Source organism: Centruroides vittatus, unplaced genomic scaffold, assembly GCF_030686945.1.
Source record: "Centruroides vittatus isolate TY-2023 unplaced genomic scaffold, ASM3068694v2 scaffold_2569, whole genome shotgun sequence".
In the NCBI taxonomy this organism is placed as follows: Eukaryota; Metazoa; Arthropoda; class Arachnida; order Scorpiones; family Buthidae; genus Centruroides; species Centruroides vittatus.
In genome coordinates this window covers 869,119-991,028 of record NW_027122690.1, presented here as the reverse complement: position 1 = coordinate 991,028, position 121,910 = coordinate 869,119, and the positions used below count along the sequence as shown (strand labels likewise).

At 32.0% G+C, this 121,910-nt stretch overlaps 7 protein-coding genes, 2 long non-coding RNA genes and 1 pseudogene across 9 annotated transcripts in view; 4 read left to right on the top strand and 6 right to left on the bottom strand.

Moving 5' to 3' along the window:
- Positions 1–25,919: 25,919 nt before the first annotated feature.
- LOC136987670 (venom metalloproteinase antarease-like TpachMP_A) lies at positions 25,920–29,507 on the bottom strand (annotated as a pseudogene).
- A 2,011-nt stretch (positions 29,508–31,518) lies between these two features.
- Positions 31,519–35,418, top strand: LOC136987715 (venom metalloproteinase antarease TserMP_A-like). The gene is made up of 11 exons (XM_067285483.1): positions 31,519–31,595; positions 31,697–31,863; positions 31,982–32,068; positions 32,688–32,811; positions 32,907–33,070; positions 33,145–33,213; positions 33,505–33,663; positions 34,599–34,647; positions 34,731–34,842; positions 34,909–35,073; positions 35,153–35,418. The coding sequence occupies exons 1-11, from the start codon at positions 31,538–31,540 to the stop codon at positions 35,199–35,201; spliced, it is 1,203 nt and encodes a 400-aa protein (XP_067141584.1). The 5' UTR covers positions 31,519–31,537; the 3' UTR covers positions 35,202–35,418.
- Positions 35,419–39,219: 3,801 nt separating this feature from the next.
- LOC136987726 (venom metalloproteinase antarease-like TpachMP_A) lies at positions 39,220–39,880 on the top strand. The gene is made up of 3 exons (XM_067285497.1): positions 39,220–39,385; positions 39,506–39,574; positions 39,645–39,880. The coding sequence occupies exons 1-3, from the start codon at positions 39,266–39,268 to the stop codon at positions 39,819–39,821; spliced, it is 366 nt and encodes a 121-aa protein (XP_067141598.1). The 5' UTR covers positions 39,220–39,265; the 3' UTR covers positions 39,822–39,880.
- A 5,085-nt stretch (positions 39,881–44,965) lies between these two features.
- Positions 44,966–79,210, top strand: LOC136987669 (uncharacterized). The gene is made up of 37 exons (XM_067285421.1): positions 44,966–45,057; positions 45,182–45,348; positions 45,594–45,683; positions 45,760–45,886; positions 45,979–46,142; positions 46,224–46,292; positions 46,365–46,519; positions 46,588–46,640; positions 46,716–46,827; positions 46,898–47,065; positions 47,141–47,172; positions 55,071–55,251; positions 56,557–56,571; positions 57,544–57,645; positions 58,069–58,198; positions 58,269–59,124; positions 62,323–62,463; positions 62,565–62,731; positions 62,841–62,927; positions 63,481–63,604; positions 63,694–63,857; positions 63,943–64,011; positions 64,299–64,453; positions 65,492–65,541; positions 65,618–65,729; positions 65,796–65,972; positions 66,052–66,083; positions 75,526–75,695; positions 77,019–77,114; positions 77,641–77,767; positions 77,854–78,017; positions 78,128–78,196; positions 78,265–78,419; positions 78,483–78,535; positions 78,636–78,723; positions 78,786–78,953; positions 79,025–79,210. Exons 1-37 carry the CDS (start codon positions 45,000–45,002, stop codon positions 79,068–79,070), a joined length of 4,893 nt encoding a protein of 1,630 aa, XP_067141522.1. The 5' UTR covers positions 44,966–44,999; the 3' UTR covers positions 79,071–79,210.
- Positions 59,148–59,569, bottom strand: LOC136987734 (uncharacterized). Its single transcript, XR_010882661.1, has 2 exons — positions 59,496–59,569; positions 59,148–59,416 (listed from the first exon to the last, which is right to left on the bottom strand). It is a non-coding gene; the product is annotated as an uncharacterized lncRNA (long non-coding RNA).
- On the bottom strand, positions 59,564–60,472 carry LOC136987730 (uncharacterized). The gene is made up of 3 exons (XR_010882657.1): positions 60,426–60,472; positions 60,255–60,337; positions 59,564–59,636 (listed from the first exon to the last, which is right to left on the bottom strand). It is a non-coding gene; the product is annotated as an uncharacterized lncRNA (long non-coding RNA).
- On the bottom strand, positions 70,258–71,936 carry LOC136987717 (venom metalloproteinase antarease TserMP_A-like). The gene is made up of 9 exons (XM_067285485.1): positions 71,844–71,936; positions 71,573–71,742; positions 71,373–71,462; positions 71,158–71,284; positions 70,913–71,067; positions 70,757–70,825; positions 70,547–70,687; positions 70,431–70,483; positions 70,258–70,354 (listed from the first exon to the last, which is right to left on the bottom strand). The coding sequence occupies exons 1-7, from the start codon at positions 71,899–71,901 to the stop codon at positions 70,568–70,570; spliced, it is 789 nt and encodes a 262-aa protein (XP_067141586.1). The 5' UTR covers positions 71,902–71,936; the 3' UTR covers positions 70,258–70,354; positions 70,431–70,483; positions 70,547–70,567.
- Positions 79,211–88,763: 9,553 nt separating the features above from the next.
- LOC136987711 (venom metalloproteinase antarease TserMP_A-like) lies at positions 88,764–92,767 on the bottom strand. Its single transcript, XM_067285480.1, has 11 exons — positions 92,713–92,767; positions 92,442–92,611; positions 90,391–90,486; positions 90,193–90,319; positions 89,944–90,107; positions 89,777–89,845; positions 89,553–89,707; positions 89,437–89,489; positions 89,252–89,363; positions 89,022–89,189; positions 88,764–88,951 (listed from the first exon to the last, which is right to left on the bottom strand). The coding sequence occupies exons 1-11, from the start codon at positions 92,765–92,767 to the stop codon at positions 88,909–88,911; spliced, it is 1,212 nt and encodes a 403-aa protein (XP_067141581.1). The 3' UTR covers positions 88,764–88,908.
- A 3,389-nt stretch (positions 92,768–96,156) lies between these two features.
- LOC136987668 (venom metalloproteinase antarease TserMP_A-like) lies at positions 96,157–100,484 on the top strand. Its single transcript, XM_067285420.1, has 11 exons — positions 96,157–96,249; positions 96,351–96,520; positions 96,631–96,720; positions 96,809–96,935; positions 97,026–97,180; positions 97,268–97,336; positions 97,406–97,520; positions 97,584–97,664; positions 97,741–97,852; positions 97,927–98,067; positions 100,320–100,484. The coding sequence occupies exons 1-11, from the start codon at positions 96,192–96,194 to the stop codon at positions 100,354–100,356; spliced, it is 1,155 nt and encodes a 384-aa protein (XP_067141521.1). The 5' UTR covers positions 96,157–96,191; the 3' UTR covers positions 100,357–100,484.
- A 20,287-nt stretch (positions 100,485–120,771) lies between these two features.
- LOC136987667 (tigger transposable element-derived protein 1-like) overlaps positions 120,772–121,910 on the bottom strand; it is a 2,802-nt gene continuing 1,663 nt past the window's right edge. Inside the window, exon 2 of the mRNA XM_067285419.1 lies at positions 120,772–121,638. Coding sequence (XP_067141520.1) covers positions 120,772–121,638 — 867 coding nt within the window. The remainder of the gene's footprint in view (positions 121,639–121,910) is intronic.

The window sequence follows — 121,910 nt, the reverse complement described above, 5'->3', positions numbered from 1 at the left end:
ATTTTTCTTAATAAAGGTTCACACATTGAACATACGAGCCATTAGTGTGTAAAATTTACTGGTAATACATGAAATCAGTAAAATGTAAAATAAAGATTATGCTTGTTTTTTCACGAAGTATTTTCGGTTTTTTAGCGCATTAACGCCACCTGTTGACATGAAAACTAACTAACTTTTTATTTGCAAATTACCTTTCCCATAGTTTTATTGTGACAACCAGCAATTTTCACCGTCATTCGTCGAATGGATTCTTTTCTACACCGCTCTGAGTACTGTCAGGTTAATTATAACCACTTGCAAAGTACATTTACAAATTTTAATTCCTCTTATTCAGCATTCTTTATGATTTGAATTTCATTTTATGAAAGTTTTCGAATTTTTATTGTTATTAGTAGTTGCTAACCAAAAACCAGTGCAGTAGTCAATTTAGCAGAGGAATACTTCATATTTTTTCAAAGCATTAGTCAGCTGATTGACAGAGAGAGTGGGAAGAGCATGCAACTGTGGGGAAGGCATGCAGATGTAGTATACACAAAACACTAACCATCTCTGTGAAAAAGAAATAAACTCTTCCTGAATGAAGGTCGTACATAACACATGTTTGTAGCGATCTGTTGTTATATAGTACACGTGTAAAATAAAATTTTTAAAATGTTAAAACGTAAGCGCCTTTCTTTTGAAAATAAACTAAATTTGTTAGAAGTTGAGGTACATTTTGGGATAACTCTAAATAGTGCTATTTTAATTAAACATATAATAAAAATGTTTGAAGAATTAGCCAACAATAATCAAATAAAACACGGGAGAACGTGCACTAATGAGGAGTTGTATAGTTCGATGCAACGCGAAAAACCAGATCAAATTTTACTCCAGGGTCCTGTAGAGTGCAAATCTGCAGTTTATTTTGTTGCAGCTTTTGGGGAAATAGAAAACTAAAGGAAACATTGGTTAGAGAAAACACTACACATAAATGTTTAATATAAAAAAAAACAATGCCTAAAAGACCAATGAATTATTTAATAGTAAATGTGGTTATAATAAATTCAAGCGAAGGATGTTGGTAATACTGTATACTCCAAAATATATTGTTAATCAATTAATGTGTTGAAAATGTTCCTGAAATATGTTTACTGCTTTACATAAGTTGCCAAATTTTTTTTGATAAAAGCTTCTTAATCACAGAGTGCAGTAAAAGATAGATTACTTTTGTTACAAAGCATTAAATATGCGGTGAATCAGAATTTTAGGCTCTGAACATGAGTTGATAATTGATGTATTAAAATAAATTTCGGTAAATAGAAAATCTAATAATAGCGAGGTTGAGGCCGAAGTTTTAAACGCGAAAACGTGTACGTCGGACGTTCAGCGCCGCTTTCCTGTAAGCCTAGAAGTTTGACAATGGCGTTTGGAAAGTCAGTGGAATCATGCTCGGCGTTTTAATATAAGCCATTGATTGTTATGTTTGTAGGTTTGTCTCGGTATGCCTACAACGCCCACTAGGGGCGCCCCTAGTTATTATTTTAATTAACAATAAATTATTTTTGTTTGTAATAAGTATTTATTATTGATATAAATTTATTATTTATATCACGGAATGACATTGCTGCTGCTAGACGCCCACTAGGGGGCGGTCCGGGCTACTAGAAATAAACAAATTGCCACTGTCCTTGAGTCCTCTGGAATAGCGACTACTTTAATAGAAGGTGGAAAAACGGCCCATTCTGCTTTTAAATTACCATTAAATTTACATTTTACAGAGATTCCTGTATGCAACATATCAACACAAAGTGCCATAGCTCAAATATTGTGGGAATGTAAGATCATTGTCTGGGATGAAGTCACCATGGCTCGCTCATAAAAGAGCAGTTGAAACTTTAAATAGAACGCTCCAGGATTTACGACAGAATAATGACGTGATGGGCGGTGCAACGGTTTTGTTGTGTGGAGATTTTAGGCAAACACTACCTGTTGTACTAAGGGGTACACGAGCTGATGAAGTGAATGCATGTTTAAAGTCGTCCTCTTTATGGCTGAAAATTAAAATACTTCATTTGAAAACTAATATGAGAGTTTATTTAAATGAAGATGCTAAGGCGAAAGAGTTTGCAGATTTACTAATTCAAATTGGAGATGGAAAATTGAAAAAAAAAAAAAAAAGCTATATTACTATTCCTAAGGTGTTGTGCAAGTTAGCTGGCGATTTGAGGGGAATATCTGACAAGCATTGGGAACATATTCTCTAGCAGATGAGCCCGGCGTTTCTCGGCGAAAAAAAATAACAACAGCAAAAATTAAGATTGTTAGTTTGTTTCATACTTTTAACTTTTCCACTGTATTATCTTATAATATAATCGAGATGGGTTGATGATAATAATAATACAGTAATACCGCGGTTTTCATTGACTTCGGTTATCGTCGGTTTCGGTTTCCGTCGATTTTTTTTCGCGAAAAATTTGTCTCGGTTTTCGTCGATTGCCGCGGATTTCGTCGGCGTGCTTAAATGACCTCGCTGCTAATTTTTCGAAAACAAAGGGCGACCCACGCGTTTTCCAGCGCAGTCTGGCGTTATTTTTCGTTGTGTGAACATTACTCCGCGACGGCCCACCATTGACCAACGATTCCGTTCCCTGAACACTGAGAGTTCGGTCGTGGGTTCGCGCTTCGTCAGGACGGGATGGCCACGTGAAGTTTTCCGGGTATTCCCCACTTCTGAAACGCCTGAATAGGGGCCAGTTACCCTTAAACGCTTTTTTCGGAAGGCATTATTCTCCGCGATACGACCATCATAAACGCATACAACTACTATTACATGACAATTACGTCACGCTTTCCCACGGTGCGATATAGGAGAAGCTCATGTCCAACTAGCTTCTACAAGACAAGACATTACCTCGCGTGTCTAGCCGAACAATTCCATTGCTTTTGTCTTAATGCTAACTAGTTAAGTAACGCAGCATCAGCGTGTAGTCGGAACGAAGCTGCTCGCACCTTTATTTTCTAGATTATAAGGGAAAAAGAAACAAAGAATCATTCGTTCTCAACAATATATTTGATTTCTATTGGATCATTTAAAGGTACAAATATAAGGTCAGAATAAGCCATTAATTAATTGCTATGCCAACGTCTCACGAAATTCTCTCTATCACTACGGGCCTTGGACTTACAGATTGACTCGTAGTGATCTTTATTGTAACTCTTTAAAAATACTGAGTCAATTTTTTTTTACTCTACTCAATGTAACATAGGTAAGACCGATAGCTATCTCTTTTTTCCCTATATCGACTTTTGGAAGAGTTAATCCCAGTGATTTATGTATAGTCATCGAGTATGCTAAGATAAAAGGAAACTGTCTATGAGATCGCAATATACTGCCATCGTTCGAAGAGCGTGTTATGAGGATTATTGGAAACAGATTATCATAGATGAAAGGTTCCTGATAGCTATCGAATTCCACTAAAATAAACAGAGGAAGGCTGGAGGGCGAGCATTAGGAGCATATATAATGTAGCGTATAGTTCCTAGTGAACCATTGACGAGACCTCCTTGCACCCATAAGTTGACTCTCGGAATGATTCTGGCATTAACTGAGAGATTCAAATACTTGGAAAGACCAAGAGCTGAGTCATCTTTAGACGAAGGCGGGGCAATATCTGGAGTGTTTTCAGATGCTATATAAGCAACAGGATATCCAGTTGACTGCAAGTAGTCTTCGTTGCTTTGTTTAACTTGCTCGTTTGTTGGATCTAGCCGTTTGGAACTGATCAAGTTCATCTCTGAATAAATAGGCTCGATTTCTTGTCGTCAGAATGTTCAGATCTGTATCAGAGAAATCACCCGAAGCTAGATTGTAAGACATCTGTGAAGGAACTATCTGCACTATTTTGTCTATGAGAATTACTAAATTCAATGAACTCAAAAGAATCAAATGCGAATGTAATGTAATGTCCCAACAAGGTCCCTACCTTGTTGGGACATTACATTGTAAAAAACACTCGAGTAGAGAGGAGTATCTTTAACAGGAGGAAGCTGACGAAAATCACCAAACAAATAGATAAAGAATCCACCAAACGGCTCATCTTTCTCGGGGTTTATCTCCCTCAATCTTCTCTCGATCATGTAAAGCATTCTTGCACCAATCATTAACATTTCATCGGTGATGAAGAATTTGAGCGACTTCATCTCAATCTGGAATCTCTGTGCAGCTTCATTTAGAGATCGAAATTTCGTACTAACGATAGGAAGACGAAGGAGAGAATGGATCGTAAAGCCATCAATATTGATCACTGCTGCTCCATGTTATAGAATAATAAGTTAAAAAAGTTTTCTTTTTTTAACTTATTATTCTATAAAGATTCTTTATATTTGTTGTGTATCTAGTTAGCGATAACATTTACCTTTCAAAATTACTGTTTTAATGTTTGTCATATTTTCCGACCACTAGATGACGCTTCTACACGTGCGTGCAGGAAGCGACTAACACTTGACTTCATGCATTCCTTGTCAACATTATAACTCTAGAATGAGTTGTCCGATCTCGATGAAATTTTCTAGGACGACTCATCATCACTCAAGGATGAACTGATTAAAATTTCAACTCTCAAAAATAATCCATACTGAAGAAAAACCCCTATCTCCAGTTCTACAAAAATGGATCATTTTTGAAAGTTGAAATTTTAATCAGTTCATCCTTGAGTGATGTTGAGTCGTCCAAGAAAATTTCATCAAGATCGGACAACTCATTCTAGAGTTATTTTGTTGACAAGGAATGCACGAAGTCAAGTATTAGTCGTCACTACGTTCCGACAATTAGTTTTTTATATTAATTTCTTATTGCTTTTAGTATTTAACTCTACATTAATTCTCTATAAAGTGTGTTTTTGGTATGTATGTGAGGACCGAACTTTTGTTACAAAAAGGAACCTTCAAAATTTAAATTTATAACGTATTATAACATTTGTTTTTCGAGAAATTATCAGATCATTTTAATAATAAAAACTGTTTCCCACGGACTTAGTTCCTTGTGAAGAGTGACACATCAAATGTGTCACTTCGACCTGATTGCTGATTGGACTTAAGATGCTAAATTCTGAATAAAGTAATGGAAAAACTCAAGAAAGATCCCCCGTGTAAAAAGAAAGGGACGATGACGATTGACGCTTCTCCGTCACCAGTCGTAAACCTTTTGTGTGTGTGTGTGCATCCCACCATCGCCATCCTTAACCCAAATCTGGATTAGCGCCTGAAGAAAACCCAAATCCTGAATAGACACCTGAACTCTACCTGGATTCGCACCTGAACTCTGCCGGGGTTAGCACCTCAAGCACCCGAACTCTTACTACTTTCTGAACTCGTCCTCCACGAAATTCTTCAACGAAATCCTACGAAATCCTTCAACGAGGACCCAATCGGACTCCAGGTATTTATCGCCACGCGAACCTTATGTAAACTCTCTCTCTCGAGCTTTTCGATAGTTTAGCGATACGTAATCCCTTAATCCTGTAAATAGCTTTGATAAATAAACGGGTATTTGTTAAATGAATAATCGTGTGGGGTGCACTTCTTCCGGAAATATCCTTCCGTCTCCATTCCGAACCTAAAATACTCTATACGCGACCGCTCGCGTGAGATCGTAACGGTTTCTGTGTCTGTCTGCAAAGACACAGTGGTGTCATCCTGACAGGGTGCCAAAGAGGTACCGACCCTGCGGTCACATGTATTTTGGACCGTCTACCAGTAGAAGGAATTAATTGGATTTACATTGATTCATATGGAAATAATTGCCTCGGTTTTCGTCGGTTTCGGATTTCGCCGATTGTTTCCGGACGGATAATCGACCTAAACCGAGGTATCATTGTAATGATAATAATAATAATAAGAGCAGTGCCCAAATGGTTAGGAGTTGAAATTTGGTACACAGGGTACGTCATGAGAACGTACACTAAGAAGGGATTTTTCGAAATTCTCCCCCCCCGAAAAGGAAGAGGGAAAGATTTAAGGCTTATCCTAAAGAACTCGGCTTCTACTGTACTATATTAGATGAGGGTTTTGCGTTTTTGACTGCGTTTAATAGGATATACCACGAGAATGCATATTAAGAACGGATCTTTGGAAATTTCCCCGCTGGGGAGTGGGAAAAGTTTACTCCGAAAAACTCGACTTCAAGTGTACTATTTTAGATGCCTTTATTATTATTATTATTTTTTTTTTTTGCATTTATGCGGGAAATCGAACATATTTTTAGACCCTTCTAAAAATTCTCAACGATATTTATTGCTCCATCGTATTCAAAGTTGATAGGGGGAGCGCATGCGCATATGTTCGCTTTATTCGAACTTTTCGTCGTAATGTTCGATTTTATGTTCGAATTCATATTTATGAATGACTTTGGAAGATCAGCTTATTTTTGAAATTAAGTAAACCTGAAGAAGAACTTAGAAAGGGTTACGAAAACATTCGTTATTCAACACTTATTAGTGCTATGCACCGGTTAGTGGTTGCAGTGAGTCTTCAATTATCGTTATCACGGTGTGGTAAGCAGATATCTAAAAATTCTCTAATTAGTCTCGGAAGAGGGGCCTAATTCTTGCACCCGTTGATAACGGGTAAGATTGTCTATAATATAATAATTTTAATCTTGGGTGTACTATAGATTACTCCCTATGAAATTTCGTGTGTTTGGGTATATATCTGAACTCAGGGGACAGAGACGAGTTCAACGATACTCTACTTTTGGACCGGAGACGAAAAATAAAAAAGTTATCATACTTTTTTCCGGCGATCGCGCGATGATAGGGAGTCGCGTCGCTCTCCGCTAAGTCGGCCTCGCTATCGCTCGATCGCGTGCTTGCCGTTAAAATTGCCTTTAGTAGACGTTTCCCCCCTTTTTTTTACTTTGTTCAAGAACTACCGTGAATCGATCACTAGTTTAGCACATGGCGGCGTGTGGTGGCGCCCGTACGAGAGGTCAGTCGGGCCGCCATGTTCGCTGCCATAAGTAGCATTTACCGAAATGGCGATCGCGCGATGATCAGAAGTCGCGTCGCTCTCTCCGCTCTCGTATCGCGTGTTTAACGCTCCGGGAGATGACGTAGTTCGACGTCACGGTTTGCAGACTTTACCGCAAGATGGCAATACTAGCAACTACAGTGCCGTCTGCATGAGAGCATTAAAAAAGTATGGTAACTTAAAAAGTGTGATAACATTTTTACTTTTCGTCTCCGGTCCAAAAGTAGGGTACCGTTGAACTCATCTCGGTCCCCTGAGTTCAAATATATAATCAAAATCCTGAAATTCCATAGGGAGTAATCTATAGTACACCCTTAATCTTTGCTAACGTTACTTTTCGCCCGAGCAACGCCGGACTCATCTGCTTTGAGAATCTTAGGATTTCCTATTCACGAACATTTCCCCCCCTGTCATGCACTTTGCTGTACATTTAGAAAATGGTCAAAAGGTTTGTTTTACTGAAAATACTTCTTTAAAACAAAATTAGTAGCCCTTCAAAAACAACGCCTTAGGCATTTTTTGAATTGTGTAGGGTTGGAGATTTTGCCAAAACACTTTTATATAACGAAATTCCAGCATACTACGTATTGAAAATTGAGAAATTCCTGAGAAGAAAAAGGAAATGAATGTATCTAATCACACTGACATTAAGAAAGATCTTGTAATAGGTAGAGTTTATACAGTACACCCGAATAATGCAAAATGCTATTATTTTCGCATGTTGCTGCATGAAGAAGACTTACATCATTTTTAGATCTAAAAACTGTTAACGGCACAGTTCATCCTACATTTCAAAACGCATGTAGAACATTAGGATTACTAGAAGATGACAAGCACTGGTAACACACACTGGAAAAAGGAAGTCTTTGCGATTCTCCAAAGAAAATTCGAGAGCTATTTGCTACAATGCTAATGTTTTGCCAATTGTCTGATCACCTTAAATTATGAGATAAATATAAGGATTACTTAAGTGAAGATGTTAAGCATTAATTGAATCGTGAGTACCAGGCCACTATGTACGATTTCTCAAAAAGGATCCCGGTTGTTTTTTTAACTCGGGAAATATCATGGAAAATTCTTCTCATCCCGGGAAATCCCGCAAATTTCTTAAAAGTTTACATTTTCTTATTTTGTGTTAATGTTGTGAAAATTTTGCAACTAAAAAGTATAATTAACTCATGTATGGTTAATGGAATATGGTTAAACTGTTGGAATATATTTGTATTTATTAATTTTAAACCTACTTATTAACTTTTTTTAAATTTTTCCTCGTTATCGCATGTCACAAATGATCAATAATCAATACGTAGCTTATTTGTGGCAGGATTCTGAAAATTCTTTACTTGTCAACACCTGTAATATTTGGAATAATTATGCTTATGCTCTCTTAATTTTTAACCATGCCCAGTAGTTTCAATAACTGCGTAACGCCAAGATGTGCAAATTGGGCTAAAATACAAATGAGTACAAAGTATGTAAGTATGAAGTTTTTCTTCATAAACCTGATTATTAAAGACAAACGAACTGACAAATTACTACGCTATAAGCTTGATGTTTTTATTAAAGAAGCCGAGGTAGACAAATCAAGAATACTAGAGAGCAAAAGAAGTACTACACTCTCGAAAACGATGTAGAAATCTTCCAGGCTCAGGTGAAAAAACACAAAACGTCTCTGTTCTCTTAAATGTATTAAAGACAATTCCACTCGCATCAATTGAATCGGAAAGAAATTTCTCGGTAGCAGGACTTTTCATTACTAAAATAAAAATAAAATTGAGTCATGACAACCATCTATGCTTTTAAAAATCTTATTATACAAATTTACACGAACATACATCAAACGAAACCAGATATCATAAGCAAATACAACAACTGCCGTAAATGATCATGCTAAATTTTAGATAAATAATTATAAATTAGAAATAAATTTGGCACTAGAGTTGGGCGTTAGGTGCAATCTCTTATTAAAATTAATAATTGTAATATTTAATTAATTAATTTAGATTAAACTGAAAGAAAAAAATTCGCCTGAAGCGGGACCGAACCCGCAACTCCCACTTACTGTACTGGGTATGAGTTTCATGCTTATTTTAGTGGCGGCATGATCTCGTCACGTTGTGTTACCGTCGTAGAACTCTTGTGGTATTTTGTAGAGACAGCGAGGCCATTCTCAATCCCACCATGTCCTGATAGTAACACTGTCACCTGGAAATATGGCTCTTACTTTATTATCCACACTTTCTCTTACGTCCAACGGGTTTTATGCTTATTTTAGTGGCAACGTGATCTCACCACATTGTGTTACCGTCGTAGGACTCTTGTGGTATTTTGTAGAGACAGCAAGGTTGTTTGCCATTCTCCATCCCACCACGTCCTCATAGTAACATCGTCACCTGGAAATAAGGCTCTTACCTGATTATTCACACTTTCTCTTACGTCCAACAGGTTTCAAGCTTATTTTAGTGGCGCCACGTTGTGTTATTCTCGTAGAACTCTTGTGGTATTTTGTAGAGACAGCGAGGCCGTTCGCCATTCCCGCCATGTCTTGATAGTAACACTGTCACCTGAAAATAATGCTCTTACCTTATTATTTACACTTTCTTTTACGTCCAACGGGTTTCATGCTTATTTTAGTGGCAACGTGATCTCACCCCATTGTGTTACTGTCGTAGGACTCTTGTGGTATTTTGTAGAGACAGCGAGGTTGTTTGCCATTTTCCATCTCACCACATCTTGATAATAACACTGTCACCTGGAAATAAGGCTCTTTCTATATTATCCACACTTTCTTTTACGTCCAACGGGTTTCATGCTTATTTTAGTGGCAACATGATCTTGTCACGTTGTGTTACCGTCGTAGGACTCTTGTGGTATTTTTTAGAGACAGCGAAGTTGTTTGCCGTTCGCCATCCCACCACGTTCTGATAGTAACACTGTCATTTGGAAATGAGGCTCTTACTTTATTATTTACAGTTTCTTTTACGTCCAACGGGTTTCATGCTTATTTTAGTGGCAGCGTGATTTCGCTACGTTGTGTTACCGTCGTAGGACTTTTGTGGTATTTTGTAGAGACAGCGAGGTTGTTCGTCATTCTTTATACCACGACATTTTGATAATAACACTGTCACCTGGTAATAAGGCTCTTACTTTATTATCCACACTTTCTTTTACGTCCAACGGGTTTTATGCCTATTTTAGTGGCGGCATGATTTCGTCACGTTGTGTTACCGTCGTAGGACTCTTGAGGTATTTTGTAGAGACAGCGAGGCTGTTCGCCATTCGTCATTTCACCACGTCCTGATAGAAACACTGTCACCTGGAAATAAGGCTTTTACTTTATTATATACACTTTCTCTTACGTCCAACGGGTTTCATGCTTATTTTAGTGGCGGCATGATCTCGCCACGTTGTGTTACTGTCGTAGGATTCTTGTGGCATTGTGTAGAGACAGCGAGGCCGTTCGCCATCCTACCACGTCCTGATAGTAACACTGTCACCTGAAAATATACTCTCACCTGATTAATATTAAAGTGAAAGTTTTATCTTGTTGATAAATATCTGAATTTTTGCTTTACAAACTAATGTTTTATGTTATTTGTTTTATTTCCTAGTATTGCTGTGTATAACTGATTGCTTCTACGAATGTTATTAAATTTTAACTAATTTTTTTATTATTCTGTATAACTACAAATTATTTTAAAATTTGTCAAGATGAATAATTGTGTATTTTTTCTGCCACTTGTATACTGTATGGATGAGAGAAAAATATTTTTATATTTGGGCATTTTTCCTTTCAGTGTTGCTAGTTTAAATTAAGAAAAAAGCCAACTAAGGTAAAAAAAAGCCAGAAAAAAGTTAAAATTTATTATATATCTTATATACATTATACTTTATATTATCTTTAGATTATACTTTACATTAGATATACATTAGATACTATACATTAGATCAGGGGTGGGCAAATACTTTAAAGCGCGGGCCAAAATGAAATTTTCAAAATGTCTCCCGGGCCGGAGGACTATACCGCGTATGCTTTGCACAAGCGGATGTTTTGGATGGAGTTTTTTCCCTGCCCAATTTTTTTTTTTTTTTGACAAAAACACTAAGTATCATTTCAATTTGAATAAAATATGTCACGTAATTTTTAAAGAAATATTATTATAAATAAATGGCTATTAGATAAACCAGTCAATGAAAGATTTTATTTTGTTACTTATTTATGTCTTAACGATACAAATTATTTTATATTGACACATAGTTATTACAATTTAACATTTATATTGCATTTCGTAAATATAATAGTAAATAGAATTCAAAAAAGAAAAGAAAAACATCAAACGTTAAAATAAATATTTAAAGTTAATGCGAAACGTGAAATCTCGAATGTTCATCTGACATTATTTCTTCAAAATTGGGTTCCAAATCACTTGTAGCAATCCTTAATACCGAGTGTAGATTTTCGTCAGTAATTTGTGATCGATATTTATTTTTCGTGGAAACCATTAAAGAAAAAGTTCTTTCACAAATATATGTCGAACCAAATAAAACAAGGTATTTTTGAACATAGTTCAAAAAATGTTTGAAATGTTCGTTATTCAAAGCGCCATAGAAAGCACTCAATTCGTTTGAGTGAAAATTTTCTTTTAGTAAATTATTTGATTGTAAGTCAATTAGTTCTAGTTGAATTTCAACAGGAGCTTCTTGCACATCGAAATTGAAAGGTTGGCTAATTAATGATAAAGGTTTTTCAATAGCTTTGAAATCTTGAAATCTTCTTTGGAATTCAGAATGCAGGTCTTGTGTTATTGCACTATATTTAAAAAAATCTGTATTTTTCAATGATTCTCGCCGTGCTTGCAATGAGGGGAAATGATTTAATAATTTATTATTAAAGTTTTCAGCAAATAAATTGAGTTTTGTCATAAATGCTTTGACGTTTGAGTGCATATTGAAAGCGAATTGGTTTTTCCCTTGTAGATTTATATTTAGTTCATTCAAATATTTTACGATATCTACTGAAAACGAGAAATCGTTTAGCCAAGCCTTATTTTGCAATTCAGGAAAATCATGTAGTTTTTCTTTTATCGACAAGAAGGATACTATTTCATCAAGCAAATATTGAAATCTGTCCAAAACTTTACCAATGCTAAGCCATCTCACTTCAGTGTAATAAGGAATTTCGTAGAAGTCACTTTCAATTTCTTTCAAAAATTCAACAAACTGTCGATGATTTACGGCACGTCCTCGGATAAAATTCACAACTTTGGTCACAACAGTAACGACGTGATTCAATTTCAAAACTTTTCTGCATAGCACTTCTTGATGAATAATGCAGTGCAAAAATAATATATCGTGTTCTGGTTGTAACTCTTTTACTTTGTCGCGAATTCGTTTAAGTAAGCCTACATTTTTCCCTGTTAAACTAGGACAACCATCCGTAGTGACGCTTACTATTTTATTCCAAGTTAAACTTACTTTAACTAAACACTCTTCAACAGCGAGAAAGAAGTCTTCACCAGTAGTTGTATCTTTCATTGGATGCACACTAAGAAGTTCCTCGCTAATTTCACATTTCTTGTTAATGCCGCGAATAAATATTAATAATTGACTTGTATCAGTAATATCGCAGGACTCATCTAAAGCCAGAGAACAATAGGTAAAATCAGCAATTTTTGTTCTTAGCTGGTCAAGTAAGTTTCCTGAAATATTTTCAATCCGTCGTACTATTGTTCTTCTCGAAAGGCTTACATTTTCAAAAATATGTTTCTTTTCAGGACAACATATCTCCGACACTTGTACCATGCATTGTTTAACAAATTCTGCTTCAGAAAACGGCTTACAGAACTTAGCAATTTTGTGTGCGACAACATAACTTGCTTTTGTGGTAGATTTCTCTATATTACTTTGTTTGGTAAAAATATTTTGTTTCTTATTCAAGTTTTTTGCTAAGTTTTCTGCTACAGTTTGAAGTTCTTTTAAAGAAAGTGATGCATATTTTGGATGTTTTGTTGTAAAGTGCCTGTTTAAATTGTATTCTTTGAAAACAGCAATTGTTTCCTGACAAACTAAACAAATTGCTTTCTTATTAATGTTTGTAAAAAGATATTTTACCGTCCAAGCTTCATTGAAGTTTCTGCATTCCAAATCAACTTTTCTTTTTTTAGATTGACTCATTTTACAAAGGTCTACAAATAAATAATTTAATTAATACAATAAAATAAAACCAATGTTTTAAAATTTTACTTACAAAAAGTCCACTTTTTCAATTTTATATTTGCAAACTAATATTAGACTCGAACAAAAAAGAGTATGCGATCAGTGCTAAATCAAAATTAACAATACGCGTGGTGCGACCTGTCGTCCCTCGAAAAGTGAGAGGAGTGCAGCATATGCCGTCCACACATGCATTTCGAACCTAGCGCGATCTCCTTTGTGTTCGACGAAAAAACCGCCCTGAGAGCGATCGTCGCGACATCGTCCACACTAGTGTAGTCAGCCGACCGCCCATTTTATTACGCCTATTATATATACAGTACGCACACTAATAATGTTGATGTCAACAAAATCTCATAAAAGAGTTTAAAAAAATTTGCGTGCGGAATTTTTCAACGGGCCGGATAAAATTAGCAAAAGGGCCGGATCCGGCCCGCGGGCCGGCTTTTGCCCACCCCTGCATTAGATTATACTTTACATTATACTTTAGATAAATCTTATATATCTTATATATATACTTTAAATATACTTGAATGCTATTTTATTATATTAATGCTTCTTTCTTGAAAAGCATATCTTTATGATTAAGGGAAGAAATTGAATTAGGGGAATACAGTTTCTCAGTAGTAAAATACTGTAACATTTTATGTGAAGGGACAAATTCTTTGCAACATATATTTGAGAACAAAAGTTGTGACCTAATCCTAATAATTGCATTTAGAAGAGAAAGTTGTATTCTATTCCTTGCCTTATTATTAAAATGAGTTAAAAGTGAAAACACTCTCTCTACTGTAGCATTGCTAATGGGCGTTATTAGGCAATTGAGGGCATAAGTCGCAAGTTTTTTGAATTGGGGAGTTTGTAATATTATTTGACAAAAACGCTCACTCTCATTGGGTATTCCACATTTCTTAAATTGATTTTTGTTCATCCAATTTACAAAAGCTAATTTTCTGTATTGCTCTTTAATCATATTAAGATTATCTTGTGCTAAATTCAAAAATGGCAATTTAGGAAACTTTGGTTGTAAAGCTTGGTTTAAAATTATATTTGGGCTTAATTGCACTAGATCTTGAAATAAATTCTTTGCCGATGGAAGTCTTTGTTGAACTTGATTTAAAGCTTCTTCTAACATTTGTAAACACCTTTCTCTGATAGTTAGAACTTGTTGCTCGATTTTTTCATCATTATTATTTATTTGCAGGTATTTATCACATTCATTCAAAAATTTCATTCCAAAATCAACTTTAGAAATACTTTTCTTATAATTACCATCATAAAGTCTACTTTTTAAAGATTTGTAGTGCAAAAATAAATTTTCATGCAACTGATAAGGATCTGCTTTATTTTGTTGAAAAATGCCATTTAATCTTTAAAATTCTTGAACTATTGGAGTTGCAAAATGGAAATAGAGATAATTAGTCTGATCCAAGATCATTTCATTTATCATTCTTGCTTTAAATTTGGTGTCAAATTGTTCTGCTACTTCCGCGGAAATAAAATAATCTTTAAGTTCTTCTCAATTCATTAATAAATTATACATGACCTTTCCCCGAACTAGCCAGCGAGTTGAAGATGTTTTTTTTAAAGGGAAGTGGTGCAATTCTAACAAAATCTGTCGAATAGTTTAAAACATTAAACAACATTTTGAAATCTTGGCGTCTTAAATTGCTATTTCTAAATCATTTAGAATCTCAATCAACAAATATCCAATATTAGAAGGTAATTTTGAAACAGCATAGCGCTAAAGAATGACATATGCATTTATACTGCACACAGAAAGGGGCAACTTCACTCAATCTAGACCATACAGAATTATTGCACCCTACCATATTAGACGCACCATCCGAGGCAAAACCAATGCAATTTGTTAAAGATTGGCCACATTTATGAATTTTATCTGAAACTAAATTAAATATATTTTCTCCTGTTGCTTTTTGAACAGGAATTAATCCTTAAAAAACTAGTGGTGATTTGCTGTTTTAAATTACTAAAAAATCTTACTAAAAGACACAAATATCTTTGAGTTGAAACATCAGTTGACTCATCCATAATAATTACATACCTTTTATCTTTTAAGTCTCCAATAAGTTCAGATTTCAAAACAGGTGAAATTACATTTTTCAGCAGAAGTAGGCATTTAGTTCTGTGCAATTTGATCTTGCCTAGAGTACTTCCACATCCTTGTTTCACAATAATTTCACCGAGGTGATCGATTGTTCTCATTGCACTATGGCAGGCAATATTTACTGAAAGATGTAACTCGGCTTCCTTAACTTTATCATCAACTGTCTTGCTGGTTTTTGTGACAAAAAGAACAGTTTGATATGTAGATGGAGTATTTTTCTTGTGCTTGTCTGATTTGTCATGGTTTGAAAGATTGGATAATCTTGGGAGTATGATACACCTACATAATTTGCAATACGCGGATTCAGAATCATCGGCTGCTTTTTTAATCCAAGGAAATCTATCCTTCCATTTATCATTATATTTTCTGTTATTGTCATATGTCGATTTCCACTTAGGCATAATTATAAATGAAAATAAAAAATAAAATAATTTTGAGAACGATTTTATAATCACTTTAGGTATGGCACAGGTGAATAGTTACTACGTAGGCATGCACAGTAGTAATAAGTATCAAAATTTCTTATTTTAGTGTTGCCAGATTAAAATCTATAAAAGCGTGAAGTAGAGTCACTGATAGGATACCAGAATGTTGCCAGCTTGCTAAAATAAAAATGCCAAAATGTGATAAACCATGATGAAAAATTATAATATACAACTTAGAACGGATACTGAAAAAAATAAAATCAGATTTGTTAAAAAATAAAATCGGATTTGTTAAAAAATAAAATTAGATTTGTTAAAAAATAAAATTATCGTGATGTTATTCGAAACAAGTAATATAAAAAATTTTTTTTAAAGTCAATTCCTATTTAGGTCAACAAAGGAAAATTTTATTCTAGTTACTTTTTATTAAATAATTACAATTAATATAAATATGTATATACATATGCTAAATATCTTATATAAGAGAAATTTTTTTCTCCCATATAAAACTAAAATTAATTAATTAAATTTAATTAATGAATTAATATTTGAAAAAAACTGTATTAACATCAAGTGACATCCACTACAAGTTTTAAAAAATGTATTTGAACTTGAGTGTATGAATAAAAAGTATTTTATTAACGATTGAAAATTTGCACAAGATATATATATATATATATATATATATATATAGGGAGAGTGTGAACTAATAGTAAAAATTTAAAAAGCCAAACAAAATTTTTGACGCCAATCAGACTGAAAAAAAGCCAAATTTCGCAAATTTGGCATCAAAAATCCAATCTGGCAACGCTGGTTCCTGGTTTGTTAAAACATCCGTTTTGTTTCATGTTCTAAATCGTTGTTTTTTTAAACAATTAAAGATATTCTGTCGTAAAAAATTCTGTCTGACGATGTTATGTTTTTTTTAAGTTCTATTCATTAAATTTCTTATTATAATATTATTAATGGAAATTATTTTTTCAGAATATAAACTGAATTCAGAAAATAATTTTTTTTCTACATTTCTGTCAAATAAATTATATTATAAATAAAGTTATGCTCTATACTATATCAATCGCACTATTATTTTGAATCGGGAATATATCAATATTATCTTTTTTTAAACATGATAAAGTTAATAATTCATTATATTATTGTAAAAAAACATTAAAAGACTACACGAAAGTTTATGAACAGAAATAAATTATAAGAGATGTAAATTTTTCAAATTACTCTGACGTACGTGACGCAATCGATAAGTAGACTTTGATGCCTTCTAAATACGAAAAGCGATGAGTAAATTACTTTCTGTTACGAATATTTAGTCTATAACAACACATTGATGTTCTATCGTCATTGTTATAAAACCATTTAAATATACTTTATTAACACTCGGAGAAATAACTGAAAACAACGAAATTTCAATGTATTTAAAATAAAAACTATCGTATAAAATGTCTTTGCAGTAATTAAGAATTATACTACTAAAAACTATATAAACAATGAGGAAACTGCAACTTTCTCTTGAGTTATCTTCGTCTTCCTTCACGAAAAGCGAGCATTTGCCTATAGAAAGAAGAGTTTTTTAATCAAAATTGCAGCTAAGATGTTTAAAATATATATTATAAATATATAATATAATATAAATTATAAATTACTGAAATTCGTAAATAATATTGTTTAAATCGCTAGGAATTAACTTTAATTTTATATGGATATTTGTAAAAATTAAGAACACAGATCTGCGAATCAAAATGAGATTTTCGTTGTTTGATTGAATATAAATTTATATTTAACCGAATACAACGTTTAAATAAAACAAATTCATTTTATTTATTTATAAATAGGTGTAAATGGAAATTTTAATGACGATTTGATATTTAAACGTGATTTTTAATTTTTTATAAATAATCAAATTAATTAATTACTTTATTGAAGTTTTCTTAAAAGGAAATTCTGTCATAAAGTAACGAATCGAAGAGAGAAAAAGTGAAAATTTTCGCCATTTTGTCGATTTCGTTTGACAATTGAAAATATAACAATATGAAGCTATTGTTACAAACAATCGAACGTCTCTACAAATTTTTACACGTTACGTAATTTTTACGTCAGATTTTTAATAAAATAAAAATGTATTTTTCAAAACATAAATGATATAACAATTATTATAAAAAATAAAATTATAAATATTAAATTTTTGAAACTACCTTAATAAAAGTAGATCGAATATAATTTCTCCTTTCAATTTATATATATTTGCATCAGAAAAAAAATGAACGATTTATCAGATACATTTTTTGAAAATACAAAGGGAAATTCGTACTTATTTAGGTGATACAAACGCGAAGAAAACCCCAAAACCTCCAGCCAGTTTATAATACAATCATTTATTTAATTTGAATATTTTTTATGGACGAGAAAAAAATGAAATTAGAAATGATTTGGAAAAGAAAATTTGTATTCAAAATTTACATTTGTTGGTTTGAAAAATTAATATTTAACGAGCAATTATTTATTGTGGCATCGTCACAATACTGGGCTGCAATTTTCAATCATGTTTTTAAATATATAAAATATATTTAAAAATTCTAAATTTAGACATCATTTAAATGACGGTTGAAATTTTAGGAAGATTCTATTATACATTACGTGGAAAATAGAATAAAAAAAAGACATTTTATAATTGAAAAACTACATTACATTTGCACTTCTTTCCAGTCTTGGAAGTATTATTATTATTAAATATTCCTATTATTTCAGAGTTTCTAAGCATTCTATAAATACTTTTTCTTGGAAGGTTGTCTTCGCCCTACGCGGGCTTTCAGGAAACGGGGTGTCTTTTTTTTTTCTCATAGATAATAAAATGGCCCGGATTGGGTTTATTTCGCTCAAACTCGATGTGTAAAGACCACATATCGGCCTCCATCTCGACATTTCAGTTTGATCGAGAACTCGATCTCGATCAATCTAAAATATTCTGATTGTTTCATATGAACTGTCTGAAGTTTTTAGATTGATTCGATACATTGGGAATGTTTCGAAGATTTAGAAAAAAATCCATCGAATGAAAATTCAATGACGAAAAGTCAACACTCTTCTATAACAATCGAGTGCAAAATGTATTGTTGACGAGCGCTTACAATAAATTATCAATTGTTGAAAAACTGAAGGTTTTTGTCTATGAATTTCATTTTACATTTTTTGTTTTTTAGTTTTCATAATAGATTTAAAGAATTTTTGAGTCATAAACCGAGAAAAATGTATTTTTTTCGGTTTTTAGAGAGGACATAAATTTCAAGTCTCGATTTATTTACGCGAATTATTTCAAATAATATAATTGTATCATAAAATGTAAAATTCAAAATATACAAGTTTTGAGATGTATAAAATGACGAATTGGAAGTTTGTAAAGTAGTCAATAAAGTGATCAATCTACTACATGTAATTCGTTGCAATCTCAAGGTTTTTGCTATTTTCTAATAAAAATCAGCGAAGAAAAGAAAGGTTTTCTGCGTAATATCTTCGAACGGGGATCTTCAGACAAGAAGAAAAATATAGAGAAATGAAGAATGGTTTATTTGATTATGGCAACGAGAAACCAGGGCGATCCACCGAAAGGAAATGCACCCGTGAAAACTTTCTATGAGACACAGGTTTTCATTTTGGTTATAGTAACGTGAAGAACACACAGAAAATCAAGAATGATTTCAAAGTATTAAACTTCTCAATTTCGTTTTCAAGTATGACTGTTCTGAACTGTGACCAAAATGTGGACCAGCCACACATGTCTCCTTTAAAAGTATCAATACTGAGTTTGGGTAATTTAATTTTATAAAACCTACGAGCTGTTTGTCGAATTTCGTTACGCATTCCGTTGTTCTTCGAAACGCAGGAAATAGTTTCATGTAAAAGTTTCCTTATATATTTACTTGCGCGATCCTTATGTAAAATAATTTTGTTCTTATATTCTACCACATTTCTAAGCTCGTTTTTGAAATCATCAAGATCCGTTATCCATTCGATCTTTCCATTGATTTCAGTTAGCGAGTTTTTTTGCATATTAATTGAGCAAGGTTTCTATCACTTTAATATTTGATTGGTTTCTAGGAAATTCCGCTTGTAATTTATTAATTTAGTAGCCGAGCTTCGTATTACGCTTCTTTTACTTTTTAATAATTCCAAATCTATATTTTATAATAGTTAAGCCCGACCAATTCTATATTTAAATCAAATTAATTAAAAATGAGTTAATTGACATTCACAAAATATAAATGACATCTAAGAATTCGTGTTTAAAGATACTTAAGTTAAATTAAATATAAAAACTTTATTACATATAATACAGTTTTCTATTATGTATAATATTACATTGCATTTGTAGGCATTTTAAGCATGAAATACGACTGAAAAGGTTAAAAAAAGTTTTATTTTGGGGATCAGAAATGGATTAATTCATTTTATATCGTCTCTTATGTAAAAATTTGTTTCGGTTTTAAAACAACTTTTAAGAATAAATTATGTTCGAAAACCGAAGTTTGATTGTATTTAGAAAATTCTTCATTTTTTTTTCTGTATTGTATAGAGCATATATTGATATTAAAATAATGAACATTGTTACTAAAAAGCTTTATATAACATTCAGTAATTAAAATCGTCTAGCTTTTTATACACAACGAGAAATTATTTATTGTGACGTGGTCACAATGCCAGGTTGCAATTTTTAATCATATTTTATTTATATTGTAAAATAAACACACCTTAACGCTGAGAACTTTAAATTTAATCATAAAAACAAACGTTTTCGACCCATTCAATGGGCCATCATTTAATATATATGCTCTTTACCTCAAATTGGCTGTGGCTCGCCCCTGTACATCATACTTTTCCTTTAACAAGAGAGTCATGCCGGTCAAATATTAACTGCTTCGAGAGGAAAAACATTTTGAATTGAAATAACGTGATTTCCAATTTTTATCAAAAGTTTACATATAGTTAATCGGGGCTTCTTTCTCCTTAGATATACATATTCTTTTTCAATTTTTATCTATATAACTTCATTCGCGAGATTAAGGAAAGACAGACGGACAGACGGACGGCAGTGGAAATTTATAAGTTGCAATTTTTTCAAATTGCAGATCAACAAAGAATCCATTCTGTTAATAAATTTATCATCTGTATACAACTTCAGGCAGCAAATCTAAACCTTTTATGAATATAAATTATATTAGTCCATTATTACACTTCAAGTAGCATAAGTGACTGATATCATTAATATCCTTATTAAATAGTATATCGGTATATTATAAACATAATATGTCTCTTAGACTTTAAAATGAAATACTGTATTTTCTATTAAGTAGAATTAACTATTTTTATAGCTCCATTTTCATCGATATGAAGAGCAGCTCCATTGTTTTTGTTTCTAAAGAGTCGCTGTTTAAGATTATTAACGTCAAACTTAAGATATAAAAACAATAGAAGTAGAGTTTAATGGTAATTTTTTTATCTTCCTTGTATATGTATTCTAAATAAAACACTATTTTTAATCGAAATTAAATTCAAAATACCGAATTGTATTTTTTCTACTCTTAGCATCTGTAATAATAAATTCATTACAAATGCTTCTCCCCCGATTTAAGCGTTTCTATCATTGAATATACCATATCAACTTGATCTAAACATATTCAACCAGTAGAAAATTTAAATTATTTTAATCTAATTGAAATTTTAATAAACTTTCTTTAATAATAGCGCTTTTATTTATTATACGAAGTTTTATTTTTACAGAATAATTCCAGAAATAAATGAATATTACGTGAACATTACCAATATTTTGGAGATTTACCTATAAAATATGCTTTATATACTCTCAATTACCGTTATTTTCGATCATCGTAACACCTGTCAAAAAGACAATCGGCACTAGGAAACCTGTTAAACACAAAAGTATATAAAGTAATATTTGCTTTAAATCATCAATTTTAATTAGGTAAAATGTCACTTACCTTAGAAAATACATAATATTTTCTCTCGAACGGGAAGAAAATTTCATTTTATTTGCACCTCTACCATCACCCATAATATATCCATCATTACTTGGACAATGTACTGCTGTTGGACTATCAGGTAAGCTATCTTCTTGGTCTTCTCCGTCATGAGGACATCCAATTCTTAAATAGAAGTTTCTAAATTTATCTATAATTATCTTATTATTCGTAGGATATATGTATAAATATTAAAGATTTATATATCTTAATAAATGAAGTCATTACTACAGTTAGTTTTTTATATGTAATTAGCCGAAATAAGCGGCTTCGCTCGAGAAAATATGTGAAATAAAGGTAATGTACTTATATAAACATTTACACACATATAAAACTGTACACACAGAAAAATATATGTACTTCTACTAAACTTATAAAAAATACAATAGACAAAGGAAAAAAAATACATCGAAATTTATTTAAATAATTTGTATAACATGAGAAGAATTCAGTCGTTCTCACTTGATACTCGAACAGTCAGACTGATAGGTCTTAATTAGAAAGAAGTCTATTTATTTCCGAAGAATATCCTGAAAATATGCACTAAGTTCTACATAAATCGGTGCACACGATACGCGAACAAACGGACAATGACGGATGTGAATTTAATTTTTATATATGTGTAGGTATGAAGAAATGAGTGAATAATATTCAATAGGACAAAGCTTGGCCTATTGAATTATTATTAATTTTTTATTATTAAATGTCAATACACACTTGGCTATCGCATAATATAAATATTAATGAGCATTTTCGAAATATTACTTTATATTTGTCGTATTTAAACATTATAAAAGTAAACATTTTACTCCAAAAGTAATCCAATTGAATCATCTATCAAATTAACCTAATTTAACTTCAAAAACTGTCATTTTTGAACTTTCTCTTCGTTACTTAAGATTTATATATTTAAGATTTAAACATTTTAACAACTGAATATTCATTGGTGGTATTAAATCCAACCAATGTTAAATCATATTTACAGTAGCTATATTAAAATTCGTTGTTACAAAATGAAGCATGATACTAGATATAAGCAAAAGATATAAGCAAGAGACATGCTGCGGTTTGTATAAAACGTGAAAGAATATAAAATGATCAAGAAAATTTTGAATAAAAATAAAAATGAAGGGTATTTGAAGTCATATCTTTTTAAAATAAAACAATATTAATAACAATAATTTCATATATTAAGTTTTATATCTCGTGCTAAAGTAAGTCAAATATGCTGTATTTGCAATAAAATAAGAAATGTATACAGCAAAATGTTTCATTTATTTTAGTTGTTTCCAAATCTGTCTATACTAAACGGAGGGTCAAAAACTTATACACTCAAACCTGTTTTTGTGCGGTCTATTTTTGTGCGATTTGTTTTGTGTGATTTTTTGTGTGCGGTATATGAATTTCAATCAAATTGGTATACTGCACAAAAATAATTGCACAAAACACATTGCACATATAAAAAATCGCACAAAAACAGGTTTGAGTGTATTGCACTGCGCCACGAATGAGAAATATGCTAAGAGCTTTCATAATAAACAGTAAATGACTAAAAAATTAAAAACTTAAAGTTAAATAGGGGAAGTGGGGCAGGATGAGGACGTTAAGGTTTGAAAAGTCATAAGATGGCAACCATTTTAATGAGAACAATAAGTTTTTTATTATCAGCAACTACAACTTTTGCTAATATATAATACAACATTTAATTTTTGATAAACGTTTTTAAAAACAAGAAAATTTAATATTTTAAAATTATATATAAATGCACCATCTTGCCCCACTCATGGGGAAGATGGGGATATTATTTTTATATACAAGAAGGACAAATTAAAATGGTTAAACTGTCGTTTTCTTCAATATTGGCACAAGAATATGTGCCCATTTATCACAACGACTACATTTATTATTTTCCGAATAAACAAATATAAAAGTTTGAACTTACTCGTATTTACTTTACCAGACGATAGTCACTTCGCGCATGCTCAGTTTCGCTATTTTGTAAGCAGACGATATTTTTTTTGTGAAAAAATATTTTTATTTCGATTGTTATCTCACATTTTATTTCTTGTTAAGATAGTATTTAAATTTAAAAAATGTTTTCATAAATAAAATAAAACGTAAAAACATAAATAATAAAGTAATACAGTATATACTGCATTTATTACAGTTAGATATGATTTAAAAGTGGAATATTTCATTTACTATAAAAAGATCATTTTTAAATTTATTATCTTTTATATTCGAAAAGGTGATATAGAATTATCAATGACAACGAATTTAAAAGTAGTTCACTGCACTATATTGCGGTGCCTCTAGCCAGCAGCAGAATTCGTGGCCAACCTTGGGCAAAATGGGGTACCCCATCTTGCCCCAACGTGCAGTTTTCGTACTGACTGCAAACACGAGTCAACTTTATTTCAAAACTAAAGAATTACAGACTTAAAGGTTACTTGGAATACCATAATATCTTCATCTAAAAGGTAATGTAAAAGTTCACAATAATACTTATTTTGTAGAAACTTTATAGCGGGCGTAAAATTAGATGAAGTATTGCTGAAACGTAGAAAACTGTCTTACTTTCAAACAAAGGAAGCGATTCGGACGTTCTCTCGTCCCGTGACCCCTCTTGAGGTTGACATTTAGTTCCCCAAATAACAGCTAGATGAAAGCACGTTAACCACGAATAAACAGACGTCCCCGTCTTGCCCCATGGCCCCATCTTGCACCACCTTCCCCTACTTAAATGTTAAACTGTTATATATTATTTATGAAAATTGAATACGAAGATTTCATTTATATCGACGCAAAATTTTAAAACTAAATAAAACCAACTATTGATAGTGGTCCATCTTCGTCGATATGAAATGCTGCTCCCTCCTCTTTATTTCTGAACAGTTTCGGTTTAAAATCACCTACGTCAGACTTAAAACACAAAGAAGATTGAGCAGTTAGGTTATTTTTATACGTAATCGTAATAAAAAATACATTTCGAATACCGAATAATGTTTATTTTCATCAGTTAAATGAGTTATAGTAAAATTTACCGCTATTAGATCGCCAGCAGGTTGCAATATTACATCTACGTCTTGTTCGTCAACACGAAATATCATTCTCTTTTATCCAGATTTTAATGTCTTGAAAGTTGGGTAAAATACATCAACTCGATCTGGATTATCTGAAATAAAACACAGTTTAAATTACTTATCTAAATTTCAGTTAAAGTGACTTTGACAGCGTAAAGAATTGAAATCTTCTGATATCAAGTTAAACGTTTATTACGGTAGAAATGAATAGAAAGGCGGCGTAAACCGCCTCATTACGCCTCACTTCTTTTTATAGAAAAGAGGGGTAAACTATGTATTAGAGTTTAATGTTGTGTATAAAGTAAAATTAAAAATTTAATCAAAAGATATGTTTAAAACAACACCGCTCTTTGGAATATGTAAAAATGCAAGCTAATCAAGAAATTTATAATAAACATACAGAAATACCGTATTGATAATATATAAAATGCTATTTTAATGCTGTTCCTAGAACTTTTTTAAAATAAGCGTTATATAAATTCTTGTTTACATAACGCATATTGGTGTAGCCAAAACGACTGTACAACATAGAAAAATCGGTAGTAAGGAAAACGTAAGGAAATAAAAATTCTAATTTATTTATAGATATAATTACTTCGGGGTGGGATTGGCTTTAATCTCTTTTCATCTAAAGGATTTATTATAACATATATTCATGCAAGAATTTATAGATAGGTAATTGTACTTTGGATGTTTCATTCTTTGAATCTAATCAAGTAATATAATCAATATTGATATTAAATCGTCATTATTCTGGACATGCTGTAGCCCAGGACCATCCTCGGCTACAGTTCGATGTAGAGTTAGGCCAGGGGTTCTTAACCAGAAGTCCGGGGCTTTGAAAGAGTAAAAATCAACTTTACCTTTCCTATATTTTAACTGTACTGTATTGTTAATTATTGTGTTAAGAAAGAAGCGAACATACTGCTAATAAACGTGTTTCTATATTACTAGTTTCTTTTGTAATTTTATTTTATGCATTTAATTAATGCATAAATTCATTCTAAAACGTATTAGATGATTTGCAACGAATTATTTTATTATCATTTACTGTTAAATGTATTACAATTCTGCTACTCTATAATTTTCTACTTCACAGATTAGGAATTTTACAATATTCTATAATTATTGAAGACAGTTCATAGTATTGTTTACATTGTTGCATCATTCCTTATTTTTTGCAATCTTGAATAATGCATTGGGAATTCTGCAAGCTGTTAAAAATGAAAAAAGTTATTAAAATATCTTTATTTTAAAGTACTTTGTACAGAGAAATTATATTTACCTTAGGAAATATTTAATATTCTCACGCGAACAATTAGAAAATTTCCTTTTATTTTCACCCTTCTCGTCACCCATTATAAATCCATCGCTTCCGGAACAAGCCTTAGCCCCTGGAGCACCGGGCAAACTCTTTTCGGGTCCTTCCCCATCGTGCGGGCTGCCCATTCTAGAAAAATATTTGTTAGATAATAAAATAATTTTAATTGCTTTTTGTAATACAAAAATTCTTTACAAATGGGCAGATTCGTGAGCTATAATTTCATCTCTGTAAAGAGGATCGTCACCGACAGAAACGGCTCCACATTTACCACAAGAGTCGCAAGCTGCACCACCTAAAGGTGCTATCCCTGAATGAATTCAATAAAATACTCATAAGAACAGCGACGTATTTAAGAATTTATAAGTAAAATTAAATACCGTGTATGCCAGTAAAAAGGTTTCCATCCGGATATAGATGACCAAATGTTCGTCTAAAACGCATTAAAGGATATACAGTACTAACATTATAATGAAAAGTGCTTTAAGCAGATTAGAAAACTAAGAAAATAATAATTTGTCACCCAGTTATATGCATAATTATATTAGCTTTTTTATATTCTTCAAAACCTTTGTCATTTTGATGTTGACAAAAATAATCCATCATATTTCCTATTAATTGATTAACAGATAGATCTTCTTCATGCCCAACAATTTCAGTCTTTTTGATGTAATCAGGTTCATTTTCTTTCTGAAAACAGAAAATAAATATCAAGAGAAAATTCCTCTGTAAAAAATATAATCAAATCTTCATTAGAAGAGTCAAAATAATGATTGATATATATTCATTTTACTTTCGTAACAAGACTTCTATTTTATAAGAAATATTTAATTATAACAAATATGAAAATGTGTAGCTAAATAATAAAATTAACATAACTTTGTTATAATTTATTACTTTTATGTAATTAAAGGATAACCAAGTATTAAATTTTGTAGCTCTTGATATTAATGTTTACAAAGTTTATAAAAAAACTCTACTTTAAAGTAAAAGTGTCTTCACAATTCACACGTTTGAAGAATTTAATTACAATTTGTCATCCTGCAGTTTTAATTGATATATTTCTCAGCTTTCTACTTACATTGTACTCTGTAACTCCAATCAAGCGCACCTTTATTCGCAGATTTAACGTATCCATTATATTTTGAGCCTTGAATATATCAATATTATGTTTGTTAAAACATAATAAAATTAATCATTTATTACATTGAATTTAAAAAAAAAACATTAAAACACTATACGAAAATCTACAAATAATAATTAATTATAAAATACGAAGATTTTCAGCATACCCTGACTAATGCCATCGTTAAATAGACTTTGATTTCTTCTGAATTGGGAAAGTGACGAGTAAAGTTACTTTCTGTCAGAAAAAAAGTAGTCTAAACGTACGCATTGATCATCTTGCATCACCATTAGAGAGTCGCTTGAATACATTTGATTAATACTCGGAAGAATGACTAAAAACGATAAAATTTCAATTTATTTACAATAAAAAGTATAGTACAATATTTAAAATATAAATAAAAATTTATAACGTATTGTAATACTTCCATAAAGTACAGTACCTGTATCATGGACGTAACGCTTGTCGTCTTCAGAACGTCTTGTAATGCAGTGAGCTTTCCTCCCGTCTTTATTTTCTTCGTTTGAGGCACAAGGCTCAATTTTCATTCTAGAATCTATCAACCCTTTCTGAAAATGCATGAAGTTGAGGAAAATTTTGTATAAATTTTATAATTACTTAAGTAGTTGAATTATATTGTGATAATAATAATGGAAAGATTTTAATGAAATTGTAATTCTTAAAGGAAAGTAACCAATAAATAAATACGTGCTCTACGTACAGTATATTCCAAGTATTATTTAATTAAGTTTAGTATAAATATAACTTACAATTTAAATAGTCGAGAAGAAAAGAAGGAGGCAATAATCTCTGATACAATTTAAAATATTACGATTATTTTTAAATGTTTTTCACCCTTAATGAAAAATCTCCATAAAGAAAAATTTAATTTTAAAGTTTAATTTCTTGTTTTTTTTTAATCCTGCGACTTTCAAAAAGAACTTTTGTTCCGCTTTTTACAAAGGTATTCGAAGCTACAAAGTAACTGATAAAACCCTCTCCAAGAGCGCTTTGTAGAAGCTTTAATTAATGTATTTAGAAAATTCTTCTCTATTTTATATATAGAACTGCATTGAAAGAGTAACAAAATAACAATAAATAACGTTAATTAACGAATGTTATAATTTCTTAACAAAAACAAAAGCGGAACAATTATTGTATTAAAATCAAATCACAAAACATATTTTAATAGCTTCATTTTTGTAAGGTAAAGTAGAGATAGATTTTATCATTCCGCCTTTGTATTTTGATTTACATTCTTAATTTTATTTTTAAATCATTAAATACATTCACATCAATACCATCATGAAAGTAAATTTGGCGAAAATAATGACGTAGATATTATGCGATCTGTAGCATTAGGCTATATACATGAATGTGCTGATAAATAAAAACCAATGAAAATGAAATACTTAACAGAAATTGCAATTCTAATTATATAAAATAATTCTTAGAAAAAACATAACAATTACTGTAAAGCATAAGCAAATTTCGTGTTTTTCAGAAAATGTTTATAGTTCATCCGCATGTAATCGATAATTTATCAAATATAAAGTCATTTTAGGACTTGTTTAATTCAAGAAACCCCTCAGCATTTTTATTTCAATAACGAATTTTACTCGCAACAATAAATCTATATTTAAACACTTACAATTTCCAAAGGTCCTTCCTCGTTAATATACAAAGATGCCATCTTTTCTTTATTTCTAAACAGCTTGCTTTTCAGGTTTTTCACATCCTTCATCGAAATAACAGAATATAACAAATAAAATATACTAAAATGAATTTAAATTTGCAAAATACTCGCCTACGAAATATAAACAAGAAAATACGCACAGTTTTATGAATTTTTCCGTCTCCGTCCGTAACAGTGAAATAATCGGCTACGACATCGCCAGCCGATTCCAATTTCAATGCTATTACATTGCCGAAGGCACGCAGAGTCAGTATTTTCTCTCCAGATCGTAATGTTTCCACAGATGGATAAGTTATCTTCGTTCGACCTGAAACGTGTAGGAAAATGGAACATCGAATTCGAGTTATAACGTATATTTCATACATCATTTAATCCATGAATTAGTGAAGATAGAACGTAAACACTTACCACCAGGAATGGCCAAAACGGGGGAACAAAAGAGAACAACTATCACGTACAGAAACATGATTGATCTGCATCAATACTCCAGTCCTTTTATAGAAAGTTTACACGTGTGCTCCCAGTTGTCGAGATTTTGAAACATGTGTTACAAGGCGCCGATGACGTCATCCGTAATCTGGAATGTTTTGTCGTGATTAGAAAACCCGTTATTTTTCGGATTTTATTTATTACCATCTAAAAGCATAGGAAACATTTTCGAAATTACGTATTTTTGCTTGTTACTTAGTTTACCCGAAAAATTAAGAAACCAGCAATGATTCAGTTTCATATCATTACACGGTTGGTGGAAGAAAACGTGTTACAATATTCTAATTTCTCGTGTTAGTGTATTGCAGCCAGTAAGCTGATGTAAGAGTTGCACGCTATAAAGTGTGAAGTTTTTTCTATAATTGTTAGAAGGTAAACGTAATACAGCATGTACTATGCTGTATTACGTTTCCAGCACATTTTTCTTACTAAAGGTTCACATAATACATGATATCAATAAAATGTAAAAGAAAGGTTATGCTTGTTCAATACAAAAAATTTTGTTGTTTTAGCGCATTTTGTTGGCATGAAAACTAACTTTTTATTTGCAAATTTTCAGTCCTATATTATTCCATGTACAAATTTATAAATGAAATATTGGAAATAGCCAACGCTTCTGCCGCGAATACTGATCGACAGCGAGAGTTACTGCAGACTAAGATTAAGAAATGGGATTATTGTTGGAGCGATTCCGCCGTATGTCGTTATATGAGAAGTGGCTGTATGTAAATAGCGCCCTACACACAACGCCATCTGTTGCTGCTCAGCAAACTATTATTGTGACAAGGGGAATTTCAAGCTCTCTCTAGTAATTTTGTTCGAATTACAGGCGATTCTAGACCATTTATTGCTGGAAATTTCATGGTGTATCTGTAATAGTATATAATATGGCAAAGCAGACAGTCCGTGAACAGTTGGAGGAATGTAATCAAGATATAATAAACATATTGTGGACTATCAGATCGCTAAAAAATCCACAAACTAGGAATTGGACATGATGATTACAGAAAATTTGCACAACAACGACGAAGGAAATGAATAGGATAAGGATCCTATTCATAGGATATTGTATCCTATGAATAGGATAAACAGCTTAAGCTGCAATGACAGCTTACAAGTATACAAAAATATACAGCATTATTGATAGCTTCTGTAAGATGTTGCAAGAATCCGACCCTGTTTCCGAGCGCAATCTCAAATTTAAGAATGCTTTGGAAGCAGTCATGGTCCAGTATGCCGAAATCTTAAACGGCACGAATAAAAACGTTCGTCAAGCAACATTAACTGTTTTTTTTTAACTCCTCCACAATTATCTTAAAATGTAAAAGGAATGTTTTTAATATGATTAAAACTACGATTAAAAATAAACATTATTATTTGCTTGTTGAATCATATGCAAAAGTATAAAGATTATCGAGACAGCAACTACATTCGTTCGCAGAAACTAACTCGATTTTCCCAGCATTTCATATTTGTGAGCTTTATTAATATGAAAACTTAAAGAAACTATCAGCACATTTTCCGTTTAAAATAACAATAAGTAATAAAATATTCACAAAAAAGACACCATTTCAGTTATTTCGCTAGCATTAATAATTCTGAATGGCTCCATTAAATATGAGCAGATGGAAAGACTTTTATTAATTATTTCGAAATTAACTACTCGCATTGTGATAACAATCCTTTTAAATTTTTAAATTGTACATTTCCTCGCAACAAATTCTAAAGTAGTATCTTTAAAAGCATTAATCGCACATTAAAAAGTAAGAATACTTTTAAAATGTTGTTTATATAATCATTAAGAAATAATTACTGTGTATACTGACTGCAAAAATAGCTACATAAAAAAATATTTTATAAAATTAACGAGGTCGTAACTTAATATATTGTATGTAAAATTTATTATAACATAGAAAAGGCAACATGTTTTTTGGATTTTTATTACCTACAGAAAACGGCATCACATAAAAAAGCCCTGGAGTGGTGATGTGATGATGTGAATCAATCATGTTTTTTTACGTGATAGTTGTTCTCTTTTCTTCGCCCGTTTTGGCCATTCCTTCTGGTAAGTGTTTACTTCCTAACTTCATTAATTTATGGACTAAATTATATAGGAAATATACCTTATAAAACTAATTCAATGTTCTATTTTCTGACGCGTGTCAGGTCGAACGAAGGTAATTTATCCATCTCTGGAAACATTAAGATCTGGAGAGAAAATATTGACACTGCGTACCTTTGGCAACGATATACAATTGAAACTGGAACCGGCTGGCGATGTCATAGCCGATGATTTCACTGTTATGGACGGAGACGGAAAAATTCATAAAACTGTACGTATTTCTTGTTTACATTTTCTAGGCAAATATTCTGTAAATTTTGTAAATTAAAATACATTTTTGTATACTTTAATCACAACGTAAACATTGGTGTATTTTGTTTTCTACGAAGGATGTGAAAAACTTGAAAAGCAAACTGTTTAGAAATAAAGAAACGGATGCAGCACTGTACATCAATGAGGATGGTCCTTTGGAAATTGTACGTGTTTAAATATAAATTCATTGTTAAAAGAAAAGTAATTTTAAAAGATTTGTTGAATTTAAATATTTTAAAACAATTAATAGTTAGTAAAATAATTTTAAATTAATAAAGTATAGATTACATGGAGATTTATTTCTAATATTTAAAAAAGTATTATTATCTTTTCTTTAATGAGAATTTAAATCTATGTTAAATATCTCTCAGAAATATTAATAGTATTTTCATTAATTTTAAGTGATTAACAAAATCAATATTCTTTTATATAATGTTGCAGATCACAGAACATCTACATTATTCTGTTCCTGACATTTACTTCGATGATGGCATGAACAAATCATTCATTTAATAATTTTAAAAAATATATAAAGTTAAGAATGAAGTCAAAATACAAGAAATGGAAAATAAATGATGCAATTAATTTTTTCGATTTACCTTACAAAAGATTGGCTACGTTTTTATTTACGATATTTTACATTATTTATTAGTGTTTGTTAACAAACTATTCGTTAATTTATGCGTAAATTTATTTTGTTTAATTACATTTTTAAATAAAAGCCTCAGACAATATTTTCTAAAAGGAGTGAATATTTTTGTTAAATTTGCTGCAATTTTTCAGAAAGGAATGTTAACTTCCAAATTGAGAATAGAGCCTTATGAATCGCAAGATACCGTCAGAGACGGAATCAAAGCTCATCGAGTTACGGAAACTTTAGTAGAAACAAAGCGTTTTAATGATGCAGGTATGTAAATAAAAATATAAATAGGCCCTATGTCTTGTATCTTGTTATATAGGCTGTATTATTAAATGTAAACATCTGAATTTGTTTATTTTTAGTATTCACTTCGAATTCGAATTTATTTTCGGATTATGAGGAGAGGGAATTTAATGAGGATCAATGTGTGGAAATAGAATATTTATTTATTACGGAAAGTACAGTTACGAGTCGATATCCAAATTTAGAAGAAATCCAAACCTATCTAGCTTCTATGTTTATTAAAGTAAGCTTCAAAATTAGTCCAAGTTCTACAAAATATATCGACTTGAGTTTAAAATTTTATTTAATATATTCAAGATCCAGAATATGATAAATACACTGAACCTGAATATGAAAGTACGGTTAATTGGAGTTAAAGCATACTCGGTAAGTATTATTGAATACAATACAAGGTAGAAGTGTTTCTTTCTGTTACCTCGAACGGATACATATCTCGTGTTTAGTAAGCGGTATGTATTCGATTTAATTTTCTAAGAATATTTAAAGCCGATTTATACTTCTACGAACCAGATAGAAACAATTATGCATGTTTTATTATCTGTAATTTTTACAAATTATTACACTGGAACACCAGAAAAGAAAAATGCGCTAATATTAACTTATTCATCTATCATACATTTACATATATGTATTCATTTGATTTTGGTTTTCCTGTAGGATGAAAATGAACCTGCTTTTGTCAAAGAGAGTTTATTTCCAGGAAAAGATATCTTTCATGTAAATCATATTTTAGGAAACTTTTCGAGATATTATTGTAAACATCAAGACGATGAACTTGTAAAACGAGCCGATATAGTTATGCTTAGTACGAGGTATGTATTCGATTAATTTTTTGAATATATTTATAATACCAATTCATAAATTCTGAGAATCTGAACCAAAAATTATGCTTGTTCTTTTTTCCGCCATTTTCACAAATTATAACACTCGAACGCAAGAAAAGAAAAATGCGCTAATATTAATTTACTCTTTGCAAAGTGTGTCACTAAAGTTCGTAACATGCACAATCTGCCTTTCTTTTATTAAAAAGGTTATTTTTTGGCGAAGCTCTTTTCGCGGTTTTTTCGGCTTTGCTCATATTGTATTCTTCTCCACAGTCTGGAAGTTGATTCCTTGAGACGACACTTCCCATCTTGGTTTTCTTCCCAAAAGACTGAGTTTCGCGTATCTCCACCTCTTGGCAAATAGACACCATCATCTGAATCGAGAATCTATATTTCTAACTATATTTAGTGACACCAAAGATTTACAACGTTATACAGAACACATTATAACTAATCACGCGGAGGTGTTCCTTTATTATCCCGCCTGTCATCTCTTGATTTCTCACGATTACTGTTTTTTAGGTTGGATGTCCCGATTAACGATAATATCACGACTCCACCACGTGATAGAGTGGCTTGTGTTGCGTAGACGCTAAAGACAAAGATGCCGAAGTCCAATTCACTCTTAATTCTAAATAGTTATAGTGTTGATTATATGTCCTTCTGCCCTCTACGTAAGAATTAACCGCAATTCTTAGCCGCATTCTAAAGTGATCGTCCAAGATACATTTTACCCTAAAAGGCTTCAAAAACGATAATATATACTTCAAATAATTCAGAAAACATACTTGAATAATGTATTGTTTAAGATAAACAGTTAATATTTAAAATTTTCAATAAACAGTTTTATTTTATTGTTAAATTTGAAAGCAAAAGAAAAAAAATTGTAAATCGGTCTTTAAATTTACTTTTGATTTATCTTAGAAGAGCACTTGTATTCCAAATAAAGACGGCAGTATCTATGATGGTATATTAGGTATGCGATTTCTTATAAAATATCCACAAAACATGAGATCTTATTCGTAATATTAATACTATTATTTAAATTAATCTTTGCAGGAGTAGCAAATTTAGGAGGAACATGTAATTCTTGCACCAAGTATGGAGTAATTGAAGACTTGAATGATTTTTTAGATACAGCTGATACAGTGGCTCACGAATCAGCTCATTTGTAAATGACTTTCTTAATAAGAATACATTTAATAATATTTGTTTTACACAAAATTCACTTTTATAGAATTGGAAGTCCTCACGACGGAGAGGGAATTAAATCAAGTCTGCCTGGTAGTCCTACAGCCGAAAAATGTCCTGGATCTGATGGATTTATTATGGGAGACGATTTCGGAGAGAACCAAAGAAAGTTTTCTACCTGTTCACTGGAAAATATTAAATTTTTCTTAAAGTAAATATAAATTTTATTATTTGGATAAAGTTGTAAAAATACATTTACCGTAAATTAATGATAATAATTTATTCAACAGCAAAAAACAGGCCAGTTGCATTATTACAGATTGTAAGAAAACTTTATAATGATTTGGATTTAGTAAAGCATTTACAGAATGTGAAAACCTGAAAAAAAAGACGATTGATTTTGCTTTTCATCTATGACTTTAAATTCGATATTTTTTGATTGTAAAAGATAGAGAAATGCTTTTGTATTCAAAATGTAATAAAACTATGCGGTATTAATGGGTCTTTAGTTATAAATTTGTTTATTTAATAAAACTATATAACTGAAAAATCAAAACTGTTTGGTTTATTTTACCTAGAAAATAAGAGTCATTGTCTGCTTTTACTGTTTCGACATTTTCTTAACAATTAATTTTCTAAACAGATTGAAATGCTTAAACAATGCGATTTTGATAACCGCTGTAAACATAAATTAAGGCCTCTATTCCGGTATATAGCACTAAGGCCGCTTCCGATACCAGAAAAAGTGCAGGCAATGCTTCAGAGAGCAACATTTCATCCAATATATAGCGTATATAAAGAAAATAAATAAAGCAACGATTGCTCCAACACGTCAGGTCAAGGTATGAAATTATGTATTCGTAAAAAATATTAACATTAAGTAATTGTTTCTCTTCTATCTTGTATAGTTAGGTAAATTAAACTTTAGAATATAAAATTTAATGCACGTAAATGTCTTTTCACAAATTTTATATAGTGTAAAAATGCCAGTGTGTTTAATCTGTGTTTTTAGGAAAATAGGTAGAGGTTATGCATCGTTGCTTGCACTTTGTTGTGCGTAGTAGAGGTGAGAAATCCTGCAACTGGAACTGTTGGGACTGTTAAGCTAGACGATTCTTCGGAGCAGTTGGCTCTTCACAACCGTTGTGTTCCGTTGCAATTGCTTAGTTTGTTGCATCCCTCGTCGGTTATATACATATATAATAGAATGTTTGCGTGTCTGTTCTTAGCTATTCGCCAATCTGTTCCAAGTTATTTTTGGTTAACTCAGACTTCGCGGAAAATATAAACTACCAGGAAACTTGGACATCTTACCCCTCTCCTTATGTCACATCCCCATTATTAACTTCTAAACATTGTCCAATCTGTATGAAATTTTTCATACTTATTCTCTGGGACTCCGAGGAAAATGCAGGCTTCCAAAAAACATGGACACTACACTCTTTCCTCAATTTGATCTTCTCCACACTTCATATAACACGGTTTCCACTTTAACTTTTAACCTTCTTGCTTTTTTCCGAGCAATGCCGGGCATACCTACTATTTACTAATAAAATAAATAATTACAAATTCTAATAAAAATATAAAATATCTTAAAATATCTTTATAAACTTAAAATACTGGAAACTAATTGATTATTCCTAAAATCTCGTAAAATATTTTCATTTAGTTAGAATTCAGAAACAGATAGAGTTCGCTGTTCCGTCAAAAACTATTCACAAAAGAACAAAATGAGAAGCATTGTTAGTAGTTCCGACCGGAACTTCGTACAAACTCGGTGTGGAGGTGTTCCTAATAGTTCCGAGTCCGGAACGGTTCCTTTGGAACGATTTCGACTCGGAACTACCATCAACCTCTAGTTCATAAGCATTAGATATTAGGGCGGATGCATGGAAACGCTTGATACGTTGAAAACATGAAAAATCAAATGCGAACTTTAAAATTCTTTGAAAAAATCGAAGTTAATTTTTTTACGCGTAAAGTTTTTAGAGCATTTTTACAAGATCAGAACCTCACTGCATGCACTACTATAATTCATGTTATAGCAATTCCTTCAGCGTGCTTTTTCGGCTGCAATTTAAGAATTGTATGTTCATAAATTCCCACTGTCTATCCTTATTCTCGAGAACGAAGTTAGATGAATTCCGATACAGACTGAAAACCATAGAGGAAAGAGGCCCCGATTAACTATATAGGAACGTCCGCTGCAAACCGAAAGTGACGTTATTTCAATTCAAATATTTCACCTGAAAGGTATTAGAAAGGTGTTCGGCACGACTCTATTGTTAAAGAAAAGTATGACGTACAGAAACAAGACATCACTAATTTGAAGTGGAGAGCATATACAGTATTTTAAGTTAAATAAATTAAAAACATGATTAAAAATTGCAGCCCGGCATTGCGACCATGTCACAATAAATAATTGCTCGTACAGTACATATCTTGTACAGTATATCTATCCTCCTACAAAACAAATGGGACATACGTCTTTTCACTGTCTGGAGTTTAATACATCGTACTATACATTATCATTTGCTTTCAATTTATATAGTATTCAATCAATCCGCTTATTCTTTTAAATATGCTATTTTGTATTGTATATTTCTGATGGTTTTGATCAGAAATATAAAATATAAAAAACAGCCTAACACTTTAGTTTTGACGAAGGGTTGTAGGTTGTTTGTTTGACACATTCGAGTCTCAGTTGTCTCCGGATTCAGGTTCGAACGAACACATTGCGACATTGTAATTCCGCACGGGACTGTGTAGTTATTAGTTTTGCGAACCATTCCTGAATCAATTGTATCATTGTGTTGTTGTCCTTTGCAAGTAGAATTTGTCTGTCGATAAAGAAGACGAAATATTGATACGAACTTAATATACGATAAATGATAAGATATATTCGCGAATAAATAAACTTTAAATGATGTGAGAATCATATTGTGAATAGAACAAATCAGTCACAGAACAACAAAATCATGTAAAACTTGAAACAAAAAATGCTTTTAACAGTAATGAATGGTATTAAAAAATTTCAATAACTGTTTGTTTGTCTTTATTCTCTCGCCATCGGCTTCGGAATTATTGAAAACACTCTCGTTATTTTTGCGTTAAAGCATAATATATCCGTGAAATGTATTGTCCTTCTTGCAATTGTTCCGGATAGTCCAACTGGCAACATTTTCAAGATATCGTTCTATAGTAAAAGAATTAGTTAAAACAACCAGAAATGAGTTGCACAACTTTCCCGGCAACATTTAAAATTTTTGGTGACGCGATCTGTTATCGTATTTTGTTTAAAACTTTTTTGTATTTTTAACTATTATAAAATGGAAGAATGCTTAATTTTGAGGGAAAGAATAGGTTTTATAAACAATTGTAAATGCTAATAACGAGTAAAATCGTCATTAAGTCCGATTCTAGTAAAGATATTCTACGACTCCCAATATCTCTTCACCTCTTCGACCTTTAATCACCAAAATTCAATAGCATAAGTCTCTCTAATACATAACCTTTTCCGCAAAATTTCAAAAAACTTAATAAGCTCTTTGTCAAAAATAGTGCAGAATTTTAGAAAAACATTTTTAAAAAATTATTATTTTATACGAAGAAACTTTAAATAATTTTTACGAGATTTTATATTACTTTATACAACTAAAAATATAATTAATATACAGGTAGATTTGACGTGGTGTTTCTGTCCGTGGAAACGTCGAAATCTGGAATGAAGACGGTCAAATTGAACTGAAATTAGAACCCGCTGGCGAAATATTAGCGGAAAACTTCGCACTTCTTGACGGAAAGAATCAAATACATCACTCAGCAAGACATTTAGAATATAATAAATAGACATTTATTATTATCTAAATCATGGTATCGTTAACTCGATTTCTCTAAGTGTATTTACTGTATTATAATTAAAATAATATTTCGATTTAAATAATTTAGCATTTCACTATGAAATATTTAAATGCTTTAAGATCGACGTAGATAAGTTGAAAAGTAAACTGTACAGAGACAGATGTAATGGAGCAGCTAAAGATCGACGACGATGGACCTGTCACCATTGTAATTATTTTAGTAATTAATATTCGTGTGTATCATTATAGAGATTACTATATTAATATTATTTGTATATACTTTCAGCAAGGAATTGTAAATTCGATATTGAGAATCGCACCGCACGACGTCCGGAAAAACAGCTGAAGATGGAAGAATAGCGCATCAGATTGTGGAAGTTATAAGTGACGACGAATCTTTTGGCTATGATGCAGGTATAGCCAATAAGAAATACTTTCTTCGTTATTAATTAATTAATTATTCGAAGCTTTTTCTTTCAAATATTGAATTTGTTTTCAGTCTTGCGTATAAATGTAAAAGAACAAATCGAAAATGTTGGGAGAATGGCCATAGACGATCAGTGCATAGTTGTGAAATATTTGGCCGTAACAGAAAGCAATTTTACGAAACGATTCCAAAGTGGCGAATATCTAACGCAATATATAAGTGTATTGTATCTTGGGGTATGATATACATTATTTCACTTTTTAAATTTAATATAACTGTGTTAAATCATAAATATTTTAAGTTTGAATTATAACATAATTCTTTTTCCCCTGCAATTTTTTCCATTTAATAATTAGGTGCAAAACATATTCGATACACTTAAAATGGGAGTAAAAGTTCGTGTACTCGGAATTTCATCATTTACGGTAATTTAAAAAAGCGAATAATTTATCCAGTAATTAAGACTTAGTTATTTACATTTGTTTTTAATTACAGAAAGAAACAGAACAGTCTTTCATAGAACAGAGTGCAATTCCGGGAGCCGAAAAATATCTCAATCTTTATGATTTACTTTCTAATATGGCAGATTACTACTGCGATCAGTCTACTGGTTTGGCTAAGGATGCTGATATCATTATGCTTTCTGTTAGACAAGTATTATATTATCAATAGTCTATATATAGATTAGATAACAAAATAAACGCTATGAAGACCTTTTGAAAGAAAAAATTGAATAAGCAGCGAACGATTTCGGCTATTTTAAGTGATGACCAACTTCGGGTCAGCCCGGCATTGTGACGATGTCACAATAAATAATCGCTCGTAATACGAGGGCTGTTCGGAAAGTTCGCGGCCTTGCCTATATGCGGCGCTGCGATCAATTTAATTTTTGGGGGGGAATAATTCAGCCATCTTTGCTAAAGATACGGTACCAATTTCCGCTTGATTTGTCGTAAAGTTTTACCGCAAGAGCTTAGCAGATAGTCAGTGTGCAAATGCTTTGTCAAAAATGGAGAAGATAGAGACTCGTGCGGTCATAAAATACCTGACGAAAAATAGGTTGATTCCATCTCAAATCAAAGCTGACATGGATAAAGTTTTGGGAGAGTCTGCTCCTTCGTACACCACTGTAAAAAAATTGACAGCCCTTTTAAAATCTGGCAGAGAGAGTGTGGAAAATGACCTTCGCAGCGGACGGCCGTCAACTGCTGTCACTAAAGAAAATATCTACAAAGTTCACGATTTGATGTTAGCAGATCGCCGTTTGAAAACGTGTGAGATAGCTGAGACAACAGGCATCTCTGTCGACCGGGTGCACCACATCCTAACCGAAAATTTGAGTACGACGAAGGTTTCAGTAAGGCGGGTGCCGCATCTGCTGACCGCCAAGCAAAAACGTGTTCGCACTTTGATGAGAACTCTGATAGAAGAGCACACTCTGATAGAAGTCCAACACTCCTTTGAGTGTTGGACTTCTATCAGAAAAACCCACAGGATTTCTTGCGTCGGTTTGTGACTACTGACGAAACGTGGATCCACTATTACACTCCTGAAACAAAAGAACAGTCGAAACAATGGAAAACATCACAGTTCGCCACCACCAAAGAAGGCAAAGACAGATCCATCAGCGGGGAAAGTGATGGCCCGGTTTCTTGGGATGCTAAAGGAATCATCTTTATTGACTACCTAGAAAGAGTAAAGACCGTCAATGCTGTCTATTACTGTGAAGTTTTGGAAAAACTGAAGAAAGAAATCAAAGAAAAGAGGCCACACTTGAAGAAGAAAAAGGTTTTGTTCCACCACGATAATGCACCTGCACATTCCGCCAGAATCACTAAACAAAAGATAAACGAAATTCGCTTCCAATTAGTTCCACATCCACCGTACTCACCTAATTTGGCCCCCAGTGACTTCCACGTTTTTCCAAACCTAAAAAAATTCTTAGCTGGAAAGAAATTCCACTGAAATGACGAAGTCATCTCTGAAGTGAACGAGTATTTTGCACCCCTTGACAAATCGACCTGTTGTGATGGCATAAAAAGCTAGAACATTGCTGGAATAAGTGCATTGCTAACAAAGGAGACTACATTGAAAAATAAAAAAAGTTTTAACATTATTTTGCTTTTTGTTCTATTTGAGGCCGCGAACTTTCCGAACAGCCCTCGTACAATGTCGAAATAAAAAACTAAATTCAAATATCAAAGAAACCAAAAACCACAAGTGTAATTTACAGATGTTTACATTTAATATAACACATATCAGACATGGAGTAATTATATATATATTGTTCAGTCGTATATTGGCCGAGCTGCGAGACGATAATACTCTTTCTTTCAATATTCGGGCTAATTATTTTCCTGTTTACATCTATTTTATCATCTAATTCTTGACATGTATTCTCAAGTAAATTTGCTTTGTAGGCATTGCATACCTCGCCAGTGTTTGTGAATGTTACAAAGTTGGTATTGCCTTTGACGACTCGGATTACTTTCAAAGAATTACTATAGTAGCTCATGAATCAGCTTCATTTGTAAGCGATTTAAAGCATTAAATTTGATGTAAAGACATTCTGAATTTGAAACAAAATTTTTAATGATTATTCAGACTTGGAAGCCCTCACGACGAAGAAGGATCCAAAGAAGGACGTGATGGAAATCCAGGAGCATTAGATTGCCCAGGATCTGACGGTGTTATAATGGGACATCGAAATGTTGACTAACACAAATTAAAATTTTCCGAATGCTCTAAGAGATGCATTAAATACCTGTTATCGTAAGCATAATTTTAATTATCTATATTTGTATATTTCAGAAATAAATACACTAACGACTAATTTCTTCTAAAAGGTTGCCCCAGGCTTCTTGTGTATTTGAAGATTGCAAATCTTATTAATTTGTAAATATAACTAAATACACCAGTTTACTGGGATTAACAAGGTTTTGACTGGTGTATTTATTTATAGTTATCGATCCAGTTAACGTAAAAAAGTGTATTTCACTCAACAAATTATTATTGTAAATAAATAAAGCGTAAATTGTATTTGAAACATAATATTTAATTAATCTTTTATTTAAAAATAACTTAAAACGAATAAAATAACTAACATTTGTCGTGTGGTACTTTTCTTTTACCGAACAAAAAAGTAAAGAAATTAATCGGTGTTTTTTGTTGTTAATGACAATTGTTTGCATTAAGACTGTATTTCTGATTACATAAACTATATTAAGAATAAATAAAGTGCCTAAATTTTTTCGGTTTATATTTAAACATAAGTTAATACAAATATAACGTATTGAATCATGATATCAATATAATCTAATCTATTCCTTAGACTAGTGTTTCGGTAGTAGACTTAATCTTTATTATTTCGTTTTTGAGCTGCAATTTGAAAACAATTATATAGCTATAAATTCCCACTATCGTCCGTCTGTCTTTCCTTAATTTCCAGAACAAAGTTAGATAGAGGAAATCGAGATCAATTTAGAAACCTTAGAGACAGTATGCCCTGAGTAACTGTACAAGAACGTCCGATGCAAACCGGAAAACACATTATTTCACTTCAAGACGTTTTCCCTGAAAGCAATTAACAGATAATCGACACGACTCTATTGTTAAAGGAAAGGTATGATGTACAGGGACAAGACACTACATTACTAATTTGAGGCGGAGCATGTATTTTAAATGAAATTAATTAAAAATACAATTAAAATTTGCAGTCCGGCATTGTGACGACGTCACAATAAATAATTGCTCGTTTCCATCTGCATAATTACAATCTCGTTAATCCTCCTCACAAGGAATCGTAAAACAGTTGGGTTAAGGAGACTGTTAGATTCATGTATGATGATAATCCAAGTTGGTGGATTATCATTAAAGTTCAAGGGTAATTAAAGCTACCGTAGGAAATTTCGTGGAGAACACAAGATTTTTGGTAGAATATTCTTGAAGCTGTTTTTTTTTTTATTGTCATACAGTATTTTGTTGTAGGACACGGTAGTTTTTATATATCAGCCTGAGGAGACGATCCTAACAGTCTTTACTAATAAACTGATACAATGTAGTACCTAAATTCATGAGATTTTTAAAACTCAAAAGACTAGGAATAGTAGACAACATGCCATATAAAACAGGGATTTCAGTAAATGAAATGAATTTAATATGGAAACTTAAGAATGATGGTCTGCCTCTGCCTGTACTGCACCAAAAGTTGTACGCATTTATAACCAGATACAGAAGAAACGAAATTTCTGATAAGATCTTTTTAAAATATAATGCAAAAAAATTTTATTTAATTAATTTATATTTAAAATAATTAAATAAATTTCCTTTACAATATCTAACCAGCTGTGGTAGAAATAACTACCTCAGCTATTTCTACTTTTTCACATGTACATTTGACAGAATGTACAAGAAAAATAGAAATATTGTTTCGAATTTAAAACAATTATAAATAAAATAAAAAAACTCATAAAATATGAAAAGTTGTAGAAAGAAAAATTTAATTACGAGTATTGGTAATTATAAACGTATAAAGCGAGTCAATGATAAACTGAATATGAACTGCAGTATTTTATCAATTTTTCAAACAATTTTAAAAATAATAACTAAATAATATTAAAATTATTTAAATATTCCGTTAATAAGACGAAGCTTAATAATAATTAACTAAAATTAATCTGAAATAAATAAATAGTGATTATTACGAGTTTGTTTTACCGAAATAGTCATTTCATAGTTTTAAATTTTCAATAAAAATACAACTTCACGAGAAATGATAATTAGCTAATTATCATTTCGGATTACTCTATTAATTTTAGATACATTTGAGTATTTTCGCACATAATTTTCACATAAATATTATTGTTTTGTATCCAGAAAGATTATTTTTCTCCTAGTTATTTCAGATTTATCGAGAGACGTAGCTAATAAATTTCATAAATATTTAAAGAAAGTTCAGCCTAATCATTGAGATATGATAGACTATGTAACTACTAAAATGTTCTGCCAATCATTGCTACATCATTCACATCAATATGCTCTATACTGTTGTGTTTTTGGAGCAAACTGTTTTGTCAGAGAAAAACGACAGGGTATTGAAATGAAGGTAATAAGAGACAACTGATCAGCTATATTTTGGAATAAAGAATAAAGCTTTTAATTAAATTATGTATGTGCTATATCTTGTAGGAAACAAAGAAGTTCACTGAACATTTAACCATGTAAAATTTGTCATTCTTCTATCACTCTTGATTTAGAAATTATTGAAGGGTTGTTTTGTGTTGATCAAGTCATGGAAAACCAAATGAATACTTTCCTTTTTCAGCTGTTCAGGATAATACAATCAAGTGAATTATACAACAATTCTATTGCTCCCAAAGAGCTTGAATAGAGTTTCTAAACAATGACTGGAATCTCGAAGTACCGTAATTAAATCAATTTTTAATATTTGATGAAATTAAGGAATGTTTGAAACTTCATTAAAAGTTTAAATAATATTCGAGACTTGCGAAAATTCTTAATTCATTCAATATGTTTCACGCTTTCAAAGCACAAACTTCTTATAAACTATTGTAAATTATAAGGAAATAAAAAGTATATGATTCTATATGAAAAATGCGTAAATACTTTTTATGAGTTTGGAATTAGTTTGTACAAATAAAAGATATTTAAAAAAATAATAATAATACATTAATGACTTTCCGACAATAAATAGCTTTCTAAAATTTGATACAGGTGGAAACTAACAATTGGAGTAGGATGAGTAATGAATTAATTACACTAATCTACATTTTTCACGTCATTCTAATCACTATAAATAGGAAGGAATAATTGCCATTGCCATCACTAACCATGATCTTCTATCTTGCAAGTGTTTTCTTTCTAGCAGTCGTTTCGGCCATTCCAAGCGGTAAGATTGTTATTATTATTATTAATATTTTAACTATAATATTCAATTTGGATAATATAATTATTTAATATAAAAATGTAACAGAATAAAGTTTTGAATAGATTTTCATACATTTCCAATACAGGTCGAATAGACGTGGTGTTTCCGTCTGTGGAAACATCGAGATCTGGAGTGAAAACGATCAAACTCCGAGCTTTAGATGAAGACATAGAACTGAAACTGGAACCTGCCGGCGATATATTGTCGAAAAATTTCGCTCTTCTTGATGAAAACAATCAAATACGTCACTCGGTAAGATATTTTCAAAGTTTTTACCGCCTTCCACTCGAAAAATCGCAAAAACTATTCCCTTGCTGTGAGCAGAACCGTAGTCATAATAACATTCGATATAAAGACCTATTACTGTAAATAAGGCAGAAAAAGCCTAAAAAAATACGAGACGTGCTAAACATGCTATTTCTGTATTAATTTAAAATTACATTTTTCAATAAAAATAATAACTTTACTGGAACTTATAAAATACTAAATGTTTTAAGGTCGACGTAGAAGACTTGAAAAGAAGAATCTACAGAGACAGCGCTAATGGAGCAGCTCTTTTAATTGACGAAGAAGGACCTGTCACCATTGTAATTATTACGACGAGTAATTTTTGTATATATCACACGTAAAAATTGTATTTATATTATCTGTTCATACTTTTAGCAAGGAATTGTTAATTCGAAACTGAGAATTTCACCGCTTGAGTCGGGAAGAATGGTTAAAGATGGGAAAATACCACATCAGATTGTGGAAGTCATAAGTGACGGAAAGTATTTTGTCAAAGACGGAGGTATACATTTAAAACTCTTTATTATTATTATTATTAAGTAATAGTTCGAAGCTTACGTTTTGAAATTTAATAAAATTTTCGAATTTTTACAGTTATGCCTATGGATTTTAACGAAGAAATGGAAAAGGTTGCGAGAATGTCCAGAGACGATAAGTGCATAGTTGTGGAATATCTGGTAGTCACAGAAAGTACTTTTACGAAACGATTCGAAACTAAAACAGCTTTGACGGAATACATAACTACTATGTTTACTGGGGTAAGATGTTTTTAAATTTAATACAACTATTAGATTATAATTTATACTTTTTTTTTTATCTTTTTGCTATTCATAATTTAGGTACAGAACCTATTTGATACGTTCGAGATGGGAATTAAAGTTCGTTTGCTCGGAATTACATCATTTACGGTAATTTAGGAAAATGCACAATCTATCCAATTAGCCTTAATTAGATTTATTTAACTTTATTCATTATTACAGAAAGAATCGGAACCGCCATACATCGAACAAGGTGCAATTCCGGGACACGAAGAACATCTCAATCCTGATGTATTACTTGATCATATGGGAAAATATTATTGTAAAAATGCTATTGGTTTGGCTAAAGATGCTGACGTTATCATGCTCATTGTTGCGTAAGTATTACACTACCGGTTTATATATATATATAGGACGTCGACTAACATATAAGTCTGTGATTTAGCCGAAAATTGGGAGAGCTACAAGATGATGATACAGTTGATTTTAATACTGCGGGTAAATATTTTCCTACTCATTTCTATTTTATACCGTAGTTCTCTCTACCTAATTTTAAGACAATTTGTTTTGCAGGTATTGCATACCAAGGCACTGTTTGTAATAAATGTTATAAAGTCGGCCTCGCTCAAGACGATTCAGAGTACAACGAAAGAGTTGATACAGTAGCTCATGAATCAGCTCATTTGTAAGTGATTTAAAGCATTACATTAAATACTGAAATATGAATTGAGATGAAATAGTTAAAAACTTTTCAGACTCGGAAGTCCTCACGATGGGGAAGGACCCGGAGATGAACCTGCCGGAAATCCAGGAGCATTAGATTGTCCAGAAACTGACGGTTATATAATGGGAGATCGAAGTGATGCTGTTAAAAAATTTAAATTTTCCGAATGCTCGAAGAAATGCGTTAGACATGCATTATCGTAAGCATAATTTTAATTATCTATATTTAAATATTTTAGAAATTAAAACTTTAATGAGATAATTTCTTCTTAAAGATTACCCGGGGCTTCTTGTGTATATGAAGATTGCGAATTCTATTAATTGACAGAGAGCAACATCAACGAAATATTACTTTAAATGATAAATCCGTAAACTGAATTTCAAGTATAACAATATATAATTAATTTCTAATCTAAATGTAATTTAGAACGAATAAAATGATTAAAATGCAGTCAAATTTGTTGTCAAGCTCCTTATTTTTTCCATCAGAAAATTAAAATAATCGGCTTTAGTTCTAGTTAATAACAATAATATGAATTAATTTAATAAAACACGAGCTCTTAATATTAAAACATGTTCAATATATAAGCCGTGAAAGTTTATGAATTAAAAATGACATTAAATCACAATATATCATGTCACAATGAAGTCATTTAATCAGCACTTCGTAAGAAAACAATGGCCATAAGCACATTTATCGAATTAATTCTTATAACATCTATAATACAGGGTGATCATAACTGAAGTCGGTTTATTCAGAAAACTGTGTACCGATTGACATAGAAATTTGTATATACACTATTGAAAGGATGCGGGAAATGATTTTGCAAAGAAAAATTTTAGTTCCAAAATTGTCCGCTACGGAGTAAATGATCTTCAAGCGAAGCAACAGAAACACAGTGAAAAAGTATTATGGGGACATATCGGTACGTGATATATAGATTGCTTAGCGATGGAGGGAAGTCGTTCAATGTCTTCCCCATCGTTTAGGTGTGAGATTTAAAGACGAAGCACAATGCACGGTGTGCTCAACGGCTGACCCCGTGATGCTTCGTGCATGCAGTATAACAGTTGCGTGCCGTCATTGGAAGCGATGGAAGCGCCGATTCCACCTTCCAATGACCTTCTCTTGTATTTTATAAAATATAAATTTTCATATTTTAACGTACTTTGCATTAACTAGTTAAGTAACGCTACATCAGCGTGTAGTCGGAACGAACCTGCTCCACCTTTATTTTCTAGATTATGAGGAAAAAAAACAAAGAATCGTTCTCAACAATATATATGATTTCTATTGGATCATTTAAAGGTACAAATATAAGGTCAGAATAAGCCATTAATTAATTGCTATGCCAATGTCTCATGAAATTCTGTCTATCACTATAGGCCTTGGACTTACAGATTGACTCGTAGCGATCTTTATTGTAACTCTTTAAAAAAATACTGAGTCAGTTATTTTTTCACTCGACTCAATGTAACATAGGTAAGACCGATAGCTGTGTTTTTTCCCTATATCTATTTTGATTTTTGGAAGAGTTAATCCCTGTGATTTATGTATAGTCATCGAGTATGCTAAGGTAAGGGGAAACTGTCTACGAGATGGCAATATACTGCCATCGTTCGAAGTGCGTGTTATGGGGATTATTGGAAACAGATTATCATAGATGAAAGGTCCCTGATAGCTATCGAATTCCACTAAAATAAACAGAGGAAGAGCTGGAAGGCGAGCATTAGGAACATATATAATATAGCGTATAGTTCCTAGTGAACCATTGACGAGACCTCCTTGCACCCATAAGTTGACTCTCAAAATGATTCTGGCATTAACTGAGAGATTCAAAAACTTGGAGGGACCGATAGACCAAGAGCTTGAGTCATCTTTGGACGGAGGCAGGGCAATATCTGGGGTGTTTTCAGATGATATATAACAGGCATGGGCAAGTGCGGCTCTTTTCGAGTTACATGCGGCTCTTGCTGAAAGTGCTATCCTTTCCGGCCTTACCATACTATCCACCACGATAGTACAAAACTGCGGCTCCCATGTATTTTGCAAAACCTACACTTCGGCTCCCACTAAACTCTTGCTTGCCCACCCCTGCAATATAAGCAAAAGGGCATCCAGTTGACTGCAAGTAGTCTTCATTGCTTTGTTTAACTTTCTCGTTTGTTGTATATAGCTCTACTGCCGTTTGGAACTGATCAAGTTTATCTCTGCATAAATAGGCTCGATTTCTTGTCGTCAGAATGTTCAGATGTGTATCAGAGAAATCACCCCGAAGCTAGATGTTGTAAGACATCCGTGAAGGAACTATCTGCGCTATTTTGTCTATGAGAATTACTAAGTTCAATAAACTTCTCAAAAGAATCAAATGCGAATCTACTTTGTTGGGACATTACATCGTAAAAAACACTCGAATAGAGAGGAGTATCTTTAACAGGAGGAAGCTGACGAAAATCACCAAACAAATAGATAAAGAATCCACCAAATGGCTCATCTTTCTCCGAGTTTATCTCTCTCAATCTTCTCTCGATCATGTAAAGCATTCTTGCACCAATCATTAACATTTTATCGATGATGATGAATTTGAGCGACTTCATTTCAATTTGGAATCTCTGCGCAGCTTCTCTATTTAGAGATCGAAATTTCGTACTAACGATCGGAAGACGAAGGAGAGAATGGATCGTAAATCCATCAATATTGATCGCTGCTGCTCTACGTTTTAAAAAGAAGACTTGTTTAAACTTATTATTCAATAAAGATTCTTTATATTTCTTGTGTGTCCAGTTAGCGACAACATTTACTTTTCAAAATTACCGTTTTAATGCTTGTCATATCTTCCGACCACCAGATGGCACTTCTACACGTGCGTGTAGGTAGCGACGAACACTTGACTTCATGCATTCCTTGTCAAGAAAATAACTCTAGAATGAGTTGTCCGATCTTGATGAAATTTTCCATGACGACTCATCATCACTCAAAGATGAACTGATTAAAATTTCAACTCTCAAAAATGATCCATACTGAAGAAAAACACCTATATCCAGTTCTACAAAAACGGATCATTTTTGAAAGTTGAAATTTTAATCAGTTCATCCTTGAGTGATGATGAGTCGTCCAAGAGAATTTCATCAAGATCGGACAACTCATTCCAGAGTTATTCTGCGGACAAGGAATGCATGAACTCAAGTATTAGTCGTCACTACGTTCCGACAATTAAAATTAATATTTTATTATAACTGCATTATGTATCTTTTACAAATTTCTATACTACATGTGAAAAAAACGATAAGATTGCTATTGTATATTCGAATAATTCAGTGGAAACCAGGAATGTCGAAAAACCAGGTCAGTTTCCAATCAGCCAGATTATATAGGCATTGGCACATGCAATTTACAGAGCACCAATCTCACCCGGTTTAGCTGGTAGAAGCAACACATGCATAAAGCATCCAACTTTATATCCCAGACCGGTTGTGGGCTGTTAGCCGCCTGCCTGCTAGATATTCGGCCGCCCTCGCCCGATTATGTGAATCGTGAGTAGACTAGATCAACGGCGGGCAACCCCCGGCCCGCGGGCCAGCTACGGCTCGCGAAAAGTTTTTTATCCTGCCCACGAGATCTTTAATAGTTTATTAAATTGGAAAAATAACTAATTAATAGTTATTTTTCCAATTCTTTGTAATTTTCGAAAACGATAAGAGAAATAAATGTAGTAATTAACTTTTTATTTATTTATTTCATATTTGCAGACTAAAAAAATTACAAGTCACAAGAAGGCGTCAGTTAACTACTACGGCCCGCGGAAAAAACATAAAATTTATTCTGGCCTGTGTTATAAAAAAGGTTGCCCACCCTAGACTAGATTTATAACTTAACCCAACCGATAGGAGTTTACTGGCATGTTTTTATGATAGTTCTGTATAGTTGACAGGTGTTTTAAAAAAATCATTAAAATATTTGATATATTTATTTCGCGTTTATTCTGCTCTCCCATCTTATATTACTTACGGATTTCAGTGTTAAACCGGTGATATTACGATTTAGTATGTCCCATCTGTAAGTGGATGCAGAAAAAACGTGTACAATTCTAGTACAGTGTTAAAAAATTAACTGTTACTTTGGCAGCATCATTTACAACCAAATTTAATGAATGAGACGTACAATGGTACAAAAAAAGCTCTAGAATTTATTTTCCTTAAATTTACGATTTATGTATCCGTTGTCATAAAAATTTGTCTTTCCACTGTTTTCCCAAGACTACAAATATTCAGGTACAAAGTAATTGGTTTCGACTTATTTCTACTTAAGTAGTTAAATAATTAAGCAATTAGGGAATTAGAAACATAAATAAAACTATAATGAAAGAGCCAAAATTTTACTTAAACAGAAGCTTAACCGAACCAATCTCTTGCCGAGTACAGTGGGGTCTGATCTCTTCGTAATATTAGATGTAATAAAGACAGAAATTTTTTCAGTTCAATGAGAGTGACCGAAAAGTTGTAAATTTTGGAAATTTCCGTGAACACTCGGTCCTAAAACGAATTAGTTAGGAAACGAACGACGGACAATCTGTTAAGTTTAACATATTTAGATTTTTACAGCTACGGTGAGAAACGTTTAAAATTTACAACAGCCTGTCGCGTCCTCTGAGATATACTAGTGATGCGACAAAAGCGGCATTTGACATTGGCCGGTATCGGCACCCTCGGGATTTGGCACGCACAAACTTACTGGACCATCTCTGATTCCATTCATTAGCCACTCGTAAGGAGCTATTTCACTAAGTGGATTGTTTTAAGATTTAAAAAGTAAACAATATTTTGTTATTTCTATGTACGTTTCTTCACAAAGTTATATTTAATTATAAGTTTCTTTAAAAGTATATTCATACATTTAAAGAATTTTTTGTACTAGGCATGTATATTCGTCACACATTTTGTTTTACCAAGTAAGTTTTTTTTATAATTTTAATTTTAGCCCTTATATCGTGGCTAGTGATTCAAAAATTTATTTTAAAAAAGTTTTGGCTCAAGACCGTATAATGAAAAAGAAAACATTATTAAAAGAGCAAGACCAATGCCTAAATTAAATATAAATATAAATACGTCGACAAAAAATTTCGACATTTTGACGATAAAATTTATGACGAATGACGATTCTTTCGTAAAATTGAAGCAATTTGGAAATCAAAGAGGAATAGAATTTAACATTGGTAGACAATATAAAATAAATATTGAAAATTATAACGAGATAATTACGATTAATAGATATATCTAAATTAATAGATGTTATATGTTTTTTCTCAAAGCAAGTTATATGTTTTTTCTTTTTTATCTGTTTTTCTCTTTTATTGAATCTAATAACAGAGGTAATTATATTGAACTTTCTTATTTATTAAGTACGTCAGATAATATATTAAAAATTCATTTAAAGAAGTATACGGTTTTTACTGGCTTATCGAACAAACGAATACGAACGGGCCCTGACGCGCAATTAATTGATTGCTTCTGTAAGTTGGCTTCTTAGAGAAACACAGCTTTCCTATCATCAAATGTCACGGCACGCCACTGCAGTATAATATCTTTTAAGACTGCCAATGTTGCAGCATTATCACGATAAAACATTCTTTAAATGACCCCATAGCCATTTAAAGAAACAAGCATGCTTCGGAAAAGTGATAGCCTTCGTAGCTGCAGGTGATAAGAACGACATTTACTAGCTGTGAGCATTTTTGTACCCAGTCTTGGCTGAATTCCACGTGGCTATGCATGTTAGATTTGTTTGCTTGCAGCGCCATTATCTTATTCTATTCTTATTCCATTTAGTACCTATTCGTAACGTGCATTTAGTATTTCGTAATCTTTATTACTTACATCCCGTTTTATAAATCATCCTTAAAGCATTTGTTTCTTAAATAAAGGAAAAGAACAACTAGATAAAAAGGAATTAAACATATCCAATATTTCTAGTAATATTTCTGTAGAAAGGCATTTTATCGTTTGATTCCTTATGTTATCAAGTCCTGGAGCCTTAGATGATTTAAATTTCTGATTACAGTTTCTAATTCACTTAAAGTGATAGGATCATCCAAAAGACAAACATTATTACAAAGCTTAAATCAATATAAATTACTGTATTAGGTCCAGCGAAATACTCTCTCAAATAATTCTCCTCCTCCTCTCAGGTTCATATGGAGGTTCTAGCCTTGCTCTCAAATAATTCAACCAATCCGACGAGGTGGTAGCATTTTCACAGGATTTATTAGTTCGAAATTTATTAACCGATACTCAAAAATCTTTATTATTTTTAGTCTTTAATAGTTGTGGTTTATTTTGGCCAAGAGTAACTTTTTCTTCGCCTTACTTAGCGACTTATAGTTTTTATTTCATTTACAGTATTTGTCCAATAGATTTCTAGTTTTATTTCTACGAAACTTTCGTAATACTCAGTTCTTTGTTTTCTTTAAACGTAGATACTGAGAATCAAACCATTGTTTCTCAAATGATAATAAAAAAATATTTTTCTTAACCATTCCCCATCGTAAAGCCGAAGTTAACAATGTCGTCAATAGTTCATCATAGTAACTCTGAGCATCCAACAGAGTGTTCCTTTTAACCGAAATATATACCGAACTGATCAGAAATAAATAATTATTCAAGCTTTCTTGCTTCCATATGAAGCGAATTTTTGAAAGATTCTGAGTCAATACACTATCCGTCGTAATTCCAAACGATATTGAAATCAGAAAATCATCAAAATTAAAAGTATTAAAAAAAATCTAATAATCTATCTAATAAATTCACAAAAGTGTAAAATAAATTCATTAATTGTAAAAATCCTTTTTCTCTTTGGTTTAATATTAAATTATTAAATCTTTGGAAATTTAAAACATTAGTATTAAACACGGCGTAAAAATTATCCAATTCCTCGCCTATTCTATCATTAATGTCTCCTAAAATAACTATATCATCCCGAGAAAAATTCCTCAACAAATCTTCCATTTTAACTAGCAATACGTCATAATTTAGCGAATTGTTCGTATAAAAATAAATCTTTATTCAACAAAGTTGGCTTATAGGAATTAGTTAACCAAGTCTCAGTGAAAGCAACTATCTTGTAAGTTATAATTTTGCAATTAGAATATAAACTATCGGTCATTCGCTGTCATGTTCAACGTACAGTACATTGACAATTCCAAGTCAGTATTCTCATTAGTAAAGTTTTATCTCTCTCTTTAGCAATTGTACCAATTAACTCTTTCGGCTGGATTTGTTTAAAAACTATTAATCTTCTGTAGTTCATTCGTTTCTAAAGTGAATTTGTCACCATTGCCCGTCAAGCAATCAGCTTTCAGAAATGCTTTTTTATTTAAAGATTTAGGTTCCGCAAAAGAAGTACAACTTTTAATGTCTAAATCTTGATTTATACCACAAATCATCAAAAATTCTAATGCGCGGGAAGGAAGGCAACTCCTGAAATTTTTAAAAATAATTCTTTTATCAGCTTGAGTATAGAGCTCGAACAATACAAGACGAGTTCCCGATATTTGATAACTTTCAATAAAATGAAAGAGACTCTCCGTTCTGTCCTTTAAACCACTCAATAAAACCATTAGCATTATTAACTGATTGTGAAGTCTCAAAAATCGGGTCAAAAATTGCGGTTAATTATAAAGTTCCGAAGTCGGGAAATCTCGGGGGTTAAACCGGAACAAGAAATTGTATCGGTGATATAGACCAGACAAAAAGGAAATAACACGCGTTTGAAGACAGACGCGACGGTGACAAACGACGAAGGGGGATGTCAATCGAAAGAGAAGGAGCTTTGTCCAGGTGCTCGCGGTCAAGTGTCGGAATTGAGCAACAAAAGGGGGGGGTAAATGGCCACAGGAACATATGGCAGATTGTTTGAAGTCAAAAACGTCAGAGTAAAGGGCCATAACGGCGTAAAATACGAGCGCGGACTTCAAAGGCTCCGTCAACGCCTCTCGGACATTTCCCGAACCAGATCGGACTTGGTTTTCGCCTAGAAACAAAAGAATGACCAATCGGGGTAAGGGAGAGGGAAACTAGGACCAATCAAAAGGGTGAGATTCGAAGGAAAATCTTATAAAACTGTATTATTGTGTATTATTAATGTGTATTATTACCCCCGAACCTCGAGGTCAAAGAGCCGGTTCTTCTCCAGACAAGCGTTTCCACCAGTGGCTCAAGATCTCTGTCCATCTGCAGCATCACCCGTCATTGTCACCTCCTGTGTAACGGACAATCCTTTACCAAGAACCCGGGACACGCAACTTCGGACACCAGCCTTCACCCGTCCACCGACATCGGGAGCTCCCCAGCGGGAAAAAGATCTAGATCGAATTTTCTGTGTCATTATTATGTAAGTTAAACTAGTTGTTAAAACATAGAATTTTTTGAGAAATTGAGAAGAAATAACCTTCTATGCAAATAATCTGTTACGGCTAACGGGAATCTTAGCCAAGTACAAGTTCAGGGTTGTCGATACTCGAGAGTCCGTACCCCAAGGTTCGAATCTATTCTGGGGTATATGTTCGTTCTTGCTCTACACTCATCAACATCCTAACAACAAGGGACCAAGTAACCAACTGTCTGAACCTACCGGTTCCTCTCGTACCCCGCAGGATTACTATCGCAACGACTTCCGTTACCGCGGCTAGGGGTCTTCTGCCTTAGGGGTGTTTAGTCATAATCCCACGAACAATAACTTCGCACCACTAGCCACTCGAACAGGCACATGTACCAAGTGTCCGTTACATAATCGTCCAATCGACACGATTTCAATGTTGGTTCGCTTGGAGATCGAGGACATTTACAAACATAAATGGAAGCTTTATTGCGAGGAGAAAATGATATACGAGACATTAGACCTGGATTAAGTTCGACTTCTCCAATATTAAGTAAAAAAAACAAAAATAAGAAAAGAAAATATGACGGTAGAAAAAGACATCTTCAATAAAGTCAATTACCGAGAAACAGTTGAATTGTGGATCGTAGCAGTAAGGGCTGTTTCACACTATAACCGACTGGTCCGACCGGTTCGACCCGACCGATCCTATAATCGGACCGATTAGTAGTAAAGCATTTCACACTGAGTACGATTATATGTCTGTGGCCGACTCGTAAGGACCAATCGGAACACGTGTTACAGATCAAAACACTAGCGAATCATGGTAAGTTTTTCAATTTAGACAGAAAACATGGCCGTCATAGAAAGCGATCGTGCGTTTCAAAGTGTTTTAAAGCATATTTCATTTGTTTCCAGAAATTGTAGTCCTGAATATGCTAATATTTGTCGTCAGGCCATATCTTTGGCTACAATATCTATCGGAATGTTTTATAAACAACACACAGGTTATAGACAGTTAACGAACCTCTTTGATAAACGTTTCGATAGTAAATTTTTAAAATTTGGGAGAAAAAAGTATATTACACTTTTAATCAACTTAAATAAATGTATCACTAATAACTATGTCGAAGGTGTCAAACACTTCGTGTCTGAAATAAAAAGAACTGCAACAGTTTTACTTATCTATAAGAAATTCAGCATGAAAAGAAAGCATTGGGTTCGCCCTATTTTATTGGAGCGAGAGGAAAAGGGCGAATATAGAAGCCTTGTGCAGCAAATGCGGATATGTGATAAATCGGGATATTATATGTATTTCAGGATGAGCCCAGAAAGGTAAGTTTTGACACTTTTGCATTCCATGTTTTATTTATTATTTATTTCAATCTTATTTTAATCTAATAAATCGTTAGTGTATGATCTGAGATACGAGTTTATATACAAACTACTCAAATGTAGATTGAATAATTCTGCTAACTCAGAATATTTTGCTAAATGATTTAGTTAGTTCTATAATATAGCATTTTTATAATGTTAGTTCATTTGCATAAACTATTGAATTTTGTTTTTCTAATGTTAAAATTTGTTTTTTCTGCATTGCACTCCTAAAATAATTTATATTCCAAAACAATCCACTTCAAAATTGAGAAACACTATTATAATGTTAATTATTATTGCTATACCATCCTGATTCAATTTATTATATATTTGTCAACTTGGACATTAATCATTAACAGGACAATTATACTGGTGTTAAGCTTTTACACAAAAATGAAGAAATTTTTCAGAGAAAACAGACTTTCTTTATTAATCTACCTTTACTTTAATAATTCAGCAGCCAATATTCTGGTGAGTGAGAAAATGCAGAGTAAGAGATTGTCAAAGGAAATAGAAAGAATCAAGAGAAGTATCTGAGAACTTGTAAAAAAGAACAAATAAGATTACCAACATTAAGCTTACCTGTGAGTATAAGTACAGATAGCTTAATAAAGAAAGTCTGTGTTCTCTGGAAAACTTCCTCATTTTTGTGTAAATGCTTAACACCAGTATAATTGTCGTATTAATGATTAATGTCCAAGTTGACAAATATATAATAAACTATTATAATGTATTTAATTAAAACACATTTCATGCAAGCCAGATAAAGTTTCCATTACTAATGAAAAAACTATAGAAATTCTTATTCTCTTTCAGATGAATATTTAAAAATTTTCACAAAAAAATTAAATTTCTGTAATGTCAAAATTACATAACAGATGAAAATTGAACTTATGAATGACTTTCAATAATATTTATTTGTATTTTTAGATTTGATGAATTGTTGAGTAAAATTGGCCCACTAATTACTCGTAAAAACACAACCTATAGGAAAAGCATATCACCTGCTGAACAACTCGCACTGACATTAAGGTTTGTATCATTTAGGAGGCTTTACAATCAAGTTTCAATATCTATATAATTCCAAAACAAAGTATTTGTATATGTTATATTTATTTTAGCAAAATAAATTGTAATATATTTCTATAATTCTTATTTAACATGCTTAAAAAATAAAAGTCAGGTGGATTAGATCTTATAAATAATACTGGTTAGTGCAATTTTTCTATATTACATTGCAAATAATTACAATTGCACTAACCAGTTAATCTGAAAAATCTTAATCTTTAAGAATCTAGATAATGTTGCCTGTAAGGAAAATAGTATCTTGGATTTTCCTTATGGACATTATCATCATAAATTCTTCAGGTTGACTGAACTGCATATTAATTTTAAATAGTAGTTTACTTTTTGTAACTTTTTATTAATTCAATTTTTTCTCGGTTAACAAAACAGATTTCTTGCACATGGAGGAGAGCAACAAATATGTGCATTAAATTATCGCATTGGTGTTTCAACAACACATAACATAGTGAAACGAGTATGCGATGCAATATGGACTGTGCTTTCTGGTGAATATTTGAAGGTAAACATTAAACTTTTTATGAATTTTTAAAGAATATATCATTTCAAATTTAACAATGTTATTATTTCAGATTCCTGATAAAAAAACTTTTATTGACATCAGCAAAAAGTTTAATGTCTATTGCAACTTCCCCCAATGCTTAGGAGCAATAGACGGTAAACATGTTGTTATTCAGCAACCAAAACATTCTGGAACTGTTTATCACAATTACAAGGGTACAAATAGTATCATTTTAATGGCTGCTTGTGATGCTGAATACAGATTTACAATTGTTGACATAGGTGCACCCGGAATCTGCAGTGATGGAGGAGTGTTCAGTAATTCTGTATTTGGCAAATTAATTGAACAAAAAAAATTGGATCTTCCTGCTGATGAGAAATTGGCAGGGACAGATATTAAGGTTCCGTATTGTTTTGTGGGGGATGAGGCCTTTCCTCTCCTTCCAAATTTATTACGCCCTTACCCTGGTAAGAATCTACCACTTGGACGGGCAGTCTTTAATTATCGTTTGTCTCGTGCAAGACGCATTATCGAAAATACATTTGGGATATTAGCAGCCAGGTGGCGCATATTTAAAAATATTATAAATGCTAATCCTGAAAATGTTGTAAAATTTGTACAGGCAACAGTATGCCTACATAATTATCTTAGGACATGTGACATAAGATGTCTGTCCCAGGAAGGAGCTTATTGCCCGAGCAATTATGTGGATTCCGAAGGATTTAATGGTGTAATAAATCCAGGTCAGTGGCGTAAGGAAACCGAAACAAATGAAGCAATGACAGACACTACTACATGCTATTTTAAAAATAGCGGTAGTGACGCTAAAAAAGTTCGTGAATTATATCAAGACTTTTTTATGAGTGAACCAGGTCAACTTCCTTGGCAGACTGAAGTTGTAACAAGAGGATCAACTCCAGAATTGTGTAAATAAATTATTCAAGTAAAAAACTGTAAAAATATAAAATTTTATTTACATATAAAAATAAACTTTTTTATTCCGATTCCTCTGCTTCTGCAAAGGCTTCTTCAATTTTTTTCCGTAAATTATTCTTTTTTTTTTTTTACATTTTATTTCGCGGAAACGTTCTGATAGTGACATGAAGTAATGGTAATTACTATCATGTTTAGTTTCCACTATGGGAGTATTTGTAGTTTTAAGAAGGTCAAACAATTCTTTCTCCCAATCATTTTTTCTCTTCTTTTTGTTACATCCAGCTGAAATTACAAATTATCATTTATAGAAAAAGAAAACTTACAATGTAAAAAATGATAAGATTAAATTATATTTACTTACTTGAGCCACTTGAACTTGAGGTTGAACTGCAAGCCTTTAAGCAGTCATTTATGTCATTGTTTTCTACGGTTAATATGGTTTCTGGGCAGGGCATTTCGAATGTGTTTAACTGTACATTTTCAAATTCTTTATTTGAGTCTTCTATAAAATTTAAAGTAAAATATACATTTAAAAATTTTAAGATAAATGCTGTGAACATGTATTATGCAAATAGTTAAAATATATCAATTTATGTTTTAAATGCTATAGAAGTCATACTGAGTAATGCTATCTAATCAAATAAACTCTATAAATTTTTGTTATATTAATTTTTCCTCCCAAATAAATAATATAAAAAAAAAAACAGTGAACAAGTTATTCTCTGCATAAATGGACAGGATATGAAGAATGTTATTTCATATATAAATGTTTCAATGTATGTACATTTATCTATTCTATTAATAAATGTGCTTTACTGTTTTAATTAGCAGATACACAGAAAAAAATTTAATATAAGTTAATATATAATTGATAAATTCTAGTTTTATAAAAATAATAAAAAAAATCTGATATCTTTCTTATAAGCAGTAATTAAGCTTAGAGTCAAAGTTAATTTTACATCATTTGTCTATGTATACATTTATTTCATAAAACTAATTTTTACCATACTCTGTATGATATCATCTATTGTGGGATTATTAAATTTTTAATTACTAAAACTATAGAATCAAACATTAATTTCTTAATATTGTCAAATAAGAGGATATATTTAAAACAAACCTGAATTATTTCCTTTGTTTGCTTCTCCCAGATTTATGTAATTTTGGAAAGAGTCCTTTTCCTCGACAAAATTACTTATTGTGCTTAATAAATAAAATATTTGATAAAGTATTTTTTATTATAAAAATTCAATAGATAGATAATTATTGTATAAATAATCAGATAACTTACTTTATTTGTTCAACGCCTGGTCGCAGAAACGACAGCATATTAAAATATGTCCATTGCTGTCTCTTGCGACCTCCAGAACCACTAGGAAGATACTCCTCTTTACATTTTCGTCTATATTGGTCGCGAATATTTTGCCACCTTTTCTTCACTAATGATTCTGAAAAATATTTTACATTTACAATCTGAAATATGTGTTGACCATTTATAATGTGATAACCTATTAGATATTGTCAATCACTTACCTTCAACGTTTAGTATCTTGGAAATCTCCGTCCAAGAATTATTTTTTTTAATATTATCTTTATAATCGGCTCGCCGAATATCGTAAAGCCACGGATATTTTCTGACTTCATTTATTAAAACTTCGGAGAAATCCGTACTTTCCGCCATTTTCTAACTTCGACGTAGATTGGATAAATCTAAACTCTGATTGGATATAGCTTCGAAGCTCTCATTGGCTGTAGCTCACCGACTGCTCCGATCCGACTACAAATATTTAACTTTTTAAATCTGTCCGACTGGAACGACCAGTCGGTGGGACGACTGCTGTTGCCATAGCAACACGACTTGGAGTCGAACCGGTCGGACCAGTCGGTCATAGTGTGAAACAGCTCTAAGTCGTAAAACACGCCAACAGCCAGCACAGTTGATATTATTGTGGGTCCACCGGGAGGTCGGACGGCGTCGGACCTCCTTTTCTCGGTCAACAGGTCGGTAAAACCTGCCCCACTGTCAAGGATGGCTGTCCAGTCTGGAACTAATTGGTTGGCAGGTCGAGTGGAGGAGGAGAGTGGGCTCGTTGATAAGACAGAGGCGAGATTCGAATAAATGACACCAGTTACAATAACAAACAGAATTTATTACGAGACAATAAAGAATACAGTTACACCGGATAACATTGACAAAGACATTATGTACTAACATAGGAAAGTTCGAACCCGAGAGAGAGTTTACAAGTAAGTGGTCGTCATACCTCAACAAGTATCGTCAGATGACTGAGTCAATACAAAATCCAATCGTAGTAGCGTAGCGGCTTCGAGCGTAGAATTTCGGCGTAGAGGCATCGAGTCCGACTAGAGGCGGGAGCTACGAACGACGACGACCCCTCTGTTCTTGCTCCCCTCCTTTTGATTTCGTCCCCTCGTTAATTTTCTCGCCAATAAGCGAATTTTGTCTTTAGTTCCGAGAGTGACTCAGTTTCGAGTTTCGAGGGGAGGGGAAGTACAGTCATTTCCCTATGACAGGTCGGCTTTAAGTTTGGAATTTGGTTATTGATGTCAAGATAAAGACTAATTTAAATTTTTATTTTGCCGGTAGATTCGAATTCTCACATTATATCCTTGTTGAATCATCTGTGAAAGTTTAAATATTATCAAGACAGCAACTACATTGGCCCACAGAAACTAACTCAATTTTCTGACCATTTCATATTCGTGAGATTTATCAATATTAAAAATTTTAAAAGCTATCTGCACATTTTCCATCTATAATAACAATAAGTAATAAAATATTCACAAAATGAACATCATTTCAGTTATTTCGCTAGCATTAATAATTCTGAATGGCTCCATTAAATAAGAGCAGATGGAAAGACTTTCATTAATTATTTCGAAATTAACTACTCGCAGTGTGATAACAATCCTTTTAAATTTTTAAATTGTACATTTCCTCGCAACAAATTCTAAAGTAGTATCTTTAAAAGCATTAATCGCACATTAAAAAGTAAGAATACTTTTAAAATATTGTTTATATAATCATTAAAAATAATTACTGTTTATATCGACTGCAAATATATCTATATAAAAATATATTTTATAAAATTAACGAGGTCGTAACTTCATATACTGTATGTGAAAATTATTATAACTTAGAAAAGGCTAAATGTTTTTCGGATTTTATTGTCTACAAAGACTGTATAATTTATTACCTACAAAGACGGCATCACGTATAAAAAGCCCTGAAGTGTTGTTGCGATCAATCATGTTTCGTTACGTGATAGTTGTTCTCTTTTCTTCGCCCGTTTTGGCCATTCCTTCTGGTAAGTGTTTGCTTCCTAACTTAATTAATTTATGGACTAAATTATATAGGAAATATACCTTATAAAACTAATTCAATGTTCTATTTTCTGACGCGTGTCAGGTCGAACGGAGGTAATTTATCCATCTCTGGAAACATTAAGATCTGGAGAGAAAATATTGACACTGCGTACCTTTGGCAACGATATACAATTGAAACTGGAACCGGCTGGCGATGTCATAGCCGATGATTTCACTGTTATGGACGGAGACGGAAAAATTCATAAAACTGTGCGTATTTCTTGCTTACTTTTTCTGGGTGAATATTTTGTAAATTAAAATACATTTTTGTATACTTTAATCACAATGTAAACATTGGTGTATTTTGTTCTCTATGAAGGATGTGAAAAACTTGAAAAGCAAGCTGTTTAGAAATAAAGAAAAGGATGCAGCGCTGTACATCAATGAGGAAGGTCCTTTGGAAATTGTACGTGCTTAAATATAAATCTATTGTTGAAAGAAAACGAATTTTGAAAGATTTGTTGAATTTAAATATTTTAAAACAATTAATAGTTAGTAAAATTAATAAAATATAGATTACTTGGAGATTTACTTCTAATGTTTAAAAAAGTATATTCTTTCTTTAATGAGAATTTAAATCTATGTTAAATATCTCTCAGAAATATTAATAGTATTTTCATTAATTTTAAATGATTAACAAAATGAATATTCTTTTATATAATGTTGCAGATCATAGAAAAATCTGCATTATTCTGTTCGTGATATTTACTTTGATGGCTTGAATAAATAAATCGTTTAATAATTTAAGAAAATATAAAGTTAAGAATGAAGTCAAAATACAAAAAATAGATGTAATTAATTCAATGAATTTAAGATTGTTTATTGATTTTTGTTAATAAATTATTTCTTAATTTACGTGTAAATTTATTTCTCTAAATTTCCTTTTTTTTAATGAAAACATTAGACAATATTTTCTAAAAGGAGTGAATATTTTTGTTAAATTTCATGCAATTTTTCAGAAAGGAATGTTAACTTCCAAATTGAGAATCGAGCCTTATGAATCGCAAGATACCGTCAGAGATGGAATCAATGCGCATCGCATTACGGAAACTTTAGTAGAAACAAAGCGTTTTAATGATGCAGGTATGTAAATAACAATATAAATATACCTTACATCTTCTTATACAGGCTATATTATTTCAGGTAAAACATCTGAATTTGTTTATTTTCAGTATTCGGTTCGAATTTGACTTTATTTTCGGATTATGAGGCGAGGGAATTTAATGAGGATCAATGCGTGGAAATAGAATATTTATTTGTTACGGGAAGTACAGTTACGAATTACTATCAAAATTTAGTAAAACTCCAAACCTATCTAGCTTCTATGTTTGTTGAAGTAAGCTACAAAATAACTCCAAGTTCTACAAAATATAAATAATTAATAACGACTTGTTTTTAATATTTTATTTAATATATTCAAGGTCCAAAATTTAATGGATACACTGAACCTGAATATGAAAGTACGGGTAATTGGAATTATAACATACACGGTAAGTATTATTGAATACAATACAAGCTAGAAGTATTTCTTTCTATTACCTCAAATACATTTCTCGTGTTTAGTACGCGGTATGAATTCGATTTAATTTTCTAAGAACATTTAAAGCCGATTTATACTTTTAAGAACCAGAAAGAAACAATTATGCATGTTTTATTATCTGTAATTTTCGCAAATTATTACACTGGAACACCAGAATAGAAAAATGCGCTAATATTAACTTATTCATCTATCATACATTTACATATATGAATTCATTTGATTTTGGGTTTCCTGTAGGATGAAAATGAACCCGCTTTTGTCAAAGAGAGTTTATTTCCAAAAGAAGATATCTTTGAACAAAATGTGATTGTAAACAATTTAAAAAATTATTATTGCGAACGTCAAGACGATGAACTTGTAAAACGAGCCGATATAATTATGTTTAGTACGAGGTATGTATTCTATTTAACTTTTTGATAATATTTAAACCCACTTCATAAATTTTGAAAACAAATAAGAAGAATTTTGCTAGTTCTTTTTTCTCTAATTTTTAGAAATAATTACACTCAAACACAAGAAAAGAAAAATGCGCTAATATTAATTTACTCTTTGCAAAGTGTGTCACTAGAGTTCGTAACGTGCACAATCCGCCGTTCGTTTATGAAAAAGATTATGTTTTTGGTGACGCTCTTGTCGCGTTTTTCCGACGTATCAATATCCGTTCATATTGTATTCATCCGTTTCATATTGTATTCTTCTCCACAGTCTGGAAGTTGATTCCTTGAGACGACACTTCCCATCCTGGCATTCTTCCCAAAAGACTGAGTTCCGCGTGTTTCCACTTCTTTGCAGATAGACACTATCAGCTGTATCGAGAACCTATATTTCTAACCATATTTATTGACACCAACGATTTACAGAAAACTATTTACAACGGCATACAGAGATATTGTATAACTAATCACTGGGTAGAGTTCCTTTATTATCTCGGCCATCATATTTTTGCTTCTTACGATTACCGTTTTTTTTTTTTTTTTTTGTTGGATGTTCGGATTAACGATAAGGTCAGGAACCAACCACTTTACGGGGTGGCTTGTTGTTTGTGTTGCGCAGAAGCTAATGGCGAAGATGCCGAAGTCCAATTCACTCTTACTTATAAACGGTTATAGTGTTGTTTATATGTTCGTCTGCCCTAACCTAAGAAATTACCGCCATTCTTAGACACGCTCTATAGTGATTATCCACTCTGAAACGCTTGAAAAACGAAAACAAATACTTCAAATAATTCAGAAAATATTCTTGAATGATTTATTGTTGAAGATAAACAGTTAACATTTAAAAATGTCAATAAACATTTTTATTTTATTTTTAAATTTGAGAGCGCAAACGAATTGTTCATGATGCATATTAATGCTTATATATTACTTTTAAATTTACTTCTTTTTTCTAAGTGTTAATCGGTCTTTAAAATTACTTCCGATTTATTTTAGAAGAGCAATTGGTTATCGACATAAAGGCTGGATCATTGATAATGTATTAGGTAGGCGATTGCTTCTAAAATATTCACAAAGATCAGGCGATCTTATTAATTATATTACGTAAATTAATCTTTGCAGGAGCAGCATATATTGGAGGAGCATGTGATCCTTGCAGAAAATATGGAGTAATTGTTGACTTAGATGATCTTTCCAATACAGCCTATATAGTGGCTCACGAAAGTGCTCATTCGTAAATGACTTTCTTAATAAGAATAAATTTAATAATATTTCTTTCACATTATATTTACTTTTGTAGAATTGGAAGTCCTCACGACGGAGCGGGAATCAGATCAAGCCTACCTGGCAGTCCTGGAGCCGACAAATGTTCTGAAGTTGGTGGATTTATTATGGGAAATTCTGTTCCTTCCGATTCCGGAAAGAACCAAAGAAAGTTTTCTACCTGTTCACTGGAAAATATTAAATTTTTCTTAAAGTAAATATAAATTTTATTATTTGGATAAAGTCGTAAAAATACATTTACCGTAAATTAATGATAATAATTTATTCAACAGCAAAAAACAGGCCAGTTGCATTATTACAGATTGTAAGAAAACTTTCTAATGATTTGGATTACAAGTAAAACATTTATAGAATGTGAAAACCTAAAAAAATAGACGATTGATTTTGCTTTTCATCTATGACTTTAAATTCGATATTTTTTGATTGTAAAAGATACATAAATGCTTTTGTATTCAAAATGTAATAAAACTATGCGGTATTAATGGGTCTTTAGTTATATACATTTGTTTATTCAATAAAACAAATAAGAATCATTGCTTTTATTGTTTTGTCATTTTGTTAAAAATTATAAAATATAAAACTAAAAATGAATAATTTATATTATTTCGTTTTAAAAAATTGTAATTCTGTAAGCAGATTGAAATGCTTAAACTCCGTGATTTTGATAACCGCTTTAAACATAGATTAAGATCTCTATTCCGTTATATAGCACTAAGGCCGCTTTAGATACCAGAAAAATTGTAGGAATTGCTTTAAGGAGCAACATTTCATTTTAATATTATATATATATATATATATATACACATATATATTGAAAATAAATAAAGCAACGATGCTTCAACATGTCACGTCACGATATAGGTATTCGTAGATATATTAAAATTAAGTAATTGTGTCTCTTCTGTCTTCAATAGTTAAATAAATTAAACTTTAGAATCTAAAATTTAATGCATCTAACTGTCTTTTCACAAATTTTATACAGCGAAAAGATGTGAGTATATTCCATGTGTTTTGTATGAGGCTAGGTAAAGGTTATGCATCGTTGCTTGCACTCTGTTGTGCGTAGTTGAGGTGAAAAATCCAGTTCCAGAAACAGAACTGGAACTGTTGGAACTGATCCGAACAGTTCCTCTGGAACCGTTCAGCTAGACGGTTCTTCGGAGCAGTTGCACTAGACGGTACTTCACAACTGTTAGAATAGCTTAATTTGTTGGATATCTCGTAGCTTTTATATATTTTCTAGCAGATAAACCCGGCGTTAATCGGGCAAAAAGTAACGATAGCAAAAATTAAGATTATTACATTATAGCCAATCTTACCCGATTTTACAAAATGTAAGAATTAGGTCCCCGTTTCCAGACTAATTAGTGAATTTTTAGCTGGGTCTAAAAATATGTTCGATTTCCCGGAAAAACGCAAAACACCGGCATCTGCGCCTGTAAATTTTGCACGTCGCTTTCTCTTAACATTTTCATTCTTAACACCTCCATTGTTAAGGAACACACTTCTTTTATCCCCACCTGGTACCCTACTAAAACGCAGTTAAAAATTTAAAAATTCATCTAAAATAGTACAGTAGAAGCTGAGTTCTTTAGGATAAGCCTTAATCCTTTCCCTCTCCCCGCGGGGGGAATTTAGAAAAAAAAACTCATATTAGTGTACATTTTCGTGACGTACCCTAACTATTTAAGCCAATTAATGTGCAATAGCGCAATTCATATAACAACTAATCGATTATAATATTGGGTGATAATAATTCAAGTTGTCCTATTTACAGCATTCTGCATCTCTAAGCAATAAGTCGAGTAACACTAAAATTTGTTTACACTATGTTCAAAAGATGCGGGAAAAGACTTCCACCATCAAAGTAAATGTCACGAACGGAACAATGCAAATGTTCTGTGATCTGTAACATTATATAGATAAATATTGATTTTGTTAATTGATTAAAATTAATGAAAGTACTATTCATTTACCTGCGAGCTATTTAACACGGCTTTCGAGCTATTTAACGTGAAATCGCCAGCCGGTTCCAGTTTCAATTCTATATCGTTTCCAAGGGCACGAAGTGTCAGTATTTTCTCTCCTGATCTTAATGTTTTCAGAAATTGATAAGTTACCTCCGTTCGACCTGACACGCGTCAGAAAATGGCAAGTTCAAGTTCGTTTTATAACGTATATTTCGTACGTAATTTAATCCCGAAATTAATGAATATAGGAAATAAATACTTAATAGCAGGATGCACAAAACGGGAGAAAAAAAACAAAAAAATTATCATGAAAAGAAATATGGTTGATCCGAATCAACATTCTCGAGCTTCTTAAATGTGATACCGCCTTCAAGAGGGAGTTAATATTATTTTTTTTACGTGTAATAACTTTTACGGTGTGTATTCATGCGTCGTAGAAATAGTTAACTATACACCCTTTGTAGGTAATAAAATCAAAAGAAATATTTAGCGTTTTCTAAGTTATAATGATTATGGCATTCGGTATATTTAGTTACGGCCTCGTTAATTTTATAAAATATATTTTTATATATTCAATACCTATTTTTGCAGTCAGTATACACAGTAATTATTTCCTAATGATTATATAAACAACATTTTAAAAGTATTCTTACTTTTTAATGTGCGATTAATGCTTTTAAAATCATATTACTTTTGAATTTGTCGTGAGGAAATGTATAGTTTAAAAATTTTAAAATGTTGTTATCACACTGCGAGTAGTAAATTTCGAAATAATTAATAAAAGTCTTTCCATCTGCCCTTCTTTAATGAAGCCATTCAGAATTATTGATGCTAGCGAAATAACTGAAACGATGTTCCTTTTGTGAATATTTTATTACTTATTGTTATTTTAAACGGAAAATGTGCTGATAGTTTCTTTAAGTTTTCATATTAATAAATCTCACAAATATGAAATGCTGGGAAAATCGAGTTAGTTTCTGTGAAGCATGTATGCTGTCATTGCAACTTTAGCTGTTTATCCTATTCATAGTTTTCTTCGCTGTCGTGCAATTTTTCTCGAACCGTCATGTCCAATTCTTAGTTTGTGAATTTTTTAGCGACCCGGTAGTTTACAATATGTTTTTAATATCTTCTGTTTACATTCCTCCAACTTTTCACCGACTGTCTGCTTTTCCATTTTGTATAATATTACAAATACACCATGAAATTTCCAGCAATAAATGGTCTAGAATCGCCTATAATCCGAACAAAATTATGAGAGAAAACTTGGAATTCCCGTGGTCACTAGACTAGTTTACTGAATGGAAACAGATTGGTTGTGTATAAGGCGCACTTAGAGAGCTTATAATGAGAGAGTGATCATATTTAATAGCTGCCTCCATGTCTATTCCATACTGCTTATGTAGCCTCAGCCACATACAATACTTAATTCAGAAGACTGAATTAATTTAGCACTTATTTAAATGTAAATTCGGGGAGAAAAAAATAAATGTCGGTTTCAATTTTTAAAATGAATTTTTAAGGTTAGAAAGGTTTTACTATTATTATATTGTTTATTTATTACTATATTTAATAATTTCTGAAATTTGTTTATGACGAACATTTTCCCGAAATTGTAAATTGTAAGCTTGGTTACATTTACATATAAACTCGTGTATTACTTTATGATTGTTATCACTTATAATAAGGACTTGTACATTTTGCTTTAAAGAATATTGACTGATTGGTATTTTATCTATATTTTAAATTGCTTTTAATATTTCATTTCAAATGCAATCACTCATATAAAGTATATTAAAGATTACAATAATAATTATTAAACTGTGTTCACTATAAAGTCTTCAATGATGTAGCATTTTTTAATGGAAGTGTTAACAATGGAAGTGTTAATAATAATTTGCAATATCTGCCAATAGGTATTAGGACATTATTTAATATCCTACTCTTTGCACTTAATTGGCATCTAGGTATAATAGTAATGTTATCATAAACTGTGTTTTGTAAGCAACGGAAAAATCCAAACAACAAATTTGACTGCGTTTTAATTAATTTATTTGCTTGAAATCATTTTTAAATACGACATTGATTAAACAATATGTCTGAAACCCAATTTACGCTTTATTTATTGTTTAAAATAATTTGTTGAATTTGAAACATATTAAAATTTGCAATCTTCAAATACACAAGAAGAATCGGACGACCTTTAAAAAATTATGCTAATTATGGTATTTATTATAAAAATATATTTAAATATATAGCTAATTGAAATCATGCTTACGATAATGTATCTTTAATAGCTTTTTTAGAGCAACTCGAAAATATATTTTTCTTATCAGTATCTCGACCTCCCATAATGTATCCGTCAGATCCTGGGCAATCTACCGCTTTGGGTTCTTCCCCATCGTGAGGACTTCCAAGTCTAAAAATATTTTCTCAATTTTATCTAAAATTCACAATATTTCTACATTTAATTTAATTTCTTAAATAACTTACAGATGTCCTGATTCGTGAGCTATTACGGCAGCTCTTTCAATGTGATCGGAATCGTCTCGAGTGACTCCAACTTTATAACAACTATGGCAAACCATGCCTAAGTATGCCATGCCTGAAAAACAAATTTATTTGAATGCACCTAGCAAAAATTAAAGGTTATAGATAGAAGGAAGCAGAAAAATATTTACCGTAATAATTCAAACTAACTGTATTATCATCCTGTGGTATGCCCATTTTACGACTAACAATGAATATTGAAGTTAATCCATCTGTCATGTATAAATATCAATAATATAATACTTACTCAACAAGGAGCATGATAATATCAGCATCTACAGCCAGACCAGTAAAATTTTCTCATATTATAAACAACCTCCCTAGGATCAAGATGTTGTTCGTATCCCGGAATTTCACTCTTTTTGACAAAAACTGGTTCCGTTTCTTCCTGTAATTGAAAACGAAATTAAATAAATAAATCTAATTAATAGATAAATCGCGAATTTTCCCACATTACCGTAAACGATGTAATTCCGAGTACACGAGCTTTTATTCCCAATTCTAATGTATCAAACATGTTTTGTACCTAAATAATAAACGAAAAATACGAAAAATTTTTATAATCCCATACTTTTATATTACATTTAAATATATGTAACAACTTATATCATACCGCAGTATACGTGACGGAAATATATTCCGTTAGAGATTTTTCAGTTTTGAATTTCTTCGTAACATTACTTTCTGTTAAGACCAGATATTCCACCACTATGCACTGATCGTCTCTGGCCATACTCTTCATCGTATTTTTAACACCCAAAGGCATGACTGAAAACAAATTCAAAGCATTATCAAAACCTAAATTGCGAAGCACAAATAATGTTCAAAATTTATATATGTATATATAAGCCTAGATACCTCCGTCATGGCCAAAATAGTTTTTGTCACTTATAACTTCCACAATTTGATGAGGTATTCTTCCATCTCTATCCGTCCTTCCCGACTCGTACGGTTCGATTCTCAAGTTTGAATTCACAATTCCTTGCTAAAAATATACAAAACAGTAGTATAATATCTACAATAATACGTTTTGTACAGTTTACAGTACAAGTATTAATAATAGTGATATTTACAATGGTGACAGGTCCATCTTCATCGATCAACAAAGCTGCTCCATTACTGCTGTCTCTGTATATTTTTTTCTTCAAGTCTTCTACATCGATCTGAAAGCATTTCAATATTTATATAAACTTATTAATTAGTACTCAGCTGGATGCTTTTTAATTCCCGAAACAACACCTTCTGAATAATAATAATTTAGAAAATGTCTTACCGAGTGACGTACTCGATCATTCGCATCAAGCAGTGCGAAGTTTTCCGCCAATATTTCTCCAGCAGGCTCTAATTTCAGTTCTATTTCTTCGTTTAGAGCTCGGAATTTGACCGTCTTCACTCCAGATCTGGATGTTTCCACCGACGGAAACACCAGCAGGTCAACTCGACCTGTTTATTAATTAATTTCAGAAACTTTAAAAAATTCCTTTAAAACTGTATATTAAAAAGTCGTGAATATTATTAATATTTTAATAAAAATATTGTCTTACCAGTTGAAATGGCCGAAACGTCTACAAATAGGAAACAAATTGCAAAATAGAAAATCATGACTAGTTATAGCAATAGCAATGCTTCCGCCCTATTTATACTCTTGCAAATCGAGTAGGAAGTGTTGATTAGTATAATTAACTGATCACTCATCCTCCGTTAATTGCTATTTCGCATCTGTTTGAAATTTTAAAAAAGTTATTAATTGTTGAAGTATCATTAATTTTTATTATTATTTTTAATATATATATTTTAGTCGTGTAAAAATAATTTAAGTGTCATAAAATAATGACATAAAATAATATAATTACAGAATTTTTCACTTACAGTAGTTTGTAAGAAGTTCAACTTTTGATTATATTTTGAATAAATTAAAATTTTCGCAATTGAATTTCTAATGTTATTTAAACTTGTAACATCGATTTACGATTAGAAAAATATTTTGTAGTTAAGAATTAAAATTTTAAATATTTCGTAATAAAATTTTATTAAATACGAAAAATTTATTCAAATACTTTAAAATTACAATCGTGGTTTCGAAAATGGTGGAGTTTCTACTCGAAGTATTTTCTACCGTAAAACTGCAACTCGTGACGACGATATATCTGGAGTCACTGACTATATATACAGGAATCAGAATTGCCGATTTTCGGGGTCCAAACACCTATAGTAAGTTGGAATATCTCGTTTAAAGGAGAATTGTTTTCTTCGGTGGTATGCAAAATTTCAGGATTTTGTATAAATCAAAACTCTGAAAAGCTGTATTTTTTTGTCATTTTTCTTCATCCGGCACTGCAGACCCTCGGAGAGAAAAAAACTACGCGGTCTGGAAAGCTCAAATTTTAAACTTAAGCCTTTCTCGTTATCAGTCAGGTGCTGACAAAACTTCCGAGTCGATAGGTGAAAGTTCACGGGGGTTTCTCTCATAGAACTAATTCAATTTTACGGTTTAATTTTATGCTTCTAAGAATAAAACTGCATGGAAACAAATCATTTTTTTTATTTAAAATGTAATTCAGAATTACAAAAGTTTAAATTTAAGCAATTAAAACTTTTTATAACCGTTTTTCTAAACGGCGTATCGACCGAACGAATGCTGAAAGCATTTGTGTTCATTCGTCAATCTCCGAGCGCGGACCGAATTGTACGTCATCGTCTTATCTCTTGACGTAATAATACAATTAATAAACAAAAGCATTTAAGATGTAAAAAAATTATACCGAGTAAAAACTTATGACAATTTAGACGACAGTCAAATTGTCTTTAGGAGTTGCCCATTGGTAAATATAAGCTCGGTGCTTCGAAACGGTACACAAAATTTTTGCATGTATTATTCTTTCCTACAATTTCCTTCTAAACCAAAACTTATTTTTACCAAATTAAAACTTGTAAAATCAATTTCACTGTCGTCTAAATTGTCATAAGCTTCTACTTGTCGCAATTTTTTGACATATCAGATGTTTTTCTTTGTTTTTCACTCGGCTGTGTCGCTGGATATCCAGGTGCAAAAACAATGTCGCTGCTCTTTTTAATTTAATAATATTTAATTAAGAATTTCATGTGAATTGTTTACTTTTACATTTTTTCTCTTTGTCTAGAAACTTAATAATCATTAAATAAGTTTCGATTATTATTTTTATTAGGCAAAACTTTACATGTAAACGAATATAACTGATGTTTACATAATCTACGCCAAGCTGTCACATTGGTGTGAAAATTATTTGCGACAATGCCCGGATATATCTGATAGAGCCATTTAGAATGATAATCAGATAAGTATTTTATATTTTAATTAATTTTCTTTTTTTTCGTGCGTATTTAAAACGGTAGACGTATACATCCGGTAAAACGAACTCGTAATAATCGATATTTATTCATTTCAGATCAATTTTAGATAATTCATATGAAATTAACTTTTATTAAAAAAATATTCAAATCGTTTTATTATTATTTAGCTTTTATTATTTTTAATATTTCTCGAAAACTTGTTAAAATGGTTTATGTACTGTTGTCGTTAATTCGTTTCATGTAATGTTATCTGTAATTAGCACAACTCGTAACTAGATTTTCCTTTTAATAACTTTTTTAACTTTATGGGTTTTTAAGTTATCGACAATTGTTTTATATTTGAAGTAATTTTTCTATTTTCCTTGTACGTTTTTATTTTTATTGATTATAATAAAAAGTAGAAACAATTATTGCAGCTGGCTACATACTGCAAAGTGAATTATGAAGATTAATTGCATCTATTTCGTGTGAGAAATATCTTTATACAGTTTTAAATCTACTTTTATCGTTTACGATAACCGTATTTGTTGATTGTAACTCTTTCGTCTAATTACAGTTTATAAATTTAAAAAACTTTTGTGTTTATAAATATCGTATAGGACCTTTGTACAATATAATTTATAACGTGACTTATGAATTATTTTAATAACAGAGCAAAATTAATATTAAATACGTAAATCATTATCTCGGATAATTTAAATGTTTAATAGTAATTAATCTTCGCTTTGTATTCATTTTTGTGTATTTTATTTACGCAAGAAGGCAGCAAAGTGCTGAAAGTGTTATGGTGAGTGTGCATTTCTGTCCTATCGACCCAGACGTATCGCTAGCACCTCACTAATAACGACAAACTCTTAAATTTAAAATTTTATATTTCTAGATCCAGCAGATTTTTCTTTACGAGGTTTAGCAGTGCTGGGTGAATAAAAACGAGAAGAAAATACAGCTTTTTGATGACTTTTGCACTTTTCAATTGTTTATATTTCGTCCACCGCTTTATACGAAATTTTGAAATTTTTCACACTACATAGGAAAACAATTCCCCTTTAATTGAGATATTGGAAATAACTATAGGTGCTTAGGGGACTGAGAAATAACCCCAAGTATCGACAATTCCGGTTCCTGTATATACATACAGAGACTTTTTTACTTGGCGGGAGTCACTGTCGTGACTCTTATTATATGCAACCGTCACGAGTTGCAGTTGTACGGTAAAAAATGGTTTGAATAGATTTACCATCATTTTCGAAACCACTATTGAAATTTTGAAGTATTTGAATAAATTTTTTTTATTTAATAAACTTTAATTGCGAATATTTCAAATTTCATTTTAATACGAAAATTCTGCTAATCGGTAAATCTACAGGTTCAAATAATGTTAGAAATTAAATTGCGAAAATTTTTAACTTATTAAAAATGTTTTACATTAATCAAAAGTTGATCTTATTAACTATTGTAAAGTAAAAAAATGGTGCAATTATATTATTTTATGCGAAGAAACACTAAATATATTTTATGACACTTTGAATTATTTTTACACGGCCAAAATATATATATATTAAAAATAATAAAAAAATTAATGATTCTTCAACGATTAATAACATTTTTAAAATTTCAAACAGATGCGAAATAGCAATTAGCGGAGGATGAGTGATCAGTTAATTATACTAATCAACATTTTCCACACCATTTAAACGACTATAAATAGGGCGGAAGCATTGCTATTGCTATAACTAGACATGATCTATTTTGCAATTATTTTTCCTATTTGCAGTCGTTTCGGCCATTTCATCTGGTAAGACAATATTTTTATTAAAATATTAATAATATTTAATACTTTTTAATCTACAGTTTTGAAGGGATTTTCTTAAATTTCTGATATTAATAAATAAACAGGTCGAGTTGACCTGCTGGTGTTTCCGTCGGTGGAAACATCGAGGTCTGGAGTGAAGACGATCAAATTCCGAGCCCTAAACGAAGAAATAGAAGTGAAATTAGAACCCGCTGGAGAAATATTGGCGGAAAACTTCGCACTGTTTGATGCGAACAATCGAATACTTGACTCGGTAAGTCATTTTCTAAATTATTATTATTATTCGTCACGTTATACAGTAGCGTTATTTGCAACAATTTAACTACTGCCCACTCTATATTAGCCTAGTTACCATTTGTGCTGTGTGCAACAATCACGATTGTACAAAGTAACGGGTATAATGGGTTTTTCACAATAGCAGCAATAGTCGAAATTATAAAGAAATATTTCGGAAATTCAATGAACGAAAAGAGGCCAAATGGAAGTATCGAAATTTCAAAGCGAGGAAATTGAACTTGACCGAACTAAATATATTTGTTGCAATTAAGTCTAGAAAGAAAAATTTTAACCAGTCAATGTTTACCACAAAGCAAGTAGGCCTATTGCGTACTAATGCGTTTTAATATTTTTAAATTGAATAAATTACTTATCACTTTACAGTTTTATGTATATTACGCTGTGTTGCGAAAAAAGTTATAGAAAGCGGCACGAGGAGTCCGTTTTCGAAATGTTGCTTGGGACCTTCATTACCACCGAGTCTTCAAGAAAACCAAAAATATATATAACATTACAGTTAATAGCAACAGCGAGAAATATATCAAATTAAATTTTCGCGATAATGATTATAGAGTATTTCTTAAAAACATGAAAGTTTTGGCATAGTTGATTTTCCAAAAGTCAGCTATGCCGAAAATCCATAGCTGATCTCTGGATATTTCGAATATTTTACTTTGGTAAAACTTCGTGGGGTATTCAAAAGCGTAATTACTGACAAAATGTGTAGATAATCGAATACTCCGTTGGTACTTCGTAAAAACTTTAATGGCTAGTGTTCTTCCGTTTGTTCCATTGACGTCGCGTAGAATTTCTGAGTTTGCATAGTGTGACAGGAATTGAATTCTTGCGATAACAATGTATTTATTCGTATTTTAAAACTTTGTATCTATTAGGATAAGACTAAGTTAATTAAATTATATTTCTATTGTAAAGAGATAAAAGGATTTATCATAAAAAGCAAATCTGTCAAACACAACTTTTTAGATTCTTCCATTCAATTAAATTTATATCAAATTGGAGATGGGGAATTAAAAAATGATCAGACTTAAATTCCGTGATAGAATTATCTGTTGTGTACATATTCAGACAAAAATATGTTGTCGAGAAAACAATTGCCACGTGTTCGAAAGGCAACTTATGTTAAAAAAGTAATAGATTTTATTTACACAAAACAATTCGAATTGTTATTATTACATTCGTTAATCACAATGTTACTAAATTTATATGCAATATATTAGTATTAGGATTATATTTTTTAAATAAAAATAGCAAGTTTACATAAATACTTAAATGTTTTAAGATCGACATAGAAGACTTGAAAAGACAAATGTACAGAAACAGCACTAATGGAGCAGCTTTGTTGATCGATGAAAAAGGACCTGGACCTGTCACAATTGTAATTATTACTTAAATTTGTTTAGTAGCTGTATATATGCTTAATAGGTGGTTGTCTCTTTAATCCGAAAACAATCGGTAGACTAACTTACAGCTAAACAGGCTTAAAACATTTTTATTGGTTCTTCATCAAATGCATTTCGACCAGTTTTATGAGTCCTGGTCCCTCATCAGTGCTACAGGAAACCAAAGGTTTTTTATTAACATGGGTGACGCGAGTGCGTACATAATAAGATTTACAAAAAATTCCTTAAAAAACATTTTTAACTAAATACATTTTTTATTACCTTTTTAATAAAAAACCTTTGGTTTCCTGTAGCACTGATGAGGGACCAGGACTCATAAAACTTGTCCGAAATGCATTAGATGAAGAACCAATAAAAAAGTTTTAAGCCTGTTTAGCTGTAAGTTAGTCTACCGATTGTTTTCGGATTAAAGATACAGCCACCTATTAAAGTAATTATTACTGTTGTTAATAATTTTACGTATTATTGAGCAGATTATAGTACTTTTATGCATATTTTTAGCATGGAATTGTGAACTCAAACTTGAGAATCGAACCGTACGAATCGGGAAGAATGAATAAAGATGGAAGAATACCTCATCAAATTGTGGAAGTTATAAGTGAGAAAAACTCCTTTGGCCATGACGGAGGTATCTAGGTTTATACACAGAAACGATCTTCTATTTTTAATACTTCGCAACATAGATTTTGGTAACATATTAACTTTGTTTACCAGTCATGCCTATGGGTGTTAAAGAAACAATAGAGAAAGTGGAGCGAATGGCCAAAGACGATCAATGCATAGTGGTGGAATATATGATCTTAGCAGAAAGTAACTTTGCCAAATATTTCAAAAAAGAAAAAAATCTATTAAGATACGTATCTCGCCTGTTTATTGAGGTAGGATAATATTTGTTACATTTATTTAAAAGTAATAATAGTATTAGATCAAAAATATTTAAGTTTAGATTACAATTTATACTTTTGTGATGTTTTCATTTATTATTCAGGTACAAAACATCATTGATACGTTAGAATTGGGAATAAAACTTTCCCTGCTCGGAGCTACAAAATTCACGGTAATTGAGGAAAACGAGTAATTTATCCATTAATTAGATTTATTTATTTAATTTCGTTTTCAATTCAGAAAAAAACGAATCCATCTTATATAGAAGACAGTGCAATTCCGGGATACGAAGAACATCTTGATGCTTCAGAGTTAGTTTCTAATATGAGAAACTATTATTGTCGATATGCTACTGGTTTGGCTGTAGATGCTGATATTATCATGCTAATTGTCAAGTAAGTATTATATTATCGATATTTGTAAACGACAGTTGGAGTAATTTCAATATTTATTGTTAGTCGTAAAATGGGCTCGCTAAATGATGATAACACTGTTAATTTGAATACATTAGGTAAATATTTATCTACTTACTTCTACGTTAACCTAAATTGTTTCTACGTACTTTCAAGTAAATTTTTTATAGGCATTGCGTACACAACCGGTGTTTGCAGATGAATGTTATAAAGTTGGCGCCGTCAGTATCGATCCAATCAATCATCCTGATAGAGCTTATGTAATAGCACATGAATCGGGACATTTGTAAGTGATTTAAAACATTACATTAAATGTAGAAATATTCTAAATTTGAGACGAAATTTTAGACTTGGAAGTTTGCACGATGGGGAAGACGCCGAAGAACACGGAATTGCTGGAAATCCTGGAGCATTAGATTGCCCAGGATCTGACGGATACATTATGGGAGGTCGAGAAAATGGTAACGAGAATAAATTTTCCAAATGCTCGAAAGAATCCATCAAATATACATTATCGTAAGCATAACTTTAATTATATATTTAAATATTTTAAAAATTAAAACTTTAATGACAATTTCTTCTTAAAGATTACCCGGGGCTTCTTGTGTATATAAAGATTGTGAATCGTATTAATTGACAGAGAGCAACATCAACGAAATATTACTTTAAATGATAAAAAAATCCGTAAACTGAATTTCAAGTATAACGATATATAATTAATTTTTAATCGAAATGTAATTTAAAACGAATAAAATGATTAAAATGCAGTCAAATTTGTTGTCAAGCTCTTTATTTTTGCCAATAGAAAATTTAAATAATCGGTTTTATTTCTAGTTATAACAATAATATGAATTAATTTAAGACAACACGAGCTCTTAATATTAAAACATGTTCAATATAAAAGTTGTGAAAGTTTATGAAATTAAAAATGACATTTCATTGCCACATGATATATTGTGATTTAGTCATTTAACCAGCACTTCATAAGAAAACAATGGCCATAAGCACATTTCAACATCGAATTAATTGTTATAACATCTATAATAAAGTCGGTTTGTTCAGAAAACTGTGTACAGATTGACGTAGAAATTTGTATATACGCTATTGAAAAGATGCGGAAAATGATTTTGCAAAGAAAAATCTTTAGTTCCAAAATTGTCCGCTACGGAGTAAATGATCTTCAAGCGAAGCAACAGAAACACAGTGAAAAAGTATTATGGGGACATATCGGTACGTGATATATAGATTGCTTAGCGATGGAGGGAAGTCGTTCAATGTCTTCCCCATCGTTTAGGTGTGAGATTTAAAGACGAAGCACAATGCACGGTGTGCTCAACGGCTGACCCCGTGATGCTTCGCGCATGCAGCATGCAGCATAATATCTTTTAAGACTGCCAATGTTGCAGCATTATCACGATAAAGCATTCTTTAAATGACCCCATAGCCATTTAAAGAAACAAGCATGCTTCGGATAAGTGATAGCCATCGTAGCTGAAGGTGATAAGGATGACATTCCTAGCTGCGAGCACTTTTGTACCCAGTCTTGGCTGAAGTCCACGTGACTATGCATATTAGATTTGTTTGCTTCCAGCGCCATTATCTTATTCTATTTTTATTCCATTTAGTATCCATTCGTAACGTGCATTTAGTATTTAGTACCTTATGAATAGCGTATTTAGTATCAGGTTACTTGCTATCTTAAAAAGTGTTTTAAAAGCTCAATTCGTTTTAATTAATGACATGACGTTAAAATGACAAATACTCAAAACTTGAAAAATCAGCATGCGTATAGATTTTATTTCCACCTTATGACGACAGAGTGCATTTTTGAGGCGATGTAAATGTTAATGACGTCATACGTTGTTAACATGGAAACTAATTTTCAAACGTTTTCGTAAAACATGCATTTTATACGGGGATATTTTAAAATAATTTATAACAGGAAAAAGTCGCAAAAAAAATTACAAATACACGAAAATAAAAAGCAAATCTTTACATTTACTTTAAAAAAATTCACTTGTGTAAATATGAAATAGTAACTATTACAGTAGACCCCGATATAAGGCGTATGTCGAGCGGGAAACAATACCCACGTTATAAGGTGAACCGCGTTATACCGAGCGGCGCGGTGGCGACACAATAAATTTACTCAGAACGATTTGAGCTATATACTGAAGCATCCCATCAACTACATACATATTATGTATTTTAATAAAAATACCAATTTATTTATTAAGTGTTTTATTAAAATTCATACAATATAGTTATACATCTTAATAAGTACAGTACATAGTGTATATGTATTATTTTATTTACGTACATAAGGTACGCTTGAAAATACAGTACTGTATGGAAAAACAAACACTATTTATAACTTGACTAAAATCTATGTATTCGACATCATTTCAATTACAAAACATCACTTAAAAAAGTGAGTAAGTTTTGTTTGTTTGCGTTTTGATAACTTCTATATCATTTCTCTTTTGAAAGATGCTAATTGCAACAATCTGACACTGTTAATATTTTCTTGTGATTCAGCCCATTTTATAACAGTTTCCATGGCTGTTATTGCTTCTTTGGTTGGTGGCGGTATATCAGCTATCCCACTGGCACTTTCATCATCATCTTCTGTTTCTTCTTGACAATCTTCGTCATCGCACATGGATATTCGATAATCATTTCATCAGTTATATTCTGACAAATATCTTCTCTAGCGTCCACATCTAACCAATCAGACAAAGTATCATTAGTTATTTCTGGCTCATTCAAAATTTCCCGGATAAGAGAAATTTCAGTCTCAGTGAAGATATTATCTGAAGCTGAATCTGAATGTGTTGTGGTTTGGTCGAGATCAACTTGATTATTAGATTCATTTAATTTTTTCCAACAGTTTCTAATTGTCTCTGATGTGATTGCCTGCCAGGCAAGTCCAATACTGTAGGACACATCTTTGAGATCCATTTTTTTTTAAAAATATGTTGACGTCAATGTCTGATGCTAATAATGACTTCATCATTTCTCTTCGGTAATTTGTTTTGAAAGCACTAATAATGCTTGATCTAAGGGTTGTATAAGAACAATAGTATTTTTTGGAAGATACATTACTTTTATTTTACCATCGTCAGACACAAGGTGGATGAGCTGGGCAATTATCTAAGAGAAGCAAAGCTTTTGGATCTAGACTCAATCCTCTCAGAAATTTTCGCACAGAGGGAACAAAGGAATTGTGAAACCCGTTATGAAATATGTTAGAAGTCATCCAAGCATTTATGCCGTTTTTATAAACAACTGCCAGTTAATTATAATTGAAAATTATAATTAACTAGCAGAGATTTTATATTGATTGACTTGAAACATCGTGGGTTTTGACTTTTACCTATAATGAGTGGCGTCAACTCGTGATTACCAGCTTTATTTACACAAAATAAAGCTGTTATCCTTTCCTTGCTTGGTTTTAATCCTGCCTTTTGTGGATTACTTTTTAGATCTAAGGTTTTACTTGGCAACATTCTGTAATATAATGCAGTCTCATCACAGTTATAAACTTGTGCATCAGTATACCCTTCTTTCTTAATGGAAATTGTGAACTGTTTGAAAAATTCTGCAGCGCCTTCAATATCACTAGACTTTGCTTCACCAGAAATGGAAATTTGGAAGATGCCGTGTCATTTTTGCCAACGCCACAACCAACCGTCAGAAGCCTTAAAATCTGCTTTTAAGCTTACATGGAATTTTTCAGCCTGCAACTTTAAAGCAGTTTCAGATATGGGAATACCTTTACTTCTTTTTGCACAAACCATGCATAGAGGCAATCGTCAACATTTTGATTTTTTCCAAGTCTTGTCTTTTTTCGAGTAAGCCCAGCATCTTGGTCAAGCTTATCAACAAATTATTTCAGTGTTAAAAAACAATAATTTCCAAAAAATTATAAAAAATTCTTTAAAAATAAACGAGTTAAAATCACTCTTCTTTATCCGATTTCGAATGAATTAAACCAAAGACGGACACTTTTTTAACATTATAATAATAACCGATCCCATTGTTTTTAATATTTATTAAATTATTTCAGTTTTGTCTCCTCTGCCATCCAACCCCTTACAGTTCCTTCAGGTAGGGAGAGCGGGGCTACAAGTTCCGTTTTTTAATCAACCTTATATTTTGTTAAGGAAACGTAATTCTAGCATAAGTATTAAGAGATTAAAATTTAGTAATATATCTAACTTTGCTATAAATACAGTTTTTGGGGTTGTTTTTTGTAAGATTTTTTTACAATTAATAATACAATACCTAAAGTCGGAAAGTAACAACTTACCCCGGTTCGGGGCTAGTTGTTAACAGGGTGGGGCAAGTTGTTACGAGATCTATGGAATGTGTAATATGTAAAAAAAAAACAATAATTTGTTTAACTAAGTATGTATTTAAGGACTAATCAATAATATCTTATAAATAATTAGTTGTTTTTCTTAAATTTATTATAAACAAAACATTTTTATGTTTCATCATTTATAACTTTTACTTAAAGAAAAGGAGAGAAAAGAACATCCTTTCCAAGTTCTTGTATAACACCAGAAGTTGCAAACAAATTTACAACTCCTGATGGCCCTGGCTGATCCAAGATTTGTCTTTCGTCAGTAAAGCTTACATTTAACAAATACTCTGTTAACTTGTTTTTGTGTTCTTCACTAAAGACCAATCTTACTTTTTTGTAGCCAATCGCAGCGTTTTCTACTCCAGATTTCAACTTCTTTACAAATTTGTATAACGTCATATGACAAATATCTAATTCTCTGGCAACATTTTTTTATTTTTTTACCATCTTTAATAACTGCATCTGCAGCTCTTTGCACCAACTCCTGAGATACAGAACCCGTGTTGTTTTTCGAATATAAGTCCGCATACTGCAAAAGAAAAAAAAAACCATTATTTTTACTGCATTACCGGTACAGATGAACTGGGGCAAGTTGTTCCAAGGTCACAACATGCCCCCAAAGAAGGGAACATCTAGCCCCGATAACACATGGGTTCAAAACAGCAACTACTAGATTAGGTTACGAGACATATACAGTTTTAGCGTAGTATATCAAGATACTCGATATATTTTTAAATAAAAATACCAAACAACTAATCGCTAATTATTTAAATTCGCCAGATATACCAAAAATATCAAACACGAAAATATTTACTTACGTGGATCAGCGACGTACAGGCTCTCTTTCCAATGTACCGAACGTCACTGACCTGACTAAGATAGCTGCCGTCGGTGCGCAGAAACGTTCGATTTCATGATATATTTACTAATTATATATATATTTTTTCCTTATGGAGCTATTTCAATAGGAACAACTTACCCCGGGAACTTTTAGCCCCGCTCTCCCTACGCCGTATTCTCTTCTTATGTTTGCTTTCGAAACTCCGATCTTTACTTTAGCAATAATGTCAAGCTTTTCTTTTTACTCATCATGCATACAATAATTAAACACTACTGTATTCAAAATACATGCAGGAACTCAATACATACATAATTACTCAATACGCAGTAACAATAAAATGCGCTAGTCACTAACGTCGCACGGACCTGTATAAACGTGTTTGAGCTTATCGCGTCGCGAACATCGCCCGCGCTATAACCGAGTGCGCGGTATAGCGAGCAGCGCTATAACGAGGTATATCCACTGTACTTGATTTTATACAATTTTAAAATGTACATTTACTTAAGTTCATTTTACGTTGAAGTTCTTCTACCGCCTTTCTTCTTCCTTCCCCCTCTCGATAAGTGTTTGCAAATGCTTCATGTTTACAGTATTTAAAATTGCCTTTGTACATTTGATTTTTTGTTATTATAAAACTTTTCTTGACATATTAAACACACTGGGTATCCTGTTAAATTTGCAACAACTGCATAAAATACAGTCCATACAATTCTAAATGTTCGATTTTCTTCTTCTACCTTTCTCTTTTTTCTAGCCATATTAAGTATTACTCTCAATACTAGAAGCTCTTATTCAATATTTATCTTTTGCACATTATGATATTTAATGAATTAAACACGAGTAAATAAAAACAGTATAAAAAACTACCATGCGCTAAGACGACATGATTGTTAAATTAAATCAAGCAGGAGAAACTGCTTTGGAGTATTCGTGATGGTTCATGTTTCTGATTTTAAATTTGCCTTACAGTGGCGAGATGTCTCCACGAGTTATATTTTTAGACAAAACCATGAAGGCCATGGACGAAACTGGTCGAAGATGCTCAAAATATATTACGACAATATGACATCACGCCTTAACCACTATCTGCTAAAGCGCTAAATTCTACGTTTGCTAGGTTAGTTTGGCGTGTTTCTCACAATGCGATATTCATTTATTATTATTAAGGTTTGATCTTAATCTGATAGCGAAGAGATAAGTGATTAGTAAAATTAAAAAGTCTTTAAAAAATATTAGTGGCGTTTAAAAATTATCTCTTTCTTTTACTTAAATTTAAAATTTTATTTTGTTATATGTATATTATTTACAAACTTAAAAAGAGCCGCAATTATGCATTAAAAGAGCCGCATGCGGCTACGGAATCGCAGGTTGCTTGCCCCAAGAAAAAAAGTTGACCTTTCTACAGAGAACTTAGGGTAGTATTTTTATGTTTAGAGTTAATGTTGCTTGAAGTTGTAGTTCCGTGTGTAATCAAACGAATATGTCAGTAATAACACCTTATGTGTTGAATGCTTTTAATGCGTGTTTTGTATTCAATTGTGTTGCTTATGTTGAATGTAATCTGGTATTGTGTTTTTTGTTAGTCTCTGATTTGTGAGTGTTTTGTGTTTATCTAGTCAAAACTATATTCCCTATCCTAATACAAAAAAAAAAAAAAACAATTACAGATCTAATTCACAGTCTTTTAATTAGTGTTATATCTCATGAACACAGTCATGTATGACAACACTGATTTAAAATTTTCTTCTAGTTAATATATTTGAAATTCTTTGTTATTTGCTGCTGTAAAATTACACCAGCAATCATACTGGAAATTTAATCTCCCGTCGCCGGGAGGACTTTTTGTCGACGGTAGAAATTATTTTTAATTCATAATAATGAAAAATTATTCAAACAAGTTAAATTCAGCTTGTTTTAATGAGTAATTATAACATTAAATATCAAATACGGTTAAGCATTTAAGTTGTATTACGTTACATTCCGCAAAAAATCTGTTGCCCGGATTCACGAAAGAGTCGTTAGTAACGTCGTATTTTCGCGATGTAGTTAGATACGAGAAATTTAATACAAATCCTATCTGCAATTCACGAAGCTCGTCGTAACCGGATTGTCTATTTACGACAAAATATCAGTGATCCGATTTCGAGAGTATACAGTTTTGTCTAATCAGTACTGTAACTAGGGCGGGGCCAGCGGTGCCCAGGCACAGGGCGCAGTCCCTGGGGGGAGCGTATAAATGACCTGGACCAAGTTTTATATCATAGTTTTGGGGCGTAGTTACAGAAGCTCGCACAGGGCGCACCGGGTGCATAAAAGACTAGTTACGACTCTGCGTCTAATAGGAACATAATTATGAAACTTTCAAATAGTGCCAGTTGTCTTAGATTTAAGTTTCGGTGATAAAATGAGACAGAAAAAGAAGGCGTTTTACAATGGAAATAAATGATAAATTTTCGATAAACCGTATAATTCGTCGATCGAGAAAGCTAAATGATTCCCATCGACAGAGCCGGATCTAATAGGTGCGAAGCCCGATTGAATTTTTTTTGCGGGGCCCCAGTGGTGTCTTTAAAACGTAAGGGGCCCTGGGCCAGGACTAAGATGGGGTCCCCTTAAGGAAACAGAAAGAATAGTATATTACAGACCTAGGGCATTGGCGTAGCCAGGGTTTTGTTATGGGGAGCCTAGTAGAGGCCATCCTGACACGAAATTGAATTATTTCAAATTACTGGTCATTGAAATGAAATTTACATTGGAATCTACAATAACTGAACACATATAATATGAAACTTCCTTTAACCATACGTTCTCGTAATCGCGTAAAGAACACGCAGTACGTAGTGTTTTCGGATACATTTTTCACCTTGCACACAATTAGCCGTTGACCTTTTTTAGTCGCCAGAGTTTTTTTAACTTTGTCGAATCCCTTCAGCCATCTATTAGTACTCAAGTAACTGATATTCAGAAGTTAGTCGCTGACTAGGGGACCCTGGGCCAGAGCCCCGTACGCCTTGCAATAAAGACGACACTGCGGGGCCCTTCAAACTTTACATAACAAAATTAATTAACAGTTCATTTACATATTCAAATATGTTGTTTTATATTTTATAATAATATACCTAGATATTTATTTTTGTAAAATGTACTATTTTTAAATATATAAATTTTGATGTGATGCGGGGCCCCTTCAAGCGCGGTGCCCGATTGACTCCAATCGCCTCAAATCCGGCCCTGCTCATCGGCCGGCTTGAATTATCTTGACTTACGACAACCCATTCCATGTCGTAATGTAACAACGCCTATTTGCGACATTTTCGGTTACGATAAGTTTTCTGAATACTAAATTTGGTCCACGACGCTTTGGTGAATCCGTTCCTATAATTTTAATTACCTGGATTAGACGAAATGACCAGACAAGAAAAAATCAGCAGATATATGCATTCATATTGATAATTCAGAATAACAGTTAAGATTAACATCGAATATTTAGTGTTGGTTATTGATAATAAGTTGGATAAGACACTTATATTTAATTGTATTTGTACTCGATAAATATATAATTCTAATTTACTATACAAAACTGAATTATGGGACTTGGCTTCAAAAATGCATAAGAACTGTGAAGATAAGACAGAATCGACATATCCCGTACTCCCGTATCCCGTACTCCCGTAGGTGAAATAAGCTATTCGATGCATCAGCTAATGCCTACTACTGTATATAATAAACATGGTTGATTATTATCAACCTATGTCTATTATAAGCGCAGAGCCCAAACGGTTAAAAGTTGAAAACTGAAATTTAGTACACAGTTAGGGTACATCACGAGAATGTTTATCCTGTGTTTCAATAGGGTATGCCATGAGAATGCACATTAATAACGGATTTTTAGAAATCCCCGCGGGGGGAGTGGAAAAGAATTAAAGATTACCCCGAAGAACTCGGCTTTAACTGTGCTATTTTAGATGCCATTTCTTTGCATTTAGTAACAATATATGAAAAGCTTTGTTGATGTATTTTCATAAACATGATCTCGACAATATAGTATAAATATAGTTTCTAACAGAAAACTACGTTTTGAAAATTAAAATATAAAGTGTGTTCTTCTGAAGTTTGTACTTTTTCTATTGGCCACCGAAGTGTAATATATTGCTCGATTGCTTAATGGAATTTTTGAAGTCAAATATAAGCGAAAACATTAACTTTAAAATCTTTAAAGTGAAAAACTAAACAAAATATACGACTTGTGTATGTTATTCCCACAAATTCCTATGGGATTATATAATTATAATTGTTAACGTTTGATTGTTAATTGTATCATTTTACGTACGACTAAAGACATTTTTTGTATTATTTGCAAGAATTTTATTTTACCTTCTTTTCAGTTTTTCTCTTTTTCCGGGAATTGTAAAAATTCTCATTACCGTCTTATCAATTAATGTAACACTAATGTAGCTTTGCTTAATAACGTATCACATATAGTGTACAGTACAATAAGTGCTAAGTTCAGTAAATTCAGTCGTAAATTGTAAGCTTGGTTACGTTTTCACGTAAACATCGTGTATTATTTTATGCTTCTCATTCCTGTTAAGACGAGCTGTTGACTGTACTTTTTGCTTCGATAAAATATTAATTTATCGATAACATATTAAACTGCTTTTAATATTTAATTTCAAAAGCGCTTCACTATACTTCAATAATGTCATTTTTTATCAATTTTCAATTATATTTTTAATATATATGTAAAGATTCTTTTCCCGCCTTCTGTCGATACACGTGGTCATCACTTCCTTTTTTCCCAGAAGCTTGTTTCAGTGTTGCCAGATCTAAACTCTTTTGCGTTTTGTTGTCAAATGTTCCTCCCCCTTATTCCACGCTTGCTTTATTCCGTCATCGGTTTTTAGTCATTGAACCGCGCCTCCGATCGTGAGGACAATCCACACCTTTACATATATATATTTTTTTCATTTTTCACAATTCCTAAGCAGACACAAATTTCAATTCTTGATATGGAAAGTTTTACTTTATTAATGCAATGCAAACGATTCTTGTTAAGAAGGTAAGAAAGCAATGAATGATAATGTCTGATCAGGAACAGAAAACACAGACGACAAAATTTCACAATATAGTAATTATTTTATTCGGTTCAAATTATTTCTGGATTAAAAATTCATCAAATAATATATAGGAAATCCAATTCACATTTTATTTTCTCATTTAATATAATATTTTTTAAACAAAAAATATCCACCATATACGAATTAATAAGATTTGCAATCTTCTTCGATTACACAAGATGATTTCCTTAAAAAAATTGCGTTATTAACGCATTTATTTCTAAAATAATAAAATATATAATTAAAGTTATGCTTACGATAATGTATATTTGACGCATTCTTTCGAGCATTTGGAAAATTTATTCTCGTTACCATTTCTACGACCTCCCATAATGTATCCGTCTGATGCTGGACAATCTAATGCTCCAGGAATTCCTGGAAATCCGAGTTCTTTGGCATCTTCTCCGTCGTGCACACTTCCAAGTCTGAAATTTCGTCTCAAGTTTAGAATATTTCTACATTTAATGTAATATTTTAAATCACTTACAAATGTGCTGATTCGTGTGCTACTATATTAGCTCTGTGATAATTGTGTGGATCGATACTGACGATGCCAACTTTATAACATTTCTTGCAAACACCGGTTGTGTACGCAACGCCTATAAAACAATTTATTTAAAAGTACATAGAAACAATTTTAGGTTAACGTAGAAGTAAGCAAAAAATATTTACCTAGTACATTCAATTTAACTGTATTATCATCATTCAGCCGGCCCATTTTACGACTAACAATAAATATTGAAATTAATCCACCTGTTATCTATAAATATCAATAATATAATACTTACTTGACAATTAGCATGATAATATCAGCATCTACAGCCAAACCAGTAGAATGTTTACAGTAATATTTTCCCATATTATGAAGTAACTCTGAAGCATGAAGATATCGTTCGTATCCCGAAATTGCACTGCCTTGTATATAAGATGGATCCGTTTCTTTCTGTAATTGAAAACGAAATTAAATAAATAAATCTAATTGACGGATAAATTACTTGTTTTCCTCAATTACCGTATAGGATGTAATTCCGAGCACGGAAAGTTTTATTCCCAATTCTAAGGTATCAATTATGTTTTGTACCTGAATAATAAATAAAAACATCACAAAAGTATAAATTGTAATCTAAACTTAAATACTATTATATTACTATTAAATACATGTAACAAATAATATCCTACCTCAATAAACAGGCGAGATATGTATTTTACTAGACTTTCCTCTTTTTTAAAATATTTGGTAAAGTTACTTTCTGCTAAGATCAGATATTCCACCACTATGCATTGATCGTCTCTGGCCATTATCTCCATTTTCTCTATTGTTTCTTTAACACCCATAGGCATGACTGGTAAACAAAGTTAATATGTTACCAAAACCTAAGCTGCGTAGTGTTAAAAATGAAAAATGTTTCTGTGTATAAACTTAGATACCTCCGTCATGGCCAAAAGAGTTTTTCTCACTTATAACCTCAACAATTTGATGAGGTATTCTTCCATCTTCATTCGTTTTTCCCGATTCGTACGGCTCGATTCTCAAGTTTGAGTTCACAATTCCATGCTAAACATAAGCATAAAAGTACTATAATCTCCTCAATAATACGTATAATTATCAACAACAGAAATAATTACAATTGTGACAGGTCCAGGTCCTTCTTCATCGATCAACAAAGCTGCTCCATTAGTGCTGTTTCTGTACATTTGTCTTTTCAAATCTTGTATGTCGATCTTAAAACATTTAAGTATTTTTGTAAACTTGCTATTTTCATCAAAAAATATTATCCTAATACTAATACACAGTATGTAAATTTACGATTAACGAATGTTATAATAACAATCAGAATTGTATTTTGTAAATGAAATCTATTACTTCTTTAAAATAAGACAACTAGTTGTCTTTCGAACATATGGTAATTCTTTTATTGACATAATATTTTTGTATAAACAACAGATTATTCTCCCATTTATTTTATCTTTGACCATAATGCACATATTTTGAATTGTCCGTATCCAATTTGGTATAAATTTATTTGAAAGGAAATGTGTAAACGGCTGTGTTTCATACATTTGGCTTTTATGATAAATCCTTCTTTTTCTTTACAATAAAAGTATAATTTAATTAACTTACTCTTATTCTAATGGTTATTCATATTTCGTTTTTAAAATAAGAACAAATGCATTCTTCTTACAAAATTTCAATTACTGTCACACTATGCAAACTCAGAAATTCTACGCGCTGTCAATGGAATAAACGGAAGAATACTACCAATTGCAGTTTTTACCTAGTACCAACGCCATATTCGATTATCTACACATTTTTCAGTAACTACGCTTTTGAGATACTCCATCGTTTCAAGTCTTCTATGTCGATCTTAAAACATTTAAGTATTTATGTAAACTTGCTATTTTTATTTAAAAAATATAATCCTAATACTAATATATTGCATATAAATTTAGTAACATTGTGATTAACGAATGTAATAATAACAATTCGAATTGTTTTGTGTAAATAAAATCTATTACTTTTTTAACATAAGTTGCCTTTCGAACACGTGGCAATTGTTTTCTCGACAACATATTTTTGTCTGAATATGTACACAACAGATAATTCTATCACGGAATTTAAGTCTGATCATTTTTTAATTCCCCATCTCCAATTTGATATAAATTTAATTGAATGGAAGAATCTAAAAAGTTGTGTTTGACAGATTTGCTTTTTATGATAAATCCTTTTATCTCTTTACAATAGAAATATAATTTAATTAACTTAGTCTTATCCTAATAGATACAAAGTTTTAAAATACGAATAAATACATTGTTATCGCAAGAATTCAATTCCTGTCACACTATGCAAACTCAGAAATTCTACGCGACGTCAATGGAACAAACGGAAGAACACTAGCCATTAAAGTTTTTACGAAGTACCAACGGAGTATTCGATTATCTACACATTTTGTCAGTAATTACGCTTTTGAATACCCCACGAAGTTTTACCAAAGTAAAATATTCGAAATATCCAGAGACCAGATTCGTATTTTTGGCATAGCTGACTTTTGGAAAATCTACTATGCCAAAAGTTTCATGATTTTAAAAAATACTGCGTAATTACTATCGCGAAAATTTAACTTGGTGTATTTCTCGCTGTTGTTATTAACCGTAATGTTACATATGTTTTTGGCTTTCTAGAAGACTCGGTGGTAATGAAGGTCTCAAGCAACATTTCGAAAACGGACTCCTCGTGCCGCTTTCTATAACTTTATTTCGCGACACATAAAACTGTAAAGTGATAAGTAATTTATTCAATTTAAAAATAGCAAAATGCATTAGTACACAATAGCCCTACTTTCTTTGTGGTAAACATTGACTGGTTAAAATTTTTCTCTCTAGACTTAATTGCAACAAATATATTCAGTTCGGTCAAGTTCAATTTCCTCGCTTTGAAATTTCGATACTTCCATTTGACCTCTTTTCGTTCGTTGAATTTTCGAAATACTTCTTTATAATTTCGACTATTGCTGCTATTGTGAAAAACCCATTATACCCGTTACTTTGTACAATCGTGATTGTTGCACACAGCACAAATGGTAACTAGGCTAATATAGAGTGGGCAGTAGTTAAATTGTTGCAAATAACGCTACTGTATAACGTGACGAATAATAATAATAATTTAGAAAATGACTTACCGAGTCAAGTATTCGATTGTTCGCATCAAACAGTGCGAAGTTTTCCGCCAATATTTCTCCAGCGGGTTCTAATTTCACTTCTATTTCTTCGTTTAGGGCTCGGAATTTGATCGTCTTCACTCCAGACCTCGATGTTTCCACCGACGGAAACACCAGCAGGTCAACTCGACCTGTTTATTTATTAATATCAGAAATTTAAGAAAATCCCTTCAAAACTGTAGATTAAAAAGTATTGAATATTATTAATATTTTAATAAAAATATTGTCTTACCAGATGAAATGGCCGAAACGACTGCAAATAGGAAAATAATTGCAAAATAGATCATGTCTAGTTATAGCAATAGCAATGCTTCCGCCCTATTTATAGTCGTTTAAATGGTGTGGAAAATGTTGATTAGTATAATTAATTGTTTACTCATCCTCCGCTAATTGCTGTTTCGCATCTGTTTGAAATTTTAAAAATGTTATTAATCGTTGAAGAATCATTAATTTTTATTATTATTTTTAATATACATATTTTGGCCGTGTAAAAATAATTCAAAGTGTCATAAAATATATTTAGTGTTTCTTCGCATAAAATAATATAATTGTACATTATTTTACTTTGCAATAGTTAGTAAGATGCCTGGATATCCAGCGACACAGCCCTGAATGAAAAGAAAGAAAATTTTTGATTATTGTAAAACATTTTCAATAAGTTAAAAATTTTCGCAATTTAATTTCTAACAATTTGAACCTAATAGGTAAATCGACGTTACAGCACGTCGATTTACCGATTAGGAGAATTTTCGTATTAAAATAAAATTTAAAATATTCGCAAATTAAGATTATTAAATAAGAAAAACTTATTCAAATACTTTAAAATTTCAATAGTGGTTTCGAAAATCATAATAATTCTATTTCAAACCATTTCTTACCGTACAACTGCAACTCTTGACGGTTGCATATAGTAAGAGTCACGACAGTGACTTCCGCCAAGTAAAAAAGTCTCTGTCTATATATGCAGGAACCGGAATTGCCGATACTTGGGGGTGATTTCTCTGTCCCCTAAACACCGATAGTCATTTCCAGTATCTCGATTGAAGGAGTATTGTTTTCCTATGTAGTGTGAAAAATTTCAAAATTTCGTATAAAGCGGTGGACAATATATAAACAATTGAAAAGTGTAAAAGTCATCAAAAAGCTGTGTTTTCTTCTCGTTTTTATTCACCCAGCACTGCTAAACCTCGTAAAGAAAAATCTGCTGGATCTAGAAATATAAAATTTTAAATTTAAGAGTTTGTCGTTATTAGTGAGGTGCTAGCGATACGTCTGGGTCGATAGGACAGAAATGCACACTCACCATAACACTTTCAGCACTTTGCTGCCTTCTTGCGTAAATAAAATACACAAAAATGAATACAAAGCAAAGATTAATTACTATTAAACATTTAAATTATCCGAGATAATGATTTAAATATTTAATATTAATTTTGCTCTGTTATTAAAATAATTCATAAGTCACGTTATAAATTATATTGTACAAAGGTCCTATACGATATTTATAAACACAAAAGTTTTTTAAATTTATAAACTGTAATTAGACGAAAGAGTTACAATCAACAAATACGGTTATCGTAAACGATAAAAGTAGATTTAAAACTGTATAAAGATATTTCTCACACGAAATAGATGCAATTAATCTTCATAATTCACTTTGCAGTATGTAGCCAGCTGCAATAATTGTTTCTACATTTTATTATAATCAATAAAAATAAAAACGTACAAGGAAAATAGAAAAATTACTTCAAATATAAAACAATTGTCGATAACTTAAAAACCCATAAAGTTAAAAAAGTTATTAAAAGGAAAATCTAGTTACGAGTTGTGCTAATTACAGATAACATTACATGAAACGAATTAACGACAACAGTACATAAACCATTTTAACAAGTTTTCGAGAAATATTAAAAATAATAAAAGCTAAATAATAATAAAACGATTTGAATATTTTTTTAATAAAAGTTAATTTCATATGAATTATCTAAAATTGATCTGAAATGAATAAATATCGATTATTACGAGTTCGTTTTACCGGATGTATACGTCTACCGTTTTAAATACGCACGAAAAAAAAGAAAATTAATTAAAATATAAAATACTTATCTGATTATCATTCTAAATGGCTCTATCAGATATATCCGGGCATTGTCGCAAATAATTTTCACACCAATGTGACAGCTTGGCGTAGATTATCTAAACATCAGTTATATTCGTTTACATGTAAAGTTTTGCCTAATAAAAATAATAATCGAAACTTATTTAATGATTATTAAGTTTCTAGACAAAGAGAAAAAATGTAAAAGTAAACAATTCACATGAAATTCTTAATTAAATATTATTAAATTAAAAAGAGCAGCGACATTGTTTTTGCACCTGGATATCCAGCGACACAGCCGAGTGAAAAACAAAGAAAAACATCTGATATGTCAAAAAATTGCGACAAGTAGAAGCTTATGACAATTTAGACGACAGTGAAATTGATTTTACAAGTTTTAATTTGGTAAAAATAAGTTTTGGTTTAGAAGGAAATTGTAGGAAAGAATAATACATGCAAAAATTTTGTGTACCGTTTCGAAGCACCGAGCTTATATTTACCAATGGGCAACTCCTAAAGACAATTTGACTGTCGTCTAAATTGTCATAAGTTTTTACTCGGTATAATTTTTTTACATCTTAAATGCTTTTGTTTATTAATTGTATTATTACGTCAAGAGATAAGACGATGACGTACAATTCGGTCCGCGCTCGGAGATTGACGAATGAACACAAATGCTTTCAGCATTCGTTCGGTCGATACGCCGTTTAGAAAAACGGTTATAAAAAGTTTTAATTGCTTAAATTTAAACTTTTGTAATTCTGAATTACATTTTAAATAAAAAAAATCATTTGTTTCCATGCAGTTTTATTCTTAGAAGCATAAAATTAAACCGTAAAATTGAATTAGTTCTATGAGAGAAACCCCCGTGAACTTTCACCTATCGACTCTGAAGTTTTGCCAGCACCTGACTGATAACGAGAAAGGCTTAAGTTTAAAATTTGAGCTTTCCAGACCGCGTAGTTTTTTTCTCTCCGAGGGTCTGCAGTGCCGGATGAAGAAAAATGACAAAAAAATACAGCTTTTCAGAGTTTTGATTTATACAAAATCCTGAAATTTTGCATACCACCGAAGAAAACAATTCTCCTTTAAACGAGATATTCCAACTTACTATAGGTGTTCGGACCCCGAAAATCGGCAATTCTGATTCCTGTATATATAGACAGTGACACCAGATATGTCATTGTCACGAGTTGCAGTTTTACGTTAAAAATACTTCGAATAGAAACTCCACCATTTTCGAAACCACGATTGTAATTTTAAAGTATTTGAATAAATTTTTCGGATTGAATAAAATTTTGATTTATTCGAAATATAATCGAAAGTTGAACTTCTTACAAACTACTGTAAGTGAAAAATTCTGTAATTATATTATTTTATGAGGTTATTTTATGGCACTTGAATTATTTTTACACGACTAAAATATATATATTAAAAATAATAATAAAAATTAATGATACTTCAACAATTAATAACTTTTTTAAAATTTCAAACAGATGCGAAATAGCAATTAACGGAGGATGAGTGATCAGTTAATTATACTAATCAACACTTCCTACTCGATTTGCAAGAGTATAAATAGGGCGGAAGCATTGCTATTGCTATAACTAGTCATGATTTTCTATTTTGCAATTTGTTTCCTATTTGTAGACGTTTCGGCCATTTCAACTGGTAAGACAATATTTTTATTAAAATATTAATAATATTCACGACTTTTTAATATACAGTTTTAAAGGAATTTTTTAAAGTTTCTGAAATTAATTAATAAACAGGTCGAGTTGACCTGCTGGTGTTTCCGTCGGTGGAAACATCCAGATCTGGAGTGAAGACGGTCAAATTCCGAGCTCTAAACGAAGAAATAGAACTGAAATTAGAGCCTGCTGGAGAAATATTGGCGGAAAACTTCGCACTGCTTGATGCGAATGATCGAGTACGTCACTCGGTAAGACATTTTCTAAATTATTATTATTCAGAAGGTGTTGTTTCGGGAATTAAAAAGCATCCAGCTGAGTACTAATTAATAAGTTTATATAAATATTGAAATGCTTTCAGATCGATGTAGAAGACTTGAAGAAAAAAATATACAGAGACAGCAGTAATGGAGCAGCTTTGTTGATCGATGAAGATGGACCTGTCACCATTGTAAATATCACTATTATTAATACTTGTACTGTAAACTGTACAAAACGTATTATTGTAGATATTATACTACTGTTTTGTATATTTTTAGCAAGGAATTGTGAATTCAAACTTGAGAATCGAACCGTACGAGTCGGGAAGGACGGATAGAGATGGAAGAATACCTCATCAAATTGTGGAAGTTATAAGTGACAAAAACTATTTTGGCCATGACGGAGGTATCTAGGCTTATATATACATATATAAATTTTGAACATTATTTGTGCTTCGCAATTTAGGTTTTGATAATGCTTTGAATTTGTTTTCAGTCATGCCTTTGGGTGTTAAAAATACGATGAAGAGTATGGCCAGAGACGATCAGTGCATAGTGGTGGAATATCTGGTCTTAACAGAAAGTAATGTTACGAAGAAATTCAAAACTGAAAAATCTCTAACGGAATATATTTCCGTCACGTATACTGCGGTATGATATAAGTTGTTACATATATTTAAATGTAATATAAAAGTATGGGATTATAAAAATTTTTCGTATTTTTCGTTTATTATTTAGGTACAAAACATGTTTGATACATTAGAATTGGGAATAAAAGCTCGTGTACTCGGAATTACATCGTTTACGGTAATGTGGGAAAATTCGCGATTTATCTATTAATTAGATTTATTTATTTAATTTCGTTTTCAATTACAGGAAGAAACGGAACCAGTTTTTGTCAAAAAGAGTGAAATTCCGGGATACGAACAACATCTTGATCCTAGGGAGGTTGTTTATAATATGAGAAAATTTTACTGGTCTGGCTGTAGATGCTGATATTATCATGCTCCTTGTTGAGTAAGTATTATATTATTGATATTTGATATCATGACAGATGGATTAATTTCAATATTCATTGTTAGTCGTAAAATGGGCATACCACAGGATGATAATACAGTTAGTTTGAATTATTACGGTAAATATTTTTCTGCTTCCTTCTATCTATAACCTTTAATTTTTGCTAGGTGCATTCAAATAAATTTGTTTTTCAGGCATGGCATACTTAGGCATGGTTTGCCATAGTTGTTATAAAGTTGGAGTCACTCGAGACGATTCCGATCACATTGAAAGAGCTGCCGTAATAGCTCACGAATCAGGACATCTGTAAGTTATTTAAGAAATTAAATTAAATGTAGAAATATTGTGAATTTTAGATAAAATTGAGAAAATATTTTTAGACTTGGAAGTCCTCACGATGGGGAAGAACCCAAAGCGGTAGATTGCCCAGGATCTGACGGATACATTATGGGAGGTCGAGATACTGATAAGAAAAATATATTTTCGAGTTGCTCTAAAAAAGCTATTAAAGATACATTATCGTAAGCATGATTTGAATTAGCTATATATTTAAATATATTTTTATAATAAATACCATAATTAGCATAATTTTTTAAAGGTCGTCCGATTCTTCTTGTGTATCTGAAGATTGCAAATTTTAATATGTTTCAAATTCAACAAATTATTTTAAACAATAAATAAAGCGTAAATTGGGTTTCAGACATATTGTTTAATCAATGTCGTATTTAAAAATGATTTCAAGCAAATAAATTAATTAAAACGCAGTCAAATTTGTTGTTTGGATTTTTCCGTTGCTTACAAAACACAGTTTATGATAATATTACTATAAACCCTATACTATGTACTGTACAATAATTAGTTTATAAATTTAGTTCTAAACTAATTTTAAATAATCTCTGTTTTGTTGGAATTGCCATCATTGTTTATAATCCATTAGAAAAGGGCCAGAAAGGCCAAAATGTATTTTGAAAAGTGTTAATTAAATTCGTTGACAGTATAACAAGCCTGATTCGCTGGTTCTAGTAAATTGCTTTTTCTAACTTTAATGTTTTACAATTTGATATAATAATATTATGAAGGAATAATTTATAATTTTGAAATAAGCGAAAATTAATTAATCGAAACTTTACATTTCGAGAAACTAGTGTCAATTCAAAAGATGTCGAATGAAAAAAATATCGGAATTTAATTTAAGAAGCAAAAAAAAAAAAAAATTAAGTAAAAAGAGTAAGATATTAAATAATATCTTAATACCTATTGGCAGTTATTGCAAATTATTATTAACTAGCAGATGAGCTAGACGTTGCTGGAGCAAAAAGTAACGATAGCGAAGATTAAGATTATTACATTATAGCCGATCTTACCCGTTTTCACAGAATGCTACAATTAGGTCCCCTGCTTCTGTGCTACATGTTCGATGTAATAGATTTAGACCAACGAGATCTCCGTGTATCGAGTATTGTGAGTTCTGTGATTCTTGCGTCAATTCCGATGCTTATCATGTGGTAGCTAAATGTAAAGTTTTAACTGCAGATAGACAAAAGTGTTTTGGAGAAGATTACTTGTCAATTCAATCATATAGGCAACTGTTGCAAGACCGTAACAAATATTACTGTATTTACAGGTTTATTACTAAGATAAACGATTAACAGGATTGATTTGATTAGAATAAGCAATTTTTTGTTTCTTTCGTCGGATGGCTAAATTATTTTTTGTAAATTAAAGACAGTCGATTCAAAAGACCACCATTTATTACGTGCTTTTAGATTAAAACATTTGGACGATCTGACCTTTCTTTTTAGGCTACTTGGCCGCCTCTAGTTAAAAAACACAAAATTTATCCAATTAAAAATATAAAATTTTCTAAAAAACTGGAATAGGTTGGTCTTACGACGTCTTCTAATAGTGTTCCATCCTGTTCCACACGGAGATTTCAGTTTTTTAGAAAATTTTATATTTTTAATTGGATAAATTTTGTGTTTTTTAACTAGAGGCGGCCAAGTAGCCTAAAAAGATAGGTCAGGTGGTCCAAACGTTTTAATCTAAAAGCACGTAATAAATGGTGGTCTTTTCCATCGACTGTGTCTTTAATTTACAAAAGCTATTTTTTCTTTTTTCTTTTTTCAGAAATTTGTCCACCAGGTGGTGTGATTATAGTATTTAAGAGGACATCTGGGTGTTGGCTAGTTGGCGCCCCACCAGTGGGCGAGTGGTCTCCGTCGCCGCTCATAGCGGTGGTGACCAGACCCTAAACACTGGAAAGTTCGGTCGTGGGTTCGCGCCGCAACTCGGACAGGCTTGCTGCTAGGAGTTTTCAGGGTTTTCTCCTAGCCAATAACGACTGAATAGGAGGCCAGTTCCCCATAAAAGTCCTCCCGGAAGGCACGGTTTCCCGCGCGATACGTTTAGGCCGGGAAATAAACGGCCGGCTCTTCGGTTGCATAGCGATCATTACGCTACTCATCGGAGGAAAAGCGAATATAGGGCTATAACCTCCATATGAACCACAAGAACAAGTACATGAAGGCTAGTTGGCAGCGTTTACGGTCGGCGCTTTTGGGCGGTTATTAATTAACACTTTAATATTTTTCAGGTATTTGTTTAATTCACTTTGTTTTATTATCAGTTTTAGTTTTATATGCGTCGACCAATCGCTGCCACTTTTTTTTTCTGTGTGTTTATTTGTTATTTGTCATTTTGTTTTTTGGGGTAACATTTATTGACTTTAGTAAAAATGTGATGATAATAATTTTGTACCTCTTTTTGTTTATAGATTGATTGTCATGCGTTTCTTGTGGAAGATACTGTAATTTTGTTTTTATTACTATGTGTGATTGTAATACTTTTGTGTTTGGTTCATTTTTTGCCCGTACATACAGGGCTTTCCTTGTACTATCAAATAATAAATAAATAAATAGGTCCCCTGCTTCCAGTCTAATTAGAGAATTTTTACATGGGTCTAAAATACGTTTGATTTTCCGCAAAAACGCAAAAAAAACCGCAGCTGCGCCTGTAAATCTTGCAGGCCCCTTTCTGTTAAAACTTTCATAATAAATGCTACATCATTGAAGACTTTATAGTGAACACAGTTTAAAAATTATTATTGTAATCTTTGATATACTTTATATGAGTGATTGCATTTGAAATGAAATATTAAAAGCAGTTTAAAATATAGATAAAAAACCAATTAGTCAATATTCTTTAAAGCAAAATTTACAAGTCCTCATTATAAGTGATAACAATCATAAAGTAATACACGAGTTTATATGTAAATGTAACCAAGCTTACAATTTACAATTTCGGGAAAATGTTTATCATAAACAAATTTCAGAAATTATTAAATAGAGTAATAAACATTCATTTTAAAAATTGAAACCGACATTTATTTTTTCTGCCCGAATTTACATTTAAATAAGTGCTAAATTAATTCAGTCTTCTGAATTAAGTATTGTATGTGGCTGAGGCTACATAAGCAGTATGGAATAGTCATGGCGGCAGCTATTAGGTATGATCACTCTCTCATTATAAGCTCTCTGAGCGCGTTCTACACACAACCATCTGTTTCCACCCAGTAAACTAGTCTAGTGACCACGGGAATTTCAGGTTTTCTCTCGTAATTTTGTTCGGATTACAGGCGATTCTAGACCATTTATTGCTGGAAATATCATGGTGTATCTGTAATATTATAAAAAATGGCAAAGCAGACAGTCGGTGAAATGTTGGACGAATGTAAACAGAAGATATTAAGAAAATATTGTAGACTACCAGACGGCTAAAAAATCCACAAATTAGGAATTGGACATGATGCTTCGAGAAAAATTGCACGACAGTAAAGAAGAAAACTATGAATACGATAAACGGCTAAAGCTGCAATGACAGCTTACATGCTTACAAAAATATAACTCGATTTTCCCAGCATTTCCTATTTGTGAGCTTTATTAATATGAAAACTTAAGAAAGCTATCAGCAGATTTTCCATTTATAAAAACAATAAATTATAAAATATTCACAAAAGGAACATCATTTCAGTTATTTCGCTAGCATTAAAAATTCTGAATGGCTTCATTAAAGAAGAGCAGATGGAAAGAGTTTTATTAATTATTTTGAAATTAACTGCTCGCATTGTAGTAACAATCCTTTTATATTTTTAAATTGTACATTTCCTCACGCAAAATTCAAAAGTAATGTGATTTTAAAAGCTTAATCGCACATTAAAAAGTAAGAATACTTTTAAAATGTTGTTTATATAATCATTAAAAATAATTACTGTGTATACTGACTGCAAAAATAGCTATTGAATATATAAAAATATATTTTATAAAATTAACGAGGCCGTAACTAAATATACCGTATGCGATAATCATTATAACTTAAAAACGCTAAATATTTCTCGGATTTTATTATCTACTAAGACTATATAATGTTATTAATCGTTGAATAATCATTAATTTTTTATTATTATTTTTAATATATATATTTTGGCCGTGTAAAAATAATTCAAAGTGTCATAAAATATATTTAGTGTTTCTTCACATAAAATAATATAACTGCACCATTTTTTACTTTACAATAGTTAGTAAGATGCCTGGATATCCAGCGACACAGCCATAAGTGAAAAACAAAGAAAAATTTTGATTAATGTAAAATATTTTCAATAAGTTAAAAATTTTCGCAATTTAATTTCTTTACCGATTAGAAGAATTTTCGTATTAAAATGAAATTTAAAATATTCGCAATTGAAGTTTATTAAATAAGAAAAATTTATTCCAATACTTCAAAATTTCAATAGTATTTTCGAAAATGATGGTAAATCTATTCAAACCATTTTTTACCGTACAACTGCAACTCGTGACGGTTGCATATAATAAGAGTCACGACAGTGACTTCCGCCAAGTAAAAAAGTCTCTCTCTATATATATACAGGAACCGGAATTGCCGATACTTGGGGGTGATTTCTCAGTCCCCTAAACACCTATAGTCATTTCCAGTATCTCGATTGAAGGAGAATTGTCTTACTATGTAGTGTGAAAAATTTCAAAATTTAGTTTAAAGCGGTGGCCGAAATATAAGCAATTGACAGTGGCGTGCCGTCATTGGAAGCGATGGAAGCGTTGCTTCCACCTTCCAATGACCTTACCTTGTATTTTATAAAATATAAATTTTCATATTTTAACTAATTTTAATATTTTAATTATATTTTATATTCATATAATTCATATTTTAATTAATTAAAATTAATATTTTATTATAACTGCATTATGTATGTTTTACAAATTTCTATACTACATGTGAAAAAAACGATAAGATTGCTATTGTATATTCGAATAATTCAGTGGCGGAAGGAATGTCGAAACCGGGTCAGTCTCCAATCAGCCAGATTATATAGGCATTGGCACATGCGGTTTACAATGCACCAACCTCACCCGGTTTAGCTGGTAGAAGCAACACACGCATAAAGCACCTAATTTTATATCCCGCACCGGTTCTGAGCTGTTAGCCGCCTACCTGTCAACTTCCAAGCAGCCAGATTATAGGCATTGGCGCATGCCCTTTACAGAGCGCCAACGTCACGGTTTAGCTGGTAGAAGCGACACACGCGTAAAGCATCCAATTTTATATCCCGGAGCGGTTGTGGGCTGTTAGCCGCCTGCCTGCTAGATATTCGGCCGCCCTCGCCCGATTATGCGAATCACGAGTAGACTAGATCAACGGCGGGCAACCCCCGGCCCGCGGGCCAGCTACGGCTCGCGAAAAGTTTCTATCCGGCCCGCGAGATCTTTAATAGATTATTAAATTGGAAAAATAACTAATTAATAGTTATTTTTCCAATTCTTTGTAATTTTCGAAAACGATAAGAGAAATAAATGTAGTAATTAACTTTTTATTTATTTATTTCATATTTGCAGACTAAAAAAATTACAAGTCACAAGAAGGCGTCAATTAACTACTACGGCCCGCGAAAAAAATGTAAAATTTATTCTGGCCCATGTTATAAAAAAGATTGCCCACTCTAGACTAGATTTGTAACTTAACCCAACCGATAGGAGTTTACTGGCATGTTTTTATGATAGTTCTGTATAGTTGACAGGAGTTAAAAAAAAAACTCCATTAAAATAGTTGATATATTTATTCTGCGTTTATTCTGCTTTCTCATTTTATATTACTTACGGATTTCAGTGTTAAACCGGTGATATTACGATTTAGTATGTCCCATCTGTAAGGGGATGCAGAAAAAACGTGTACAATTCTAGTACAGTGTTAAAAAATTAACTGTTACTTTGGCAGCATCATTTACAACCAAATTTAATGAATGAGACATACAATAGTACAAAAAAAGCTCTAGAATTTATTTTCCTTAAATTTACGATTTATATATCCATTGTCATAAAAATTTGTTTTTCCAATGTTTTCCCAAGACTACGGATATTCGGGTACAAAGTAACTGGTTTCGACTTATTTCTACTTAAGAAGTAGTTAAATACAGAGTGACAATAATTAACCCGTACAAAGTTTGTAGCAATGCTGCACCTGAACTTTTTTACTGTCACCAATTTACATACTATTGTTTAATTCTCCATGATTTCCTGCCCGTGTAGATGTACTTTTGATGTAATAAGGGTTAGTTTTTTATTTTTTTAATGGTGTCGAACAAATGTTGTGCAACTTTGGAGCTATTCCGGCAAGAAAAGCATCAACGTGAAATTGTTCGTCTGCTCGGTGTTCCAAAAATGACAGTCTCAGATGCAGTTTGGCGATTCAAGGAGCTTGGCCACAATGTTGACCGTCCCGGACATGGAAGAAAGTGCACTGTCAACACGTCTAGGAACCGCAAGATCATCACAAAGCGAGTTGACTGACATGCGAAGGTCTCCATGAGAAAAATTGCTCGTGTGATCAGAATCAATCGCAAATTGGTGCGGTTAATGGTGAAAAAGGAACTCGTACTCGAGCCCTACAAGTTCCAAAAGGTTCAGCTCCTCACTGATGAAAACAAGTGCGTGAGACTCCAAAGATCCCGTTAACTCAAGCGTCGGGCCGCAGGTCGACAATGGGAGTGCATTCTCTTCACAGACGAGAAGCTTTTCTCCGTACAACCATCAAAACGACAGGAACTGGTCCGCGGGGGCTCCTGGACGCTCAGCCGTCATTGAACATCACAAAATCCAATGTCAGTCATGGTTTGGGGCGGAATTTGTGCGAGCGGCAAGACACCCCTTGTTTTCGTCGATCAAGGGGCCAAAATCAATCAAGATGTGTACCACTGTGACATTCTCGAGGCTGTGGTACTTCTGTGGGCTCAGCAGCATTCTGGCAGTGCGAAATGGATGTTTCCGCAGGACTCGGCGCAGACACACAGAGCGAAGAAGACTCAGGAGGTTGCAAGTCTCATTTTCCCGATTTCATCTCATCTGCGGAATGGTCACCGTACTCGCCGAATCTGAACCCAATGGACTACAGTGTATGGTCCATTTTGGAGGCCAGGGCCTGTTCTAAGCGCCATGAAAGTTTGGAGTCGCTGAAGCAATCCTTGCGCTGGGAGTGAGACAAACTGTCTCCAGAAGAGCGCGGCCCATCGCTGAGAATTTCAAAACGCGTTTGGGGCTCTGCATCAAAGCAAAAGGAGGCCACTTTGAAACTGGCTGAATATCTGATTAATACGTAAAGTATTGTCATTGTTATATGCTGTTGTTTTGCTAATTTTCATTTCTTTAATAAATTTACGATACAAAAAACTTGTACGGGTTAATTATTGTCACCCTGTAATTAAGAGATTAGGGAATGAGGACATAAATAAAACCCTGCTAAAAGAGCTAGAATTTTACTTAAACAAAAGCTTAATTGATAAATGTACTAGTATACAAAGATAAATTTAAGCTATGATAAAGGACACAAAGGCATAATAATTGAACAGTCTGTATAGGCCTATTATAAGTTGCCTCGACTACTGGTAGCATTATCTTAGGGTGCAAAGGGCTACAATTGTTACACATTCCACTTTGGATTTTCAAAAATACAGGTAACATTACTTTAGAATAAATGAATGATTCCACATTTCTATAATTTTATTTACAGTATTAGGAAAAAAAATGCATTATTTTAACTTGAAAAACTAAAAGTAATCCTGTTTCTAATGAATATTATTTTAATAAAATAATCCTTTCTGAAATATTTCAAACCGATTAATGTTTTTACGTAACAAGCGACGTAAAAATATGACGGCGTCACGCGTTCTAAACAATAATAATATAACAATACGTAACGAATTGTTAGAATGTATTGTTGGCTTTTTCTATTGTATGTGGTCATTGTTAAGCGTAAATTTGCTCGAAAGTTCCGCGTCTTTGAAATTTCGCGAAAAAATTGCGATTAAGTAAACTTCGGTAATGTACGAGAGGAAGAAAGGGCTCTCTGTGTCGCCTTTCTCTTAGGCCCGCTGGAGTAAAGATATGGAATCTCTCGTCGGCCTTTTTACTCGAGTTACTCTTTACTCAAACTAACTCTTTGTGTCCCGCGTCATCATTAAATTAGAACTTTCTTGCTAGCTCTACCAAATGAATGAATAAACTTTTTTCAACTGAAAAGACCATAATACTGAGAATGGGACATAAAATTTAAAGATATTAATTTATTTCGAAATGTATTTAACATTAATGTTTATTCAGACAGAGGGGTTTTTAAATATTGGATTCTTCTTACTTTCTATTAATAAAATTTCTTTATTAGTTCAGTTTCTAGTTATTCCTTCCAATGTTTAAAAAAATATAAAACGAAAAGAATTCCTTCAAAAATATTTTAAAAATTTTCCAGTTTGTATCGATAAAATATTTCGTGATTATTGGTAAACAGACTGACTTCCGACGTCTTGTTATCGAGATTAATTATTATATGTTCAAATGGCGTAATTCCGAAATACATTCGCTTGTTTCCTAGTGGGCGGAGCTTAACTCTGCCTCTGGGTGTCCATAGATGACAATGAGTGTAATTGCAGCGCTACGCGAGCCTCTGTTGCCGTTTTCTACTCATTTTTATATAATAAAGTAATGAGCATCCTTAAAAAATGTTAATTGAGTCAAATAGGGTCTCAGAAAGAATCAGCAGCGATGCTCACGCGTGACTTATGTTCACTTTACACTTTACCGGTCCATTATTTTAGTTAGGGCAATCAACCAGCTACAATATACTACATACTGTGGCTGTGACCAGTGTTGTTCCGCCTAGTACTTTTGTACTAATCTAGTACCTTTTTTACTTGTCCCAGTTCAAGATATCCAACACCATTTTCCTAATACCATTCATGAAATCCCAATACCTTTCCTTTCAATTTGATACCTTTCAAAAAATTCATTTTTATTGTATAATTTTAATACTTTACTTTGGCAGTAAATACATTTTTGGGGCTCCAATCTCTAACAGTTCCAATGCTAAACAATTGGTAGTGTACAAAGTGATCACTAAAGGTGCATGAACACCGATACGGTCAGTGAACACTGAACATCGATATTAATGTTTTGGATCTCACTCCACTGTGGAGTGGTCTCCACCTCCAGCCTCCACATGGTAATATATGAATTTCGCCTGTATGAATTTTGTACGTTACATGTAACACTCTATATATTTTAATAAATAGAAATTTCAAAAATTATAAATTTATTATTTATATATTTAAATAATATATAATATATACATACATTCAGCAGTTTACAGTCAAAATAATGCCCGCACGAGTCAATAGATCATTTTCATTTAATGTATTGATTCTGCACATACTTATGTCGTATTATTGATATTAATATCGATTTTTTTAAAAATACTATCGCACATTACTGATCGATTTCTTTTTAGAGAAAACTTTTGTTATCTAGTACTCTTTCTAGTACCTTTTACAGAAAGGCTTGGAACAACACTGGCTGTGACCTTAGATATGGCGCTCTTGGTGGCGACGAAGGGCACTATCCACCGCCAGTTTACTTTAAGTCAAAACACTAAAGTCTATACAACGCGTTTAGAATCTGTTTTTCTCCTGTAAATCTAGACTGTTGTGTTTGCCCCTAGTTTTGAGATTTAGGCAATTAGTTAAGTGATATAAATCTACATTATTTCATCTCGAATTTCTCTCTTTTCTATTTTTCTTTTATTATAAAGGCAGATCAGATTTTAAGCTTGTATGTGTAGATTGTAAGCTTGTAGCTTTAGATTGTAGGCTTGTAGATTGTAAGCTTGTAGCTTTAGTTAAGCTTGTATTGGCCTAATCATGAGGGCCACAGGCAAAGAAAACCAAACCCGGGGAAAAACCTATGGAACATCGGAAAATTTCAGGAAAAAATTTTACATAGGTATTTTTCGATTAAATTAAAATAATTAGTTTTACACAATAAAATATATGTATGTTTACCATAACCTTATTTTAAAATGAAATTTACAACTTCCTAGTTGAAATCTAGTTGAAAGTACAGTGTGAAGATCGGGATCTCTATATTGTGAACGTTTATAATCTCTATTTTGTGAACTTTTATAATCTTTTAACTATATTTTATACAAACTCTACATTTTATACAAAACGGAACGTAATAGACCAAAAAGGGTTAGTTAAACGGGAAATCAACTGATAAATTTTGTTGATAAGATCAGTTTAAACTCGATTCCCACGAGTTGAGTTCCTTGTGAAGATGAGTCAAATTTCAGTGACACTACTACGTCACCGATAACGTTATTGGTCCAAGAAGATCATCTCTTCTGACGAAATCAAAGAAGGGCCTGCGAACCACCTCTCCATATAAAAAGGGAGTACGATGAGTAAGACGGAGAAGTTGTCATTTGACTATGTGTGTGTCCCTGTTCGGATTTACCCATCGTCAAGTTCCTCCTCCACTGTTCATCCTCCTCGGACTAGCGGACAATTGGATTGGAATCTAAGACCATTGGATTAAACTAGCTGAAAGGCAGAAATCTAGAACCGAAGATATCATATCATCTATTCGACGTTCGTCGATATAATCAATATAAATCTTAAGGTATTTATCCTACCCGAGAATATTTGTAAGCTCTCTCTCTCTCTAATCCGCGTAGATTTATGTTCGCGGATCGTGAGCCATGTATCTTATCATGTGTCTCTCTGTAAAGTAAACGTCTTGTATCTAATTAGACATATGAGAAAATAAACGGGTATATTTTTATATATAAATCTCCGAGTGCGTTCTCTCCGTCATCCTCTCCACTTGCTTCATTCCGGGTCTAACCCATACGTAACCGCTCGCGCAATTGATTTTCTGTATCAATAAAACGATACAGTGGTGTCATCCTGACGCGGTATCAAAGAGATACCGACCCTATGGTCACATACAGTATTTTGTGAAAATTTTCTAAATCATCAAATTTGCCTACTCTTAGAGGGGACCCCCACCGAATTTGTGCCCAGGGCCCCTGGATTGGTAAATCCGGCCCTGTGTGTAGTACTTAACCCTCAATATACCAATATTTTTATAATGTGCGTTCCAACTCTTGAAAGAGCTTTACTCTCAGCCATGATTGAATAATTATACTGTCCTCAGGTCACTCTGATCCGTATAATACTCAGTACTTTGTTGATTTTTTTCGGATAGTGTTTTTTTCTTTTGCAGAATATAAGTAGTGTTCTTGTGTTTTTATTACAATTATAGTTTATTTGTGAAAATATTTACAATGAAAAACGACATTTTGACTTTTGTCATGTTATGAACCACACTGTTGAACTTAAAATGCTTCAAAAAAGTAATAAGAAACAAATAATTGTAAGAAATAGAAGTGTCTCATTCCCATCAAAAATAGACAAAGGAAACATGCCAGGAAGTGCAAGAGATTAATATGTAGAAACTGCACATTACGTGTACAAATTGTGCAATATATGCATCGTTCTGGATAACAAAAGTAAATTAACGTGAACTAACCTTTTGTTCGTCATGCATCAACACGAATGTCTGGAACAAATTTCATTAAATACCTTCCAGTAAGAATTATTAACATCGCTTTCTTTAAAAAAAAAGGAACTTAAAATGTTACCATATTTTAAATCTAGCAGCTTGTGAAAAAATCCAGCAACAAATTGTGTAACTATTCCGGTCATTGCTAATTTTTTTAAAATAATTTTTAATTTTTTTTAATTATTATCGAATGGCAAAAAGCGCAATTTTGAGGGTAGAGATGAAATTTACAGGAAAAAAAATGTAAATGCTAATAACGAGTAAAATCGTCATTAGGTCCAACCCTACTGGAGATACACACGACCCCCATTATCTCCCAACCTCCTCGAACTTTAACCACCAAAATTTAATAGAATCAATTTCCGTAATACACGAACTCTTCCTGCAAAATTCCTAAAATTTTCGACGAAAAGCACAAGAGTTATTAGGCTTCAAACACGGTGAACAAAATCGTGCAACACACACACTAACATCCATACATGCAGAATCCCCCCCCCTGAATTTCTTCGCATTTCTCGTAATTTCAAGGCCCCAGAGTCCAAAAATGTAAAAATCTCGAAGGATCATTCTTTGACCGATCGCCATACTTCCTCGCTGTCATATGTAACAGCCGAGAAAGTAAAAATACTTTCCCCCTCTCTCGAATGATATATATTTTTATTAAAATGTAAGACTCGCACGAGAAAACCCCCCTTGTTCGTTCCACGTGCAAAACAACGTGTTTTAAGATGACAAAAACGAAGATTTCTCTGTAAAATAATTAACTCTTTGTGGTTACCGTTAAGACAATGACAAGAAATATGCTTAGAAAAAGTGAATGTTTATGAATTTATGTAAATTTAAAACAGGATAAGTAAAAAGTTGCAATGGAGAATGTTGTTGTTAGAACGAATTTACAAATTGTCTGCAATAATTTAATTCATTAATTATACATTAATATAATTGTTAAGAATTTGATTTATAAATTGCAAAAATTTCTGTGAAAATATCAATATACCGATTGACTAAACAATAAACAATCGACAATACAAATAATAAGAATGTAATATAACAATCGGGCGTGTTATTTGTTTGACTTCATTTAGTCCGGAGAGACGCGTATTTCGTCTCTCCGGACTAAATGGGGGTGGAAACCCAAATCCTCCGAGCCTTACCTCCTCGTGGTGCCCCCAGGGTACTTCCTATCTGCTGCATTCTCGTGTGATCTGACCAGGACTTCTGGGTTAAAAGGACGCCAGTCAGAAATTGCGATCGAAATTATCTAAATAACAATAGACTAGTAAATTTCACTCTAAAAAGAACAAAAATTACTGTTTAAGTTGTAAGACAAAATTAAGTTGTTACCGTTCAAGTAAGTAGTTTTTGAAATTAGTTAAATACTAACTAAATATTTTTCTAAATATTTCTAAATTATTTATTTATTTATTTATTATTATTACTACCCATTCTGGATACACTCCTTGATTAGGAAAACAAAACACTGCGATACAATGAACATGAGATTTCAAACAAAATTATATATTATTATTACTACCCATTCTGGATACATTAGACATCAAACATTCAATCGATACACAAGTTCATTTCTCTTTACAAATATTTTCACAATAGATAGATAACACGTGTCTTAAATATTTGGCGCTATGATTACATGAAACATTCAATCGATACACTAGTTTATTTCTCTTTACAAATATTTTCACAATAGATAGATAACACGTGTCTTAAATATTTGGCGCTATGATTACATGAAACATTCAATCGATACACTAGTTTATTTCTCTTTACAAATGTTTTCACAATAGATAGATAACACGTGTCTTAAATATTTGGCGCTATGATTACATGAAACATTCAATCGATACACTAGTTTATTTCTCTTTACAAATATTTTCACAATAGATAGATAACACGTGTCTTAAATATTTGGCGCTATGATTACATGAAACATTCAATCGATACACTAGTTTATTTCTCTTTACAAATATTTTCACAATAGATAGATAACACGTGTCTTAAATATTTGGCGCTATGATTACATGAAACATTCAATCGATACACTAGTTTATTTCTCTTTACAAATATTTTCACAATAGATAGATAACACGTGTCTTAAATATTTGGCGCTATGATTACATGAAACATTCAATCGATACACTAGTTTATTTCTCTTTACAAATATTTTCACAATAGATAGATAACACGTGTCTTAAATATTTGGCGCTATGATTACATGAAACATTCAATCGATACACTAGTTTATTTCTCTTTACAAATATTTTCACAATAGATAGATAACACGTGTCTTAAATATTTGGCGCTATGATTACATGAAACATTCAATCGATACACTAGTTTATTTCTCTTTACAAATATTTTCACAATAGATAGATAACACGTGTCTTAAATATTTGGCGCTATGATTACATGAAACATTCAATCGATACACTAGTTTATTTCTCTTTACAAATATTTTCACAATAGATAGATAACACGTGTCTTAAATATTTGGCGCTATGATTACATGAAACATTCAATCGATACACTAGTTTATTTCTCTTTACAAATATTTTCACAATAGATAGATAACACGTGTCTTAAATATTTGGCGCTATGATTACATGAAACATTCAATCGATACACTAGTTTATTTCTCTTTACAAATATTTTCACAATAGATAGATAACACGTGTCTTAAATATTTGGCGCTATGATTACATGAAACATTCAATCGATACACTAGTTTATTTCTCTTTACAAATATTTTCACAATAGATAGATAACACGTGTCTTAAATATTTGGCGCTATGATTACATGAAACATTCAATCGATACACTAGTTTATTTCTCTTTACAAATATTTTCACAATAGATAGATAACACGTGTCTTAAATATTTGGCGCTATGATTACATGAAACATTCAATCGATACACTAGTTTATTTCTCTTTACAAATATTTTCACAATAGATAGATAACACGTGTCTTAAATATTTGGCGCTATGATTACATGAAACATTCAATCGATACACTAGTTTATTTCTCTTTACAAATATTTTCACAATAGATAGATAACACGTGTCTTAAATATTTGGCGCTATGATTACATGAAACATTCAATCGATACACTAGTTTATTTCTCTTTACAAATATTTTCACAATAGATAGATAACACGTGTCTTAAATATTTGGCGCTATGATTACATGAAACATTCAATCGATACACTAGTTTATTTCTCTTTACAAATATTTTCACAATAGATAGATAACACGTGTCTTAAATATTTGGCGCTATGATTACATGAAACATTCAATCGATACACTAGTTTATTTCTCTTTACAAATGTTTTCACAATAGATAGATAACACGTGTCTTAAATATTTGGCGCTATGATTACATGAAACATTCAATCGATACACTAGTTTATTTCTCTTTACAAATGTTTTCACAATAGATAGATAACACGTGTCTTAAATATTTGGCGCTATGATTACATGAAACATTCAATGAGTGTATCCATTCTGGATACACTCCTTGATTAGGAAAACAAAACACTGCGATACAACGAACATGAGATTTCAAACAAAATTATATATTATTACAATAATAAATTAAATTAATATTTCTAAATATTTTTCTAAATTTTTCTAAATAAAAACTTGCATTATTCGGAAAATTCACAATTTCCGACTGGCATCCTCTTAACCCATAAGTACCCTGGTCAGTGACGGGAAGCGAGATAGGAATACGCTAACAAGGCAGGGGGTAGTTTTTCCCCCCTGTTGTGTCTCCACCTTGTCATGGTGGGGAGGCTTGGTGATCTGTGCTGCAGTGTCTCGATGGGATTTCTCGTCAGAGTATTGTGGCCTGATCCAACTAAGAGAGACACACGCCAATGCTGAGCAGGAAGGCATGGTGCAGAGGTAGCTTTCTGCCTTATCTTTGAGTACGCCTTGTCAAAAAATTCACGTGGCTGGTGACATTTAAAATATGGAGTTTAGAGGAAGTTTCTGTAGTTACTACAAATATACACTGAATTCTATCTGTAACAAATGTATAAACACACCTGTTTTTTTAGTTTAGGTTAAAAAGCTATAAGAATTACTTATATCTACAGATTTGAAATATAATTTAATACATTTTAGTAAATTTTTATATTAAAATGATTACTAGTTTAAAAGATATTTCAATTTTTTACTTTCGGACCGTAACAAATTTGTAATACACAGGCTTAAAAACGACTAAAAAGGTATAATAATTTAAGTTGCTCGTATTACTATTAACAACAGAGGACAATAATAGTTTTGAAATCAAATACAGTGGCAATTTAAACAGTGTGCAGTGATATTGTCACGGGATGTCAACAGTATTGTTATTTGGGATACGCTGTTTGTATTATTATCGTGTGATTCTCATATCCCGTTTCTGTTAGCACAATACCCACGCATTATTGTATGTTCTGTTTATTGTTTGTCAATGTTCAGGATCCACTGTTTGTACTTTACAGCAATTATCTTTGTAATTTTGTTCTCTCTGTTCATTTTTAGCGTTTGTCACCTTGTGTTACAGTTTAATTATTCCTTATCTTAGCCCCACACATGCTCAGGCATGGGCTTCGTTCATCACACTACGGTTCACCGTTAATGCGCGTACCTGCTTGTTCTTGTATGTATTGATTATCACTTATTGTTATACCACTGTATATCCACTGTATAGCCGCTTCCATTTGCACCCGTGTAACCATTTTCTTGTATAGTCAAATTTATTTTCTTACCATGTAACATATTGTTTCAAATAAAATCTCGGTGCGGCTGGTGACCTCCCCTTCCCCTTACTTCTCTTTCACATTTTCATCCCCTTTGGCCTCTGCCACAAATAAGTTTTCCTTCTGTCTAACACCTTCTCAATCCTTTTCATCCCCTTTAAAGGAAATACCATTGAGTAATGCCTTCTAAACTTTCCACCTGTCTGTGTAGTGATATTGGATCCTAGATTTATATGTTCTTTTGAATTCATTTCACTGACACTTTAGTGACATAATCTGTGTGCAGTTGAACTGTCCGTATTCATGAACTTTCGTATCTTCTAGAAATTCTGCCATTTTTCTCTGGCCGAACCTATCTCCTGTGCTCATCATGGCTTTGCAAAGTTCGCCCACATAAATAGAAAAGAACATATAAATATAAATCCAGGGTCCAATATCACTATACATTGTTTAAAATCTTTTCAAATTTTTTAACAGCGCCTCACGGTTGCAGTCATAACAAGAAATTCACGAAATACATTTACTACATGGATCTGGCAAGTCATTAATTAATTTCACAATCTATTAGTAAGATTTACAAACAGTATGATCCTTGTCTCCAAATAGTTTTATTCTACAAATTATTTTATGGATGATGTCATTGGTGCACTCAAGATTTGAACTTGGGAGTGCCGAGTTGAATGGATAAAAATTTTTAATGCAAATTCAATAAAATTCCTATCTTATCTGACTTATTATTCGTAAGTAAGATAGAAATAGAACACATGACACAATTTAAATAAAAAAATGAATTTTAATTAGGAAAATATTTTTGAAAAATTCACTAGTGTTTCTTTTTCGTTTACTTCGGAGGGTGCCAGGGCTCCTTGGCCCACTCCCGGGTTCATCACTGGATGTTGTTATAAGATTCCATCGAGTAAACTTGTGCAAAATATTTTTTAACGAATGACTATTATCATCATATTTTGCAGAGTCAAATTTTTTGTTAAGATGAAGTATATATCGTTGTTCACTTAAAAATATTTTTCTGATGCTTAAAGTAATAAAAACACATTTGAGTATTTTTTCATTACAAAGCCATATCTTCAAGAATGTTGACAGAATACAATAAAAGATATCTTTCCTTATCAACACTGTTGAATTTATGCATGCATTTGTAATAAAAAATTAATCAGAATATTTGCAAATACACTAATCTAATCTGATTCAATTTAAGTTTTTCAAAAGATAAACTTCCTTCAAATGTAGTGTTGATATTTGTAATTACAATGATTTTAACAAATGTAATTTTCATTTTTCAAGTTAAGAAATTTATGAAATTATCATTAATTGAAATATTATGTTTCACAGATTTATTATATTCCATTAATATTTTCAAGTACATTTAATGTAGATTTTGGTATTAATACAGGGAACAGGAGTATATATTTAATGTAAAAAGTAACCTATTAAGATAAAATTTTAGTTTATATATTATTTTAAAATAAGATTGCTTTCTTAAGTTTCTGTCCCAAATTTATTTACATATGAATTAACAGTATTTTCAAAACAGCTTATTAATAACGAAAAGGTTTTGTATAAATATAAAAATATCAAAATTTACCTGAAGATGGCTTCAAGAAAGAAGAAACATTTTTTGGTTGACTTAAATTATCAGTGTACTTGTAAAGCCCTGGTCAGACTATGCGATTTCCAGCCGCGCAGGCGACCGCGACTGCAACAAGCGCGAGTCGCGCGCGTCTTCTCGTGGTCACACATTGTTCGTTGACGTTGCAACTCGGAACACCTGACTCTATAATAAACCAATAAAATTACAGTAGCTTGTTTTTGTCTACTTTCGTCAGTTTACCGACATTTTTACGTTCTATTTCAGAGTATTTACGGAATTTTAGCTACTTTTCTTATTAAAATAGCAAGCAGTTCCTTTTCTGGAATGAATAAAAGAAAAAAGGCGCTAATTTTGTTAGAGCTGGCGAGAATATACGAAGAGAAAAATAAGAAAAAACGTTCGTGCTGGGTTAAAACTTGACGAAATGAAAATCAACAGGCTAAACAATCGTGCTTTCTTTCACCAGCCGATGAATGAATTAAGGCTTTCGGATGCCGTAGGTTATAGGGGATATATCCGTACGAATGCCAATACTTATAGGACCTATATAATTTAGGAGAAACGTTTCGTATGTTTGGCATATCAATTTAGAGTGCCCATAATTCGATATCAGTCATTATCCCAGAAGTTTTGGATGCTATTTGTCAATCTTATAAAAGTGAATATTTGAGGGTAAGTGTTGTTTAGAGGAAAGCTTGAATGATTTAATTCATTTATAATCAATATATTTTTTCTTTTATATAAGCATTTATTTTATTCAATTGTATATTATTAAAAGTAATCAAACTTTTTAAAGTAAATCTAACAATAACTTTTATAAATTCAGATTTGATTTATATCAAATATAGCATTTAAATGTACTGAAACTGAGTTAATACAAATGTTATAATCAAGATATGTTGACAAATATACAATACAAAGTATGACGTTTTCTGATTGGATGCGCGTTTGCAACCGTCGCCAGTAGAACAAACTTTTTGTTTCTAGTTGTGGTTGAAGGGTCGCGCCGGTTTTCGACGGGGGATTACCAGTTAACGGGAACAGCCGTCGCGGTTGCAGTCGCCCGCGCGGCTGGAAATCGCATAGTGTGACCAGGGCTTTAGTTTTGATACGTTTGTGGATAAATATAAAAATCCATTGATTTATATATTATTATTCTGGAAGAAACATAAAATGGAAAGCAATGATATATTGCTACTTGATAAAATAGAAAGTTCTCTCTTATATTTAATCCAGATAGTAAAAATTATCCAAAAAAATTATAAAAACGATGGAGTCAGACTATTTCACTTCTTACGTAATTGTAAAATACACGGAAAAGTATATTTTTCTTTCTCCTCTGACTTATGCATATCTTATAACTTCAAAAAAATTATTTAAAACATTGTATCAACAATGAATAAAAAAGGGTAAAAAGGAGATCAACTTGCAGAGAGAACTTTTATTTACATTAATAAACTTCCTAAATGCATTTCGCCTATGGAAGGCCTCTTCAGTACGTCCAATCAGACACAGTTCATGCTCTGACAAAAACTTAAGAGAAACCACTTATATAATTTGCAAAGAATTCCCAGCATTCCGCTGTTAATATTCAAATCCGTATTCAAATTTACGTTTAAAACCACCTCAAAAACACTTCAGTTGAGAAAATCCATTAAAAACGATATTTGTAAAGAAGATGTGTGGAAAATAGAGAAGTTAATAATAAAATCAGTTATCACGAAAAAGGTAAATCAGTTAGTTTTATATCTAAACAGATTAAAAACCTTAAAAAAGGACTTAATAAAAACAAGTTAACTTTAATATCACCTATAAATAAAAATTATATAAGAAATAAAAATATTAAGTTGTTTAGATTATTTGATTATCCGTCAGAGGAAGAAAAATTAGAATGGCAGTGAAATTTGGTACTTAACCTGTCTACAAAGGAAATACCAAGGGATTTTGTCATATGGTGCTGGTATAAATTTTCCTTTTTCTAATAGAATAATAAATACTATAGCAGATATAGAAGGTGCAATTTTTCAATAGAATCTTAAAAAAGAAGATAAAGACAAACTTAGAATTAATATATGTAAAGTCTTAAAGAAATTTAATATCAAGAAAGGGTACATTTTAGATAAAAAAGCAGGATATTATATAGATAAATATAATAGAATTAACAAATTTATTAAAAAATATAATTTATGTTTATTAAAAGCAGATAAATCAAACCAAATAGTTATTATGGATTTACAATAATTGGAAAATAGGAAACAGGAAATCATATCGGAAGGAAACTTCGAAAAATTAGAAAGAGACCCGTTCGTCGATATACAACGAACATTAGCCAAAGAGTTGAAGAAATTGGTATAAGAAGGTTATGTCCAGGCTCATCAGAGTAAAAAAATTCTCTCAAAGGAAAACGTAAGAATTCCAAAATTAAATGTTAGAATTAAAACACAAACAGAATCAATGCAGGTCGATTATAGACTTTAGATTTACAATGTTATATAATTTAGAAATGTTTATAAAAGGCTATTACAAGACATACCAAATTCAGAATATACAGTTAAAAATGCCGATGATTTAATATCAAGACTACAAAAAGGAGAAAGTTTGCTGAACTATAAAATAATGAGCTTGGATATAATACCTATGTATCCTTCCATTACTAAAAATATGATTGTACAAAGTTTATTTAAAGTATGGTGTCTGATTATTTGAGAGATTTAATACCTTTACATTAGATAATAATTACTTTACAGTAAAGGAAGATTTCTACCGTCAAACCGATGGTATCTCTATGGGTTCCGTAATAGGACCAAAGTTAGCTGAGATTTATATGTTGGATATGGACAAGGTTTTATCAACGTTAAACGGCATAAAGTTTTTTGCAAGGTACGTCAATGACGTTTTGATTATATATGATAGTGCATTTGCAAATTTTGGAGCAAGCTAATAAAATCAATTCAAATATTAAATTTACTCGGGAACATGAATTAAATAACCAGTTAAATTATTTAGATATAACAATTAAAAGATTTAAAGATCATTTAAAATATTGTAAATTTCAAAAAACCACGTAATAGGAAAAAAGTTATTAATTTTAAATCATACTGTCCTTTAAGACAAAAATATAATATATATTTAATGGAAATGACAAAGATTTTTTCTAGAACAACAAATATAGATGAAAGAAAGAAAGAAAGAAAGAAATTGGAGAGACACATAGAAAATATATCCTAAATGAATACCCAAAGAGATTATTCAATGACTGGTACAACAGATATTTAACAAATAGATATAAAGTTAAACAATAACAAGGAATAAAACAGTACGTATCATTTCCATACATAAAAGGTATTTATGAAAAATATAATAAATTTTTTAACCAAAAATTAATCCGATTAGCTCCATCTCAAAATAACAGGTTATCAAATATGATGATTATAAGAAGCACTAAAAAAGATATATTAGAAGAAGAAGGTGTCGTTTATCAAATAGAATGTACTGTACTGTACATGCAACAACCCTAGTTTTTACATTGGTGAAACGAAACGAAGGCTGAAGATTAGATTGTTGGAACATCTGGCTGCCGTAAGGTTGAAAATTAGTAGTTCTCCTATCTTCCAACACTAATATTAATAATTGTCAAATTAATACTAATAAATTAAAAATTATCTTTAAAGAAAAAAACAATGTAAAACAGAAAGTAAAAGAACATTTTGCTATAATTATGCAAGACAACAATGTAAATTTGAATACGGGAATGTTAACAGCGGAATGCTGGGAATTCTTTGTAAATTATATAAGTGGCTTCTCTTAAGTTTTTGTCGGAGCATGAACTGTGTATGATTGGACCTACTGAAGAGGCCTTCCATAGGCAAAATGCATTTAGGAGGTTTATTAATGTAAATAAAGTTTTCTTTGCAAGTTGATCTCCTTTTTTAACTTTAATTCTTTTTTATTCATTGTTGATACAATGTTTTAAAGAATTTTTTTTGAAGTTATAAGACAGACGTGGGCAAATGCGGCTCTTTTTGAGTTACGTGCGGCTCTTCCTGAAAGTGTTAGTTTCTGCTTATTATTATTATTTTTACAATTTTATTTCCACAATTTTGTGAAAATATGTAATTACATATATGTAATATTTAGTAATTTATTTCCAAGTTGGTGCAATAATTTATTTCTATTAAAGTTTTAATCATATTTTAACATCATAAACTGATTTTTACTTTCATGTTCATTAAATATATGTGGTGTATGTCTTGTCTATCTTACTTTGTTTAAGTTCATTTCTTAAGTAAATTTGTAATATAAAAACAAAAATTACATTTAAAGATTTACATACAAAAAATAGATCACAAAAAATACATTTAATTGCATAAAAGAAGTACAATGTGATGCACAAAAGAAGTACATTTATGATACATGAGTATCATAAATGAAAATTTTGACTGGACTGGAATGAAGTTAGATTATTATTTTCACTTCATCATACTAAAACCTTATTTTTGGTACAATCTGTATTAATTAAATTGTATAATTCTTGTAACACCAATGCTTTGTGAAGTTTGGAATTATCTAATAAACTAGATTTTTACATCTGTAAAATACAGTGGTGCCTCATATAACGTATTTAATCCGTTTCAGGTGCACACGTCCATTAAGTGAAAAGTCCCTTATACGAAACGCATTTTCCCATAGAAATACATGTTAAAACAACTCATTCGTTCCGCAGCATAAAATAACCGTACTGTATCATTAAAAAAAAAATGAAAATAGAGCAGTCACCACTTATGCTGGGTAGTCAGATGTTGTGAGGAACACTTTCTTCACACACTCATACAGACACACACTTTTTACACATTGCAGCGGACCTCTTTTTATTGTTTTTTAATCGGAGTCAGATTCAGGAGAGGCTACTGGGGCTTGTTCCATTCTTTGTTTTTTGGCAGCTTCTTGAAAAACATGTCCAAGGTGGTCTGTTTCTCTTCAACACCTGTCGGAAATGACAGGCAAGGGTGTCATTGTAGAGATTATTGATCCTGTTGGCCTCGGCTGTGTTTGGATAGTGAGTGTTGGTAAACTCCTGAACCTCTCCCCATTTGACAAGAAAGTCCTTGATGACAGCAGTTGAAATTGGTTGATTGGGTTGCACCTCCTCCTCCTCATCAGATGAAGCTTCCCTTTGAGCTTCATCATGTTCCTGGGCCAGAAGTGCTTGAAGCTCTTCAGTTGTCAGCTTTTCTTGGTGTTCTTCAATGAGCTCCCTCACATCCTCCACCTCCACCTCCAATTCCAATTCTCGGGCCATCGAGATGATCTCCTGCACCACATCTGTATCCTCAGCTGGTTCTTCCTGGGTCCATTCAGGAACAAGCCTTTCCCAGGCTGAATTGAGGGTCTTCTGCACAACTTCTCCCCAGACCTTCTGGATGAGTCTGATTGCCACAAGAACATCAAACTTCTCTTTCCAGAACTTTTGGACAGTCATGTCTCTACAAAGCTGACATTCTTCAAACATCTTCATGAAGAGAGCTCTGGTGTACAGTGTTTTGAAGTTGGCAATGAGTTGCTGATCCATTGGCTGAAGGATGGCAGTGGCATTTGCTGGCAGATACTGCACCTTGATGAAAGGATAGCTTTCTTCCAGGATTTCCTCCGGGTCTTTTGAGTGATCAGGGGCATTGTCCAGTATCAGCAGGGCTTTGAGTGGCAGCTCTTTGTCCAGCAGGTATTTCTTTACAGCAGGAGCAAAGGTTTCCAGGATCCATTCCTTGAAGACAACCTAGGTCACCCAGGCTTTTTGGTTAGACTTCCAGTGGACAGGCAGGTTGGACTTGACAATGCGGTTCTTCTTGAAAACCCTGGGACTTTCAGAATGGTAAACCAGCAGGGGTTTGGCAACCCCTGGCAACGGCAAAAGAGTGGAAACATCATTTGCACTTGTTCGCAGAAAGTCCGTTGTTCGCCTCACATAACTGCCGAATGGAAAGTCCGTTGTTCGCAGCCAGTCTGTTGCTCAAGTCACGTAACGGTCAAACAGAA

What these genes read in the sequence shown, in the direction of transcription:
- LOC136987711 (XM_067285480.1), bottom strand. Translation starts at nt 92,767, where the DNA reads ATGATCTATTTTGCAATTATTTTCCTATTTGCAGTCGTTTCGGCCATT. An exon ending in ACAATCGAATACTTGACTCG is followed by an intron (nt 90,487 to 92,441) that starts GTAAGTCATTTT and finishes AAATGTTTTAAG; the next exon opens with ATCGACATACAAGATTTGAA. An exon ending in GACCTGGACCTGTCACAATT is followed by an intron (nt 90,320 to 90,390) that starts GTAATTATTTCT and finishes GCTTATGTTTAG; the next exon opens with CATGGAATTGTGAACTCAAA.
- LOC136987726 (XM_067285497.1), top strand. Translation starts at nt 39,266, where the DNA reads ATGGCCATAGACGATCAGTGCATAGTTGTGAAATATTTGGCCGTAACA. An exon ending in TAAGTGTATTGTATCTTGGG is followed by an intron (nt 39,386 to 39,505) that starts GTATGATATACA and finishes TTTAATAATTAG; the next exon opens with GTGCAAAACATATTCGATAC. An exon ending in TCGGAATTTCATCATTTACG is followed by an intron (nt 39,575 to 39,644) that starts GTAATTTAAAAA and finishes TTTTAATTACAG; the next exon opens with AAAGAAACAGAACAGTCTTT.
- LOC136987717 (XM_067285485.1), bottom strand. Translation starts at nt 71,901, where the DNA reads ATGATTTTCTATTTTGCAATTTGTTTCCTATTTGTAGACGTTTCGGCC. An exon ending in AAGATGGACCTGTCACCATT is followed by an intron (nt 71,285 to 71,372) that starts GTAAATATCACT and finishes GTATATTTTTAG; the next exon opens with CAAGGAATTGTGAATTCAAA. An exon ending in CTATTTTGGCCATGACGGAG is followed by an intron (nt 71,068 to 71,157) that starts GTATCTAGGCTT and finishes ATTTGTTTTCAG; the next exon opens with TCATGCCTTTGGGTGTTAAA.
- LOC136987669 (XM_067285421.1), top strand. Translation starts at nt 45,000, where the DNA reads ATGATCTTCTATCTTGCAAGTGTTTTCTTTCTAGCAGTCGTTTCGGCC. An exon ending in ACGGAAAAATTCATAAAACT is followed by an intron (nt 62,732 to 62,840) that starts GTGCGTATTTCT and finishes TTCTCTATGAAG; the next exon opens with GATGTGAAAAACTTGAAAAG. An exon ending in TTGGAATTATAACATACACG is followed by an intron (nt 64,012 to 64,298) that starts GTAAGTATTATT and finishes GGTTTCCTGTAG; the next exon opens with GATGAAAATGAACCCGCTTT.
- LOC136987715 (XM_067285483.1), top strand. Translation starts at nt 31,538, where the DNA reads ATGTTTTTTTACGTGATAGTTGTTCTCTTTTCTTCGCCCGTTTTGGCC. An exon ending in AGGATGGTCCTTTGGAAATT is followed by an intron (nt 32,069 to 32,687) that starts GTACGTGTTTAA and finishes GCAATTTTTCAG; the next exon opens with AAAGGAATGTTAACTTCCAA. An exon ending in TAGCTTCTATGTTTATTAAA is followed by an intron (nt 33,071 to 33,144) that starts GTAAGCTTCAAA and finishes AATATATTCAAG; the next exon opens with ATCCAGAATATGATAAATAC.
- LOC136987668 (XM_067285420.1), top strand. Translation starts at nt 96,192, where the DNA reads ATGATTTTCTATTTTGCAATTTGTTTCCTATTTGTAGACGTTTCGGCC. An exon ending in TTTCCGTCACGTATACTGCG is followed by an intron (nt 97,181 to 97,267) that starts GTATGATATAAG and finishes TTTATTATTTAG; the next exon opens with GTACAAAACATGTTTGATAC. An exon ending in TTACTGGTCTGGCTGTAGAT is followed by an intron (nt 97,521 to 97,583) that starts GCTGATATTATC and finishes ATATCATGACAG; the next exon opens with ATGGATTAATTTCAATATTC.